General features: G+C 58.2%; 9 protein-coding genes and 1 long non-coding RNA gene across 21 annotated transcripts in view; 4 read left to right on the forward strand and 6 right to left on the reverse strand.

The window, feature by feature from the left end:
* The first annotated feature begins 7,521 nt into the window (after positions 1 to 7,521).
* UBXN6 (UBX domain protein 6) lies at positions 7,522 to 17,873 on the forward strand. Of its 2 annotated transcripts, none has more exons than XM_044254520.1 (10): positions 7,522 to 7,681; positions 10,534 to 10,697; positions 11,029 to 11,093; positions 11,891 to 12,019; positions 14,446 to 14,543; positions 15,116 to 15,191; positions 16,007 to 16,091; positions 16,183 to 16,533; positions 16,633 to 16,781; positions 17,310 to 17,873. In XM_044254520.1, exons 1-10 carry the CDS (start codon positions 7,599 to 7,601, stop codon positions 17,436 to 17,438), a joined length of 1,329 nt encoding a protein of 442 aa, XP_044110455.1. In that variant the 5' UTR covers positions 7,522 to 7,598; the 3' UTR covers positions 17,439 to 17,873. The 2 variants fall into 2 exon arrangements, with proteins under 2 accessions (XP_044110455.1, XP_044110456.1); XM_044254521.1 differs by lacking the exon at positions 7,522 to 7,681 and adding an exon at positions 7,920 to 8,131.
* A 1,535-nt stretch (positions 17,874 to 19,408) lies between these two features.
* CHAF1A (chromatin assembly factor 1 subunit A) lies at positions 19,409 to 44,854 on the reverse strand. Of its 3 annotated transcripts, none has more exons than XM_044254522.1 (15): positions 44,696 to 44,854; positions 42,022 to 42,072; positions 40,178 to 41,046; positions 34,881 to 34,934; positions 33,058 to 33,287; positions 32,811 to 32,871; positions 32,528 to 32,596; positions 29,140 to 29,366; positions 28,490 to 28,658; positions 28,285 to 28,365; positions 27,306 to 27,398; positions 25,970 to 26,222; positions 25,008 to 25,498; positions 20,446 to 20,542; positions 19,409 to 19,887 (listed from the first exon to the last, which is right to left on the reverse strand). In XM_044254522.1, the coding sequence occupies exons 1-15, from the start codon at positions 44,745 to 44,747 to the stop codon at positions 19,787 to 19,789; spliced, it is 2,898 nt and encodes a 965-aa protein (XP_044110457.1). In that variant the 5' UTR covers positions 44,748 to 44,854; the 3' UTR covers positions 19,409 to 19,786. The 3 variants fall into 3 exon arrangements, with proteins under 3 accessions (XP_044110457.1, XP_044110458.1, XP_044110459.1); XM_044254524.1 differs by having other exon boundaries at positions 19,808 to 19,887; positions 25,021 to 25,498; positions 44,696 to 44,812; XM_044254523.1 differs by lacking the exon at positions 34,881 to 34,934 and having other exon boundaries at positions 44,696 to 44,812.
* A 3,270-nt stretch (positions 44,855 to 48,124) lies between these two features.
* Positions 48,125 to 78,201, forward strand: SH3GL1 (SH3 domain containing GRB2 like 1, endophilin A2). The gene is made up of 10 exons (XM_044254525.1): positions 48,125 to 48,325; positions 72,810 to 72,878; positions 73,121 to 73,193; positions 73,909 to 74,052; positions 74,484 to 74,617; positions 74,744 to 74,902; positions 75,170 to 75,273; positions 75,915 to 76,039; positions 76,176 to 76,232; positions 76,730 to 78,201. The coding sequence occupies exons 1-10, from the start codon at positions 48,281 to 48,283 to the stop codon at positions 76,924 to 76,926; spliced, it is 1,107 nt and encodes a 368-aa protein (XP_044110460.1). The 5' UTR covers positions 48,125 to 48,280; the 3' UTR covers positions 76,927 to 78,201.
* A 274-nt stretch (positions 78,202 to 78,475) lies between these two features.
* Positions 78,476 to 86,181, reverse strand: MPND (MPN domain containing). 4 transcript variants are annotated; one of them, XM_044254527.1, is made up of 13 exons: positions 86,148 to 86,181; positions 85,726 to 86,036; positions 84,748 to 84,984; positions 82,991 to 83,123; positions 82,481 to 82,565; positions 82,145 to 82,241; positions 81,890 to 81,962; positions 81,732 to 81,808; positions 80,790 to 80,976; positions 80,609 to 80,679; positions 80,153 to 80,242; positions 79,494 to 79,586; positions 78,476 to 78,666 (listed from the first exon to the last, which is right to left on the reverse strand). In XM_044254527.1, the coding sequence occupies exons 1-13, from the start codon at positions 86,152 to 86,154 to the stop codon at positions 78,580 to 78,582; spliced, it is 1,548 nt and encodes a 515-aa protein (XP_044110462.1). In that variant the 5' UTR covers positions 86,155 to 86,181; the 3' UTR covers positions 78,476 to 78,579. The 4 variants fall into 4 exon arrangements, with proteins under 4 accessions (XP_044110462.1, XP_044110464.1, XP_044110463.1 ...); XM_044254529.1 differs by having other exon boundaries at positions 80,790 to 80,958; positions 86,148 to 86,180; XM_044254528.1 differs by lacking the exons at positions 85,726 to 86,036; positions 86,148 to 86,181 and having other exon boundaries at positions 80,790 to 80,958; positions 84,748 to 85,702.
* Positions 86,182 to 89,022: 2,841 nt separating this feature from the next.
* Positions 89,023 to 92,163, reverse strand: LOC122909864. Its single transcript, XR_006385186.1, has 2 exons — positions 91,870 to 92,163; positions 89,023 to 89,192 (listed from the first exon to the last, which is right to left on the reverse strand). It is a non-coding gene; the product is annotated as an uncharacterized LOC122909864 (long non-coding RNA).
* Positions 89,423 to 96,937, forward strand: STAP2 (signal transducing adaptor family member 2). Of its 3 annotated transcripts, XM_044254530.1 has the most exons (13): positions 89,423 to 89,981; positions 92,161 to 92,232; positions 92,383 to 92,505; positions 93,128 to 93,184; positions 93,583 to 93,683; positions 93,861 to 93,995; positions 94,743 to 94,812; positions 94,904 to 95,006; positions 95,115 to 95,189; positions 96,009 to 96,164; positions 96,252 to 96,341; positions 96,432 to 96,506; positions 96,771 to 96,937. In XM_044254530.1, exons 1-13 carry the CDS (start codon positions 89,880 to 89,882, stop codon positions 96,839 to 96,841), a joined length of 1,230 nt encoding a protein of 409 aa, XP_044110465.1. In that variant the 5' UTR covers positions 89,423 to 89,879; the 3' UTR covers positions 96,842 to 96,937. The 3 variants fall into 3 exon arrangements, with proteins under 3 accessions (XP_044110465.1, XP_044110466.1, XP_044110467.1); XM_044254531.1 differs by lacking the exon at positions 95,115 to 95,189; XM_044254532.1 differs by lacking the exons at positions 92,161 to 92,232; positions 92,383 to 92,505.
* A 200-nt stretch (positions 96,938 to 97,137) lies between these two features.
* FSD1 (fibronectin type III and SPRY domain containing 1) lies at positions 97,138 to 107,591 on the reverse strand. The gene is made up of 13 exons (XM_044254533.1): positions 107,508 to 107,591; positions 106,423 to 106,518; positions 106,073 to 106,204; positions 105,171 to 105,272; positions 104,257 to 104,279; positions 103,940 to 104,061; positions 103,482 to 103,691; positions 100,323 to 100,421; positions 99,358 to 99,517; positions 98,947 to 99,026; positions 97,726 to 97,977; positions 97,545 to 97,633; positions 97,138 to 97,438 (listed from the first exon to the last, which is right to left on the reverse strand). The coding sequence occupies exons 1-13, from the start codon at positions 107,520 to 107,522 to the stop codon at positions 97,328 to 97,330; spliced, it is 1,491 nt and encodes a 496-aa protein (XP_044110468.1). The 5' UTR covers positions 107,523 to 107,591; the 3' UTR covers positions 97,138 to 97,327.
* A 2,129-nt stretch (positions 107,592 to 109,720) lies between these two features.
* Positions 109,721 to 115,394, forward strand: TMIGD2 (transmembrane and immunoglobulin domain containing 2). Its single transcript, XM_044255450.1, has 5 exons — positions 109,721 to 109,817; positions 111,249 to 111,599; positions 114,472 to 114,507; positions 114,586 to 114,687; positions 114,939 to 115,394. Exons 1-5 carry the CDS (start codon positions 109,721 to 109,723, stop codon positions 115,376 to 115,378), a joined length of 1,026 nt encoding a protein of 341 aa, XP_044111385.1. The 3' UTR covers positions 115,379 to 115,394.
* Positions 115,395 to 116,334: 940 nt separating this feature from the next.
* On the reverse strand, positions 116,335 to 121,806 carry SHD (Src homology 2 domain containing transforming protein D). Its single transcript, XM_044255451.1, has 6 exons — positions 121,456 to 121,806; positions 120,092 to 120,197; positions 119,828 to 120,016; positions 118,727 to 118,850; positions 117,422 to 117,541; positions 116,335 to 116,521 (listed from the first exon to the last, which is right to left on the reverse strand). The coding sequence occupies exons 1-6, from the start codon at positions 121,750 to 121,752 to the stop codon at positions 116,335 to 116,337; spliced, it is 1,023 nt and encodes a 340-aa protein (XP_044111386.1). The 5' UTR covers positions 121,753 to 121,806.
* Positions 121,807 to 127,892: 6,086 nt separating this feature from the next.
* The window catches only part of YJU2 (YJU2 splicing factor homolog), a 12,935-nt gene continuing 7,524 nt past the window's right edge, over positions 127,893 to 133,303 (reverse strand). For 2 of the 4 annotated variants that reach the window (XM_044254534.1, XM_044254535.1), the window contains exons 5-8: positions 132,937 to 133,118; positions 132,184 to 132,307; positions 129,466 to 129,613; positions 127,893 to 129,300 (exon numbers count right to left, since the gene is read on the reverse strand). In XM_044254534.1, coding sequence (XP_044110469.1) covers positions 129,188 to 129,300; positions 129,466 to 129,613; positions 132,184 to 132,307; positions 132,937 to 133,118 — 567 coding nt within the window. In that variant the 3' untranslated portion in view covers positions 127,893 to 129,187. Of the gene's footprint in view, positions 129,301 to 129,465; positions 130,409 to 132,183; positions 132,308 to 132,936; positions 133,119 to 133,303 lie in introns of those variants that run through there. The other 2 variants (XM_044254536.1, XM_044254537.1) reach the window with 2 other exon arrangements.

Raw genomic sequence — 133,303 nt, forward strand, 5'->3', positions numbered from 1 at the left:
GGGGCGGAGCCTAGGACAGGGGGGCGGGCTACGAACGGCCAGAGAAGGAGGGCTTTAAGTAGGAGGCAGGTCATTGGCCACCACCGAAAGAAGGCCTACTCCTTGTAGGGGGCGGAGCACAGAAAGCCTCCCGCTCCCGGGAGCCGGTTGGCTACCACTCCAGAAGGCCTCAAGGTAGGGAGCAGGCATTGGCTACCATGGGGGCGGGGCTTACGCAGCTCTTCGCCATTGGATAAAGTGATAGAGGTTCAACTCAAAATAGGGACGCGCCGTTGCCGGCCCGAGGGGCGGGGCTGGGGAAGGGGCGGGGCGTGGGGGAGTTCTTGGGGTAAACAGCCACAGAGTGCGCGGGGGACTCCTTTTTTCCCTCCGCGAAAGGTTTTGAGCACCGGCTGCCAGAGCCGCAAGATACCCGATATGCCTGTTCATTCCAGAAAATGTGTTTTCGTCCCGCAGGGCCGAATTCCTTAACCTCTGTGCCTTAGTCTACCCACCTATAAAATGGGGTTGGTAACGGCACCCATCCCAGAGGGGCGTAAACGTTAAGTGCTCTCATCATCCCCAAAGCCTTGCGGACTGCGCCTGGCCGTCGGAAATACTGGGAGCACCAGATGCTGCTACCTCCTCTGTTAACTTCGCTTTTTTTTTTTTTCTTTTCTTTTTAAAGATTTTATTTATTTGACAGAGATCACAAGCAGGCAGAGAGGCAGGCAGAGAAGAGAGGGAAGGAGGCTCCCCGCTAAGCAACCCGATGTGGGGCTCGATCCCAGGACTCTGAGACCATGAGGGCAAAGGCAGAGGCTTTGACCCAGGCGCCCCTGTTAATTTCGTTCTAGTGACCCTTGGTAGGAACTGGAGGTAAAAGAGCCAGAGTGCTTAGGAAAATGCTGAGTAGTCGGGGAGGGGCCAGGGCGGGCTTTCGGGCTGGTAATTTAGGTAGAGACTCCAGAGACTCGCAGGGCAATAAAGATGGGCCAGTGGAGTGAAATGGATACAGAGAAGGCACGTAGGGCGAAGGGGATAGCAAATGCAAACGTGTGAGCCAGAGAGGATGGAGCACGTGAGTGGGTCCGTCGAGGATCTTTCGAGTGCCTTGGGAACGGGTGTGAACAGTCTGGCTTTTATTTTAGCTTCTTGGGAAAACATGGGAGAGAGTTGATCACAGGGTACAAAAATAATACTTTAGTCTCAAGATACATCCTTATGCACATGAAATACATCTGCAAAAGACTTTTTTAAAAAGTGAAACATAGACTTAACCACATGACCCTAGGAATCTACCCAAGAGAAATGAAAACACACTCCCCACAAAAACCTGTACAGTAATAGTCATCACAGCATGATTCACAACAGCCAAAAAGCAGAAAGACCCAAGTGTCCGTTGATAAGTGAGTGGATAAAACAAATGTGCTATATCCTTGCAACGAACACTACTCAGCAATGGAAAGAAAAGCAGCATTGACACACACTACCACCTGGAAGTGCCCCCAAAACCCGAGAGGCAGTGAAATAAGCCAGACAAGAGGTCACATACTCTCCAATATCATATGCTATTTGATGGAATGTCCAAAAAGGGCAAATCTTTCAAGACAAAAGTAGTTACTTTGATCTAGGGTTAGGAATCCAGAGTTAAATTTATAATTTCATACAAAGGGCAGTATAAGGTTTCTTTTGCAGGTGATGGAAATGTTTTAGATTGTGGTGATGGTCTTACTACTTTGCAAATATAAAATGAAATTCTTTTAATTGTATCCCTAAAACATGAAATGTAGGGGATGTGAAGTATTTATCAACAAACCTTTGTCTAAAAATGATTTCTCGGGGGGCACCTGGGTGGCTCAATGGGTTGGGGCCTCTGCCTTCGGCTCAGGTTATGATCCCAGGGTCCTGGGATTCAGCAGGGAGCCTGCTTCCCCCTCTCTCTCTGCCTGCCTCTCTGCCTGCTTGTGATCTCTGTCTCTCAAATAAATAAAATCTTTAAAAAATAAAAACGATTTCTCTGGGCCGAGAAGAGCTATAAGTTAGAATTGTCAGATAAAAATCAGAACGCCCAATTAAATCTAAATCGCAGATACACAACAAATACCTTTTCAGTGTAAGTATGTTCCGTTTGGCTCATGCAATATTTGTGACATACCTATGCTAGAAAATTATTTGTTACACGTCCAACAACATGCATGAACCTTGAAGACGTTCTGCTCAATGAAATAAGCCAGATGCAAATGACAAATCCTGAAGGACCCCACTCCAAGGTGGTCTCCAGAGGAGTCCCAACTGCACAGACAGAGAGGAGATGGTGGGAGCCAGGGCTGGGGCAGGAGGTGGGAAGTCCGTGCTTCATGGGGACAGAGTTTCCATTTGGGGAGATGGAAAGTTCTGGAGACAGAGGGTAGGGGTGACAGCAGGATGGTGTGGTGTGCTTCATGCCATCGAGTTGCACAGTTAAAAATGGTTGAGAGGCGGGGAACCTGGGTGGCTCAGTGGGTTAAAGCCTCTACCTTCAGCTCAGGTCACAATCCCAGGATCCTGGGATCGAGCCCTGCATCTGGCTCTCTGTTCAACAGGGAGCCTCTTCCCTACCTCTATCTCTGCCTGCCTCTCTGCCTACTTGTGATCTCTGTCTGTCAAATAAATAAATAAATATCTTTTTAAAAAATGGTTGAGGGGCGCCTGGGTGACTCAGTGGGTTAAAGCCTCTGCCTTCGGCTCGGGTCATGATCCCACGGTCCTGGGATTGAGCCCCGCATAGGGCTCTCTGCTCCGCGGGGAGCCTGCTTCCTCCCCTCTCTCTCTCTCTACCTGCCTCTCTGCCTACTTGTGATCTCTGTCAAATAAATAAATAAAATCTTAAAAAAATAAAAATGGTTGAAAGGGTTAATTCTATGTATATTTACCACTGTAAAAATATAATTGATAATAAATAACATCCAACAGAAATACCTAATTCGGGGTGCCTGGGTGGCTCAGTGGGTTGAGGCCTCTGCCTTCAGCTCAGGTCATGATCTCAGCGTCCTGGGATAGAGCCCCGCATTGGGCTCTCTGCTCAGCGGGGAGCCTGCTTCCTCCTCTCTCTCTGCCTGCCTCTCTGCCTTCTTGTGATCTCTGTCAAATAAATAAACAAAATCTTTAAAAAAAAAAATACCTAATTCATAGTTCCTTAAAATGGTTAAAATTGTTAACTCAATGTTATATAGATACCATTAGGTATTTGGTTTTTTTTTTGTTTGTTTAAGATTATTTGTTTATGTGACAGAGAGAGAGAGAGAGAGAGCGGGAGCAGCAGAGGGAGAGGAAGAAGCAACCTCCCTGCTCAGCAGGGAGCCTGATGCAGTGCTGGAACCCAGGACCCTGGGATCATGACCTGAGCTGAAGGCAGACACTTAACCAACTGAGCCACCCAGGTGCCCCAAGTATTTGTTTTTTTATCTGAAATTCAGATCTAAGGTGCCTGGGTGGCTCAGTCGGTTGAGTGGCTGCCTTTGGCTCTGGTCATGATCCCAGAGTCCCAGGATCGAGTCCCACATCGGGCTGCCTGCTCAGCCCGGAGTCTGCTTCTCTCTCTGACCCTCCCTCCTCTTGTGCTCTCTCTCTCTCAAATAAATAAATAAAATCTTAGAAAAAAAAAATCAGATCTCATGGGGTGTCCTGTATCTTATATATGCTAAATCACACAGGGACCAAGTGTGGAAGTTGAAAAAGGAATGAAGAAGATGGTATGGAGGGGCCTGAATTAGATATATAGAGAGAGACTGAGGCCTGAGGCCCAACGGGGGCCTGACTTGCCTGAAGTGAGACATGGAGTCCAGGGGCTCAAATGCCACTTCTGTGGACCCCCCCTTTCCAAAGCCCTCCTGATTCTGCACATGCTTTTTCTCCAGACTCTGAACCAGGGCTGAAAAACAGATTCCCTGCCCAGACCTCATTGAGCCACATTGAGCAGTTGGGAAATGATGAAGCTTTGGTGAAAGCTGGGGCCAGCTTGCTCCCAGAAGGTGGGGAGGGCCCTCCAAAGTGGCAGGAGGAGGCAGGAGAGGATCCATGTTTTCCTGCCAGATCAGAGGCCTCTGAAGACAATGGTTGAGCCCTTAGTCATCACCTGGGGAGGTGAGGTTACTTCCTGTTCCCTAAGAAACGGGGCCTGGCAGCAGGCCAGAAGAGGCCAGTTAGAGAGGGAGCTACCACTGACCCCCCAGAACAGCAAGAAACAGCCCCCTCCAAACAGCAGGCCGCCTGAGCCCCTACTGTGTGCTGCAGGTTTGGTTTGCTCGGGGACTGTCATGAGGAAATATTTACCACCCATTTAGCCAATTACAAGAATGAATAACATTTACAGAGGCCCGCCTGAGTCCATAGAGCATGTGACTCTTGATCTCAGGGTCATGAGTTTAAGCCCCACCTTGGGTGTAGAGATCACTTAAAAATAAAATCTTTAATAAATAAAAATAAGTCTTCAAAAAAAAATCAGTAACATTTATTGAGCAGCCAATATGTTCCAGGCCACATTATTTTTATAACCTTTTTAAGATTTTATTTGAGAGAGAGCGAGAGTAAGAGAGAGAGAGCACTAGAAGGGGAACAGCAGAGGGAGAGGGAGAAGCAGACTCCCCACTGAGCAGAGAGCCCAATGTGGGGCTCATTCCCAGGACTCCCAGATCATGACCTGAGCTGAAGGCAGAGGCTTGACTGATCGAGCCACCCAGGCGCCCTCACCTGTTTAGGGAACAAATTACCACAAACTAAATTGATTTTATACCATTTTGGAGGTCAGAAATCCAAGGTGAGTTTCAATGAGCTAAAATCCATGTGTTTGTGAAATTGCACTCCTTCTGGAAGCTCTAGGGGAGAATCCGTTTCCTTGCGTTTCCCAGCTCCTAGAAGCTGTCTGCTTTCCTCAGCTCAGGGCTCCTTCCTCCATCTGAAGACATTTTCCCAAAGAAAACATATAGATGGCCCACAGGAACATGAAAAGGTAATGAACCAATCATTAGGCAAATACACAATGAAACCACAAACGATCACCTGATACCTGTTAAGACAGCTATTATTAAGACAAGAAACAAGTGTTAGTAAAGATGTGGCGAGATAGGAACGCTCATGCATTGCTTGTGGGAATGTAGGTTGGTAGAGCCACTGTGGAAAAACAGTATAAAGGTCCCTCAAAATATTAAAAATGGAAGTACCGGGGCGCCTGGGTGGCTCAGTGGGCTAAAGCCTCTGCCTTTGGCTCAGGTCATGATCCCGGAGTTCTGGGATCCAGTCCCACATTGGGCTCTCTGCTCAGTAGGGAGCCTGCTTCCTCCTCTTTCTGCCTCTCTGCCTACTTGTGATCTCTGTCAAATAAATAAAATCTTCAAAAAAAAAAAAAAAAAAAAAGGAAGTACCAGGGGCACATGTGTGGCTCAATTGGTTGAGCCCAGAGTCTGCTTGTCCCTCTCTTGCTGTCAAATAAATAAATAAATAAAATCTCTTAAAAATTAAAAAAAAGTATCGTAACCCAACAATTACACTTGTATCTGAAGAAAACAAAAACACTAATTCGAAAAGAAGTGTGCAACCCCCATGTTCCTTGCAGCACAACTCACAATGGCCAACTATGGAAACAAGCCAGTGTGCATGGAAGGACAGATGGATAAAGAGGAGGTGGTATGGATATATGATGAAATATCACTCAGCCAAAAAAAAAAGGAAATCTTACCATTTGTGACAACGTGGATGGACCTCAAGGGCATTAAGTGAAACAAGTCAGGCAGAGAAAAGCAAACACCATAAGATGTTTCTTATACGTGGAATCTAAACAAAGAAAATAAGAGGGGCGCCTGGGTGGCTCAGTGGGGTATAGCCTCTGCCTTTGGCTCAGGTCATGATCCCAGGGTCCTGGGACTCAGCAAGGAGCCTGCTTCCCCCTCTCTCTCTGCCTGTCTCTCTGCCTACTTGTGTTCTCTGTCAAATAAATAAATAAAGGGGCGCCTGGGTGGCTCAGTGGGTTAAAGCCTCTGCCTTCGGCTCAGGTCATGATCCCAGGGTCCTGGGATCGAGCCCTGCATCCGGCTCTCTGCTCCTCGGAGAGCCTGCCTCCTCCTCTCTCTGCCTGCCTCTCTGCCTACTTGTGATCTTTATCTGTCAAATAAATAAATAAAATCTTAAAAATAAGTAAGTAAATAAATAAATAAAATCTTACAAAAGAGAAAAAAGAAGAAAAAGTAGGAGTGCCTGAGTGGTTCAGTTGGTTATCTCAGAGTCCTGAGATCCAGCCCGCATTGGGCTCTCTGCTCAGCAGGAAGCCTGCTTCCTGCCTGCCTCTCTGCCTACTTGTGATCTCTTTCTCTGTCAAATAAATAAATAAAATATTTAAAAAAAATTTTTTTAAAAGTAAGAAGAAACACAAAGAACCCCAGGAAGCTTATAGATAAGGGAGAGCCCATGGGTGGGTTCCCTGAGGCGGGGGCTGGGAGAAACGGAGGAAAGGGGTCAAAAGAGAAAACAAAACAAAACCCAGATGAACCAAAGCTACCGCCGTGCCCCTCTCACCCCTAAAAAGGCAACTGCAGCTACTTTATATCATCTGATGCCCAGACACCTCCGCATTTCCCCCCACCCCGTGGTCTCAAAAACGCACGCCCCGTTCCTGCGCCGGCCCCCCTCTTAGGTGATGTTGCCAACGGTCCCCAGCTGCCTTCCCTTGCTCCCAGCGTCCACCTTCTCTCTCTAGCGCTTAACACCATCCACTCGGCCCCAGACCTGACTCTCGCCTCTCTCTCGTCTGTCTGCCCAGCCCCATCGGAAACTCCACGAGGGTTGCGAGGTCGGGGAATTTGTGCGTGCTTCCCCGCTGGTACAGGGCCGACTTTCAGTACGCAGAGAGCAAGTCATTGCAACCTCTGACATTTCTTGAAAGCTTTCTGACGCCATCGTGACCCTGACAATGGGGTCCGACGAGGGGGATGCCCGTCCTGGGCCCACTTCGCAGGAAACCAAAGCTCTGCAAGCTTTGTCCGGGCTGCACCGGATTCTTTCCTAAATCCTGTGAAGATGACTTTAGGGCGCCTTGGCCCAGATGCCGTGGGGATGCGCCCCCGTGGGTCCCCAGGCCCTAGCTCGTGCGCCCCTTCCCACGCCCCCAGCACGTGTGCCCGAGAGAACCACAGCGCCGGGCACCAGGACGGCCTCCACGGCCCTGAACGCCCCCACACTGAGCTGCGTGGGGTAGCCAGGGAAGGCTCTCGCGCAGGGAAAACGTCAGGACCAAGTTCCGCGGGACGGTCCCGCCCTCTCCGACCACCGCTTTAGGGAAAGCTGTGCAGCGAGCGCGGCGTAGCCTCCAGCCGGAAGCGCGCTCGTCGCCCCTGGCAACGGAGTCCGGAAAAAGCGCCGAAATGCTGCCCAGGGGTACAGAGCGGCCGTCACGGGCCAGTGAGGCGCGGAGAGCTAGAGAGGCACCTCCGGCCGATTGTCACGTGGGCGACCTCTTGAAGGCGGGACTTCCGGCAGTAAGGTATTTTCTTTCCGGTTGTTGGCTCTTGCCGGCCCCACCCCGACTGGGCCCTGCGCCCCCCCCCCCCCGCCCTCCGCGGCCCCCTGCCGCCGGGCCCGCCGCCACCATGAAGAAGTTTTTCCAGGAGATCAAAGCTGACATCAAGTTCAAGAGCGCGGGACCTGGTCAGAAGCTCACGGAGTCCGTGGGGTGAGTGACCCGCGTTGATGCTTGAGATCCGAAGGCGAGCATGGGAGGGGGAGCCCAGAGAGGGCTAGGGGCGGGGAGGGGAGTCCTAGCGTCTGGGGGTGAGGAGAGCTCTCTGGGGGCGGGGCACCGGGGGGCGACGGTGGGAGCGTCGGGGAGGGGTAGCCTCCGGGGGCGGGGCGGGGGGGGGATGTCGAGGCCTGGGGGGGGCGGGGCTGGAGGCGGGGGCTAGGGGGCGGGGTGCAGAGTTGGGGGGTCACTGGAGAAACCGTAGGAGAGTGTGTGGGCTGTAAAGGGGCCCCAGAGGGGCATCACGTAGGGAATCTAGGTGTTCGGAGATTGCACACAGAGCCTGAAGATGCGAGAACAGCTGAGGTCGTAAAGAGTGGGGAGGCGTAGCTTCCATGTCGGTAGGGATCTGGGCCCCGGTTCTGGAGCGTGAGGGAGGATCGGGTAAGTGTGATTAAGGCCAGGGAGCCTGAGGGCGGTGTTGGAAGAGGTCTCGGTGGATTGGGGGCGCGGGGGTCGGAGAGGCTTAGGGAGGTCTGGGAGGGAAATGGAGGCGGGTGATGGTGGAGGTGGGGAGCTGGAGGCATCTGGGGAAGAGATGGGGACCTTGTGGGCGAGGGCTGAGGCAGACGGGAGGTCCTGAGGGGGCCCTGGGAGGAGAGGGGAGAAGAGGGAAGGCCAGTGGAGTGCTCATCCAGGCCACTGTGGACGTCTGGGGAGGACTCAGGGAAGAGAAGGGCCAGGGGCAAGTCTGGAGACTCAGGGGAGGGCAGAAGATGGAGGGCTCTGGTGGGCTGGGAAGACCAAAGGAAGTGTAGAAGGGGGGCGGGGGCTTTGGGGACTGAGTGGGGTCTAGGAAGGGGAGTGGCTGAAGATGTCAGCCCTGCGTGGGGTCTGTGGGGAGTAATGGAAGGGATTGTGAAGTGGGCAGCAGTGAGGGGTAGGCGGAGAGGCAGGGAGGCTGCAAGAAGGGAATCATGAGGCAGCGGGGGTGGGTGAGGGAGAGTGGGTACATGACCTTCAGGGCATCTATCGTGGGGATTGGGGGTTCCTGAGAGTGAGACGAAGGAGACCCACTAGGGTTCCTGAGTCAGGGAGGGAAGCCCAGTAGACTGAATCAGGTCCTGGGAGCCTGAGAGAGGAGGGCAGCTTAAGAGAGGGCCAGGGAGAGGGGGTGGACCAGACAGGTCCATTCATTTGTTCCACAAATACTGGGCAGAGGTGGGGCTGGTGCAGCAGGGACTGAGTGTGACGGGGAGGAGGCAGGGGCCGCGTGGGTGATGACTGTATCAGACAAGACGCCAGAAGAGGGAAGTAGCATGGAGATCCGGGCTTCTGTGATGCCGTTGGGCAAGACTGGGGGCTCAGGGTGTGTGACAAGGGCTATCATGGGTTTCATGGGTAAGAGAAGGTCTCTGCTGTCTCAGGGCTCAGCTTCCAGGGGGGAGGTATGAACAGATGAACCAGCACATGTGTGGTGAGAGATCAGGTGGTACTCAGAGTGTGAGGGAAAATAAGCTGGGTCAGGAGATGGCAAGTGATTTTGGGGACTGTTAGGGCATCCTGGAAGCCTCTCTGGGAAGGAGACATCTAAGCCAAGAGCCAGAGAAGTTTAGCCATGTGAAAATCAGTCTTTACACACACACACACACACACACACACACACACCCTAAGCAGCCCCGGCTGCTCCCAGACCTTCTTTCCTCATCCCACATGCAGACAGAATATTCCGGGCAGAAAGTGTAGAAAGTGCAAAGGCCCTGTGGTAGGAGCCAGTTGGGCCTCTGGGAGCAATAGCAGGAAAGCAGAGTAGATTGGGAGGTGTGAAGGGCCTACGGGTCGGGGAGGCTTTAGGACTGTGTTGTGCATGTGATGGACAGGGTTGGTGCAGGAGTGACAAGCTCTGGCTTAGGTTTAAAAGGATCCCTTTGGCTGCCCCATGGAGCCTTCAAGAGGGCGAGTAAGGTGTTTTGAAAATGGTGTTTTGATAGAACTAAATGACACATGGGGCAAGGGTGGGGTGTGTGATTCATCTTTTCTTCAACACGAGGTTGTCAGCTGCGGACAGAGGGGCAGGGATGGGCAGGAAGCAGGTTCCAGAGATGTTGGGACACAATAATCAGGCCATCCGCGGCTCTGAGCAGGGCAGGAGGAGTGAGGCCAGGAACCCAGAACCTTGGCTGCTTAGAAAGTTCTGGGGATGTAGTACGGATAATTCCAAGCCCTGGTACCTGAAGAGGGTCTTGAGGGAAGGAGGCGAGGCAGGTGAATTAGAGTAGGGTGTTGGGGACGGGCTTCTCCGCAGGGGAAGGCCGGATTGTTCCTGTGCCCTTTGGACCTGGGAGCACGCGTCCTGGGCTAGTTTCCCCAGGTGGAGGCAAGAGCAGACCCAGCCCCTGCCGTGTGAGCTGGCATACTGCCAGGCAAACCGTAGGCGCCTACTAACGAAGCTGCAGCGCCTGGCTTCCACAGACTGGCAGGGTTGGTCTTGCTCGGGAGGGATGGAGGAGAGGAGTGAGAGCTTTGCGTCTCCTCAGTTCCTCAGGGCAGTGGGGCGCCTTCCCACAGGTGCGTAGTGGTGGCCCGTGTGGGCGGGCTGGCGGTCCCCCTGTTGAGCTGCCAGGACCCTGAGTCCCAGGCTCATGCGGGACTTGCCCTCAGGGGCAGAGCTGGGAGCAGACCTGCCTCTGCCTCCTGGGGCTCTTCTGTGTTAGAACCGTCTGGAGGCTGCAGGTGACCCCTGGGGACAGAGAGAGGGGTCTGTCTGATGGCGCAGAAGTGGAAGAGGGACAGAGGCTCTTCTGTCTGACCCTGTGTCACCTCACTGTTCCTCTGCCTGTCCCCAGGGAGAGGGCCCCCAAAGAAAAACCCACCCAGCCAGCACTGCGGCAAGCCCGCCAGGGACCCACGGATGAGGCCCAGATGGCGGCCGCGGCAGCCCTGGCCCGGCTTGAACAGAAGCAGCCCAGGGCCCGGGGCCCCACGTCGCAGGAGTCCATCCGCAACCAGGGTGAGCGACGCCTGTGCTTGGCCCGGGGTGGAAATAGTTACGGGACCAGCAACTTCGGGGGCTCTGAAGTCTCAAGTCTTTGGAGGGGGTACGGGGCAGAAAGGCGCAAGGGTGCTGCGGTCTGGAAGGCTGAGGAGGGGAGAAGGGAGCCGAGACAAGGTTGTCATCGGACGATCAGGGGAAGCCCAGGGGCAGGGGGAGGTGGCTCAGGCAGGGGGCCCCCGAGGAGAGGAAGGACTAGATCTTGACCCTCTCCGGTCTTGGGTCTTGGGGATGTGTGCCTGGGGACACACCAGGGCTTGCAACCCGCCTGTCTCTGTCCTGTCTCCAGTGAGAAAGGAACTTCGAGCTGAAGCGACTGTCGGCGGGAGCACCGAGGCCCCCGGGAGCAACACGGTAAAGACTTCTGCACGGCAGCCAGATGCCCGCGGGGCCTTCCTGAGCGGGGAGCTGGTTCTTGCCTGTGTTGGTCTAATTGGCCATTTCCTCATTACCAGCCCTGGGGCCCGTAAGCCTGCGGTGCTGGGATGGGGGACGGTGCTGGGGTGGGGGACGCAGAGAAGTCAGGGTGGCCGGAGGTCACGTCTGTCCTTGTGCACAAAGGCAGCGTGGGGAGCCCCGCCTGGGACGGTGGGAGCAGGTTGTGGTTGAAGGTGGGGTTGACTGGGACCTTGTCACATTCAACTCCTGCCCTCAGCTGTTTTCCGGGGAGTTGGGAGGGCTGTTCAGAGACTAGTGGCATCAGGGACGCCTTCCTGGGGGAGGTGGGCTTTAAAGGGGAGCTTGGTGGAAAGGGTGTTGTGAGCAGCCTGACCCTGGGGCTCTCACTGAGTTTTAGAATGGAAGAGGCCCTAGACAGTGCCTAGGGACGGAGGTCCGGAGAGCGGTCGGGACGCCTCTAGGGTGCGGTGACTCCTGACTCGCCCGCGGGCCGCCTCCCCATGAGATGGGGGAACCATGAGCGGGGCCACTGCAGAGCATTGGCCCGCGTCCAGAGGTGCCCCCCACTTTCTGTCTCCCTACACTTTCTGTCCCCCGTCCTTCGGTTGTGTGCTGGCCCCACTAAGCCATTTTATAGAGCTGAAGGTGGGCTCTGCAGGGCTGCGGTGTGGGGCCGGACTGTCCCAGTGCCAACCCGCAGAGGGGGCGGCGTGGTGGCTCTGGGCTCAGCCGCCTGCACCGCCCCCCCCCAGGTCCCCGAGGCCAAAGAGGAGGGCTCAGCCCATCTGGCAGTGCCCGGCGTGTGCTTCACATGCCCGCTCACCGGGGCCACGCTCCGGAAGGACCAGCGGGATGCCCACATCAAGGAGGCCATTCTCTCGGTGAGTGGCAGCGCCGGTCCCGCCCCAGGGAGCTGGGTGGCTCGGGTCTGCGGGGGTGGTGCATGTGTTGTCTCTCTGGAGAGGCAGCGTGTGCGTGGGGTGCGAAATGTCCAGTGCCCCAGGGCGGCCGAAGAGAAGCCGCCTCTCGCCTTCCCTTCCTGGAGGCGACCGCTCTAGGTGGTTTCCGGCCCTTTCCAGAGAGAGGTTCCAGGTAGGTGCAGCTGTCGAACCCCGCACCCGCTTCCCCCAGGTCCGAGTTTGCTGTCCCTGCCCTGACAAAACTCTGATGAAGCCGGTGGCTTCAGAGGGCACGCGTTCCCTCCCGGTTCTAGAAGCTAGGAGCGTGGCACGGGTCCCACTGGGCTCGAGTCAAGGAGGCAGCGGCCCCGAGTTCCTTCCGGACGCTCGGGGTGGGGGGACCGTGGCCCGGCCCAGGCCAGCCTCCAGGCTGTCCGCAGCGGCTCCCTCCGTCCCCACAGCCAGCGCGCCAGGCCCGGGTTGTGCTCCGGCCGCCTCTCTCCTCTCTTCCCCTTGAAGGAACCTCGACATTACGCTGCATCCGCTGGATAATCCAGGCTAATCTCCCTATTTTAAGGCCCACTGATGAGCAGCCCTCATTATCTGCCTCCTTGCTGCCCCCCTCCCGTGTCACCCACCGTGCCCGCAAGACTGAGGGGGGAGGATGGGGGTCTCTGCCGCACTTTACTTCGAGTTCACGGGCATTAATGGTTTTCTGCATTTGTCCTGTCACCCCTTTCTAGTTTTTTCTGAACCATCTGAGGGACGGTTCTGCACTCTTAGCAACTTGACATAAGTTCCGTAGCTGTTTAGAAAGCTCCTTGCTGAGGACTGTATGGCCTGTGTGTCCTGTCCTAGCGGGAACAGTGACCTGACACAGAGTGTGGTCAGTCCCAGGGCGGGAGGGAGCGCTGTGTGGACATGTGCGTGGGGTGCGGACAGCGGCCGCTGCTGAACCTCCAAGGGGCTGTCCTCATTCGTGCTCTGCCAGCGGCTTTGGTTCAGGTTGGCCGTGTTTTCAGAAGAGAATGTGTTTCTTTCTTGTTTTTCTGTTGGATCAATTATTTATGTATTTATTTGTTTGTTTATTAATTAGATAGGCCCCATGCCTGGGGGGCTCAGTGGGTGAAGCGTCAGCCTTCGGCTCAGGTCGTGATCCCAGGGTTGTGGGATCGAGCCCCGCATCGGGCTCCCCGCTCAGTGCAGAGTCTGCAGCTCCTTCTTCCCGTGTGTGCGTGTGCCCTCTCATTTTTGCTGTCTGTCAAACAGATAAAAAAAAAAAAAAAGTGGGCTCCGTGCCCAGCACCGAGCCCAGTGCGGGTGACCCCACAACTCTGAGATCATGATCTGAGCTGAGACCAAGAAGAGTTGGACGCTTGGCCGCCTGAGCCCCCAGGCGCCCCTGGGCTTCTTCTGAAGTTGATTTGTGGGCACTTTTTACATATTAGGGAAATTGGTGTTTTGCCTGTAACATGAACCGTGCGTGTTTTCCCCTGGTTCTTTACTTTCAGGTTGTGCTTGTGGTCGCTTTGCCACGTGGAGGTGTTTGATCTGTGTAATTGAGTATGTTGGTCCTGTGGCTTCTGGGTTTCGTGGCACACTTAAAAAGGCCTCCCCCGCTTGGGAATTAAAATGATTCCTACGTGGCTTTTTAGTGCTTCTCTGTTTTACTTTTTGTTATTCAACGTTTAAAACTTTGGTGCATAAAAACCACATGAATCCGACTAGAAGCTCTGACCCTGTCCGGCCTGAGGCATGAAGCCAGTGCTCTCCGCCCCCCCATAGCTACGAGCTTCTCCTGACCCCCCACCCCCTGTGATGGAACACACCTGCTCCTTGGTCACAGCTATGAAATCTGCCTCGATCACAAAGCAGACTCCTGTACTGGTTTGGCTCCTTTCTGGCCGTTCTGCGCCTTTGTCCCTTGTGTGCCCTCGGGCCCTGTACTTGGAAACCCCCCGAGAGCAGCATTTGGAGCAGGAGCTCGTCCCCGGGGGGTGTCTGGGAGGTCACGCAGGCCTGGCCTGGCCTTGTCCTGAGAGCATGCCCCCTCTCATTCGGAGACGGGTTTTTCTGCCGGTCGATGTCTCTGTCCCCTCTGTCCCACCCCGACAACTAAACTGGGAAACCAGGCAGCAGAGGTCTGTCCGATGGACCCCAGGAGGCAGCATCATCTGGCCTTTGACGCACCCTCTTCCCTAGAGGTCAGGGCAGGATGAGGTCCAGGCTGGAGCACGGAGGGGGTGGGGGGAGGCTCTCTCCTCCTTTTCCTTTGCTGAAAACCCACAGTTGAGTTTGTTTCAGTGAAAGGCTCCTGGCCTCCCAGGGGACTTCTGTCACCTGAGTAGTGAGACCAGGCTACTGGGGGCAGGGAAGGGTGCCTGATGCACTTCCTTTCCTCCTCCCAGCACTTCTCCACGGACCCCGTGGCCGCCTCCATCATGAAGATCCACACGTTCAACAAAGACCGGGACCGGGTGAAGCTGGGTGTGGACACCATTGCCAAGTGAGCGGGCAGCCGCCCTCCCGGCGGGGTGTCGCCCCCACCCCGACTGCAGCCTCCTGGGGGAGCCTGGAAGGAGCACGGGAGTGCAGCCAGGCCCCACCCTGCACTGCCTGCCCCAAGCCCTCTGGAGAGGGGCTTGGCCTCTCGGGACCTCAGTTTACCTGTCTGTAAAACGGAGGGGTTTACCAAGTGAGGGAGTCCCAATCCTGGCTTTCCTTCGGGGTTATCAGAGGAGTGAAGGGTCCCCCCCACTCCCCTCATCTGTTCGAACAGGCCTGGGGGAGGAAGGATGCCTGGAAGTCCCTGTAGCTCGTGAGCCCCTGGGGCCCCAGGGGCTTCCATGGTCCTTTACTCTGGCTCTGTCTGCCGCACCCCACTGCTGTGTGTGTTGGTGTCCTCAGGGGAAGCAGGACCAATGGGGAGGCCCGGGAACGGTCCAGGGTGGGCTGTGTCGGGGGCAGCAGTGGGGGCTGTCAGCCCCAGGGGGTGGGCTTCACGGGGTGCCCTCCGGGGTGCATCCTAGCACGAGGCCAGGTAGGACTGTCATCTCTGGCCCCCCCGTTCTCCCACAGGTACCTGGACAACATCTGCCTGCACCCCGAGGAGGAGAAGTACAGGAAGATCAAGCTGCAGAACCGAGTGTTCCAGGTGAGGCTGCCCGCAGCGGGGTGTGGCCGGGCCAGGTGCATGCATGCGCACACCACGCACATGCCTGCATGCGCACACCATACACAAGCACACACTCGTGCACGCACACACGCATGCAGGCACCTGCACTCAGGCGCACATGCCCGCGCACACACACCACACATGCGCACACACATGCACGCACGCGCATGGTGCCCCTGGGCGGTGTAGGGGAGGCTGCCGGAACCAGGGGCTGGAGGGCTGGGGCAGGGATGGCGGGGCAGGGCGGGCAGCAGGGGGCGGCCGGGGACCCGGGGCTTCGGGAACACGGGTCGTGCATCACGAGTCTATGTTGTGTGTTCTCCCCACCACCCCGGCGGGTTTCGACTTCATTTGAATGCGTTGGGATGCCGTGGGCACTGGGGAGATTTCTCCCATAAACGCAGACTTGGGGTTTCTGTGGAGAAATCACGGGGTCCCGCCACCGTGGCCCACGGTAGCTGTGCCGCTGGCAGGGTGCTTGCTGCTGACTTTTGGTGGCTGTGGCCGCCCCCTGCCCCCTTCCTGCCCCCACATCCCACGTAGCCGGTCTCCCCCACCTCTGGGTCCTCTTGCTTGTCCCTGGGCCCTTTAGCCTCCTCTGCGAGCCGCTGGTGGCGGCCCCGTGGCTGGTGTTGCGGCGAGTGTGCTCGTGCCCCCGCTCTGGGGACGGCTTTGGCGGGTTCGCCCTGTTAGCCATCGCTCCAAGACCTGGGAGCCGAGCAGGGTGGTCAGTGAGGCTGGTGGCCTCCCGGAGGCCCCGCGGCCTTGTGTGACCCCTGGTTGCACTCCCTCAGGAGCGCATTAACTGCCTGGAAGGGACCCATGAGTTTTTTGAGGCCATTGGTTTCCAGAAGGCACTGCTTCCAGTTCCTGATCAGGGTAAGGGAGGGGGAGCAGGGTCTTGGCCGTGCCAGGGGAAGGGGTGGGGGCTCACCCCGCGGCTGCAGAGTGACCCCTGTGTGCATCCCAGAGGGCCCCGAGGAGTTCTACGTGCTGAGTGAGGGCGTCCTGGCCCAGCCCCAGAGCCTGCAGAGGCACAAGGAGCAGCTTCTGGTCGCTGAGCCCGTGCGGGCTACCCTGGCCCGCCAGCGCCGGCTCTTCCGGCCCTCGCCCATGGCTTCCCAGTTCGAGCTGCCCGGGGACTTCTTCAACCTCACGGCGGAGGAGATCAAGCGGGAGCAGAGGCTCAGGTCCGAGGCGGTGGAGCGGCTGAGCGTGCTGCGGACCAAGGCCATGCGGGAGCGGGAGGAGCAGCGCGAGCTGCGCAAGTACAGCTACACGCTGCTGCGCGTGCGCCTCCCCGACGGCTGCCTGCTGCAGGGTGCGAGTCCGAGGGCCGCGCGGGGGCGGGAGGAGCGGGGCGGGCCCCACGGGTGCTCCCCCGGCGGTGCTCCTGCTGACCGTTGTCCCGCCCACCCAGGGACCTTCTACGCCCGGGAGCGTGTGGCCGCGCTGTACGCGTTCGTGCGGGAGGCCTTGCAGAACGATTGGCTGCCTTTCGACCTGCTGGCCTCGGGCGGGCAGAGGTTGTCGGAGGACGAGAGCCTGGCCTTCAACGAGTGCGGGCTGGTGGGTGACGGGCTCCCTGCGTCGGGGGTGGGGGGGTGGGGGGCGTGGGCGGAGGCCCAGGGTTTTCCTGCCCATACAAACCCCTACGGGGGGAGGGGCACTTTCAGCAGTGGGTGGTGTGGGGCCCAGGAGTCTGGGCCCCTGGGTTCAAGTCCCACCTTCCCGTGGACGTGTGGTGTGCCCCCAAGTGATGTCTCTGCCTCAGTTTCCCACTTAGAGAGTGGGAACAGGGCAGGCATGTGAGAGTTCTCTGAGGAGGAGAACCAAGGCAGATGGATCCCAGATGAGGGCCTTCCTGGGGAGGAAGTGGGGCGGGGAGCGGCTCTCAGACCCTCCCGTGGGAAGACTGGAGGGACTTGAGTTCCTGAGGTTGGCGAGGCCATGGGAATGGGCCGGTTGTGGTGTGTGGTCCCCGGCGTGGAGCCGCCCAGGGCGAGCGTGGCCCTGGCCCCAGCACAAGGAACTGAGTACAGAGACTCCCAGCACAGAGACGCCCGAGTGCGGCTGAGGCTTCTCACCCCACTGCAGGTGCCCTCGGCCCTCCTGACCTTCTCGTGGGACGCAGCCGTGCTCGAAGACATCAAGGCCGCAGGGGCCAATCCGGACTCATCTATTCTGAAACCTGAGCTCCTGGCAGCCATCGAGAAGCTCTCGTGAAATAAAAGCAGGGTTGGCTTCAGCCTACGTGGGTTGTCTCATACTCTCCTGCTTCCTCCACCACTAGCCCCCCTCCCCCCAGTCTCCCTCCTCCCAGGGTCCCCCACTCCCCCCGAAGTGCCTGCCCTGACCCAGAGAGCTCTGCAGGCACAGGGAGGAGCGCTGGTGGGCTGTGACCCACCCAGGGTGGCCTGGGACAGCCACCCGGAGAGGGCTCTTGGGAGGCAGCCGCTGTACCTGTTCACAGGGCCCCTGGGCAGGAGAGTAGGCCTGCGGCACGGGCCCAGTCCCCATGTGCTGTGCCCAGATGGCCACGGCTGGCCCTGATACTGAGCCACAGGGTTGCTGGGGACAGTGGCAGAGAGATGCAGGGCCTGCCAGGACACGGTTCTGTGGTTGCTGAATTATGAACCCGAATAAATGACATCACACTTGTCTCCTGGTGCTGAATTGAAGCAGTGGCTGCCGGGCTGCCGGCACAGGAGACACCCCCCCCCGCCCCAGTGGACCCCTGGGCGGGGTGGGGCAGGGTGGCACCTGTTGAAGGCGGACCTCCCACGGAGCTCTCGTCTTATTGTTGGGGGGGCATCCTCAGCTCCAGTCCCTGTGGTGGTGACTTTATAGGATTAAAGTGGCCGTGCCTGTGGTTGGGGACGCCCAGAGTGTCCTGGGTAGGCAGGTGGGCCCACCGTCACCACAGGGGTCCTGGAAGGAGGTAGGAGGCTGCAGGGGGAGCCCCCCCCCGAGTCCACATGGGCACCTCTGGAAGCTGCAAAAGGCAGGCAGGTCCCCCCTCCTGGGCTTCCAGTAGGAGCTGGCGCTGCCCACACTGGTTTCCGATCTGTGAGGCCCATGGCAGACTTCTGACTCCTAGAGCCATAGGAACAAGTGTGGTTTTAAGCCAAGTTGGCAGCTGTGTGTTCCAGCAGCCGCAGGAAGTAAGTAACGGAAGCTGAGCGTGGAGCCCAGGATGCACTGGCCCTGGTCATGTGTTCCCTGGAGAGATGCCCTTGACTTCATCTGGACTGTCCCCTCCCCTCTCCCCAGGCCGGCCCCTCCCAGACCCTCTCCTCTGCAGAAAGGCCTGTGGTGGCCAGTCCCCTGGCCACCGCCAGCTCAGTGACAGACAGACTTGGAAGTTTGAGGCCCAAATGTGATTTTACCATCAAAAACACCTTGTAGCCCCCAGCCGGCAAGAAGCCCCCTTACATGCCTTTGCTTCCCATCTGGCTGTTCCCACACAGGGCAAGATGGGGGCCTGTCCTCTGCTGCCCTATCTCGGTCCCCTCCCTGCCCAACTGTGACTTGACATTAACTCCCAAGTTGTCAGGTGACCACCTAACACGGGTCCCAGGGGACTTGATTGGCTGGGCAGTCCCGTCCACAGAGGCGGCACACACACCTGCCCCCAGCGAGGGGTCCAGGCTGAGTCGGGGGCTGCTGAACGCCAACACGGTGGCTGCCTCCTGTCCTGCGGGCTCAGCAGGAACAGAACTTGACGGCCTGGTCCAGGTTAAACGGGGTCCAGGAATTCTGCCAAAATCCCGCACCCCAGGCCTCTGATGTGCTCTGATGCCTCGGTGGAGTCGCTTACAGCCCCAATACAGGGCCGCTCCAGGGCACAGGGGCCCACAGCTGTCCATGCATTCTTCCCCAAGAGTGACCCAACCCTGAAGCCAATCTGGAAGCTACAGTTCTAGTCCCGGTGGTCTAACAGACGGGCAGCAGGGATAGGCCAACAGAAGCACTTTCCAGAAGCTATCACTTTGAACCAGGTCAGCATAGAGGCCAAGGATTTTACAGCCAAGAGTGGGGACAGTGCTTCTGCAAGGTGTGACCCTTTATAGAAACGACTGAGCCACATACCGGGTAGGGGAAAGCGCACCCGCCAGCCCAGAACGGGGGGCCGGCCCCGGGGCATGGAACCACGCGCAGGGAACGATGCTTGCAAAGACGACAGATGCACCAGGTCAGGGCTGGACAATAAGTTTATACACACCCACATCAGGTCGAGGAGCCACGGCGGGCTCCAACTCATTTACAAGCATTTCATCACAGCGCCTGCTTGGGGGCCCACAGGCGCGACCAGGCTGTCCCTGTACAGATCCTCACATCGCAATAATGCTTTATTCAAGGGCAGATTAATATGCAGCTTTTTTGGGGGGATTTTTACAAATACCAAAAGGAACAAATCACGCATCCTCTATAAAACTTTCCAGACCTCCAGGGAGGCCTGCGAAGCAGGACAAAGTGCTCTTTACACAGGACTTGTAGGACTTTCAAGTATCCAAGAGGCGTTTGTGAATGCCCTAACCATTCTACCTACACACGCCGGGCCAGCGGGACACTCAGCAGGAGCTGAGCGAGCTGGTGGGCACGGGGCTCTCGCTGGTGTCCATTCCCACGGACCCCCCAGCTCCAGAAGTGGTTCCACACGGGGTCGGAGCCTCTGCAAAGCAAGAGAAGGAGGGGCCTTTAGCTGGCTGCACCCCCAGACTGGGTAGGGGCCCAAGTCACTGCCCCCACGCCACCCTTCAGACAACTATACTCATTCACAGCCCTCAGCGCCTGTCCCCTCCTGGGCTCACTCGGCAAGAGTCAAACATTGGCCCCCCTCACTGCCCCCTCCAGGGGTCCCTGACTCAGCCCCTTCTACTCCCGAGACCACCCCAAGACTCCACGGCTCCCCTCCTGCAACCCAGCCCAGGGGCTGGCACTGCAGGTGCAGTACTGCTGATTCTCTGGGAAGCTTCTGGAACAGCACCACAACGTCAGCATCCAACTGCTGGCCCGTTACTGCACCTATTTCTGCCATGGCTACTGGAGTCCAGTTCCGCTGTGCACGAGGCAGCTTTCGGATAAGCCGGATCCTGCAGACCCTGGACCAGAACGCACCGCCCCCACCCATCCAGCCCACTTAGCGCCTCTTGGGGTCAGCTCCCGTGTTTACAGACAGGAGGAGTGTGGGAGCGACGGGGTGTGCGTTCTTTTCCTGCTGGATGCTCACCCCCGACATCCGAGATGTCCAGGATCACACAGTCGCCGTCCTCCTCTTCCTCCTCCTCCGTGTCTGCCTGGAAGCCATCGAGGTCCCCGGCCCCGACCTGGACAGACAAGGGGGCATGGGCCATCAGCAACAGCAGCAGATGGGCCGGTGTGCACCCCCGACCTGATCTGGGAACAAGCTGCAGGGGTGTGCTTCAGAACCTATGCGCAAAGGAGCCTTGTCGTGGGTTGGGGGGAGAAGGTTCTCGCCAACAACCGCATTCCGATCTCTCAAAACCACCACCAGCATTATTTACAAAAATAATTGGCCGATTCTGAATCAGCACTCTGGCTTTCTGGTTTGATCTGAAGATAGAGTGATAAAATGCCCACTTTCACTTTTTCTTGAAATAAACAGGGAAGAAGTCCGCCAGCCAGCGTCGCCTCCTCTGCCCAGGGCTCAGCCCCTCTGCCCGGCCCCCAACAACTCTCTCTCGTCACTCGTGTTCAGACCATTGTTGCCGGTGACGACACCATCCGAGCCGCTGTGGGCAGAGTCTCCATTGACCTTCTGGACCTGTGTTCATCAGCTTTACCAGAGGGGACAGAAGGAAGACGGGGAAAGGGGCCAATTTTCAAGAATTAATTCATTAGTTAAAAGGGCCAATTTTAAACACCAACCATCCGTACAAGTGCCCCTGCTTTATGTAGATGAACAAAGAACCAGCAGAGGCAGAGATGGGCGGATTTCAAAAGGGGAAACTCTTTCCCAAAACTCTCCCAGAATCCCTCTGCTACAGAAAAGGGCATTTATTTGCCTGGCAAAGGAGTGATGGCACAGGAGCATGCGGTGTGCAGCGTGCCGGCCCGGCTGGGCGGCCCCACAGACACGCCAGCGGCCCCCAGAGCACGCAGCACCAATGCCTCCAACCACCGGTTTCCAGAGAATTCACCGGCTGAGAAGAGCAGAGCCCGGCTCTCCCCACGCTGATCGGGAGGCATCTGGCGGGTCTGCGGAGCAACAGGAACGAGGTCTCCCGTGCACCGCCACTTTGCAGGGGGCTCCCCAGCCGCAGCCCCCCCACAGGACAGGCGCTCAGGTTGTTGCTACTGCCCGCAGGGGCCCAGGGCCTGCCACACGCTCTGGGCTTGGAAAGACCTTTAACCACGATCAGGAATCAACTCTGTGGAACACCTGTTCGGGGTCATTTTGATCAGAGGCGATTTCGGACAGGAAGGGGAAAACACGGCCTCTCCCCATTTCAGAATAAAATCAGAGTCTAAAGCTCGAGTCCCCCCGGGGGCCACACAAGACCACAGTCCTGGTGCCTCGCTCGGCCTGTTCACCTGACTGTGACGCCTCGTGAAGATGTGGTGTAGCAGGCCAGCTGTCAACTCAAAAGGATCTTTAAATTCCCACAAAATTGAAAAAACAAAACAAAAACTGAAGAAAAATTTGAATAAATAAATAAATAAATAAATTCCCACAAGTTAGGAAAGCTCAACCCCATCTAGAATCTGTGCGGACTTTCCGGTTTGACAGCAGCTATGGGCAAGGGTAGGGAAGTATCAGCAGCTTTACCGAAACCCAAGCCCAAATGCTCCACAGGCTCCAGGCCTCCAGTGTGACCTTCTAGAAGTTTACCTGCGTTGGGCGCGTTTATGTGGGTGCTGTCAGCGGGGGGGCGCCCCGGCTAAGGCTGCCCCAAAGCCATCCCCCCAACCCTGCCCTTGCACCGCGGGAGCCGAGCGAGGCCGCCTGGCCAGTCCTGTGAACCCAGCTAAGCGGAAAGTCTCCGCTGCCTTGGTCTGCCGGCGGGAGGTGCACGACAGCCATGTGTGACCACGAACACAAAGGCCACACGCTAAGGAAGGAGGGAGGGGGACACGGGGGCGGCCTGTCATTACCGGAGCTCGGGACAAACCCCTGGCCTGTGCTGAAGCTGACGCTGGGGCCCTGTGAGCGACGGCCGACGCTAGGACTGCCGAGCACTGCGTCCCCCTCTGCAGAGCAGGGGTGAGGCTAACTGCCCACGGCACGGCTCCCAGAACGCCCCAGAAGCCAGGCGCTCAGAGCTTCCCTCCCCACAGGCACACACTGTGCTGGCCCAAGCGGAGGTCCTGGGCCTGGCACGTGGCATTTCCTAAGGGGCTTCTGGTATTTATTTAGCTTTGAAGATTTATTTACTTATTTGAGGCGAGCGAGGGCGCACGCGCAGATGCAGGCGGGCGGAGGGCCAGAGAGAGAGGGAGGCTCCCGGCCAGTCCCGGTCCAAGCAGGCGGCAGCCTCTACCTCAGACCCCGAGGTCCCGACCAGAGCAGGAATCACGAGTCAGACTCGTCACTGACCGAGCCACCCAGCCGCCCTCCAAGGAGATTTTACAACGTAGACCTCAGGGCGGCTGGGTCAGCGGCGTGTCTGGCTCAGGTCATGCCCGCAGGGTCCTGAGATCGAGGCCCGCTGTCTGGCTCCGTGCTCAGCAGGGAATCTGCTTGAGGATGTTCACTGGCTCGCTCTCTAAAAATTAAATAAAATCATACGGAGACCCCAAGTTCCTCGCTCAGACGTGCTGAATCCGCGTCACCAGGCCCAGGATGCCCAGAACTCCGAAGCTTCAGCCCACTCTCTGGGTGGTACTTGTGCCGGGAGCGGTTTTAAAAATCCCAGGGGCAGCAGGTGAGTCCTGTGAGGAGCTGGAGGGGGTTCACTTGCTTTGTAGCCTTCGGTTGAGTCCCCAGCACTGCTGAGCCTCTAGAGGGCCCCACCCGTGAACAGGGAACGGGAACAGGCGACTGTTCACGCGTGGACCATCAGGTGAGACTCCCCATTGCGCAGATTCCCGGACACACCACTGGGGGTTTTCCTTTCCTGGCGGCTCAGCACGATAACAAAGCATCTTACAGATAAAACACAGGGATTCCCATAAAGCGCCTAGCCTAGGACCTGGCATTTGAGGGAACATGTAATAGTGGCTAAAACTATTATTTTCGGGGCGCCTGGGTGGCTCAGTGGGTTAGGCCTCTGCCTTCGGCTCAAGTCGTGATCCCAGGGTCCTGGGATCGAGCCCCGCATCAGACTCTCTGCTCAGCAGGGAACCTGCTTCCTCCTCTCTCTCTCTCTGCCTACTTGTGATCTCTGTCAAACAAATAAATAAAATCTTAACAAAAACAAAAACACTGTTTGTCCTGAAAGTGAGGACCACCATGGGGGAGAGGGCACCATGGAGCTCAGGACGCAGCCGGGGCCGTCCGTCGGGCTCGGGTGAGACTCCACATCCACGCCCACGAAACGGGCAAGGACATGGCGGGGCCCTGAAGGAAGGCTCCAGACAGACGAACAAGGCTGTTTTCCAGCCCCGCCATTTCAAGCTGGGGTTCCCACTGCTGGTTTCAAGCAGAGCCAGCCATGCTCCGGCTCCGTCTAGGACTGCTTGGGGAGCAACGGTGCAGACACTGGGAAGGCTCTGCCGCTCACACACAGGTCGAACACCTGACAGATCTACCGGAGCCCATTACCAGGGCTGAGGCCCAGGGAAGTATCTGTGTGTCCCAGGCCCTGCCTCCTCACCCTGGAGGCTCCCCACGGTGCAAGGGGCGAGCCGCGTCTGTAGGCGGGGTGGAACCCTGCACCCAGCCCCGCGCTGAGGCCACAAACAGTCCTGGTTTAAGAGGAAGGTTTACAACACGTCAAAGGCCTCGTCTGCCCGCAGCAGCAGGGAGAAGGCCGGGCGTCATTCCAGGAGCAAGTTCTCCCGCCTTCCTGCTCTGACGGCCACTGGATTTTCTAAGCTGAACGGCGCCTCCCGTCAGAGAAGCCGTGGGCAGGAGCTGGGGGTGCGGGGGCATCACCACCCAGCCCGCGGCATGCAGCTCCCCAAGCCACAGGACCCCAGCGGAGGGCGCCGGACACGAGCCGGAGACACGGCTCCACAGACCCCTTCCTCGCACCCTCCTCGTGAAGTCTGTAACCCCGAGACGTCTGCCTAAGACAAGCACCCGGGACTCGCGCCGCAAAACAGGTATCCGGTAAGAGTAGCTGCGTGAAAGGAAGAAACTCATCCCATTCCTATTCCAGCAGGAAAAAACCCGCACATCCAACAGCAGTGAAGGCTGGGGCCGGGTCCCCGCCCCTCTGCGCCCGCAGCCGGCCTCGGAGACGGCGCCGCTCCCGCACCCCCAGGTCTCCACCATCGGCTCCTCGCACTTGCTCCTCCCGGTGCGGCCCGTCCGCGATCAGGGAGCCACTCGGGCGACAAACCGCCACCTGGGCTCCCAGTCATGATTCTGCTCGCCACCGTGTGGACGAGGTCGGGCAAAGCCCAGATCGGTCAGTGCTTCCAACGACAGGAAGTAAAGGTAAAAGCAAAAACATAAAGACTGAAAAGTCTCCACACAGACCGCTGTTGGGGGCTAAGAAGAAATGAGCCATCGGGGCGCCTGGGTGGCTGGGGACTGGGCAAACACGCGAAATCGCTACACTTTCTGCTCACTTTTGTTGCGACTCGAAAACTGCTCTAACAAAGACACTTCACAGAAACTGAAAAGCCCCCTGGGGGTCTCCCCCAGCCCGCCCCGCCCCTCACCTGCCCGTCGTGCCTGCGCTTCTTCATGAACTGGGTGATGCACATGCTGCCGGCTGACTTCCGCTTCAGCGAGACGGGCGTCCCCTGGCTGGGCCCCGTGGCGGGGATGCTGCCACTGTCCTCCCTGGTGGCTGAGGGCACCATGGTGACGTAACTCCACTGGCACGGCACGGGCAGGTGCTCCTGGTCAAAGGTCTTCAGCACCTGCGGGTGGACGTACCAGCACATCCTGAAGTCAGGCCTCTTCTCGTACACCGAGTTCTCGGAAATGATCCGCTTGAGCCTGGCCTTGGAGGGGACGGCGGCGTCCTCGCTGGCGGTGGGGGTCTGCGGGCGGGAGGAGCCAGGGCTGGGCGGGCTGGCAGAGCTGCTGTCGGGACTGCCCGCGTCCCTGCCGAGCAGCCCCCGGCGGCAGCACTCCTGGAACTCCCGGATGATCACTTTGCTTCCGTTCACGTTCCCGTGCAGCAGCGGGAGCAGCTGCGCCAAGACTGGTGGGGGCAGGGCGGGGAGACACGGGGAGAGAGAGCACACATCGCACAAGGCTCCCGGGCTGTCACCAAGGTCAGAGACGCGATCAGCTGCGGGGTGGCCTTTCGAGGTGAGCTGCGGGAGGCTGGGCAGCCCAGGTCTCCCGAGGTGGGATTTCTCCGGATAAACGAGCATGCCTCCCTCCATGTGCCCACTCCTCCCGAGTCACGGGGCTCCCCCGGCTCCGAAGAGTGAGGAGGCAGCGGCCTCAGCCATGTGTGACCTTGAGCCCGGCCCTCTGGGGAGTGCACTAATTAGAGGGCCGGGTCCTGCCGTCGTATCAAGAAAGCAAGAGATGCGCTCAGCCGGCGCTGCTTTCGTGATTGGCCGACAGCCCTCCTGCATCGCCGTCCAGCCACCCAGCAGTCTGCCTGGGCCCGGGGCGCTGGGAGCCCGATCCCCTCCCGTTCCCGGCAGGCGCTGGCACTCACTCTGCTGGTCTCTCTTCTCCCGTCTGGAGGCCTTGGGCGTCTGTTCCTCCTCGGAAGGGACCGTCTCCAGCAGGCACGCCGTGAACTGCTGCAGCACCTTCCGGTCGGCGCCCCCATCCTTATCAGCTGCCCAGATGCAGCCGATCTTCACGGGCTGGAGCACACGGAACCTCTTCCCCTTCGCCAAAAACTCATCCCACTCTTTGGCCTTCAGTTTCTGACGAACCTTGTGATTCTCTGGGTCAGCACACTCCTTGCAGGGCAGACAGCAATGCTCTCTCAGGGTTTCCAGGCCGCTGTGCCCTCTCGTCCCACCCCCGGGCCAGGGAGAGGGACGAGCACGCTGGGGCTGGGCACAGCCATCCACACGTCCCGGCCCCCACCGTGTCCCACAGCCCTCTTCCTAACATCACCGCCGGGCAACAGCGGAGTGCTTTCCTAGATGCAACGGAGACTGGCACTCATGCCGTTTGCTCTTTGGGACGTGCCCATCCTCTCTGGCCATGACCAGCAGGGGTTAAAGTATTCTATCCTCACCAGTAAGCCACTCGAGGCCACTCTAGATTTTCTGGGGACGGTGTGATGCCAGGGCCATCCAATCACCAAGCCCAAACCCCATGCCCAGGTCACCCTCCAGGCCAGGCCCAACACTGCTCTCAGAGACAGGGAGGCCCATGGGTTCCGCAGCCTGCTTTGCTGCTTGGAAGTGTACGAGGAACACCCGCCCCTCCAGCCTGACTTGGGAGAGGCAAAACCACACCCCCAGGCAACGGCATACTTCAACCTCCACGGTCCCAACACGACAACCGGCTGTCGGAGCCCTAAAAGCAGCCATCTGCCAGAGTCTAGCACGTTGGTGGCAGAGGTTGGGGGTTAACTCCAAGGGGCATGGGGGAACCATCTGGAGACACAGAAAGTTCTAGATTTTATTTCAGGTGATGGATTTACAAATGTCAATCATTAAAGCTCACTGTGCTCAATAACTAAGATCTGCATGTTTTCTTATAAGTTCGTTATACCTCAGCTAGGAAAACGTAAACAGATATTTATGCTTTAGCATAAATATCCTGGCCTCTGACTCGGGTTTCTCCTCATGCCGCTGCCCTGTCTAGGATTCTCCCCTACCTCTGTAGAACCCCACTAGCCTCCCCAGGCAAAACTCAAGTTCAGGCCCGAGACCCCACAAATGACTATGTGCTGGGGTCGCAAAGCGCGCGTGGGACGAGGGGGGTGAGCTGGGCCGTCGCACCGCGGTCACGGCCCCACACTCGCAGCCCGGCTCGGCTCGGCTCGGCGAGCTCTCTCCGGGACAGTCACCTCCCCGCTCTCCCCTCACCTCAGTGACTCCCTCGTCCTCAGACAGGTACCCATGGGGCACGAAAAAACCATCGTCTTCATCTTCATCGTCTCCCACTTCGTCATCATCATCCTCAAAAAAGAAAAACGGTTCATAATATGTGGCAACAGAATATATACCTCATTTAAAATGATAACCTGCGAACATCTAAGGAAGGAAAGGGCATCTACTGCCTTGAGTGTCATGCTTACGGGCGCGGGGTGAAACCCCCTGAATGTACCCCCGTTATTATTATTATTTTTAAAGATTTATTTATTTATTTGACAGACAGAGATCACAAGTAGGCAGAGACGCAGGCAGAGAGGAGGAAGCAGGCTCCCCGCTGAGCAGAGAGCCCGATGCGGGGCTCGATCCCAGGACCCTGGGATCATGACCCGAGCCGAAGGCAGAGGCTTTAACCGGCTGAGCCACCCAGATGCCCCTGTATCCCATTATTTGAGGGGGGCAGCGGCGGTGTGTGTCGGGCAGAACACAAGCGAGTGAAGCCGCCCGGATGTAAGACAGGAGGGGTGGGTGGGGACCAGGCAGACCAGGGGTCAGTGTGTGCCATCTCACAGGCCGGACACCGCTCAGTCCCACTGCCAGGTGGGCTAGCGTCACTAGATAAGATTTTCCAGTAGATGCTGGAAATCTGGTTGTTTTTTAACTATTTTTAACATAAAGATTTATTTATTTATTTGAGAGAGTGAGTGAGCATGGGGAACAAAGGAAGAGGTAAGGGGAGAGAGAGAGGACCCTGAGCAGACTCCCTGCTCCACGCAGAGCCTGACATGGGGCTCCGTCTCACGCGCCTGAGATCACTACCCGAGCCGAAACCACGAGCTGGAAGCTCAGACGACGAGGCCAACCAGGTGTCCCCGGAAATCTGGGTGTCCCCACCGCCGGTCAGACACAGGCTGGCTGTGAGCGAGCGCAGCCCTCTGGGCGGGAGCCAAAAGCCGTGCAGGCGCGTGCTCACCCCCTCGCTGTGGGAGAGGGACTCTCCCGGCTCCTCCTCTTCCCACTCCTCGTCACTGTCCACCTCATAGTCCAGGAACTTCTGAGGAAACAAAGACACAGCTCGTCATGGCTCTTTCGGGGCCGGCAAAGCAGGAAACCCTGGAATGGCAGAGACACAGAAAGACAGACGTGCCGGGACCAGCAGCACCGCCGCCAGTGCTCACCCGGTCTTGGGCCCAGGGGTCCCTTGGATGGATGACGGTCGTCTTCTTATTCCACGTCCCCCAGTACGCCGGCCGGTGATTCTCGGAAAACTGTAGGAGCTTCATCCTGCCGAACTTCCTCCTGTCAGGAACGCCGTCCGCCTTGCCGCTCTCCACGATCACCACGTCGCTGAGGAGGAGACCCAGCAATGCGCCTCCCCGCTCCGCGCCGCTCGCCACCCCGGCTTCTCAAGGAAGCAGGCCGTCAACGTTTTCCAGAGATGGGAAGCCACCTGCTCCCAAGAAAGCTAAGGGACATTCATTCCAGGGTCACAGAGCAAGGAGAAGGCGGAGACAAGATCGCTAAGCTGCTGCCCCGCAGGATGTACAGAAGCGGGCTCCCAGAGAGCAAGGGGGTCGACAAGAACAAGGGCAACTGCTCCCAGGGAGCCAGGCCGGCCAGTCTGCCCTCCGCAGCGGCAGCTCTCGGCAAGGCCAGTGCCCCCGACACTCAGCACTGAGGTTCTGGCTTTAGGCCCTGGAGGGAGATAACCCGCCGTGACGAGCCCTCAGCAGACCAGAAGGCAGGACTCTGCCCCGGACCCCCTGGCACTTTCCAGCTGCGCTCTGATGTCACCAACAGGCAAAAGACGGTCTCCCCGGCCACTAACCTGTTATGAATATTCGTGTTTCGGTTTGAAACCATGGTGGGTCCGGACCGGAGGGGCTGCCGGCCTTTCAGATCTTTCAGGAAGGAGGACTCGCCATTCTGCTGCTGGAGGAGCTGGTCCAACTGATCGCAGAGGTCTTGGTCGAAAGCAGTCCGAAACCGAGGGGCGAGAACCATGTGCTCTTTAATTTCAAAAGGGGCGAACTTCCCGCAGGAGCCAGCCAGGGTCTGAAAGGGAGAAGACGACGTGATGTGTGCCGGGGAGGGCGCCGCCGGGCACACTGCACGGGGATGCTCCTTTTCACATTCATCTGGGTCGGTAAGTCCAGGGAGACACACAAAAGGCCACACGCTGTGTGATGTCACTTACACAAGTTTCTGGAAAAGGCAAAACTAGAGGGCCAGAAGTCACATCAGCAGTTGCTGGGGCCTGGGGGCCAAGGGGGGAGGAGGGCGCCAATTATAGGGAGCCAACTGGGGCGACAGCAACACTTCAGCTCTCGAGTATGGAGGTGTTGTGGAGCCCTACGCGTTGTCAGAACTCACTGAATGAGTGAATTTTACTCTGCATTATACCCACTAAACACAGCTCTTTAAAAAGAAGGGGGCGGGGCGCAATAGGACACGCGACACCGGGAGAGGGAACTGAGTCCCCAGGGAGTGACTGCCGCTTCCCCAGAGCTGCACTGGGACAAGATGACTCACGAGCCAGAGCCCATCTCAACACTGAAGGCGGACATGAACCTGCCACACCGATGTCTGCTCCCTAAGAATCACTCATCACAAGTTCTGGTGGATTTAATCTCCCCTCAGAGTTCCTGCAGCACCGGCCACGTCTGTCAGCGGATCCCAAAGCTGGCACACGAGGACGTGCGGGGTCACGAGGAGAGTCCCCATCTGTGAAGCTCAGTATAAGCAAGCCAGCCTCCGACCTCACTGAGGAGAGAACACTATGGCAACCGCCTTCACCGTGGCTGCACAGAGGGCCATCTGGGGGATGCTCCTGGATGGGATCCAGGATCCAAGATTTTGCAAATCTCCCTGGTGATTCCCAACTTGCAGTCAAAGCCAAGAACCAGCCAACGGCCCGCCTCACTAATGAACAGGTACTGGGCTATCAGGCACCCAGACAGGACAGAGTTAGGGCCGAGCCCATAGGACCAAAGACTCCAGCCAAGCTAAGGAACTACACATAAAAAAACAAACAGTGGCCTGGCTGCCTCAGCCAGTGCAGCAGATGCCTCCTGATCTTGGGGCTGGGAGTCTGAACCTCACACTGGGTATAGAGATTATTAAAAAAAAAAATTTTTTTTAAGATTTTTTTTTTTGAGAGAGAGGGAGAGAGAGAGATCACAAGCAGGCAGAGGCAGGCAGAGAGAGTGGGGAAGCAGGCTCCCCGCTGAGCAGAGAGCCCGATGGGGGGCTCGATCCCAGGACCTTGGGATCATGACCTGAGCCGAAGGCAGAGGCTTAACCCACTGAGCCACCCAGGTACCCCTAAAAAAAATCTTTAAAAACAAACAGTGAAAACTAGACCAAAAAACTAGGAAAGAGGTGATATCTGTCTATGGCCAGAGGGTATACAAGGTTTTGTAACCATAAGCCAAATGCTCTAAAAAATTTAATGGATGCCTGGGTGGCTCTGTCGGTTAAGTGTCTGTCTTCAGCTCAGGTCGTGATCCTGGATCGAGCCCCACATCGGGCTCCCTGCTCAGTGGAGAGCCTGCTTTTCCTTTTCCCTCTGTCTACTGTTCTGCCTACTTGTGTTCTCTCTAATAAATAAATAAAATCTTAAAAAAAAAATTTTGATTGTTGACATTAAAACATGAAATCTGTGGGCCACCTAGGTGGCTCAGTCAGTTAAGCATCTGCCTTTGGCTCAGTCATGATCCCAGGGTACTGGGATCCAACCCTGCATCGGGCTCCCTGCCCAGTGGGAAGTGTGCTTCTCCCTCTTCCCTCCTTCTGCTTGTGCATGTGCACTCTCTCTCTCAAATAAATAAATAAATAAATAAATAAATCTTTAAAAAGAAAATCCTGGCTGCAGAAGTAACTCCTAGAGGTCAGAGCAAAAGCCAATCCCGTAGAAAAATAGGTAAGAAATAGGAATTGGCAAGTCACAGAAGAAATCAAATGGCGAACAAAAGACAAAAAGATGTCCAGTTAGAATCAAGGAAAACTGTAAAGTGAAAGAAGAACGTCAATTTTTTTGCCCATTGGATTAGTGAAGGTAAAATATGCTCCATTCCGTGCCAGTGCAGGTGGGGAAGAGCTCATTTCCCCACGAGGCCCAGCACGGACGTTCCCGCTGGGAGGGCACCTGGGCTGGACTAATACAATCAGTCATTCTGTCCGAGTGTGTATCCCTGGACCAAGCATCAACCCGCTTCCAGGCAGCCGTCCTAAAGACAGGCACATGTGGGGCACCTGGGGAGCTTAGTCCTTAAGCATCTGCCTTTGGCTCAGGTCACGATCCCGGGGTGCCGAGATCGAGCCCCACATCAGGCTCCCTGCTCAACGGGGAGCCTGCTTCTCCCTCTCCCACTCCCCGTGCTTTGTTCCCTTTCTCAATGGTCTCTCTCTGTCAAATAAATAAATTAAATCTTCAAAAAAATTAAAAAAAAAAAAAATAAGGGCACACGTGCAGAGAGGACTGTCAGAGACAGTCACCATGCCACTGATGGGGCATCAGTGGGGCAATGGCCATAGACTGTGACACCATCCACACTATGAAAAGTTAAGCGGCAACAGAAAGAACGAAGCCGACCCAAACGTGCCAGCAGGGCAAGAATCCAGGATTCAGCGATGTAAACAAAGCAGGGACAGAACACACTCATGATATGTATGTAAACACACAAACATATGAAGACGTGTAAATGCGCAGAAAGCTCTAGATGGACACCCTTGCATCAGAGGAGATTGGTTACCTCTGGAGCGCAGAGGGAGGGGGAGGGAAGTCTGGGGTCTCTGGAAGCAGATGCTGCTAGAAGGCGACAGATGCCAGCTTGGAGAAGCAGAATTCTGTGCTGAATTCTGAACTGTTGTTTGATGCTTATTCTCGCCTCCCACCCCATGCCTCAGCTCCCTGAACGTAAGCACTAGGTCTTCTCTGACACCTTCCCACACGGCTCCTAACGCAATACTGCTCAGGAAGCAACCTCCGAACACTCGGCAGTGGTTTTACCACACGTGCCACTTTTTGCCTTTTCAAGGACAGAGCGAATGACAAAATATTGCGTCTCCAGCCTCCGTCAGAAGTAAAAGCTCCCTCTGTAAGCAGGGACCCCCTCTTGATGAAAGGGAAGCTCCCTGGTCAGAAGATACCCGTGTGCTTTTCAGAAGGACGAACGTGACAGAGAAAGTTGAGCCAGAGGAAGCCGGGCGCTCACCTTGGGGGCCTGCGGGGTCTTTGGCTTCTGAAAGAACCTCGTGATTTCGGCCTTCTCTGCTTTAATGCGCTGCAGCAGAAGAGAAGATGAACACGAAGAAATGAGAGACGGTGGGCCCGAGAACGGGAGCCCGGCATTTTAGAGGTGAGAGCACTCCTTTGCTGTCAGCTCTCCAAACCCGTGAAGGCCTCGGGGACGTCAGACTCCATGCGGAGTCCCCTGAGGCCACCTGGCTTCCCCAGGCAGAGGGGACGCCCGCAGAGGTCCCGTGACAATAACCTACCTTCTCCTCTTCCCGCAACCGTTTTTCTTCTTCCTTTTTCCTCTTCTCCTCCAGCTTCGCCCTGGGAGACGGGACATTCAGCCTCAGCCCGGCAGCTCAGGTGTGCGTGGACCCAGCCCGCCTTGGGAAGGCGCGGCCCGGTCCAGGCAGGCCAGCGCGTGCAGGGGTGTGCGCATGTGTGCAGGGGCTGGGGAGGGTGCGTGCTGCCGTCCCCCCCACCCCCGTCCCCCGCCAAGGGCACACGCACTCCAGCGCCTCCTGCCGCTCCTTGCGCCGCTCCTCCTTGAGCCGCTGCTTCTCCGCCTTCTCCTTTTCGTCCTTCTCCCTCTTCTCGCGCCGCTCCTTCTCCTTCAGCTCCTTCTCCTCCTCCTTCTTCTTCTTGGCCTCTTCCTTGGCCCGCTTGGCCTCCTCCTTCAGCTTCTCCTTTTCTTCTTTCTCCGCCCGTAACTTGAGCTGCTTGCCCAGCCGCTCCCTGTCCTGCACCGAGAGAGGGTCCCACGGCTGTGTCCCTGCGCCCGCAGGCAGCGGAGGACGAGGAGAGGTGGCCCACCCAGGAGGGCCCTGCCAGCCGGTGCCCTACCACACCGGCCACTGGGAGAGGAGTGACGGCCACCAGCCAATGCTCACAGGACCTTCTGCACAATTTGAAATAAGCTTCACTCAAAATCTTTAAAAGTGGAGCAGAGTTTATCTTTTTACTTAATTGAAAACAATGACATAATCAGAAAATGATGATAAAATAAAGACACAAAATACCTGTAGGTTTTGCTTCCCTACCTTTAAAACAAAAGCATTTTTCTTCCCATCCTCCCCAAACCAGATCAAATTATAGGGATTTTTTTTTTTCCTCTGAAACGGAAGATCGGGATGAGACAGGGACTGGGAATCTGTTAAGTCAGGGGGAAATGAAAACACCAATAAAAGCAAAAAATGAATTTGCTTTTATCTTTCTATCAGTTCCTCATTCCAAACAACGGGCACACGGCCTGAGGCACTGCATCATTATCTAAGCCCGAGCTCTGGCTCAGCAGGCGAGACACCTGCCAGACACAGGGGCTCCCCTTCTGCCACAGCACCAGGGAAAGTTCGAGGACTATTTATGTCGGAAATGGGTTTCTCAACATCAGGAGCCTGGCAACTCCGGTTTCGGTCTGGGCACAGGACTCTGCCCTCGTCTCTAGGGAATGTCCCACCTTCTGCCCTAAGAAACCTCTCGTTGCTTTAAGGAAAGCCACAGGGGCTCTCCGCTAGTGATGGCGGGAGCGTTCCGTTCTCACAGAGCGCCGGCCCTCTGCACCTTCCGCGGACGGCTGGGACACTTGAAGAAGGTGCCTGGACTGGGGAAAGCATGCAAGGTGGTGAGGAGTCATGTGGGCCCACTGCTCAATAAGAAGGCAGAAGGCTTCTGGAAACCGGCCACACTTGAGCCCCATGTCCCTCCCCCACCCCATGTGTGTCAACCTCTGAAATTCTCCAAGAATGAGAGAAACTCTATAACCACCACCAAAAGCTGACCCACAAAAACTGAATGCAGCCATAAGGCGGATGGCATAGGGAGCATGGGGTGAGCCCAGACCCACTGTCCTCATCACCCCTTCCACAGGCTGGCTGCGATGAGGAAGCCCACTGGCCTTCTCTGCTCCTCACAGCAACGAGGAAAACGTCCTCTGCTTTGCAGCGCGAGACAGGTAGTGACCCCCAGGCGACAGAAAGGAAGACTCAGAAGCGACACTAGACAGTAATCACCCATCTAGCATCGTGGCCACCAGACCAGCACAGCACGTGGGAAGGGGCTGGTAAGTGTCAGCTACAAAGCCCAGCTATCAAGACAGTAGGAGTAACCATGATCATAACAGAAGCTCAGAAAGGCTACGTGCAAAATCGTCACTAAAATGATGCAACCCACAAGTCCCAGGGCACAGCAGTGTGAAATGAAGCAAGATTCAAAGTCATGGTCAGGACAAGCAGGGAAAGGGGACAACAGGCAAAGGAGGGGTGCAGGGGCCTTGCTTACTATTCAATACAAAAAGCACAGCAGGTTAACTTTCTGTTTCAGGGGAAATGTCTTACTCTTTGCAGTTTGAGCTTGTCCTTCTCTGCAGAAGCTTTGAGTTTCTTAGTTATCTGAAATGAAAGATATTTCTCTTTAAACATGGCTTGTTTCAATCACTACAGTACATGTAACATATCACACGCTATCACTACAGTACATGTAACATATCACACGCTTCTCTGGGAAAGAAGGGGAAGGGGGAATAAGGGGCTCACACTACTGAGAACTTCTTTACAAAAAGAGCTCAGTGAAAACCTTCTCAATGACTAGTTTCCACCAAACAGAACCAAAAACCAAAATGTCGTGGTGGGGTCATGAACTCCAAAGACCATTCACATGCACGTCTCTGGGGATGAAACAGGAGACTGGGGAGACAGATAACAAAACCAAAGGGGGGGCCAAGCACAGGAGAAACACAGCAGGCTCAGCACCAAACGGCAGTGGACAGCCAGCCTTGGCGTCCGGCAGGTGACCGAGTAGAAGGCTTTGTAACAGAGGCCATGGGATACACCCTGTGCGAAACGGACAGAGCCAGTAACCCGGCACAGCAGCCCCTTCTGATTTTTCCAAGAGGAGCCAATACTGGCAATTTTGTTTACATTTTCTATGTAATGTCTAAAAGTTAACATTAACAAGTTAACGGGTCTGTGGCCTAGCTACCTATGAGCCACCAACGTGTACTCCGCTTTCCGAGATGTGGAGCGAACGTTCAGGGGAAAAGGTCAGCTTGCTGGAGGTAGCAATCTGGCCTAGGACCCCCGCATCCTAGAGTACAACAGCCTCTACTGCCCGGCTGCAGGGTGAGCACGGCCAGAAGGACTCACCGCTGGCTTCCCGGCCTCCGGTTTGAGTGTGAACCACTCAGACTACTGGCCTAAGCTACCTCCAGAGCGGGGAAGCCTGAAAACCAAACCGTCAGACGGAAGAGCAGTGCGGAGAGCGTACACAGAAAAGCAGCAACTACCCAGGCTCTGTGAAGACAAAGAGGCAGCCAGAACGTGAGACTGGGGACTTGAAAAACCAAAGGCCCATTTTCCTCAAGATGCTCTGACAACACTGACAAGACTAGGTAGTGATGATTCCTTGGGGAAAGCCCAAGACCTCATGTAGAATACAACTTACAGATGAATAAATCAAGAAGACATCCTTCTTACTCGGGACACATCGAGTTTTTTGGATTAAGCCTTCCCTTAGGAAATGGCAGCAGTCACGTGAAAGCCATGTGTTGGCAGGACCTCAAATGCCTCTAGCATCGTGCCAGGATGCTTGAGCCTGTCTTTACTGAGCCCGCACCAGCGCAGATGCCAGCTTCTGAAGCAGTTTTACCAAGGGCTTGAGAAACACCACCCGCCTCTCCAGAGTCCGCTCTGCCTGCCAAGTCCCCGACATCACCCCCACCAGAAAGGATTTAACAGCAGCATCTGCAAGCTGCTGCATTTCTGTTGTTGTCTTTTGGGTTCAAATTGATAGTACCCAACGGGATGGTCAGATTCCCACGCGAGGAGTGCACTTGAGAGGAAAATACAGTCAGTGCCTTTGACAGAGCGTCCCCTCCGCGGCGAGTCCGGGCGGGTGACGGACTCCCAGGAGCCGGCTACTGATCGACGACCAGAGCTGTGATCATTTCATGTGGAACCAGGGTGTACTGCGTCACTAGGCACCCAGATGGGCCTCACTGGTCTGACAGATTATCTTCTCGACGTCTGGTCCCAGTGTCTATGAAACTCTCCCAGTGGAGACCACACGCATCACCCGTCTGGAACTCGGCTGCCAAAAACAAGACCAAGACCCCAGCAGGAAACTGACACACACACATCGGCGCCCCGGACGTCAAGACGGACTGAACCACGGGCACGAACTTCACGTGGCAGGACCCGTTCAGAGCCACTTGCTCTGACTTTATGTATACAGGGAGGTGGATTTCTTCGCTCCGAAGCAGCAGTGACTGAGGTGAGGAGAGGCAGTGATGCAGCAGGAGCAGCTAAAAACCTCCCCGCAGGGGAGAGACAGCAGCGGGGGAGATGTGTGACCTTTGCAAACCACTCCAGCTGCCGTGGAGGCCTAGTGAGCAGGCGACATTCACCTGGGCCTCCCGGATCTCCAAGTGCTACTTAACAGCAGCCCAAGGAAACATGCAGAAGAAAGCACATTACAGTTGCTTTGTCAAGGCTGAGAATTAGAGACAATGGAAACATCTACCAACAAGACCGACTCCGTGAACCGCAGTGTGTCCAGACCACAGGTGTAAGACAGCAGCTAACCAGAGACCTTCCCAGGCCTGTAGAGAAAATATCAAACATATGGAAGACACCCCAGAATGAAAAAGAAACATATTTACAGCACATGGCTCGTATAAGGACACAAAACGATACCGCGATACCGCGTATTCCCAAGGATCTCTCACATAAGCCGCACAGGAAAGCGTAAACTGTGAGGAACTCCTGGGAGAGCTGGGCTCGAGGGAGTGTCATGCTTCAGTGATGTTTTTTGAACACCAAGAATTTAGCACTTGTGTAACTTAAATTATACCTGGAAACGTTCCAGCGATCTGGGCTCATCTGTAGAGATGCCCAGATTCCAGGAACACAGCTGTATCCACATCTTCGTTTATGAAAAAAATAAACCTCTTATCGCCATTAAAGCAGGCTGAATTCACGGCTAAAGCGCAAGCCAACTTCTATTCCAGAAGGTAAAATGCTCCAATGCTACGGAGCGACCATTCAGCCAGAAGAGCCCGCATGAGCCCAAACTGCGTTCCTCCACTGAGCCAAAACAGGTTCAGTGGAGACCTGTTCTCAAAGCGAGTCTCCGGAACCCTGGTGCTTTAACGAACACAATAAACGACACAAGAAACAACAGAATGAAGCTCTTTGAGTGGACTATCTCAGACTCCCTGGGAAGACACAGCAGGAGCTGCATCTTAAGTTCCCTGGAAGGGAAACACGCACGCAAGCACGCGTGCACTAGAGGAGCGTGCCTAGGGCATCCAAATGCAGAGATTAGGGTACCAACCCCAGGACTGTGGAAGCCAAATAAAACCAAACACGTTACACCGTAACATGAAACAGTATGTGAGCTTCCACTGAGTTTCCACCTACAATCTGGAAAGGAGGACGTGGAGAGGGAAAGTGGAAAAACACAAGTATGCCCCAAGCTAATACAGGTCAGGAAACCCTTGAGCCCCCCAGGGAAGGTGCTGGTTGAGCACCAAACACAAAACTAACCGGCGAATTGGAAACTCCTGCTCCTGGGGAGGGGGGGTGGTGGGAGATAATACTCGAGGCTGTGGGTGTGGTTGCAAGTGGTACGTCTTGTGGGGGCCCCCCCAGGGAGTCTGGCTCTCACAGCACCTGGGACACCTGATAATCACTTGGCTTTGCTCTCATCCGTCTGGTGCCAACCACCACCAGGAGGCTCCACTTCCACTCCTGTGACCGACCAGCTCACCGGGGGTGGCAGGGCTGATTTGCTGCTGCAGGCTCTGGGGCTGTGTGAACCTTTGCCACTCAGTGCAAATTATTTGCAAAGCCACGTGGTAACACTGCCTTCTCGAGCGTTTCAGACCTCCAGGACGGTGTTGAGAGCGAGGAGCCAACACCCAAGGCGCAGGATCTCCTAACCAGCCACATTCTGGTTAATGCTCGGCTTGCCGAGGGCGCCAGCAGACAGAAATAAAACTGTTTCATGACAAGGCCCAACTATGTCATTTCCCAATCCTCGGGCTTGGCTACAGGTATAAAAACAAACTTAAAAAATAAAGTGCTTGAGAAGAACGGAAACACGTGTGCATGTCCTGTTTTCTAGGCTAACTGGCTGTGACACGTCACATGACAAGATCTAGGCTAAGTAGCAGCAGCAGGCTGGAAGGATTTCAGGCAATTGGCCGGACCGAACAAGATGGCTGACAGCGGAAACGGACGTCAACTCGGATTCTGAGCGTCTGAGTAATGGCTCACATGGAAGTTTAAAAATGTATCTCTGTCTGCAAGAAAAAAAGATTGCTCCACTCTTGCCATTTTGAAAACCTAAAGAGAAAGCCACTGGTTCTTTCCTTCTAAACTCCTCAGGAAACAAAAGCCATGCAGTCACCCAGACAAATAATTAGTCCCTTAGAGATCAAATCTCACAAAGTGATCAAGGTCAAATCAAGCAGGTTCAGTGGAGACTGAATGATCCAACCTGGGATCTGATCTTACACTAAAAAGCAACCAAAAACACAAAACAACCTAAGGGCACCTGGCTGGTTCTATGCGTGGAGCCTGAGACTCTTGATCTAAAAAGTCGTGCGTTTGAGCCCCACACTGAGCACCGAGCCTAGTTAAAACAAACAAAAACGTAATGTGAACAAAAATTCTACAAAAGCAAAACACCAAAAGCCAAAAACCAAAAAACCCAAACCAAAGGACGCCGTCACACACACTTCTGGATTCTTGACTCATTTTACCAGTTCTACCCAGGAGACCCTAAGGGGGCAGGAGAGCGGAGACAGCTGCCACCGTGCTGACAAGCCAGCAACAGGGACAGGCATTTCGAGAGTCATCTTTCTGTGGGTCCTTAAAATGGGGCCATGTTTTCCTTTTGTTTTTGTCGCTCTGGGGGCGGTTTTTCTGTGTCTAGGTCTGGGTGTCCAGGCTGACGAGAGTGGACCCTGCAGAATTCCCATTTTAGTCTTCCTGCTGTCTTGGGATCTCTTCACCAAGACTCCTTCCCATTAACCCCCTTACAAGCCCGCGTTAGAACAGCAAGGAGAAACGGAGCTGACATGTGACACGAGGGGTCGCAGCTGCCCGCTTACGTGCGCTCCTCACTAACATGGGCAAGTTGATGGCACCACTCCTCGGGTGTGAACAACCACTGCTTCCAAGATGGCAGTTCACAGAAGACACCTGACACGCTGGTGACTAACAGAGCCACCAGCACATTGCGGGGCACATGTAACCAAACACCGCTCACGGTTTTGATAGCCAAAGAATTCCCAATCATGGGGGCGCCTGGGTGGCTCAGTGGGTTAGCCTCTGCCTTCGGCTCAGGTCATGATCCCAAGGTCCTGGGATTGAACCCAGCATTGGGCTCTCTGCTCGGCAGGAAGCCTGCTTCCCTTCCTCTCTCTCTGCCTGCTCCTCTGCCTGCCTGTGATCTCTGTCAAATAAATACATAAAAATCTTAAAAAAAACAAAAAAAATTTATTCCCAATCAGTCTGTGGCCCCACCTACTTGGCCACTAACCACCTGGGCGATGCAGTATCCCCAGGAGGAGAGCAAGAGGCTGAATCCCGTTGCCATTGCCACACCGGCATTCGGCAGAGATACTCACTCTGCGGATAGGTGTGCAGGTTGGGGAGGGCCTGGGACTGCCGTGCTGCTTTTTGGAAACAGACTGCCCCTCGGGTGAGCTGGTGGGAGAGGAAGAACCCCGGGACGAGTGGCTAAGAACAGAGTCTTCCTCAGGGCCGGACTCCAGCGTCTCGCTCTCGGAGGGCACGCCCTGGTCTGCGGGTGTCACGGGCGGAGACTTGGCTCGAGGAGGTTTCCCAGCCAGAATATCCCGCAAGACCACCACGGGCACCTTCCCTTTGAACAGGATGCCCCTGGCTTCACTCCAACCATCCTGGTCCTTCTCCGGGCACGTTCTTGCGTCACCAGTTGGCACGGGGCAGCTTGGGGGCGAGCCTTTCTGCCCATCTCCATTCCTCTCTGGGCCCCCGGAGCTGACACCCTCCTTCTCGGTTTTGCATGGAATGTCGGAAAGGGTCTCCTCAGAACACGCCAGCTCATCCTCCGGACTGGCCTCCGGCGGCCCCCTGTCACCTCCAGCTTCTTCTCCGACCCCACTTACAGCCTCCTCAGAGGGAGAGGCTACAGCATCTAGTTTACTGTGGGCCACAAGGCCATCTAGTTGGTCACTCGAGTCCTCCGTCAAATCAATGATGACCGCGGTCTGGTCAATATTGGTTTTGACTCTGTTTCTTAAAAAGTTATCTAAGGGACCCTTCCCGTTGACAAGTTTGGGACTACAGTCTATGTCAGAGCCCATATGACAGTTGTTCTCCACAGTGTCCAAAGAGGTCTCCAGATCAGGGACTTGACTTTGGGCAGGAGCACCCTCAGAGCTCCTGGTGTCATCCGACCCGTCCTCGCTCTTCTCCTTTGGGACCAGATTCAGGCGCTTGAAGGGCAGACGAGCTGAAACGGAGAGAGAAGGCCGTCTTTACAGGGGAAGTGTGAAAGGCGACAACCCATGGATAATTTGATCTTCTGTAGGCTCAATAAGCATCGACCTTGCTGGGCTGGAGGGGAGTCCGGGGGTCCGGGGGGTCCAGAATTCTCTAGAAAACACGGATGCCCTCAGGCTCCACGGTTTGCCCCCGCCCCTTTCACCTCAGAGACTGCTGCCCTCAACGTGACTCCCCTCCATACCAAACTTGCTATCAGTCATCACGGGAAGAGGAAAACTGCTCCAGTGGAACCAGATACCAAGTTTTAAACACCAGAGGGACGCCTGGGTGGCTCAGTGGGTTAAACCTCTGCCTTCGGCTCAGGTCATGATCTCAGGGTCCTGGGACCGAGCCCCGCATCGGGCTCTCCGCAGCGGGAAGCCTGCTTCCTTCTCTCTCTCTGCCTGTGGTCTGCCTACTTGTGATCTTTACACCAGAAACTATAGTTTTTTATACAGTTACTTAACTAATCTGGCCTAAGGGCAAATAAACACCAAAGGATTTGGACACATTTATCGTTCTGTCCAACCGTGGTTCAACCAGGGGCAGCTGAGCTTGCTAGGGATTTCTGGCGGAGTCTGGAGATATTATTGTTTGTCATGACTTGGGTGAGCGACCAGGGACGCTGCTAAACCACACAATATAGAGGACAGCCCCACACTGTGACAAAAAAATTACAGAACGTCAACAGTGCTGACATAGAGAAACCCAAGTAAGGGCAGTGACCACTAGATTTGCTCCTAGGAACCCAAGAAAACAGCAACATAATCACAGGGGCTCCACAGCCTCTGATTGGAAGGTACAAATGTTATCTCACCTCTAGCCCTTGAGCCCTGAGGACCCCAGTGGAAGGCCCCTGCTCAAAGAAAACTACAAATACTGCTGAGGAGATGATGAAGGATACACGTTAGGAACGGTATTTAACCCCTTCCCAGACAGTTACCTTGTATTAACTTCTTGACTGGAAAAGCTGGTCTGTCTTTGCAATCCATGGCTGTGAATGAAGTGTCAAAGGATAAGTTATTAGAAGTCGGAAGTAATTCATATGGAGCCAGCTAACACGTCCAAAGTGGTTGTCCGATTTTGCCACCCCCAGCACGGGGCCTTTGGCAATGTTTAGGGACATTTTTGGTTGCTGTGAGGGAGCGTCTAGTGGATAGAGGACAGAGATACTGCTAAATATCCTAAAATACACAGCATGGCACTCAAGGCAGAATTATCTGCCCAAAATGCTAACAGGTTGAGAAATTCTGTTCTCAACACTGTCACACACCTTCTCATTCTGTGTGGTAACCATCGCTCTGAAACTTAGATTATTATGTCTTCTCCCCCTTCCCCACACAATGGCAGCTCTGTCACAACATGGAGTCTTGTTCCACACTGTACCCTGTGCACCTAGCTCAGAACTGGCACATAGTGGGACACCAGTGAGCATGGTAACAGGGACAGTGAAAAGGGGAAAGATGGGGCAAGGGGCTGGCTCGGTTGGAGGAACACGTGGCTCTTGATCTCAGGGCTGTGAGTTCAACCCCACACTGGTGTAGAGATTACTTAAAAAATAAAATCTTAAAAAAGAGAGAGAGAAGAAAAAGGGAAACAAGTGCAAGTAGAGATGACAGAAAACACTGCATGACAGATTTCACCATTAATGACCCCAAAATGTCCTCCTCCAATCAAACCATCCCCACCACCAAACCTGCAAAATCAGAATAGGACTAATTTTCTTCTTAAATAGAGTCCATACAGGTAAAACAATTTAAAGCACGTTGAGCTTGTCGGGGTGGACCTGACGTGCTGTCAAGAAATAAGGGAGAGTATTTTCCTGCACGAAAAAAATGTCAAAAAAAAAAAAAAAAGCATCTAATAATATCACAGCTGAGACAAAAATGACTGTAAATAGAGCTAAGTCTTTGGGAAAATATCCTTAAATTGGTTAGAGTAAGTTTAGAAGCTGACACCTACTAGGAGGTCTGGCTTGAAAAAATCTAGGTTAGTTATTTGGGGCAATCTACATATGTTTTGGAAAAGACACACACAAGTGAGTATTTTCAAAAAGCAGATCAAGGTTTCTGAAAAACTCAGCTGTCCAGAGATGAAACTGCTCTCGCCTAAGCCCCAGGCTTGGAATACAAGGACCCCCAGGATTCACATCTCCTTTCTACCCGTTTCAAGACGGTTTCATTCCCAGGTCCTCGTTTACCAAAGACAGGATTTCCCCCACCTTATCTGAAGTATACATAATCTTTACCCACGTAAATTTATATTTAGGACAACCACAAGGATTTACCGGTTTGGCCCGCCAGCTTTGATGTGAGGGGAACAAAAGTGACCCAGGCCCAGAAGCATGCAAGAGTAGCCCACCCAGGGAGGTGAATTGTTCAAAGGCAAACATACGATTCACACACACTCGTGTCTAAAGTTACGAAGGCTCTTTCTTCTGAGATTACATGGCTCCTATTTTACTTTCTGAGATTACATGGCTCCTATTTTACTGAGCCTTAAAACACCCCTTCCTCTTAGGGTAGGAGGGTCACAGCAAGGTGGTGTTTCTTAAATTCTTAAATTAAACATTCTTACTGTATCAAATGACCGCTCAAGACGATCGGCCCCAACTTTATTGATATGAATTTTATGTCTCCGTGAAATTTCCAAGGAGCGGTGCTTCTCAACTAGGGGGCGATTCTGTGCCTCCCCCACCATCCTGCGGCCCCTTGGCACTGCTCGGATAACTTTGTTGGTCGTCACAAGTAGGAAAAAGGGGATGCTACTGGGATCTAACGGGTGGAGACCAGGGACGATGCTCAACGCTACAATGCAAGGGACAGCCCCATTGTCAACAGTGCCCAGGCTGGGAAACCCTGGAGCAGACTAGTGGACCTCCCTGTCAGCCCTCAACTCAAGGGACAGGTTGTTTATACACTTATTATGCGTCAAGCGTTGCGCCGGCGCTAGACACAAAATGGGAGTCAAGCAAAGTAGACAAGGCAGTCTACTCCTCCCCGGCTCACCATGCCACGTTTCCCAGGCCCCGCCAGGTGCAGGAAAGCCCCCTCCCAAGGTGCGGTGGGGGAGGGGAAGGCAGGTCTTCACCTTGCATAGAGGGCAGGATCAAGAACCCGGGAGCCCCAGCGCCCGGACGAGCCCACCATCCGGGCCTCTCACCTGGGCTTGCCCCGACCCGCAGACGCAGCTGTTCTGGTCCCCGAGCCCGTGGGCCCCCCCGGGCCTCAGTTTCCCCACCCGGCCAGAGGGCCGCTGCACGGTCCAACTTGCTCAGGGGACACAAACGCACTCGGCAACCTGCAAAGCCAGCCCCTCCGCCTCCCTGGGCCTGGGTCTCCCCTCCGGGCCACACCGAGCCGTCACCGCACAGAGCCCTGCAAGGACCAACTGATGCAAAAGCGCCGGGGAAAATGGTCACGGCCGCAACAATAACGTCGAGGGCGCCCTTCGGGTCGCAGGGCCCTGGCTACGGCCGTAACAGCCGCCCCGACCGAACAGCCGCCGAAGAGGAGCGGGCCTGGGGCCGGGAGGCCCGTCTGCCCCCAACTGCCGCCTCGGCCTGCGCAGGCCGCGCGCCGCGCCCCCCCTTCCCCTCAGCGCGGGACCGGACTGACCTGCGGCCGCTCCCCTGGCGCCGGGCGCCCCGCACTCCAACTCTTCCAGCATCGCCCCGGCGGCGGCTCGAGCTCCCCTCAGGCGGCGGAGGCGCGGGCTCTGTTCAGGCGGCCACTGCCGCTCGCCCTCCCGCCCGCGCCGCTGCTGCCGCGGCCGCCGAGCTCGTATTTGGCGGGAACCGCGGCGACCCCCGCAGCCCGCGCGGTGATTGGGCGAGACCGCGTCACGTGACAACCCGCCTCGGGAAGAAGGGAGCGCCGGGAGCATCCTCGCGAGAGCCGAGGCTGCCATACCTCCCAGGGCTCCCCGATTGATATTCCCGCGGAGGACCGGGGCTTCCTCTCGGCCGCCGGTCATTGGCGGGGAGGAGGTGCCCTGCGATTGGAGGCAGAAGATGTCAAGCTGAGAGTTCAACACTGTGACTGGCTAGGCGCGTGGGATAGGTCGGCAGGAGGAGGGAGGGCCAGGCTCCTACGTCATGACGAAACGTTTTACGTAGGCTGATGGGTGACAACCTGAAATTGCGGTTTAGAGGAAGAAAAGTTTTTAGTTTATGCTAATTGGGCATCAGCTGAATATTATAAGTATTAAAACTATAAATGTCTTTTTAGGTGAACAACAGGAAGAAAGTAAATTCTGTGTAGCCCTTTAGAAGCATTTACTGGGGACGCCTGGGTGGCTCAGTTGGTTAAGCAGCTGCCTTCGGCTCAGGTCATGATCCCAGCGTCCTGGGATCGAGTCCCACATCGGGCTCCTTGTTTGGCAGGGAGCCTGCTTCTCCCTCTGCCTCTGCCTGCCTCTCTCTCTGCCTGTGCTCGCTCTCTCACCCTCTCTCTCTGACAAATAAATAAATAAAATCTTTAGAAGCATTTACTGTGCACCAAATATATTCAGAGGGAATGAATGAAATGGATCTTTCTGGTGCAGTCCTCAAGATTTTTGCACACACTGTTTCCTCGCCTAGAAACTCGCCACGGCATTCTTCCTGGCTAGTTTCTATCTAACTTTCAGATCTTAGATCTGCACCTCAAAGGAGCCTTTCCCTCCCTATCCCCAACAAGGTGAAATTCCTACCACTGGGTTCTTTCCCCTCTTTTTTTTTTTTTCCCCTCCTCCCCGCCCTTTTTTCCTTACAGTTTGTTTTTTTTTTAAAGATTTTATTTATTTATTTGACAGAGAGAGACACGGCGAGAGAGGGAACAGAAACAGCGGGAGTGGGAGAGGGAGAAGCAGGCTTCCTGCTGAGCAAGGAGGCCTGTGCGGGGCTCAATCCCAGGATCCTGAGATCATGACTTAAGCTGAAGGCAGACGCTTAACGACTGAGCCACCCAGGCACCTCTCTTTTTCTTGAAGCAATTACAACTTTATCTTTTTTATTAACTTGTTATTTGATTTACTATCTGTATTTGTCACCAGCTCCATAAGGGAAGGAATAATTTTAACACTGTATCCCCAGTACCTATCAGCGACTGACACATTAGCAAGCTCAATAAATAGTTGAGTGAATGCATAAACTTCATTTGATTGGGCTGTGTGATCATGTAGATTAAAAACCTCACATAGAACAGAGACCTTCTGGGTCAACCAGCAAGGCTGAGAACCAATTTTTTTTTTAAGTTTAAAAAAAATTTATTTGGCAGAGACCCAGCAGGAGAGGGAACACAAGCAAGGGGAGTGGGATAGAGAAAAGCAGGCTTCCTGGTGAGCAGGGACCCCGCTGTAGGACTTGATCCCAGAACCCTGGGATCATGACCTGACCCAAAGGCAGGTGCTTAACAACTGAGCCATCCAGGTGCCCCTAGAATTAGTTTTCTTTAGCATCAATTTAATCTCTCAAGCGGAGAATTAGGAAAGAAGACCGACATTTAGCCCAAGTTCAGAATTCTATCAATTCTATAGATTGGATAATTAAAGCTGAATTATTAGGCATATCACTTTGGGTAGGTCATGTTTTACTCAAGGCATGAGATTTCCCCATATGAATCATGACATTCTAGCATTTTGCAATGATTTAAACCAGAGGGTCACCATTGAGTACCTTTCAGAATCACATGGGGAATTTAAAAAAACTATTCATAACAGCCCCATCAGGATCTTTGGGAAGGAGGTTTGTGGCATGCATATTCTAAAACAATCCTCCATCTAGGTCCAGTACCTTCTGTTGAGGCATTTGGAAACTTCCAACAATCTTCTGCTTCAGAAAATCACCCAAATCCGTCAGAGATTTCAGCATTGAAGTTGCAAACACGTTAGCTCTAACCACTTTCTTGTTCCTCTTTTTGGATTAATTTATCTGTTTCAATTCATTATTACTTCCAATCAATTCAATTCAATAACAGTTGATTTAAAAAAAAAAAACTCAAATCAATTAACATGTGTCAACCCAGGAGGACTTCCCGAAGAAGGTGAAATTCCAAACAGATTTCTCTTTTATGAACAAAGGATGCGGGGAAGATTGAGGGAGAATGTGCAAGAAAGGAACAACATTAGCAAAGGCCCACAGGAAACAGGGATCGTGGATTATAGAAGAGGAAGGGGGCTGAAGTCAGAAGAGTCGTTCTGTACAAGATGGAGCCAAAACGTGCAAGCTTTGTAGGCAGACCATACTAGGAAATTGTGAGTGTATTCTTTTTTTTTTTTTCTTTTAAGACTTTATGTATTTATTTGACAGAGAGAGACAGCGAGAGAGGGAACAGAAGGAGGGGGAGTGTGAGAGGGAGAAGCAGGCTTCCGCCGAGCAGGGAGCCCGATGCTGGGCTGGATTCCAGGACCCTGAGATCTTGACCTGAGCTGAAGGCAGACGCTTAACGACTGAGCCATCCAGGCGCCCCCCTGTGAGTGTATTCTGAGGACAGTAGAATAACGTGATATGAATTGTGAAGTCTTTCTGACTATTTTTGGGGAAATTGGAGGAGGAACCTCCAAACAGGCATGCAGAGAGGAGGCCAATGGGATGGTCTAGACAGGGCAGGGAGGATAAGGGGATGGAAAGGAAGTAGAAGTGACACCTGATGTCTGAGTTGGACAGCTGTATGGATGAGCCCGTGGCAGGGTTGAAGGCAGTGTGTGCGGGAGGGACTAAACGCCCAGAGAATTGGGTTAGCTGAGATTGACAAACAGGTACACTGAGACTTGTAAACTCGGCCTCCCAACCTCTCCAGGATTTAAGCGCCTTTCCTAAAACGTTAGGACTACCTCCGGGGCCTCCAGGGGTCGCTGTAGTCTCCACGGTCTCTCTAGGCTCACGCCTGTCGGCTCGCTGGCCGAGGCCGCCGCCGCAGGGACGGCGACATGCGCGTGCGCTCGCTGGCCGGCAGGGGGCGCGCGTGCGCAGCCGGGACCTCGGGGCGCGCGCAGGCCGGCACCGGAAGTGTGCGGTTGCCATGTAATATCCTGGCCGCGCGGGCGCGCGAGAGGCTGAGGCGGCGCCGGGACGGGCGCGGAGCTGGCGAGAGGGCGGTGGAGGCGGCGCCGACGGGGCCCGCTGAGGCGCGCGGGGTATCGGCGGCGCCCGGGAGCCTGTCGCTTGCTCGGTCCCTCCGGTTCGCTGGGTCCGGGCGGGACCCCCCACGGCGGGAGGCAGTATGTCGGTGGCGGGGCTGAAGAAGCAGTTCTACAAGGCTAGCCAGGTGAGCGGAGGCCGAAGCGGGGGGATCGAGCCCCGGGCCCCAGGCCCCAGGCTGCCCGGAGTCGGGAGCAGGCCAGGCCCGACCCTGGCTCGGGAGGGGGCCGCGGGCACCGAGGGGGCGGCGTTGGCGCGTGTCCCCCGCTGGGTGGGGAGAGCGCCGGAGGGACGGGGGTGCCTACGAAGTGGCCCAGGCCCTGCCCGCCATGTGGGCTCTGGTATCCCCCAGAAGGGTGGGCAGACCCCCTGGGAGCGGCAGAGATGCGCCCGGAGGTTGACCCGGGGCAGGGCCCCCTCCCCTCCCTCCCTCCCCTGTAAAAGGGCGGGGAGTGGGGAAAGAGCCGGGGAAGAAACACTCCTGAGGCTGTCGACACAGGACTCTTGCCAGAGAGCTCAGGGGCAGGGAGATTTGGCGTCCGGAGTAGTTCTTTAAAAACAAACAAACGAAAACCCCTTTTGATGGACCCGGTACAGAGTTGGGACGGGGTAGAGTGAAAAGTCCGTTTCCGCCTCCAGTGCCTCGGGCCTCCGGCCCCTCTCCCCAGCGGCAAGGACTGTCACGCAGGATTCACATCCCTTTCCAAAGATAGGGTACACTTTTTCCTTTACAAAACACACACACGCCGTGGTAGCATAGGCTACCCAGCCCTTTGTGCTTCGGGCTTTCCTTAAACGGTTTTGGAGATAACGCTAGAGCTGGAATTCTCTCCACCTCAGATCGCTCTCTGTTGCGGGGTGGGGTGGGGGTCCTGGGCACTGTGGGGTGGCCAGCGGCATCCCCGGCCCCACCTCCTCCATCCCAGGAGCACCCCCCACCAGCCCCACAGCACCTATATCTCCCTGCGCTACCAAATGTCCTTGGGGGAACTCCCCTTCTCCCCTTACCCCGGAGCTACTGCGCTGGAGCATAGCCCCAGAGTTTCTCTGATCTTTGTAGTGGGTTGGTGGTACTCCTGTCTTCTCGCTGGGACTGGCTGAATTTCGACCAGCTTCCTGGTGGCGGATGTGTAGATGGTTTCCAACCGGGTTTTGCTACAAATGACACCGCAGTGATGAGCCACTGACCATCTTTGCTCACAGGTGGGATCGGACTTACAGGGTAAATGCCCAGAAGGGGAATGGTGAATCCAAGAGAATAGGGTTTTAGTTGTGACAGAGAAGCATAGGTTTTTTGGAATGTCCGTGACCCATTGCTCGTGAGTCTGGTGCGAGCTGTGCGTCCGCTCTCCAGAAAACTGGGCGATGGGGGCAGTTCAGCTTAGAGTTTCAGATCCACGTCAAGTCCCAGATTCCTTGACTCCTACTGGTTCCCGCTTCTTAATCTCAGATTCAGAAGCTTAGGTGTCGAGTGCATGTGGGTAGACTCCACGGAGGAATGCGTGGCCATCCCAGGGGTGGTGTGGGCCCTGCCGGCAGACTGGGCTTTTCCCACAATTTGGAGAAGTTCAGGGGGAGGGAAGAGAAATGAGTCCACAGCAACGCAGTGGGTACCTTTTGCCCTTGGTGGAAAAAGTCCTGACCCCACCCTAGTGTTTTATCTAGGGCAAAGCCCAGACAATGGCCAACCCTTGGAGGAAGAGAAACTTAATCCAGAGGGGTTCTAGGATTATTGCTGAGAGGACAGCCCTCTGCCCCAGCAGGATAGAATTAAAGGGACCTGGCCCTGGGTTAGACCTCTCTCAGCAGACACCAGATCCCCAGGGCTTGACAAGAGAATCTGGGGATGGTGCTTACTGTCTTGGACCTTGATGACCTTGATGTAGTCCCTCCTGCAGAAGAAGCCCTCTCCTCACAACCCGCAGCTCTCAAGGCCCATGCTGGAGGCCCGTGCTGTCCCAAGCAGGCACACTCTGCTAGAGGCACTAGCTAGGCCACCAGAGCTTTATGTCTCAGGGGAAAGCAGGGTGCCCTACGTTCAGATCTGTGATAAATACCTTGGAACCTGGAAAGCACCGTGCCGCGTACGCTGCTGGTTCACATTGATTTGTGATCTCGCCATTCTTAAGCCCATCCCCAAACAAGGGCCGCAGTGGCCACGTCCTGCTCTGGGAGCTGCTGTCTTGGCCTGCCGAGCTGTGCTCTCAGGACTCATGCTGGCCGCGCTCCGTTCTCTTCCGGAATAGTTTCACAGAACCCCAGCATCTCTGTTGTTTATCTGAACGTGTCTGTCTCCTTGTGTGTCTCTTTTCTTGTACTCACTGCACCTCTCTTCATCCTCTTGTCCTCAGAGTAGGGTCGGCTGTTGAGGAGGACAAGGCCGTGGTTAATGTCTTTTGAATCCTCCCTGTATGAACCGGCAGTCTGCTTTCAGCCTCTCGTCTCATTTACCTGGCATAAGAGTAAATGCACTCCCCTTTTTTACACAAAACGATGTGGGGCCGTTTATATCTTCCTGTAGGACGCTGGTTCTCAACTAGGGCCAGTTCCACTCTCTAGGAGACATTGCAGTATCTGGAGACGATTTTGGTTGTCACAAACCTAGTTCCTATTAGTGTCTAGTGGCTGGAGGCTAGGGATGCCCCCCAGCACCCTGTAGTGCGCCGGGCAGCCCCCACAACCGAGAATTATCTGGGCCCAGATGGCCGTAGTGCTGAGGAAGAGAAACCGTGCCCTAAGATTTGTGAGAAGTGAGAATAATTACAGCAAAACAAATACAAAAACAGAAAACCAACACAACACCAACAACTCTCTCCTGGGCCGTTCTTACGACAGCTGCCTGCTTTTCTTCGTTTTCAGAACACAGATAACCACGTGTGCGCAGATGGACATGAACATACAGCTCAGCACCAGGTCGCAGGTGGTTAGAACCCCAGGGTATCTTTTGGCCTCTTGTATTTTTAAGAAGACAGAAGCGTATGCTGGGGTGACTAACCCTTCCCTTCTTCCCCCACCCTGTGCGCCCTTTCAGGGACGTTTGGCAATGTGTGAGATGGTTTTTGGTTGTCACTACTTGGGGAGAGGGCGCTACTGGCGTTGAGTGGGTAGAGGCTAGGGCTGATTGCTAAACATCCTATGGTACGCAGGACAGCCTTCCCCACAGCAAAGAATTATCCGGCCCCACATGTCCGTGGCACCGAGGTTGAGAAACAGTGCTTTGAAACAGGTTCTTGATTTCAGAGGCTTGTAGCAGTGCTGTTTCTAAATTGAGAAAAAGAAGTCGGGTGCTTGTGGGAGAGAGTGGGGCATGGAGAGGCTTGGTTTCCAGAAGCTGAGGCTGTGACGTTAATTGCAAGTTTCTGATCTCATTGATGATCCTGGTCACAAAGCAGTTATTAGTATCTGGCAGTATCCTGGCAAATTTCACCCCAGCCCACCTCTGGTGCAAACGTTCAGGTCTTGTGTAAGGTCAGTTCAGGCTCGCGTGAGACGTCTGTGAGCTTTTACTTGTTCAGAACTGGCCGCTGCCGAGGCTTGCTAAAGAGTCTGTAGAGGAAAGCGCTGGAAAGAAGAGGCGTCTGTCTGGGGCCCCAGTCCTGGTCCTCGTGTACATCTAGAACTGGGGGAGATGCTTTAATCTGAGTATTTCTGGGGGAATAAGGAGGGTCAGGGGACCCAGCTAGTGAAATCCAAACTAGGAAGTTCACTTCTCGTCGTGGTTCGATGTTAATTTCCAGGCCTAAGTTGTTCCCTGGTTTCTGATAATTCTTGTGGCCAGGCCAGATTTGAGAGTGTAACTAGGGATAGATTTGGCAGCTGCCTGGAATGCTGGCTTGACTGACTTTCTTTCTCTCTCTGTCTTCTGCCTGCCTGCCTGCCTGAAAGGAGGGAGAGAGTTTGAACTAAAAGACTGGTTCCATCAGAGCTAGGAGGAAAAGTCACCACTGCCATATCCCATAGCTTTGAAGTTCACTGGGTGCTTTCTAGGCTCTGGGTTTGTGCCTGGGAGGAGAGATCCGACTTCCTCTGAGAGGCCTGTGGTGGGCCGGGGCACCCAGTTCCCCAGCTTGTTAGAGTAAGTAATATCTGGGGGATGTGGCTGGTGTTTGGAATGTCCCCAGTTACTACCTGTTCTGACCTTTTTTTTTTTTTTTTTTTAAAGATTTTATTTATTTATTTGACATAGAGAGAGAAGCGAGAGCAAGCACAGGCAGACGGAGTGGCAGGCAGAGGCAGAGGGAGAAGCAGGCTCCCCGCCAAGCAAGGAGCCCGATGTGGGACTCGATCCCAGGACGCTGGGATCATGACCTGGGCCGAAGGCAGCCGCTTAACCAACTGAGCCACCCAGGCGTCTGACCTTTTTAAAACCTTATTGTGTTGAATCAGGCTTTTGATTCCCCAGCAAAGGGTTTGGCCTCTTAAGTAACAAACATGGGATGGTCTTAGATGCAAAAGTGTGGAACCTGCACCTCCTTCACCTGCAAGGAATAAAAGCATGGGACCTGTGTGCTGAGAACAACAGTGACCCGCTGAATTGGGTCCCTGCCCCAAGCCCTTGAGCTCAGCAGCAGTGGCTGACTTCCTGGAGACTCTCAGCAGCCCTGGGTATGGCTTTGGCTGCTGGCAATATCCATGTGTGATGGGAGCTGGGTTAAGTCCAGCTTTGCCAGAAGAACTCTCCTGACTCCGTCTGTTAGAAGACCCTTGAACTGGCCGTGTTCCTGTGGGACCCTGGACAGAGATGCTCCCGTCCTGCTCCATTGGTGGCCAGGCCCGGCTGCTTTTCCCACTCGGCTTCGGTCACCAGCCTGGTGTTCTAGGCTGAACTGTGTGAGACCACTCTCCCCCAGGGGATCCCAGGACCTCCTTGAACCCCACCACTTCCCAGGCTTGTCAGTAAAACTGGGTTCACCCGACCGCTTTCCCAGGACCCACTGTTCACAGTCCTGGAGGCGCTCTGTAGCCAAGCAGAATCGTGCTAATTCTTATTAACGAACCAGGAACAGGAGGGCACCCTGCTCTGATTCTGCTTCCGTGTCTGGCAAACGTGAGGTGGCAAGTTCCCTATGACTCAGAACGCTGTGTTTATTAATGACCTGTCAGCGTGCCTGGGTGCTCTTCTCCCTGCTTACCTGGCTCCGCGTGAGGGCAGAGCCCACAGGGTACTTAATTATAGTCGGCGTGCCACTGAATGATGGCCTGCGAGGTTAGGGATTTCGTAGTGTCTCCCTGTTCAGTCAGACAGTGGGGGCTGCCACATTGCTGAGCCCCCAGCACTTAGCGAGTGAACCGGGCATGCAGTGCTGTTGTGCGTGCACCCCCCCCCCCCGCCGCCCCCAGCCTTCCCTTTGCGAAGCCCCCTGAACCTTAGTATATGTGCGGGCCTGAGCTCACTGGTTGGCCCCTCAGGTGTCGATATGCGCTTCTGCTCGCTTTTTTCCTCAGCGGAAACACTTGGCGCTGTATCCCAGCCTACTCAGGCCTGCCCTTTGCCTCTGGCGTGTGCGTCCCAGGGCCTTTGACCCAAGGACATAGGCCAGTTCTGCCCTGGCCCATCGCATCCCTTCTCCTCCTCTTCCGTTGTGGCCGGTATTTTGAAACTGATCCAATCTGGGGAAACTTAGTTTTTAATAGGGGTCCTGCGGCCGGCTTCCTCCACAGGGTTTTGGAGGCAAGTGGGCCGCACGGTTTGGCCCTGTGGCGAGTTGCGGGGCGGTGGGCGGGGCTGGAGGAAAGTCTAGTAGTCTTCCGTTCCGGATTGCCCAGGGGGGGGGGGGGGAGGGGGGCGGGCGCGGTGGCGGGGAGATGTGTGACCTGTAGGACCTTCTCTACCCCGGGGGTTAGGGGCTCTGCAGGCCCACTGAGGCGTCTTTACCTTTGTACTCCAACCCCGATGGCTTTTCCTGCCTGGTGAGGTGTCAGGGGTGGCTTTTTTGGATTCTTTTTCAAAGCTGTCCCTGGCGAGCTGATTGGAGGGGTGTGTCAGATGCGCAGCAGCTGGTTTCTGTCTTCGCTCCTCTTTGCTCTCGCCTCTCTCCCCTCCCCGCTTCCCCCCTCCTCTCCCTTCCCCCTCCCCTTCCTCCCTGCCTTGTCCCTGTCCACCGCCCCTCCCCAGCCGCCCCCAGGGCTGAATTTGGCAGCCGCTTCGACTGAGCACTGCAGTTTGGGTACATTTCCGCTCATTTCCTGTTAGGCAGTAAGCAGGGTTCCACGAACCCAGGATCCCAGAGGACAGCTCCATCTTCCTTTTCCGCTCCGCTCCTAGAAAAAAACCTGCTGACTGGGCCCAGAGAGCCGGGTCATGTAGAGACTCCCAACCACAGCAGGAAAATGAAGTGTGATTTCCTCCCAAGGACCTGACTCAGCGTCGGTCACTGCGCAGCTGCTCAGAGTCCACACCTGGAATCGGGCGCCGCCAGTGGTGCCCACCAGTGGCCTCTCACCTGGTGCCCGAGACCATCCGCCCAGTGACCCCTGTCTTAGCAGGGCTCGCAGTCGTGGCGAGTGTCGTCCTAGCCCAACCATGCGAGGGGTCCACCGAGCGTCACAGAGGGCGCAGGCTCTTCTCCCGGGCTCGGCAGCCCTACTGGCCTTGGGCAGCCCTACTGGCCTTTGGTAGGTGAACCTCAGTTCACCTTCCACGTGTCCCTTCAGCCTCTGCTCGGCATCTCCCCAGCCCCCGGCCACTCAGAACCCCTGTCTGCCCATCTCTCCGACTCCTGCATGGCTGCCTTCCCATTCGAGGACCAAGATTGGCATCTTTGTCACTGGATCCTAAGTGTTCGTGGGCAGGGCCCTTATGGTTCTGCCACTGCTGTGTGCCCCGTTGAGCCCAGTCCCTGGCCGGTCCTGGGCACTCAGTAAGTATTGGATGGGTAGATGGACAGACGGATGTTTGCACGCTACTGAGCGGATGGTTGCGTCGTGGGCTGTGGGTGCGGAGGCCGGAGGTGTAGTGTCAGCACGCCCGGGACGGGTGGGAAGTGGGAACACCCCCCACTGACCCAGCATGCAGGACCTCCTGGAGCCCCGCCTGGTCCCAGTTTTAAATCCCACCTCTTCCCTTCACGGGTGGCGCACTCCGGTCTGACCGGTCTGCCGGCGGGCCGGGCCGCCTTGCACTGCCTTGTTCCTTGAGCCTCACCTTCCGCATCCCAACCGGGTCTCTCTGTCCACTTCCTGTGTGCCTTGTAAAGCCCTGTTTGTGTCTCCCTTTATCCTTGCCCTCGCCCGGGGCCGCCCACTGGAAAGGCTTCTCCGGGTTCCGAGCAGCTGACTGCTCTCCCGCCCACATGCCGTGTGCCAGATATTTCCGTACACCAGCGTGTGCTTCTCCCCTCATCAGACCTGAGCTCCTGATGGAGCACAGCTGCCTGGTGACTTGTGACAGGCCCAGGGCCCCCTGGGCCATCGCTTGCTGACCAAGTTGTCAGAAATGGTGGGAGTGGGGCAGTCCAGGGACAGTGGCCTCCTGCCATGTCCCTGGGGGTGGCTCCTGCTTAGGCCTAGGCAGAACCCCGGGGAAGCAGAGTGGCTGACAGCCCTCCATCAGGAACAGGCCCAGCTGGTTTAAAAATAAGAAATCAAAACTCAGAGATTGTTCCTGTGGCTTTGGGTTGGCATGAGAGTAAGTGTCTGGTTCTGTCGGTACGCTCGGGGGAGTCGCCAGCCTTCACCGGGGCCCTTAATTCACATCTTGTTCACCAGCACCCCGCTACCCCACCCTGGTTTTTCTAAAGCGCAGCAACCGGATGATGAACTTTCTGTCATTCAGGGTCTCAGCCCCAGGACTGAGCAGCAATCCACATTCTTAGGAAGCCCCGTGGGAAGGAAACTGGAAACTTCCTGCTTCTTTTTGCCCCCAAGTCTCCCTCTGGCCCCTGCCACTCACTTTCCCAGGACGAGGCCCCACAGCTGTCTGGGGGCCGAGGGGCAGACGGGCAGGCATCCGTCAGCCTGAAGGCCTTGGCCCGTCAGAGCCATGACTGTCCAGAAATGGACCCCCAGCGCCAGCCCTTCAAGGCCAGTCTGTGTAGTTCACAGGAGGGCAGCTGAGGGAGTGGGGATGGGATCTCTTCATCTCCGAGTCTAACCCGGCTGGTCTAGGGTTGACCTTTAGCTCCCGAGAGTAAGAACCCTCACTGTGGGCTAATCTCCCTCTGTTTCTGGCCTGCACAACGCAGCATTTCCCCCATCTTCGTGGAACATAGGAGCCGCTGCAGCTCCCCACTGACCGCCAAGTGTGTGGGTCAGGGCCCTGAAACGCGTGCAAGGGATGCCCCACACTGAGCTGGGCTGTGAGGAGGTCCTGGACCCCGGAATCCAGATGGCTTTGTCCCCCAGCTTTGGTATGGGACATCTTCACTGCAGAGTGATCTGAGCTGTTTGTCTCGGGGCTCCTGAGTGTCCTCTGTCCTGGCCTGCACTTCCCACAGCGGGTCCCCTGCTCTGCCCCCAGCACAGCTTCAGCTCAGGGGTCGGGGGGGGGGGCTTCTTTTGAGCGGGCTCTGGAGTCGGGCGGCAGACGCAGGATGGAAGCGTGCTCGTTCAGGAGGGTGGGGAGAAGGCCCTTCTGCTCAGTTGCCTCCGTCATGCTTCTGGAGTCCAGGAGTCTGCCAGGCTCTCCCGCAGAGCCGCAGGGTCGACCTTGCAGAGGTCACTGGGGTAGCTCCCGATGCGCTCAGCAGGCCCCGAGCCAGTCGGCGCTGGGGTGCCTGGGGTGCCGTCAAGGGTACATTGCTTCTCAGGCACCTTGGTAAGGCGGTGGCTGCTGGTATTAGCATTCCTTATCGTTAATCACGTCCTTCCGTCGTAACCATTAATCTGGGTACATTGACCCCTCCGCCCGATGTCGATAATCATTTGCTGATACCTGTTACCCAGCTGATGTCATGTGTGTCCACGTGCGGTCGCGCTGCGTCCCTGCTGCTGTTGCTGTGTCATGAAGTGGTTCAGACACAGAAAAACATACAAAGAAGGGCCACCACAGTAGCCACGCATCCACAAGGGCGTCACTAAAACCCGGGCAGGGCGTCCCAGGCAAAGCCCCGCCCTCATTTACACCTTTACCGCCGGGGCATCGGGCGGGCAGGTGCACGTGCTGTCTTCCGGCCCGCCCTCCGCCGGAGGGTGTCGCGACTGTCCGGCCTGAGCTGCTCGCCGCACTGACGTGGGTAGCTCCGGCTTCAGCGCTCCGCTGGATGGCCTTCCCTGGCGTGACCGCACCGTCCCCCACTGGTGGGCATTTATGATGTTCCCGTGTCTTTGCTCTTTCAAACTGTGTGGCAGTGAGCGCCCTCGCCGGTGTCCCCTCGGGCATGTGTCTGAGAGGTTTTCCAGACTTCGACTTCATGTAATGGAGCCGTATAGGTTTTCTGTGGCAGCAGCTGGGAAAAAAATGGTCAGTTTGCATGACCTGAAGTCCTGGGCCCAAAGCTGATGGGAGTCACGTGTCTGAACACTCATAAGGGTGATATTTCCAGTGTGCTCTGCGGTACCGCCCAGGGGCCCCGGCCAGGACACCGAGTGGGCGAGGCGGAGGCTTCCCGGCCTGGGGTTCGCTGGGGGGTGCCTGGGAGGGACACGAACCTCGGATAAAGCAGGGAGGCCTGCAGCCGCAGCCGGCACCCAGAGCCCTCTCTGCCCCGTGTCTTCCTCCCAGGATTCATTTGTGCATCAGCCTGTCAGCTCCTCAGTAGCTTAGTTTTCAGCCCTGCTCTCCGCGGGGAGGCCGCGTGTGCAGAAAGCACCTGGCATCCGGCTTTGTCGCGGAGGGTCACTTACGCTGACATACACAATCGAGGCTCCCTGGTGGGAGATGCTGCGTGTGCACGCTCCCCGGCCACTGGGATTTCTTCGTGGCCCCCAAGTCAGCGCTTGGGGCACTTAGCTGTCCTTGCAGTCCTGTGCCGAGGCGCAAACAATTCTGTCTTCCCATGTGCTTGCTCTCCCAGCTGGGGGGGAGCAAAGTGGCTCCGTGTTTGTGTTTCAGCCCAAACTGTTAACCAGGGTCCTTGCGGTATTGTTAAGTGCCACATTTTTTTGCATTTTTGTGCTTTTTGTGAGTGACTTTGCCGTGTGAAACGGCCCCAAGCCCAGAGCTGCAGGGCCGGCTCGCGTTCCCAAGTACAAGAAGACGTGTTGTTCCTTATGGAGGAAACCCGTGTGTCTGATGAACCTTGTACACGAGGGGGTTATGGCGCTGTTGGCCAAGTTCAGTGTAGATGAGTCAACATCGTGTGTTAAATACGGTGTCTTGAAACAAACGCACGTGACAACAAGGTTATGTATTGATCGGCTGTGGCCAGAGGCTTACAAGAACCTAACCCCATTGTTTCCCCTAGGAGCGGTGGGTTCATATTCAACAGCTCAGTGTTCGCGGTGACTTTCTAGAACAGGAGTGCTATAGACGGGTGGCGAGGCCCTCCCGCGGTTCCTTGTGGTGGGCAGGGGGCCTCGACCTGCTCCATGGAACCTGTCCGTGTGCTGCCTTGGCGTGGGGGCTTGCTGATGGGAGCCAGGGTGTGGACCTGGAGGTGCAGAGATCACTCGGAACTGACCCAGTGGGCCCCGTCTAGGGATCAGGGCACTTCCAGCCAGGTTCCTGTCGCCTCTGTGGTGAGAGGGAGAGGGTCGGGGAGAAGGGAGTGTGGCAGGTCTGCTTGGCTGCCTTTGAGGACAGGACGGGCCACAGCCAAGGGCTGGGGGCCCCTCTAGAAGCCAGGAGAGGCACCAAGACCCCCAGCGCCCCTAGACGGGAACGCAGCCCCGCCAACGCCTTGGACTTGGCCCGGTGAGATCCATGTCGGACTTCTCGCCTCTTTAAGATTTGTGGTTGTATCATTTTAGTGTCTGGTCGTTGCGCGTTTTGTGCTGTTTGTCACTGGGTTTGTTGTGATTGGTTTCTGCAGCCATAGGTCTGCACTGTCTGAAAGCCATGTCCTGATAACGGTTTTCAGCTCCTCTTCAAGGGTGGGTGTGTGTGCACGCGTGCTCGTGTGTCTTGTCCTCCCTTAGCTCTCGCCTCCAACTTGACGGCCCCAGTCAGCCAGAAATTAGGACTGGTTCACTTGGCCAAGTCGACTTCTGGGTCACTGTGCTGAGAGCAGGTTCCCCCCGCAAAACGGCCGTCTTCGGCCAAAGGGCTCTGTGGAGGGACTCCGGAGCTCTGCGGAAGGCACTCCCTGGTTCCTGGATCCCACCTTGGTGACTTAAAAGCTGATTGATAGGAAGTCTTCCGCCGCCATTGTTTAACCTGAATCTGAAAACCGGAGCTGTGTTCAGGTTTTATGCCAAAAACACTGTTGGTGCCGCTGCCCTCAGGGCGGCGCCTCGCAGGACACACCGCAGGAGGGTCAGCAGCTCCTGCTGACTGTGTGGAAGGAAGTTGGCAGGTCTGGAGTCCAAGGGCCCCTCTCTTCCCATCGTAGAGCCTGGAGCTCACACTAGATGTTCTTTGCTTAATGACCAGACCACCCTGTCTCTAAGAGGGACACTTCAAGACCCCTCGAGGCATTTGTTTCCATGTGAGCCCTCAGCTCCTCTGTCCTCGGCATGAATTCAGATTCCGTGTCCCCTTGTCTGTGCCTTTCTTCACATCATATCCTGTTCTCCTTTCTGCATCAGTTTATCCTTCAAAGCCAGGTTCAGGGTCATGTCCTTTGTAAACTGTCCCTGGTTCTCTCCCCACAAGGAGAAAGTGGCTTCTCCCTGTGAGTCCCTTCTATTAATCTTTTTTGTGTGTGGTTTTATTAATCCTTTTCCCCGTACTATACTTGGCATATATAATGAATTGTTGAATGAATAGGGCAACCTTTTCAAAAGGGGGAAATCTGGCCTTCTGACTTTGACCCCAAATCTTCATCCCCATCCTGACAGAGCAGATCAGCTCCGGGCAGGAGAGTGTCCCAAACACGAATGGTGACTCAGTGATTGGAACAGGGCTGATACAGTAACACAGGGTCCTGTGACCAGTGCGGCAGCGAGAAACCAGGGATGATTCCCGAGGTGATGACCCTGGATTCTGGCTTTGCATTTGAACGTGGGAGGAAGAAAGCAGAAGAGCTCACGGGGCTTTCTAAATGGGCGGCTAGAGCGAGTGCTGGAGCCTCAGGGCTGCTGGCTTGCCTTGCTGCAGTCTTTCCGCCCTCATCCAGGAGCCCAGACGCCGTGTGTCAGTGGGGTCTGTCCTTCCCGGGAACTGGAGGCGGCCCTGGGTGCTGCGAGGCGGCCCTGGGTGCTAGATCGGCATCAGGAGGTGGGGAGGGATTTGAGTGCGCTTACGGCTCCTAGCTTAAGAAGCAGCGACACCAGACATATATCATGGGGTGACAACGGAGCAGGAAGGCCACTAGGTTGGGAGGCCGGGCTCCTTTCAATGCAGAAAAGCATTGCTGAGGGGTCGGGTGAGTGGAAGCAGCAGAGTCGTCTTGGCAAATGCAGCTGCGCCTCCACCCCCAGATTGCGGGGCGGAGCTCTCATTCGCACAGCGTGAGCGCCGTAGCCAGGAGCGCGTGTGCATAACTAGGGGCGCCTGGGGGCTCCGTCGTTCAGCGTCTGCCTTTGGCTCAGGTCACGATCCCGGGTCCTGGGATGGAGTCCTGTGTGGCGCTCCGTGCTCAGCAGGGAGTCTGCTTCTCCCTCTCCCGCTCCCCCCATCCCCCAGCTCCTGCACGGGCTCTCCCGCTCTCAAACAAAGAATTGTGTATCGCAGCCGCCTGTCAACAGACATTCTTGCACCGTGAGCTTTCTGGAGTCGAGGTCCCGTTTCTGATCCCTCAGAGTTTCTGCTGCCGAAGAAGAGCTAGCGGATTAGCCTGCTGTGGGTGCAGTTTTTATCCCTGCCTGGCTCTGTGTGGGACCACGGGTCCCTCAGGAGGGCTCTCCTCCGGGAAGCCTTCCACCCCATTGTATGGGCCACATGGCGGATCCTGCTTCCGGACCTTGCCCGAGCCGCGGAACGATGCCCCAGCTGCCTGCACACAGCCCTCTGGCCGCCTTTCCTCACGTGGCCTGTCCCACCGTGACCTGCAGGCGTGCACCTATAGTCTGTGGGTTGTTTGGCTTTTTTTTTTTTTTTTTTTTTTAAGATTTTATTTATTCATTTGAGAAGTGGAGGCGCCTGGGTGGCTCTGTTGGTTAAGTGTCTGCCTTGGGTTCAGGTCATGATCCCAGAGTCCTGGGATGGAGTCCTGCCTCTGGCTCCAGGCTCAGCGGGGAATCTGCTGCTGCTTCTCTCTCTGCCGCTCTCTCTGCTGCTTCTCTGTCAAATAAATAAATAAAATCTGAGAGAGAGAGACAGCAAGGGTGTGCATGCACACGAGCAGGGAGGAGGGGCAGCAGGAGAGGGCGAAGCAGGTTCCCTGCTGAGCAGGGAGCCCGACAGGACTCCATCCCAGGACCTTGGGATCATGACCCAAGCTGAAGGCAGACGCTTAACGACTGAGCCCCCCAGGCACCCCGGTCTGTGGGTTTTAAAGCGCGCTCACCCGAGCCCGGCAGCACATCGTCCCCACCTCCCACCCTACAGCTGAAGAAACAGAGGCTCAGCAGAGTCCGCGTTCCTGCGAACAGTCGTGGCCTGGTAGGCAGAGGCGGTGTTTCTGCTGAGAGTGCCGGCCCGGCGGCTCCCGGAGGGCAGGGTGTGCGTGCCGACGTGCCAACGTGTATCTCTTTACGATCTCCACGGATATTGGTTACCCAAGCACCTGCGGGGATTCAGGCCCACGCTGCACCCCCCCCCGCCCCCCGCCGGCTCCTCATGGTGACTGCACCGCTGGCTGACGGGGCATCCTGGAGCAGGGAGATGGGACCAGGCTGTCCCAAGTGGCCTTGCTGGAATGAAGATCAACCCTGAGGGAGGGGAGGGGGCCCCTGGGAACTGCACTGGTGCATCGGCGGCCTGCGGCAGGGTCCCTGAGAACCTCCAAGTCCTGGGTTCGCCCCCAGTGCTAGGGCACAAGTGCTGATGGCTGTGTGTGTGTGTGTGTGTGTGTGTGCGCGCGCGTGCGTGTGTGTGAGCACGTGTGTGTGTGAGCGTGTGTGTGTGTGTGTGAGCGCGCGCGCACGTGCGCCTGGCCACGCATCCCGAGGAAGGACAGGCCCACCTGCCCTGGTCACTAAAGGGTGGGTGGCAGCTGGAGGGATGGGGCAGTTTGTCCCTGTGCCTACCGGGAACCACCTGCCTGACCCGGGCGGCTCCTTCCTCCTCAGCCCTGTTGGTGTCCTCATCTGTGCGGAGGCGCTGGATAGTGACTCTGAGACTAGACTCCTTCCGGCTCTGGCTTCCCGAGACCGGCTCTGCAGCCGACCCAGGCAGGTGTCGCTGGAGGGGGGCAGGGGAACAGTGGCCGGGTAGGGTGACAGAACGGTGGCACTTAGCACCTGGGCTGGGTCTGCTGTGCCGAGGGCCGCTGCTCGCCATGTGCTGTCCCGGGGTCAGCGCCTGCCCAGGAGCGTATATAGCCACACCTGAAGAAACCAGTCTTGGTGGCCGTGAGTCACCTGCCAGCCAGGCCTGCTGTCACCGCCCTGATGGGACAGGTGAGCAGTAGCGCCGGCTGACGGCACATTCCTCGGCATCCTCTCAGCGCTTCTGGCTGGAGCTGTGGCCGGGAGCTCCGCGTCGGAGCCCTGCCCACCCGGTGATGCCCGGCGCCCTGAGTGTGCGCCGCCCCGGCTCCCCACTCCCGTCTGGCGTGTTTCTGTTCAGAGGCTGTTCGCTGTCAGCCTTCCTCTCCGGCGTCCTGTCTTCCCAGTCCACAGACTGGTTGCTTTCACAGGGGTTCCTGTCACTGAGAAGTCACGCCTCTCCAGGAAGGGGCATCCTCTGAATATGAAGCAGTCTGGGACTGACTGGTCCAGATTTTGGTTTCCTTTTTTTCCCTTTCCTTTCCTCTCCTATTTGAGAGCGAGAGGGAGACAGAGACAGTGAGAGCACGCAGGCAGAGAGAGCACGAGTCAGGGGCAGAGGGGGAAGCAGGCTGCCCGCTGAGCAGGGAACCCGGTGTGGGGCTTGATGTCAGGACCCTGAGATCATGACCTGAGCGGAAGGCCATGGCTTAACCCACCGAGCCACTCAAGCACACAGATTCTGTTTTTCTTCGCAACTTTCATCAACCCTTGGCTGTCTGGTGCAGGAGCCCGCTGTGGGCAGACCTTGGGTGGAGAGCAGGGAGTTGGACTGGCTGCCTCCAGCCAGATTGCCAGCCTAACCCGAATTTCCCACATGCGGGCAACGGAAGGACGTTGGGGATACAGAGGCATGCTGCCATCCAGTCCGCTCCTGAGCCTGCTGCCCTCCCCGAGCCTCGCCGCCATGGAGTGGCGTATGAAGTCAGATCGAAGTGCTTCCTGTCGGTGATGGGGTTGCCCACTTCAGGGACACAGTCCAGTGGGAGTGAGGCGGGTGACGTCACAGAACAGAAAACACAGCCCGGGTGAGCTGGTCCCAGGTGAGGTCTGAAGGGGACAGGGACTTAAGAGAGGAGGTGCCAGTCATGTGCTGGGAGAGGTGACCACTGGCCACAGCACTCCCGTCTGGGTAAGGAGGCAGGCGATGGAGAATCAGGAGGGCTTCCTGGAAGAGGCAGCTTCTCATAAGTTAGGACTTTAGAAATGGAAGAGGTCTTAGAGACCAGAGAAAAGGCATCTGTGTTGCAAGAGGCAGGGGCCCCAGGCTTTTAGGTCAATCAGGGAATCGCCTTAGCTTGTCATGTTTGGGGTACACATGCCCCTCCTTGAGACTCTGGCCTGGGCGCCCAGCCTCTTGGGTGGTAGGCTGTGCTCACAGTGTTTGATACAGACGTTCTGTCGGTGCCTTTTGGAGGCCAGGCAGGATTTCCAAGCTGCTCTCTGGTCTCTTCCTGAACGGCTCCTCTTCTGTCAGCTCTGCCATCGCCACCAGACGAGTTTGCGGACCGCCCTTGTCGTCTCTGTGCGTGTGCAGACCCCCTCATGCTCTGCCGCCCTGACCGTGGCCTGGCCACTGGCAGCCGCTGCTCAGCGCATGCTCACTGATGTGAAGCCGGGCGGGCCTGGGGCTGTACTACATTTGTTTGTGGCTTGGGTGTTTCTTTCTGTAAGTTTTCATCTGAGGTTGACTTCCCGGTGTGGGACCTGCAGTCCTCCTGCCTCATACCCACGATGAGAAGACAGAACCCAGGAGGTCAACATATATACCCAGGCATTTTAGCCCGACCACGAGTCCCAGGGGTAATCCGTTCCTTGAGCAATTGCTAACATCTCAGTTGTTGGTAAAAACCATCTGTGTAGCCGGGGTGCCAGCTGGGATCGGGCCCAGTTCAGAGTCCCCTGGTCCGCAGGCCTCATTCCTTCCACCCGCCCTGGGAGGAGGCAGAATGAGCTCACAGCCTGAGCCCCGCGCCCGCCCTCCCCCAACCCCCGCCAAGTCTGCTGCTGCCCAGATTCCACACTTTCCCAGAGTGTGTTCTGGGCCGAGCCACAGTCAGCGGGAGGGTGAGAGAAAAGTCCCGCCCGACTCCTCCTAGGCGAGCAGGAGCACGCCGTGGGCCAGGGTCTATGTGAGGGAGACTGGTGGGCCCCGAGTGGCTCCAGGGGGCTCTGGCGTCGCACAGGGCCCTGTAGTGTTCCAGGAGCTTTGGTCTCCTGTTAGCCCTGAGCCGTCGGTATCGTGTGGAGTTCCAGAAGACTCAGGCCAAGGCCGGCCCTCAACTTTAGGTGTCAGGCATCAGGGCCAGCACAGTTCTCTCAGAGTAGTCCTGGATGGCTCTGAACTCGGGGCCTTGATCTGGCGTCCAGGAGCAAGTAAGGTCCTCCCGACCTGCTTACAGGGCCTGAGACGTGGCTCCGCACTCGCTGGTGGGAGGGCTGATGTTTGCAGCTAGCCTCTGAAAACGAGGAACAAGCCAGAGGAGTGCAGGGCCAGCCTCTGGAGTTGGGCCGGACTTAACTCTCCTGGGACTCCTGCCTGCTGTGGGCACACACACACTATGCTGCCTGGCTCCGGGCAAGGCATATCTTGGGGCCCGGTTGTCCCATTTATAAGGTAAAGATACCTACCCAGAGGCCACAGCTGGGCCAGATGGTTGCTGGAGGTCTTGGATGCCTCTGTCCCTTCTTCTTGGGGTCTCCAGGATGACAGAAGGGCCAACAAGGCATCAAGACCACAGAAGGTCATCTGTGCTGCCTGACCCCTCCTGAGCTCCTGCTCCGCTGGCTCCCCTTGGTGCCCAGGGGGTCCACTTCCTCCCCCAGATTCTGTGAGATCAACCAGGGAACTGGGGAACCATGGATGAAAGCAGGGACCAGTTCTGTTAAATGGCTTCTGCTTCCTTTTGGGGAAACTTGGCATCTTCATAGAAATCCCAGGATTGCTGATCTTTACAGTTGGGCTAGGGCCAACACTCCATTTCATGGACAAGGAAACTGGGAGGGTCCCCAGAGGAGCCCCGTCCAGGACCTTAGGCCACTGGCCCCCCACAGTGCGTGGGGAGGGTGCTCAGACCCTGGCTCCTGGCCGGACGGACCGTGAGGGGAAATCCCTGCCTGTGGCCCGTGCTGGCCAGCCTGCCCTCTCCCGCACCCTCCACGTGGAGCTGGGGCAGGAGTTCCTTGTTTACCCCATCTCCTGGGACTGCTGAGTCACGCTGCGGGGAGGAGCAAGGCGCTCCCCTCAAACCCAGAGGGCTGAGGCCGGCTCCATCACTTACAGGAACGGGGACCGAACAACAAGAAATGGCGCCTCGCAACTGCCCGTGTCTGCTCTGCCCCTCACTGTTCCTCCGCAGCATCGCGCCCTCAGATTTCTCCCCGTCTTTGGGGGACCCTGCACCTCTGTCTGTTAGGCACCCCCGGAGGCAGGAGGAGAGGCCGCCTCTCGAGCTGGCCCTTTGCAGGTGGGGAGAGGGGGAGCAAGAGTCCGCCCTTGGGTGGGCCTTGGGCCAGCCAGGCAGATGGTGTCCAGCGGACCTATGCAGCGGGCCGGGTTGGGTCAGAAAACAAGACACACGGGGTCCCCCCACCCCTGGAGCTGGCTGTCAGCCGGAGATGAATGTGGGATCCAAGGCATGTTGGCATGCGGAGTTAGGATGCGAGGTGCTCTGGAAGGCCTGGGGGAAGTTGCACCAGAGCTGAGGCCGCCTACTCCACATGGGGACTGGGCCGCGGTGGCGGACAAGGGAGCAGTCCCCGGGGCCGCAGTGCGGACAGGGTGGGAGCCCGGAGAGGGTGGCCGGCCCCGACATGACACGCGGAGGGTTCTGGACAGGAGGCGGGAGCAAGGCCCAGGGAGGGAGACCTGGGGAGAGGCTACCCGGGGTCCTGGGGAGGGCCGAGGAGAGTCTGCGCCAGGGTCGGAGCAGGCCTGGTCCGGGTGCGCGGGGGAGCTGCAGAGGCCCGCGCGGCCCTTACCGCAGATCCTGGGTTCAGTAGGCCCCGTGGGCAAGGAGTGTGACAGTGCAGAGCGGGTGGATAGACCGGGCTCTAGCAGAGTCCGTGAAGAACCTTCTTAGCCAGGAGCCGGGAGGGGCGAGGAGGGCAGCTGTCCTGTTGTCTGCCCAGTGGGAGCTTGTCCCCGCCGGGACTCAGACTGGCACTGTGGAAGCAGAGGTCAGGGCCTCCATATCCGGCCTCCAGTGCAACCCTCTGCTGTGTTCCGTCTCCGGGACAGCAGCACGTGGAGCCTCGTCATCTGGCTCCTCACTCCGCCGTGACGGTCACTGGGTGGTGGTCCCCTGTCTGCCTCGCCGCTTCCTCCTGAAGTCACTTCTTCCCAGTGGTCAGTGGCCAGCTCAGACTTTGGGGTGAAGGCAGACAGGTGACCTGGAGGCGTTTTCTTACTTGAGGGTCCCCTCTGGCATTCGGACAGCGTGTGCCAGGCAGGGCAGCGGCCGTTGGGACCTCGTGGGCCATTCAGCTCATCGCCTTCCAGGCAGCACAGCGTTTCTCTCCCCATGCCAGCCCAGTGTCCCGTCCGTCGTCTCCAGGAGCCGAGAGCCAAGCTGTCCCGAGCTGCGTTTGTGCCCGGTTGTGGGAGGCTCGAGCCAGCCCTGGACGCGACATCAAGGACCGGACCTATGGGTGGCAGAAGACCCCGGGGGTTTCAGCCTTCAGAAGCCTGGTCTGACCGAGGCCCTCCTGCCCGGCTCCTCGCCACAGCTTTGCTGGCTCTGTCCCCAGATGACAGCAGCCCCGCTCTGGCAGGGAAACCAGCAGCTGGCATGGCCCTATAGTCTGGGGGACCTCCGGCTTCAGCTTCTGCGCCAGCATTGAGGCCACCGCTGCCTTCTGCTGAGAGAATGCTCGGGCTTTCAGAGGCCGTGGTCCTTCGGCACCAGAGCTGGCGTCCCCAGGAAGCCCCGACGTGCCGCGTGCAGGGCTGTGTCTGGGTGCAGGTTGGCCCGCTGGGGCCTGAGCTGGTGGCCGTGGCGCCCAGCTGGCGGTTTTCCTGTGGCATCTAGCCTCACAAGATTATTCCTGGTTCATCATTGCCACCACGCCCTTCCACCAAGCTGCTTTTCGGAAAACACAGTCGGGGCGGCTGGGAGGAGAGCGCATGTGCGCCCCGAGTGTGCGCCCCGAGGCGTGAAGGGGGCTGGCAGCTCCGGGGCAGTTTCCGACTCTCGGGATGCCTCGGGGAGTTCTGACTTGTCCCAACCCTGCCTTCAGTGGGGGTGGTGACCTCTTCTCTCAGTCGCCTCCCAAATATTTACGGAGGACCTGTGACAGACATGTCGTGCTTGGGGCAGGAGCTCTCGGTCTTGCTCACATGTCTCCGTCCCGTCCTCCGGCTCCTCCCAGGAGGAGGAGGAAGGTTCCTGCAGGCACAGCTGGTGTACCCACGGGCTCCACTTCCCCGTCCCCCTCCCCCGCCTCCGTCACCCCAGGGCCCGGGCCCAGCACCACGGTCTCGTGGCCTTTGCTCTCAGAGCCACGGGGGAGCTCCGCCCTGCGCGGCAAGCGGCTCAGCCTCCCGCGGCTCACGAGGGCCCAGGCTTTGGCAGTTTCCCCGTGTCCCAGTGATGCCAGGGGCCGCTGGGGGTTCCTGGGTGGGGACGGACGCATCAAGAGGCAGCGGCTTGGGGCAGTCCGTGCACCCCACACGCCACCTCCCCAGAAGCACGCTCGCCTCGCCCTGCCTTTCCAGAAAGGGAGCCTGTTAGCCAAAGAGCATAGCAGCCGGTGTCTGTGCCAGCGCCCCCTCAGATGGGGGCCCGGGGGCACAGGGTGAGGAGGGAGAGCTGGGTGACGACGGGGTGTCACGAGACCGAAGACCGTGATGGAAACAAGAGGGGCTTGCTCTGCAGCGTTTGGCTCCGAGCCTTCCAGATGTTAGGAGGCGGCAGGGAGGGCGGGTGGAGTTGGAAGGGATGTGGAGGGAGTGTGTCTGTCCTCGGGCTCCATCCCCTCCCTCCCATCCCTGTGCCGTCATCCTGGCTCAGGAATGTCTCAGCTCTGCCCGGGGATCATCCCTGGGGCCTCCTGGGGCCTCCTGGGTCCAGGCATTGCGCACGCGGCATTCTGACCCCTCCCCACAGCCCTCGGAGGCCCACACGGGCCACAGGCTTCCCCCATATCCTACTGCCGCCCTCCCTCCAGCGCAGGACACAGTGCAGGTAGACTGGCAAGTCCGACAGGTCTGGGCACAGCACCCGTGTCCTCCACTTACAGTTCCACGGTCTCTTACTCCTCAGTTTCTTCATCTGTGAAATGGGCCAGCTGGTTCCCCCACCCTCTTGCCTGGCACGCAGTCGGCCAGGAACTGTAGCCCTTGTGCCCCAAACCTGCCTCTCACCCAGAACCCCGAACTCTCTGCCCACCTGGCCCGGCCCTGCCAGTTGGGGCCCTGCCCTTCAGGTCCAGCTGGCAGCCACAGCCCGCTCCCCTGTGGGCGTATTTACTCCTCCTTTGTGACTCTCTGTTCTCTGTGTTCTCTGCACTGCTCTTTCGTCAGACTCTCTCATCTCGCCTGCCAGAGCGGTGATCCCCAAGTTCAGGTCAGACTCTCGTGCTCCTTCTGTACCTGCCCCGCTTCAGACATCGGGCATCGCGTACTGTGGTCGTTAGCTGCTCGACCGTTGACCGGGCGTTAGCCGATCAGCCCCCGGCCTGACAGCCGTCGCTAACTGGAGCCGCTGTGCTCACATCTGAGAGCCGGGAGGCCTGTTCACCGGCCCAGATCCTCACGTGGCTCGTGAATGGCCATAGCCGGAGTGGCTGGGCCCCGACCCTTGAGTCCCCCTTTGCCCCGGGGCCCTGGTCCCAGTCACCTGTTCCATGCTGACAAGCAGCTTCCCCCCCTCTATGCCTGGCATGGCAAAGGTCATCCTGGCACCCACAGATGGGCAGGGAGAAGTTAGCTACATGGACACAGGAGGGGAAGCCTGGGCCAGGAGAGGTCAGGTGACCTCTGCTGTTACCCTGGGATGAGGTCCTGGAGCGCCGCAGTGGCCCCCAGACACAGGCGCAGGGCATGAGTAGGGACACACGCGGCGGCCCTGCCCGTCTCCGCTCCTCCTCCTCTCCCTCCTCCTTCCTCTCCCTGCCTTGTTTTCTCTTAAACCCTTACGTGATCAAAGCAGGTCTGCCCAGGTTACTGAGCCCGCAGACGGACCCCTTCATTTTCCGTGTCGCGCGTGTCGATCCGGTTTTCCTGCGGAGACGATTCAGCTGGAGACCGCTGTTGGCTTCCTCCTACCCCGCAGGATTCACACTGCTTCCCCAGCTGCCACCAAGTAGCCACCGTGGACCCGGTGACCAGCCCCCCATGATCCCCTCCCCCGCCCCCGAAAGCTGCTTCTCCTGCCCTTCCGTGTCCTGAGGCCGGAGCGGCTGCCCCTCTGGCTTGCACTCCTTTCGTGGGTCCTTGCGCTGCGTGTTCTGTTTCTGTCCCAACGGTCAGATTCCCTGCTTCTCTCCAGAGGTCTGGAATGATGACACGGGTCTCCGAAAGAACAGCCCCTCCCCCAGACAGTCTATTACTGATGCCCAGAGGCCAACCCTTGTGCCTTGACGTCATGTAGGTGCGCTGGGAGATCTGGCGCTGTTCCAGGCTCACTCGTCTCCCAGGTGCCTCGTTTGCAGGGGGTGCTGTCAGCGGACGCGGCTCCATTGCTCATAGACACAGGTGACAGGCCCCCAGGAGAGACCCCCTGCTCTAGCCCTTCGTGGACACAGTCACTGAGCACTACCCTGAGGCCCACCGTGCGGGCAGCACCAGTCCAGGGGCGAGGCGCTCGAGCCGGTCTCGGAAGGCGCAGGGACGCATCCGCTGGGCCGCGGGGAGCCCCCCTCGGAGGCCGCCGCCAGGTCCCACTGCCCGGCAGCCTCTTCGCAGCCCTGGGTCTCACCCCGTCGGGGCCGCTGAGGGCACAGACTGGCTCCTGACTGGGGCAGGGTTCTGGAGAAGGTTCTGGCCCAAGCTGGGCTTCGTGTTGGCTCCAGGGAGGCGCCGGCCTGACTTTCTCAGCCGCGGCCTTTATGGGGTTGGAGCCGGTGATTCAGGCTCCCATGAAGTTGGTGGGGCCTGGGGTGCTGCGGTTTGCACCCACTGCCACGGTCGTGGCCCTGCAGGAAAGTGGGCGCTGGTCCACCCTCTCTGCCTGTGCTCGGGGTGGGGGTGCCGTGGCCATGCAGGGCTCGGCCAGCGGGCGACCTTCCATGCTGGAAGCCCGTGGGCGTCCCTGGCCGATCTCTGGTGTGGAGAGGAAGAGCGGGCCCCACCAGGCACCATGCCTGTTTCTTCCTGCCCCGCGCGGGAGCAGGATGGGGCTGTAGGGAGTCCGACCGAGGACAGGTGGGAAGGGAGCTTTGGGTGCGGTGCAGGTTCTGCGGGGGGCAGGTTATTTCCGAGGGGGCGTCTGCTGCTCTCGTTGGATCTGAAAATGTGTGTGTGTTCTTCCTGAGCAGGAACGGGATGTCAGGATCATGGCCTGCCCTGTGGGCAGGGCCCTTTGGGACCCTCCCAGCCCCTCCGCTCGGGCAGCATCCCAGCCGCTGGGCCTCCAGGGCTGGCTGCTCGGCGACAGGAAGCCCCGGTCCCTAGAAACACCTGCTCCTCCTGCCCCGAGGTGCGCGCTCGTTACCAACACGTGCAGCTCTTCCCGCGGGCCGCTCGGGCCCCTCGGCCAGGCACGGTCTGCCCCCGGCGAGGCCCCCACTGAGAGCTGCTGCCCTCCGTTGCTACAGTTGGCACGTGACTTCTTTGATTTTCCCTTTTTCCTCTTGGCCTCTTGACATCCTTTCATCCGTTTGTGCCGGTCCGAGACTGAGCTCTGAAGAGAAAGGACGTGGGGAATGGTCGTCTGCTCTGTGAGGGCCTTGAGCCCGGAGCTCCCAGGCGGGGTGAAGGGAGACTAGTAGGGACCCCGCATGGCCTCCTGTGTGCCCGGGTGCAGGGACAGCCCGGGAAATCCAGCCCCACACGTGCTGCCTGCGGAGCTGAGCGCTCTGGGGAGACGGGGAGGCGCCCCTCACGCCCGCCCCCTCCCCAGCCTGCAGGGTCTGCCCGTGGCCCTCCGGTTAGGGGAGGGCTGTGGCTCCTGCCTGTGCGACCTTCCCTGTCTGCCCCGCGCCGTGTCCTCCTGCACGGAGCAGGCCGCCATCCTGGGGCCCCGGAAGGTGTGGTTTTGAGCACTTACGCTTCACCTCCCTCCCAGTTCACCAGAAGAGTCCGGTCTCACGTCAGGCAGTGAACTCATTTCCCTCTCTGGCAACCACTGAATTTGAGAACGTCCTGTTCTACCGTCATCAAAAGAAGTGAAACTGTCCCACGAAATAAAGTGGAACGCCCCATGATGGCCCAGGGAGAGACCAGGGTCTTTCCTTATGGAGTGACCAGCAGGAGCCCGGAGGGCAGCCCCTGTCTGTCCTGCCGGGTTCCCTAGAGGATGGCGCATGGCCTGAGCCACTGCAGGTGGCGACAGTCACCAGGCAGAGCCTGCACCAACCCTGCTTCCTTCCTGTCCCCGTACTGCAGCGGCCTTACCGCTTGCCTGCACTACAGGCCCCTCCTGACTCCCAGGGTCAGCCAAGTAGAAACCCCGACCCACTGGCGCACAGACGCTGTCTGCTCCGGATCCGGGGGTGGGGGGCACAGGGCGATGGCCTGCATCGTCTGCACGTCCGTTCAGCCGCAGGACCGCCTCCCCACTGCAGATCTGCTCGCTTCCCAGAGGTGCCTAGGGAGAATGTGTTTCGGGGAAGTGCTGGCCCCTGGGTTCCAGGATTCCTTCCCGAAGAATTCAGTGCGGGAAAGGGAGTTGTGTGACCCCTGAGCAGAGTTATTCTGGTGAACCTCATTCCCACACGGAGCCGAGCCATGGCATCACTGTCCAGGTGTGGGCCTCTGAGCCCTGAGAGAGAACGTCACTCAGCTGTGGTCGGCCCCATGCGAGTCTGCAGGGGTGGTGGGCCCTCGAGGGGGTAGGCGTGACCAGGGAAGGCTTCCAGCAGGAGGCGCCACCACTACTCCCCCCTCCCCCGCCACCCACCTGGCCGTCAGCCACACCCCTGGGAAGCCATCCTGGAGGGCACACCCCTTCAGCAGCTGCCCTGGCAGTGGACATGGCTGGAAAGCATAGTCGGGCCTTCTCTCTGAGGCTCACACTGGTTTCCCTCCTTCTGTCTCCCAGCTGGTCAGCGAGAAGGTCGGAGGGGCTGAAGGGACCAAGCTTGATGAAGACTTCAAAGAAATGGAGAAGGTACCAGGAGAGCTGCTGCAGCTGCCTGAAGCCCAGCTCTGTCACCCTCCCAGGCCACAGCCACACCACAGCTGGGTTGCGACGGGTGGGGGCGGGGGGGGGGAGTGGGGTGTCCCGGATGGATGCGCATCTGGCCCTGGGAGGCAGGGGGCGGGGCAGGGGCAGGGGCTGTCCAGGGACTCCCAGTCCGGCCTCCGGCGCCCCAGGGGTTGTGAAAGCCCACACCCCGCCTCTCTCGGCAGAAGGTGGATGTCACCAGCAAGGCCGTGACGGAAGTGCTGGCCAGAACCATCGAGTACCTGCAGCCCAACCCAGGTAGGGGTGCCAGCCAGCTAGAGGGTCTGTGTCAGCCAGGAGCCGCCGGTCTCCAGAGCCGAAGGAGGAGCGTGTGGGCTCAGAGAACTGAAGTGCCCGGGAGTAGGCAGGCGGGTTTCATGGGGGGCTGGACCCAGGGCTGCAGAGGTTGCCCTCAGAGTCCTGTGTTTCCTTTCCTCTCCATCCGGCAGCTCTTGTTCTGTGTGGCAACCCTAGTCCGAAGTCCCCCCCACAGCCAGTAGTCCCCGCCGGAAAGGGCATCTCTCCCACCTGACCAACTCTGTGCAGCAGCCCAGTCGGGTCTGCTCGAGGCCCGCGCCAGGGACAGAGCTGAGCGGGCGAGGCTAGCACACACCTTCTCCCCCGTGCCAGGCACCTGTACACACCTGTGCCTGCCCACTCACTTCTCTGGGGTGCTAGTCCCCAGGCCCGGAGGGGAGCTTCTGGGGTTGGAGCTGTGCTCCAGGATGCAGAGGCCCCGAGGGGCCCAGGGGAGCCGATCACCTGCTTATGGCCAGGGTGGGCAGAGGTGGGAGGTCCGTGCAGGAGATTCTCCTCGGATCCTGGCCATTAGCAGACCCAGGAACTGAGGTTCCTTGGGCCAGGGCAGCGCTCTATAAGAGGGTGTTGGGGACAGGCAGCCCGCAGCGCTGGCAGAGTGCAGGCCTGTTCTGGAGAGACTGGCTGCAGGCCTACCCAGCCCGTTCTCTTCCAGCTTCACGGGCCAAGCTGACGATGCTCAACACGGTGTCCAAGATCCGCGGGCAGGTGAAGAACCCCGGCTACCCACAGTCGGAGGGCCTGCTGGGCGAGTGCATGATCCGCCACGGGAAGGAGCTGGGCGGCGAGTCCAACTTCGGTGAGGGCTCTAGAAGGCCAGGCTGGAGGGCCAGAGCGTCGCGCTGGAGGGTGGGATGCCACTTCCCCGCCATGCTCCAGAGTCCTCTACGGTGCCTGTTAATTCCCTGGATGAGGGCGACGGAAGCTCCCAGAACACCCTTCTTTCCTCTGTGGGGATGAGCAAGGAGCGGAGTGTTGCCGCTGGAAAGCCTGCCCTTGAGCCACAGCTAACGTGGGCGAAGCCGCGCGTGGGGGCGTGGGGGGGGTTGAGCCCCGTCATCCCTGGCTCCTCCTGGCTGGTGGGCTCAGATTCAGACTTCAGGGACCCTTGTTTGGTTCTGAATTCTGGCATCTGGGCCCTGGGGGGTGAGGGCAGGTTCGCAGTTGGGGGTATCTTGGACCCCAGGCCCCGGCCTCCTATGACCGCTTCTCCCCTACTCCCCCCGCCAGGGGACGCCCTGCTGGATGCGGGGGAGTCCATGAAGCGCCTGGCGGAGGTGAAGGACTCTCTCGACATCGAGGTCAAGCAGAACTTCATCGACCCCCTGCAGAACCTGTGTGACAAAGACCTGAAGGAGATCCAGGTATGCCCCCCCCCCAGCGTGCCCGCCCTCACCCGGCGCAGGTGCCTCACAGCCCCGTCCCAGCGTGCCGGCTTCCTGGAGCCCCAGCACGTACCTCACAGCCCTGCTGCTCCCCCCACCCCCCAGCACCACCTGAAGAAGCTGGAGGGCCGCCGCCTGGACTTCGACTACAAGAAGAAACGGCAGGGCAGGATCCCCGACGAGGAGCTGCGCCAGGCCCTGGAGAAGTTCGAGGAGTCCAAGGAGGTGGCCGAGACCAGCATGCACAATCTCCTGGAGACCGATGTGCGTCTGGGCCCTTCCTGGGGGGAGACTGCCCAAAACTGGGGCCGTGGGCGGAGGCACGCATGCCTCACCGGGAGCCTGAAGGGGCAGCCGAGGGGCCTCCCCCGGCCCCGTGGAGCTTTCAGGTCTCCTCCAGCAGCAGTGCGGGGGTCAGGCGGAGGGGGAGGGTCCCGGTGCCGGGAATATTCTGGCAAGACTCCCTGAGAGAGGCGGCCTCGCGGGCGGGGGTCCCCGGGGGCCGGCCGCTCAGCGGGCCGCTCCTCGCAGATCGAGCAGGTGAGCCAGCTCTCCGCGCTGGTGGACGCCCAGCTGGACTACCACCGGCAGGCCGTGCAGATCCTGGACGAGCTGGCCGACAAGCTGAAGCGGAGGTGAGCGCCGGCCGTCCCCGCGGGAGCCCCGTCGGGCCTTGTGCTGCGCCCTGGACGCCCAGAGCCGCTCCCGTGGGTCCCTGGGCCGGCCCTCTGGGCTTCCGAGACCCCACCGCCAGCCTCCGCGACGGCCCAGCCCGGCTTGGGGTCCGTGTCAGAGCAGGGGGCCGGCTTCTCTTCATCAAGAGATGAAGGCTGCGTGCGCCGGGTGGGGGCTCCAGGGGGAGCAAGACCACCTCACAGGGGAGGTTGGAGTGACGGAGGCTGAGAGGCCGGAAGAAAGAGACCTTCCAGAGCTCCGGGCCTGAGGGGGTGGGTTACCCGGGGCAGGGGCAGACGGCACTCCCCTCTGAGGGCCACGTCCCCAGGTGGGGTGGGCACGCCCCGGGGCTGCAGGCTTTGGCAGGACCTGGCCGGTTGGCAGCCTCCGAGCAGGGTCTGAACTGGGGGAACCGACCGACTGGGAGGCCCTTTGGTTAGACCCGTTGGGCCTCTGCGTCCAGGCCGGTCTCAGGGCTCCTCCTCCTACCCCAAGTCCTGGGCAGCAGCATCAACGGTGGGGCTGGGGTTGTCCCTTCCCCTCGGCATGCACAGGACTCGGCCCCTGCTGGCTGCCCACCGCTGTCCCTCCCTGCCTGCAGGATGCGGGACGCCTCCTCTCGTCCCAAGCGGGAATACAAGCCCAAGCCTCGGGAGCCCTTCGACCTTGGGGAGCCTGAGCAGTCCAACGGGGGCTTCCCCTGTGCCACGGCCCCCAAGATCACACGTAAGCAGTGGGGAGGGGCCACACAGCCTGCTGCTCCGTCCAAAGCGCAGAGCCAACCGCCGCCCCTGCCCCCCACCCCGGGGAAGGGGCCCAGCCCGAGGTCCTCAGCCCCCCTTTCTGCTTTGTCTGCAAGCAGCTTCGTCATCTTTCCGGTCATCGGACAAGCCCATCCGGACCCCCAGCCGGAGCATGCGTGAGTGTCCCTGCGGGCACTGGCCCTGCCCTCACAAGCTCCCCACTGCAGTGTGACACGCTGCTTTCTGGTCTGTCCAGAAGGACCCTTCCCCTCCTCTTCTCTGGTGGAAGCAGACGCCCCTGGGATCAAGTCCTCTTGGCCCGTCTTGGGCAGGGAAGGAGTTAGGCCCTGGGGCCTACACGGCACAGCACGGCATCTCTGGCTTCCCCATCCACAGCACCGAGGGTGGCCAACAGCTTCTAGGCTCTCTGACGGGCCGCCTGAGGGCTTCTGGTCATTCTGTCCCCCTGATGCCCCTGGGCATCCCCAGCTCCTCCCAGGCGTGTTTTGGTGCCGGTGGATGGAGCCCATTTCCATCCCTCTTGGCCCTTGGCCCTCCTTTCTGACAAGGCCGGGGGACGTCAGGACCAGCGGCAGCTGTCCTTCAGGGGACGCAACCAGGCTGGGGTGGGGTGGGAGGGGGCCCGGGGTCTGAGCCGAGCCTCTGCCCCCAGCCCCCCTGGACCAGCCAAGCTGCAAAGCGCTGTACGACTTCGAGCCGGAGAACGCCGGGGAGCTGGGCTTCCATGAGGGTGACGTCATCACGCTGACCAACCAGATCGACGAGAACTGGTACGAGGGCATGCTCCACGGCCAGTCGGGCTTCTTCCCCCTCAGCTACGTGGAGGTGCTGGTGCCCCTGCCGCAGTGAGGCCCGTCCCCACGGCCTGCGTCCCAACTGCCTCAGCAGCCAGGGCTGTGCATCGGCGCTCCTGGGGCTGGGATGGGGGGAGGCAGGGCCCGCCGCCGCTAGCGCGCGTCCACAGCCTCCTCTGCAGGCAGCGGTCTCGGGCCGGGCAGTATTTTCCCTCCCCGTCCCCGCTGCTCCTGGACTGCCTCTCCCCAGCCCTGTGCCCCGAGGGGGCTGACACTAAGGTGCTCTGAGAAACACTAACTTCCTCCCGCCCCTCCAGGAATGGGCATCTCCAGGTGTGCCCCCTCACTCACACACGCACACGTGTGTGTGCACACATGCCCTGTCCTGTCCCTGCTTTGTCCCCTCTATTCTGGGCTGTCCCCCACCCCCCAGGAGACCTGCTCTTAACAGGGTAAGCAGAATGTCCGCGCCACTGGCTGTTCTGAGCAGGACGCCTAGCCCAGGCTCACCAGCCGGCTTTTAAATGACCCCGCAGCACTCCTTCCCAGCCCCAACCCCAGGGTTCCCCAGGCCTCGGCACACCCATGGTGCCACCTCCCTGGGGACACACAATCCTGGGGTCCTCAGGGTTCCCCTAAAGACTGACCCTTTCCTGAGCAGCCCCGGAGCTGCTGGCGTCTCCCTCTGCAGGGCGCTCAGCTCTGTACAGTGGCGCCCCGCCCCCTGCGTCCTGCACCCTCTCCTTAGTTTCCATGTGCAGGGTGCCCCAGACAAGCACACAGACGTTTCTCTCTGGCACGAGCTGCCACCACCAGCTGTGCACACGGCACACACGTGTGCACCACAAACGGGACCACAGGAGTCTCCAGCCTCTGCTCTGCTGAAGGTCAAACAGAGGCTTTGATGAATGTTCCCAGACCTCTGGCTGCTGGGACTGACCTCAAGAGGGTCCAGGCACCTCCCCCCTCCTCAGCCGGCCGCTGTCCCTGCTGCTGACAGCGGCCCCAGCCATGTCCCTACAGACCCAGGCAGGCGGCTGCCCTGAGCAGCAGAGCCCAGCCCCGCAGCCACTTCCTCTCTCGCCTAGTCCAAAAATCGGCTCAACTCGGGGACTTTGGGACTGGATCACATTCCCCTCCTCTGATGACTCAGCAAAGCCCTGGGGACACCAGGCTCTGCTCCTCCTTGAGCCCCCCCCCACCATTGCCATTCGTGGGGGGAGGCACTGACCTCCTGGCAAAGATGACCAGCATCGCCTTGGTCACAATCGAGGGCAGATCAAAATGTAATCCGGATTTTTTTTAAAAGTATTAAATGTTTCTTTCTAGAGCCTCTTGCTTGGTTGAGGTGCAGGGTGGGTCTTCCCCCAACTCCTCTAGACCCCCATAGCTCCCCTGAGGGGACTTCTGTCAGGGCAGGGCCCACTCCTGGGGTGGGGACCCACCCCCCAGGAGCCGGGTTGGGACAGCTGGCCTCTGTCCAGCTGCACGACACGTGTCCCCTCCTGCACCGACCAAGGGGCCATGCCACCCAGACAGCCGCCCACGTGCCTGGTGACCAGGGCGGGGAGGGGGCACCCCCCAGGTGAGACACACGCCCAGGCTCCTGGCTTCTCCCCTTTATTGCTGCACCACAACAAAGCCCCCGACCCATTGCCCCTCAGCCGGAACCACGGGGGGTTCGGAGGACGACCTCGGAGGCGGTGCCTCAGCTCCCTTGTTTGAGAAGGCTGTAGACCTGCTCCAGTACACGGCACAGGCCCTGGTCCTTGGGTGTCCTGCTGGCCAGGGACATCTGAAACGAGCAGGGCTGGCACCTCAGGGCTGGGCCCCCTGGTCCTGGCGCCCCCCGCCCCCCGTCCCGGCAGAGGAGCTTTACCGACAGAGGTACACAGTAGCGTCCGGAGAGGGAGGTTTTATTTTTAGAGGCGGCGGCCCACTCGTGTGTGTCCTGGGTTTGGGCCGAGGAAGGGGGTCCTTTCTGCCCATTCCACGTCCTGCTCTCTCCCCAGCTGCCTCCCTGCCAGGATCTCACGACCTCACACCCCCTGCATGGGGAGCCGCCCCCCCCCACCCCCACCCCACCAGCCCAGTGACAGGGTGGAGGGGACCAGTGGCAGCTCCAAGCTCTGGTCACTCTTAAGTTTGAACAAAACAAACAAGCATGCAAAACTGTTTCTCTACCCAGTGGAGTTGAAAATGCTGTCTGAGAAGGACTTCTACGCCGGCAGTCAGTCAGACACCCTCCCCAAGGCCACCAGGCCCTCAGGAGTCCGCCTAAATGACTGTAGGGCCAGAGAGCTGGAGAAACCCTTCAGGGCATCAGCCGCTCTCTGGCGACTGCGGCTCTGGCTTGGACCGAGGCCCCTCTGTGCTCCCTGCGGGCGCGTCGGCTGGGAGACGCCCACGTACTTCCCTCCAGCCTGTGCTCCCCAGGCCTTTATGCCATCATCTGTCACCACCCACCTGTGGCCAAACCAGACTCCTTTTCGTCAGCTTTCGGTCCAGAACAACTTAGGACACCCCGTGTCTCAGGCGGCATGCCCATGGATAGATCCTTGGGGGCCCTCCAGGAGCTGTCTTCCTCAATGGGCTGGCAGGAGGCTGGGGCATGAGTCTTACCTTCAGCTTGTCCAGGTACGTGTGCTCCTGGCTCCAGGGCTCCTGGAACTTCACGAGGTCCGGGGCGCCCTTGTAGAACTCCACCAGCAGCATCTAGAGGACAGGGGGCCAGTGGAACCCCCTCGCCCTGCCTTCCCGCACCAGGCGCTCGGGATACAGCAGCGAGCCACCCCTTGGGGGGCTCCTGGTCCTATACAGCACACCAGAGCCACCCAGGGCCCCAAGACAGACCACGGAGGAGCACCCCCAGAGGGAAATGAGGGAGGCACCGGTGATTGTGAATTCGTACCCCCACCCCCTTGTATAGCCTCCTCCCAAGCAATAGCTGATCGGCAGTACCACGGTGACCTACTAGCTGTTTTTAAAATGGCTGTTGGAACATGGGCCCTAAAAACATTCATCTGGCACTGCCGGAAAGCCCTCACTTGTCTTCATTTGGACAAGTGGGGGCACATGCAGAGGCACGAGGCAAGTTCCGGAACAGCAAGGGGGGGGGGACGACAGGTGGGCAAGAACCTGGGACTGGAGAGGCAGTCCCTCTCCAGGGCATTCAGCCACCCTGAGTCCTGCACTATCGCCACAGGCCAGCTGGGGCCCTAAAGCCCCACCCTCTCCTCTCTGGGGCCCCGCCCACCCCACCCTCCTGGGAGTGAGCTCACCATCTCATGCAAGATGTCATTAGTCAGGAAGTTGTCCTGGACGTAGGCCATCTCCACGTCCATGGGGATGCCGTAGTCACTGGGCCTTTGCTGTCAGGGACACACGCCAGTCACCCTCAGCCACCTCCAGCCCTCTGCATCCCACGAAGGATGTGCCCTGGGCCAGCAATCGGCCAATCAAGACCCCAGGCCCGGCGGGCTCTGCACCGCGACCAGGTTCAGGGCCACATGGCCCTGCCCCCAGCACAAGAGGCCAGGAATAGCTCTCCAAACCCCATTCTGACCCCAGGACAGGTTCGGGAAGGGGACCGTCTCCGTAACGCGGGCAGCATGCTCCCCATGAAGAGGGCCACACCTCTTCAACATCCCTCACCGCCCGAATCTCAGTGCCAGGGTTATGCTCTCATTTCACCCGGGACGCTGAGGCCCCGCCCCCGCAGCGCCGGCCCCGCCTACCTCAGGGGGCGGCATCACCCAGAACGGCGAGATCTTGGACTCAGGGCCAGGATTGCCAGAATAGTAAGGGGCTGCAGGAGGAGAGTGAGAGTGGGGGCTGGGCGGGGCTGGGGGCTTGGGGTCGGCGGCCCAGGGTGCCACGCACGCACGCACGCACGCGGGGCCGGGCCGCCGCACTTACAGCAGAGCAGGGCGAGGCAGGGCTGGAAGCCGTTGCTGGAGCCCTGCAGGCGCAGCTGGTAGTCCATCTGCGAGTCGATGTCCTGCAGCGACGGCAGCGCGGGGCTGTGTGGGTGGCTGTGGTACCAGCCCACCAGGGACAGGCCCCGCAGGAGCAGGCTCTGGTAGATCTGGGGGCACAGGCGAGGCTGGGGCGGGCGGGGTGCACACCGGGGGGCTCTACCAGCCCGTGTGTGCACCCACCTGCCGCGCTCAATCCCCAACATGAGGCCAGCACTACCTATGTGCTTGGTGTGTACCAGGCCTGGGGACAGTGGTGTCCCAGACCCTGCCCCCACCACCCTCCGTGAGGCCAAGGGAGGGGGGCACAGTCAACAAATCCCTTTTTAAAAATGCACCTGTCACCAACCAACGGCTAAAGTTTACTGGGGGCACTGCAGTATCCCTAGTTCAGGGAACAACTCCCGGCACCCAGTAGGCGCCCAAATAGTTAAACAAGCAGCGAGGTGTGTGTGTGTGCACTGGAGCAGGCCAGGCGTCTCCAGAGGCCTGAAGCAAGTAGAGGCAAGCGCTAGCCTGAGGACCAAGAAAGGCAGGGGCCGGGAGACGGGCGCACCAAATGCACGCCTGTTCGCATGCCCCGAGAGCCCCTGGCGGAGCAGGGAGCAGGCGGGCTGGAGCGCTCGGCCCAGCGCCAGGCACGTGCAAAGCCTCACTGTGCAAGCGCTATCAGGACGGCCCCTGATACACATCTGGAGACGGGGGTTCAGAGGGAAAGGGGGCCACCTGTGCCCAGAGAAAGGATGACCATGGGGTCACACACAGACACATTTGCACACGTGTCGAACTAGGACACTGTGCTAGCCACCAGAACAAGGTAGGCAAGACAGCTGTGTCCACCCTTGCCCTCCCCAGAGCACCCTGACCCCAGGTGTCCCCTCACCTCCTCTTCCATGGCGGCAGCCATATCCGCGTCCCCCAGGCGGCTGCGACAGGGGAAGGCTCTCAGCACCGTGAGCACTGCGCAGAGGCGGGGGGGAAGGTGTAGACATCAACCCTGGCCCCCAGCACCCCCCTGCCCGCTTGGCCCCAAATACCCACTCTGGCTGTTGATGTCCCAGCGGCCCCCCAGGTACCCCACGACCTCGCTGCGAGTCAGGTGGCTGTGGAAGTCCTGGGCAGGGGACAGACATTGGAAGAGTGGCTCAGGCTGCGGCCCCACCCCAAAGTCTATCCTCAGGCCCAGAGCCCTGGCGATGCGCAGGGCCCACCCCACCCGCCTCCGTCGGGACCTTGAGTGCCTGCCCGGGCCTGGCCCTTGGCCCACAAGGGACAAGGGGGCAGCGGGGCACGCACCAGCAGGAACAGCACGTTGCTGGAGACGGCCACGTTGAACGGCTGGAACTTGTTGATGGCAGCGAAGGACGTGACTTCCACCAGCGTGTGGGGGTTCCTGTCGGAGCCAGAGGGTCCCACAGCCCCATAGCTTCAGGAGCCAGCTCCCCAGGCCTCCGGAGCCAGCTCTGAGCACGGGAAGCCTTGTGCTCACCTACTTGGGGTCCCCCCACTCTCACAGAGCATGTGAACACGGGGTGGGGGGGAGACAGGTTGTATCTGACCGGGGTGCTCCCCCCACTCCCGCAGAGCACGAGTACACCGGGGGATGAGGGGGCGGGCACAGGGGTATCTGACCTGGCAGAGTCGCGACTGCCCAACATACAGTAGCGCACGGGCACCCGGATCTTGTTTTCCACCCGCTTCCCCGGGGGCGCGGCCTCTGCACAGTGTGGGGTAACGGAAAGAAGGCAGCATCAATGCCGTCCAGCCCAGAACCGGAAAACACAAGCCCAGGCAGCCCAAGAAAGGAAAACTTCCAGAGGCAGCTTGAAAAATCAGGCCGCAGAACGGAGAGATTGGGCGGCAGGTTAACAAATCGGGTAAAGGAGATTAAATGTCCATGAAGGGCTTAGGAAACCAGGTGAGGACCTCAGAAAACCAGGCTAGGGGCCAAAGGAATCAGGCGACGAAGCAAGGAAGTCCTATAGGGGGTCGTGGAAATCAGGCAGCAGGGGAAGGAAATTAGGCAGCAGGGCTGGGAAGTCAGCCAGGCAGAAGAAAGACCAGATCCATCCGCAGCCACTTCGCTCACCTGAGTTGTGCCGGTCTCCCGTGCCACCCTCTCCCCTCCCCTAAGCCCCTCACCTGGGTGGGGAGGCTCCAAGGGTCCCTTCGCAGGTGGTCTCCGACTCTTGTCCTCCGTCGAGACCCCCGCCAGAACCTCCTCCTCATCTTCCTCCATCAACAGCTCCTCCTCCTCCCCTTCACTGGCCGGGCTCTGGGGGAGTGGGGGCGAGGGACAGCTACCCAGAGGTCCACTCAGACCATAGGTGGGCCTGAGCCTTAGGTTCCTGCCATTGCCCTAGATGTCCACTAGAGGGAGGGAGGGAGCCAGCAGAGGCAGCCTATGGTTCGGCTGCAACTCAGATTTGAGAGCCTGGCAGAACATGCAAACTTTGCCTCTCCTTTTTACAAGCTGTGTGGCCTCCCGCAAGCACCCTGACCTCCCTGAGCTCTAGCCTCCTCATCTATAAAACCACACAATGACCTCCAGCTGCACAGGGACAGCATCCAGGTGAAATAAGATAATGCCTGGAAAGCCATTAGCATGCCTCTTGTCAATTCATACTGGGCAAGCAAGGGCTTACAGGGATTACGTTATCAGATTCTCTCAGTAATCCCTCCTACTGCTCTCCCTTTAACTGCCACCGCTGGGGTGACTTCCCAGTGTCCAAATCCAGCAGTCACGTAGTCTCTGTCCTCGCCCCTTCGCCATGATGTCTCACTGACCCTCCTTCTCTTGGGAGCTTTTCAGGGACCCGGCTCCCCTCCCACCTCTCCAGCCCCCTCAGTCTCCCACCCCTCCCCCGATGCCCAGGGTGGGTCCTCGGGCCTCTTCTCTCCCCACCTGCTCTGCTGCCAGGCAGCCTCATCCACCACCCGCTGGCCCCCCAACCGGTCTATGGCGAGATGATGCCCACAGTCCCGTCTCCAGCCCGGCCCTCCCCTGAGCTTAACTTGGGGGTCCAGCTAATCCTGGAGGTCTCTTTGCGGGGAGCTCTGAGGCATCTCACGCTCAGCTCGGCCACACTGCAGCCGACTGTCCCCCCACACCTGCTCCTCCCAATCCCCATTATCTCTGACAATGGCGACTCTAGCCATCTACTTGCTCAGAGCAAAATTGCCCTTAATACCAACATCTCATGTAGCAGCAAATCCCATGAGACCCACTTTCAAAATTAGCCAAAACCCGCCCACTTCTTCCCCATCCATTGTTGGACTGTCCCACCCCATCATCTCCCCATCTGCACCAGTTCAGTCTCCTGCATACTGGTCCCCAGCTCCCACCTTCGCCCCGCCCCTAGGCTGTACTGCATACAGCGGCCACCAGAGGGCGCCGTGGGCACATGAGTGAGGTCTGCCCATCCTCTGCCCCTAGCCTTCCCGGGCTCCCAAGTCCTCCCTGCCTGTTTCCAGCCTGCCAGCAGATCTCAGCCCTGCCAGCTAGATATACATATCTGATACATACGGGTACTGTGATCATCTCTATTTTACGTACAAAGATTTAGGACCCAGAGAGGTCCTTGGCTGGGTCCACCCAGTTGGTGAATATACAAAGATCTACTATTATCATAGCATTGGAAATTCTCCCAGATCTGGTCCCTGCCAATGTTCCCAGTCCCCTCAGCTCCCTAAGACACGTTAGCCTCCAGCTCCATCAGCTAATCAGGGCTCCGCAAGTGCTGTATTGCTTTCTAACCAACGTGGCTTGACGTGTCATTCCCTTGGCAAACTCTCTTCAGCTTGCTCTCACGAACTCCTACTCATCCCATGGGGCCCCAGCTCCAATGCCTTTACTCTGGGAAACCCTTATCCTTGCTCCAGGAGGTTGAGCAACGCACCTCATCGGCAGCAGCCGTGGGAATGTGGAGCTGGTGTCGCCGGAGCCAGGCTGCCTTGTACTTGTCCAGTTTCTGGCCCTTGTACTTGACAGAAGCCCAGCCGCACCCGGACTTCTTGGCCGGGTTCACCAGCTTTTTGCAGTGGGTTGCCCAGGCACTGGGAGAGTTGAACACCTGCCCAGTTTCCTGCCACACAATCCTCCCGTCCGGCTGCAAGTCTCCCAGGAACTTCTTCCCCTGCAGTAACAGCAGGGGAAGTAACAGCCCTGGCTGGGCCCAGAGCTGGACCCACCAAGACACCTCCAGGAAGCCCTCCCTGACGCCCTGCTGCTCCCCAGGGCTTGGCACCCACTTCCACTTACAGCGTCCCTCCCAGGAAGCCTTCTGGCTTAGGGACCTCCCAGCACCTGTGTGTCCATTATCACAGTGCTCATCAGCCTGGACTGAAAGTGTCCAGCTCTGTGTCTCCACCTTCTCACTGGACCACGAGTCCCCAAAGGGCAGGGACGGGGTCTGCCGAGTCCCCAACACGAAGCGCACAGCCAGTCGCAGCAGGCGCTCCATTCATAAACTGCTCCCACGCACAGACCCACAGCAACAGCAGCAAACCCGAAAAGCACTCCCGGGATACCAGGCACCCGGCTGAGCGATGTATTCATTTAATCCTCATACAACTCCGTGAAGGGGGGAAAAAAAAATCCCATTTTATATATGAGGACACTAGGATATGGAGAGGCTGAGCAAGGTGCCACAGCCAGGAAAGCGGCGGTGTCCTCTCCCGAGCTCAGTTTCTCCTTTGTGCAACGGGGTATTGGGGAAACGAGGTCCTCCAGTCCATAGGGGCTCCTGCTGGGTCTGCAAGCTCCGTGTTTCGGCTTTCCCTCCCCACACCCGGGCTCGACCGGCGGTCAGGAAGCTCTGGGTCTCAGTTTCCCCTTCCTGCCCCAGCCGAGATGGGATGGGGGTAGAGGCGCTCACCAGGTAGTAGATGGACAGCACCCCGGCGCCCGGCTCCAGCAGCGCATCTTTGAGGAGCACCCTCAGCGTGACCGCGCGCCTGGTGAGCGCACCCCCCGGCCCGCCGCAGCCCCCCGCCCCGCCCCCGACCCCGCAGCCGCCGCCTCCTCCTCCTCCTCCTCCTCCTCCTCCGCCGCCGCCGCCGCCGCCGCCTCCGCTGCGCGCGCCGCCCGCACCAGCCGGGCGCTCGGAGTCCTCGGCCTCCGCCTCGTCCTCATCCTCGTCCGGCGCCTCCTCGCCGGCGCCGCCCGCCGGGGACAGCGGCTCCGGAGCTGCGGGCAGCGACCGGCTGCATGGGCCCGCGCGCCCCCGGCCGCCCAGCCCCCGCGCCGGGTGCCCCCCGACCCCCGCCAGCCCCGCCAGCCCCGCCAGCCCCGCCGTACCTGCCATGGCCGCGCCGCCCAGCGCCCCGCGCGCCGCGGGCCCTTTCTTCCCCGCACGTGACACGGCTCCGCCCCGAAGGGGCGGAGCCCCAGCCTAAGGGCGGGCGGGGAGCCGGGGGACTCAGCCCTCCCGGACCACTCGGAAGACCGAGGCCCGAGGCTGCCTCCCCTGGGAGGCGCGTGGCAGCCTACGAGTGGGGAAACTGAGGCTCCGGGACTTCCGCTTTCGGGGAACTAGTGCCTGCCCTGGACGAGGCCTGGAGCTGCGGGCCGTTCAGCTCAGGGGGACGAGACGGGAAACGAGGGGCCGGAGAGCTCGGTCGTTGAGACCAGGGGGGAAACTGAGGCCCGGAGAACGAGCCAGAGTGCCCTGGGGCCGCAAGCAGAACCGGGAAGGGGCCGCGCGCCACGGTTCTGAAGCGTCCCGGCTGGACCTCAGTCTCTAGAGGGTTAACTTCCACCCCTGAACTGATTCCACGGTCGGACCGAGCCCAACAGCCAATTATAGGAGGGTCACTTAAACATTAACCAATAGGCAGCAGTCGCTGGATTCCCTCTCAGCCAATCAGTGTTAAGCTTCTGCTTCCGCCAAGCTCGTCTCCTTCGGCCAATCAGCAGGAGTTCCTGAGGTTCACGCATCCATTCAGTGGTAGGCGTTGGTCCTCCGGCAGCCAGTCAGGTCCCGGGTCTGACACGCGCCCGCCGGCTGGCGCGCCCCCCCTATTTCCCACGCCCCCTTGCGCTGGGTGTTAGTAGGCGGGGCCGGGCTGCGCGTCCGCGGTGTGGGTGCGTCCCTGTCCTTTGTCCCCGGTCCCTCTCCCGGGACCTTTGCTCCGAGGCGCAGCAGCACTTCCCAGAATGGGGAGTCCGCAGCCCGGGCAGGACTGGAAGTCCGGGGGTGGGGGGAGGCCCGAGCCTGCGGGGAGCCGCGGGCTGGGCCCGGCGCGGGTCTGGAAGGGGACAGGGCATGGGGTGAGGGCCCGATGTTCGGGACGGCGGTTGGAGTCCGACCGGACTGGCTCCGGGTCCTGCTCCGCGCTTCCCAGCCGCGTGGGCCCTCGCCGGTGTTTCTCGGGGGACATTGCTCATGCCTGCCTCAGGGTGTTGCAGATCCGGGCTGGACGTCCGGGAAGAGGCGGATAAACTCAACGCCCCTCCTGGAGTTTACCCCCGCGCCGCGCTCCCCACCCCGGCCCAGCCAGCGCGGGGCATCCCCAGCACCTCCAGACTCCGACCTTCGTCCGTACCCCATACCTTGCCCACGTTGTCTGACAGTTCCCAAGACCTGCCCCCGACCTCCGGCCTCTCCATCTGCCTCATCCAGCGTCTACCCTGGCCCCAGAGGGATCTTAACTAAAGGCAACCCTCCCCTGCTCTAAATCCTTCTATGGCTCCCCATTGCCTTTGATAAACAAAATTAAATGGCTGGGACCTTACTAACCATTTATGACTCCCCTTCATGGCAGGTATGGTTAGTCAGCTTTATAAGACAGTTCATCAGAAGAGATGACCAAGTCAGACAGCTCTTGAATGGATTCCAAAGGCTATTTTTTGCCACGTGTATAAAGTCCAGGCAGCCCTCTAAAGATGAAGGAAATTGAATTTACATCTGCCTTGGGCTCAGGTCATGATCCCAGGACGCGGGATAGAGCCCTGAGCTGAGCTCCATGTTTAGTGGGAAGTCTGCTTCTCCCTCTCCCTCTGCCTCTCCCCACCCCTTGAGTTTTCTCTCTCTCTCTCACTCTCTGTCTCAAATAAATAAAATCTCTTAAAAATTTATATCAAGGGGCGCCTGGGTGGCTCAGTGAGGTAAGGCCTCTGCCTTCGGCTCCGGTCATGGTCTCAGGGTCCTGGGATCAGGCCCAGCATGGCATGGGGCTCTCTGCTCAGCGGGGAGCCTGCTTCTCCTTTTCCCACTCCCCCTGCTTGTGATCCCTCTCTTGCTGTGTCTACTTCCCCAAGTTGGGGCTCAAACTCATGACCCCAAGATCAAGAATCACATCTTCTACTGACTGAGCCAGCCAGGCGCCCCTTAAATAAAACTTTTTTTAAAAGAGTCACTTGAAAAAAAATTTTCTTAAAGGGGGCATGTGGCTCCCTCAGTTGGTGGAGCGTCTGCCTTCAGCTTACCTCATGATCCCAGGGTCCTGGGATCCAGTCCCAAATCTGGGCTCCCTGTTCAGCAAGGAGCCTACTTCTCACTCTGCCTCTCCCTGCCTGCTCATGCCTGTTCACTCACTCTCAATCTCAAACAAATAAATAAAATTAAAAAAAAAAATCTAGGGGCGCCTGGGTGGCTCAGTGGGTTAAAACCTCTGCCTTCGGCTCAGGTCATGATCCCAGGGTCCTGGGATCAAGGCCCCGCATCAGGCTTTCTGCTCAGCAGGGAGCCTGCTTCCCCTTCTCTCTCTGCCTGCCTCTCTGCCTACCTGTGATCTCTGTCTGTCAAATAAATAAACAAAATCTTAAAAATAAATAAATAAATAAATAAATAAATAAAAATCTATACCTAAAAAAAAAAAAAAAATCAATGCACATCTGTCTACTAGCAGTGAAATCTGGAATGAAAGATATGATGCCGGGGCACCTGGGTGGCTTGGCTGGTTAAATGTTTGCCTTCAACTCAGGTCATGATTCCCGGGGTCCTGGGATCAATCCCCATGTTGGGCTCTCTGCTCCTTGGGGAGCCTGCGGATTCTCCGTCTTCCTCTGCCTGTCACTCTGTTTGTGCTCTTGCACTCTCTCTTTTTTCTTCTTCCTGTCAAATAAATAAATACAATCTTATTTAAAAAAAAAAAAAGAAAAATACAATGCCATTTGTAACTGCTCAAAAAAAAAATGCTTAGATATAAGTCTAACAAAACACACACAGGACTCGTATGAGGAAACTATACCTTGCTGATGAACAAAACCAAAGAGTTAAATAAGTGAAGAGACAGACCATGTCCATGGATAAAACACAACACAACAGGGGCGGGTCAGTAGAGCTCGTGACTCTTGATCTCCGAGTTGTAAATTCCAGCCCCACCTTGGGTGTAGAGATTCCTTAAAAAAAAAAACAAAAAAACAACAACTCAACATAGTAAAGATGTCAGGTCTTCCCCAGTCGATATACAGGTGCAATTCCTATCAAAATCCCAGCAAGATTTATTTTAAAGATCTTATTTATTTATCTGACAGACAGAGATTACAAGTAGGCAGAGAGGCAGGCACAGAGAGAGGGAAGCAGCCTCCGCAGGGCTCAATCCTAGGACCCTGAGATCATGACCTGAACCGAAGGCATAGGCTTAACCCACTGAGCCGCCCAGGCGCCCCTAACCCAGCAAGATTTTTTGGTAGGTTTAGGCAAGGTTGGGCTAAAGGGGCATTCAGATCTTCATGCTCTGTCCTGCTGTGCTCTCTCTGGTGACACAGCGCTTGCCACTCTGACACGTTGCTCCTCCCTCCCTCACATCCAGACCTTTGCTTAGGCAGGTCCCTCCTCCCAGTGAACTCTCTGTCCAGTCTCTGCCCTGCACTGAAAGCCTCCCAGTGGCTCCCTCCTCCGCAACTCCTGCAGACCTCCCAGACCTGCTGGGGTGACCAGAGAGGCTGGGATTTCCCTGGGACAAGCCTGGCCCAGAGCTGACAGGGGAGGGAGCTGGGGAGCTGACAGAAGAGGAAATTCCCTGGGAACCTGTTTCTCTGCTTCCTGGCCCAGCTGGGTCACCCACTGGAGGGAGAGGCCAGGCCATGGCCTCAGCCCTAAGCCCACCCCGGAACCCCAAACACAAGGGTGCTCTACCCTCACACTACTATGAGAGCTTTCTGGAGAAGAAGGGACCCCACGACCAGGTAAGGTGGGGCAGGGAGCTGGCACAGCTGGGCTCCTGGGTGGCCTAGAACTCTGCATCTGGCCAAGGGGGACGGGTGGGACTGAATGGAGCAGGGCGTGTGCCGGGGGCTGGGAAAAGTTCCGTCCACCATCAAGCTTCTTTCTCTCTCTCTCTCTCTGTGCCTCTCCCTGCCTGTCTCCATGGGTCTCCCTCCCGGTCTCTCTGTCTCTGGATACAGGAAGGATCAGGGACTTCCACCAGGAAATGGGAAGCCTTCGGACTCCCATGCCCCACCCCTAGTCCCTAAGAAACCATGAACCTCAGCTGCAGGGGTCAAGGCCAGGACAGGTGGCATGTGGGGACAGTGCAAGGTGTGGGGGCCACATCTGGCAGGACCAGATACTCCTTCCCCGAAGCCCCAGCCCCACACACACACTCATCTCCCGCTACAACCCCAAATACCCACCTGCTGCTTCCCCTGCCCACCCCCAGAGCCACCGTCATTGCCGTTCCCTCTTCCCTTCCTTGTGCCTCCAAGTGCCCACATCCTCCCCAGCCTAGACAGCATCGAGACCCCAGGGGCTCAGAAAGGCCTGGCCCCAGAGTGCAAGAACGAGCTTCACATCCCTGCTGTAAGCCTCCCTGACTCCCATGCCTTGGCAAGTGACTCTCTGTCTCTGGGCCTCCTTTTTCTCTAGTACAAAATGGGTACGCTAGGACTAGGGCCCTAGTCGAGGTTACAGGAGAGGGGTAGCCCTCAGTGGTCTGCGGATTTGATTCGACCATCACTGGTGCTTTACTGGCATTCACGCACCCAATTCTCACAACGACCCTCGAGGTGGGTACATCTCTATGGCCATTTTATAGGTGGGGAAACTGAGGCACGGAGCAGTTAAATACCGTGTGCTGTGGTGTATAGTGGGTCCACGAGGAAGCAGGTCTGACCATGCTGAATTTAATCACTTATTGCTCTGTTCCCAGTGCCTGGCACAGAGTAGGTCCTCGGTAAATGTTAAATGTATGTCTACACGGACAGATGGGTGGGTGGGTGGATATGCAGATGAATAGATGGATGGACAGATGGATAGGGAGGCAGACGGTTGCAGTGACAGGTGGATTGATGGATGGATGCTAGCTGTCAATATGAGAACTATCCTCGCTATCATTATGGACTAGAGTACCTTCTCCTCCAGGAAGTCTTCCCAGATTCCCACTTGGAGGGCCTTTCTCATCCTCTGTGACCTCAAGGCTCAGGGTCTGTCCTTCCTGGGGTACTAATTTCACTTCCCTAGAGGATTTTGGTGTCTATGTTTTCTGTTTTCCTTTTAAGTTCTTATTTGTTTATTTGAGAGAGGACATGAGGGGAGGGAGAGCAGAGGCAGAGGGAGAGACAGAATTCCTCAAGCAGACTCCCTGCTAAGAGCAGAGTCCTCTCCAGGGTCCCATCTCAGGACCCCGAGATCACAACCCGAGCCAAAACCAAGAGTCGGGCGCTTCACCAACTGAGCCATCCAGGCACACCACATTTTAGTATCTGTGCTTTCTTCCAGAAGATAATCTGTTTTGAAACAGGAGCCATGTCTCATTTATTATTTTGCCTGCAACCCAATAACAATATTGGGTGAGGAGTAGGTGTTCGGGGAATATTTCCTGGGAAAAAACCTAGAAGCTTACAGTACTGGTTGTGTCAGCCCCTTAGACCTCTTGAGAGTCGGGACATTTATAAATTAGAATCCTGGGGAGACATCCTGAATCTACAGTCCTTCTAGAGTCCAGAACCGTGTGAAATCAGGAGATTGCTGTAAATATCTATGGGTTGGACACGGAGAAGGGGGATGTATGTAGGTGCAGATGAGTAAACGGATGGATGGCGGATGGTTAGTTCAGGTCTCTTCTAGAGCTCCTACCTCTGTACACCGAGAGGCTGCTCTGGATCTCCCATTCCATCCAAGTTCTCTTTAATCCTTTCTCAAAGAACAATGGGTCCCCAGAAGCTGGGCCATGGATGGGGAGGGCCTCCCAGAGAAAGCAAGATTTGTTCAAAGACCCAAAGTGGCAATGAAGGAAACTTTGTGAAGATCTCAGGAAAGAGTATCCAGGCAGCAAGAACAGTCAGTGCAAAGGTCCTGAGACAGGAGTGGGTGTCCTGGAGGCAGCCAGAATTTGCCTTCTCATCTTCTGCTAACTTTGGTCCCCAGGATTACAAGAAGTTTTGGGCAGGCCTCCAGGGTTGCACTCTCTATTTCTATAACAGCAATCGGGACTCCCAGGTAAGGATGGGCAGGAGGGCTGGAGAGCTGATCTCCTAGCCCCAAGCTTGACCCTCAAGGACCAAAGACAGAGCCGGGGTGGTGTGGCCAAGCCAGAGGGCCTGGCAAGTCACAAGCCTGGCGCTCAGACTCCTGCTTCTGGATCCCCAGCATGTGGAGAAGTTAGTCCTAGAAGCGTTTGTGAAGCTCACGGATGAGGTGCCCTGGGAAAGTTCAGGAGACCCTGCTATCTATTTCAGCCTGGTCCTCCGGAACCAAGAGATCAAGTTCAAGGTAGGCCCGACCCTCCCTGCCACACTCACCATTCACACCCACTAGGATGGAGTCACAGGGGGTCTACCACTGGGGTGGTGACCCTGGGCGACTCACTTCGCTTTTCTACACTTTGGTTTCTACAACTGCAAACCGGGGTAATACAGGTAAAGTAGTCTAAACGGGACGGGAGCTACGCGGAGGGTCGCTGCCCGCCTGCAATGTTTCAGCCAACCTTACTGAGCACCTACTATGTGCCAGACACCCTCCCGGTACCGGTACCTGCCTTCAGCTCAGGTCATGATCCCTGGGTCCTGGGATCAGCTCTGGATTGGGCTCCCTGCTGGGGGTCGGGAGCATGCTTCTCGCTCTCCCTCTGCCCCTTCCCCTGCTCATGCTCTCTCCCTCCCTCTCTCTCAAAATAAATCTTTTTAAAAAGTCGATGTAGAAAAAACAAATAAATAAATGCTGATTCAGTGACATTAGGGGACAGCATCCCACATTACTAAGGACTTCGGTTCAGACATCCTAAATTAACCCGTCCTTCCTTTAACCCTGAAAACAGCTACCGTTCCTCATTCGCATTCCACGCTTGAGTGGGCTGAGGGCCACCGACGCAACCTCCTTCTGTTTTCCTCCCCAGGCAGAGAGCCTGGAGTCCCGGGAGATGTGGAAAGGCTTCATCCTGACGGTGGTCGAGGTGAGAGCGGTCGCCTGCTCAGAGTCCTCTTTGCTCTTTCCACCCTGCATCCCCCGAACCAGCCCCTCCCACACGGCGGCCCGTGGGCCAGGCGGAGCCCACAGATATGAAACACGCGAACTTTGCCTGGAGTTTTTGTCAACATTCCTGATTCCTCTTTTGGTCACTGGTGCCCCGCGTGGCCCCGCGCAGGCTCCGGGCTCGACACCTGGCCTTCGTTCTAGCATCTGCGCTGTCCTCCCCATCAGTGAAGTGTCTTAACGTCCCCTGCAAGGCCTCTTGGCCCCTGTCCTGGGGGGCTGCCCGCGCCCCGGCCTCAGGGAGCCCATCGGTGACACGGGCACAAGCCGCTGGAGCCCTGACGGCCGGGCGTCCTCGGGCGCCCCTTCGCCCCTCAGCTGCGTGTCCCGTCCAACCTGACCCTGCTGCCCGGACACCTGTACATGATGGCCGAGGCCCTGGCCAAAGAGGAGGCGCGCCGCGCGCTCGAGCTGCCCTCGTGAGTGGCCCGCGGGGCCGAGGGGCCCCGGGACGGCGGCGGACAGAGGCGCGGGGCGGGAGAGCAGGGGAGGACAGCCCAGTGTGCAGGGGACGCCTGGGGGGCCGCGGACTGGGCTCCGCGAGGGCGGGGCCGGGGGCGGGGCCTGCCCTGAGCGAGGGACGCGGCCCGCCCCAGCTGCTTCCTGAAGGTGAGCCGGCTGGACGCGCAGCTGCTCCTGGAGCGCTATCCCGACTGCGGAAACCTGCTGCTGCGACCCAGCGGGGACGGCGGGCACGACGTGTCGGTCACCACGCGCCAGACGTTCAACGGGTGCGCCTGCGCGGCGTCGGGCCGGGAGGCGGGGCGAGCGTGGGGGCGGAGTCAGAGCTGGGACGCGGGGTGGGGGAAGGCTCTGGAGGCGGGGCCAGAGCTCCTGGAGCGTGAGGTCTTGAGGCGCTCCCGGCTCTGGGATGCGGGAGGGAGTCCGTGCCTGGGGGCGGGGCTAGAGACCAAACAGGGCGGTGGATCCCCCTCGGGGAAGGAGCTAGATTCTGGAGCCGGGACGGACTCCAGGCGAGGTCAGACCTTTGCATTAAGATCGGCTGGGTCTGGGCCTCTGGAGCGGGGAAGAAATCAAATCCAGGGACGCTAACCTGCCCCTTGAGCGGGGTCAGGACCTGTGGGTGGAGTCACGCCCCGGCCCTCCCCCGCAGTGGTTGACTCAGGTTTGGGAGGTGAAGACACTCTGGGGGCGGATCGGAGCCTGACATAAAGCTTCCTCCGGGATCTGTTGAAGACCCCCTGGTGGGCGGGGCCATAAGGGAGGCGGGGCCTCCGGGGGTGGAGCCTTCAGGACCAGGTCCTCCATGGGGGCAGTGCCAGGACCTGTGGCTTGGTCTTCCCGGGGCTGCAGTCCGTTGAGGGTCTGGTTCTCGGCCGAGAGGCACGCCAGGACGGGGCGTGGTCAGCGTGCCGCGGAGCTGGAAGAGTTTAGGCCCCCCGTGGGGGCGGACCCAGGACAAGGGCGGGGTCCTCCCTGGTCGGAGCCCGTCCACCCACTCACCACTGCCCGTGCAGGACGTCGGTGGTCCGGCACTACAAGGTGAAGCGTGAGGGCCCCAAATATGTGATCGACGTGGAGGAGCCGGTGAGCGTCAGGCCGGGGTCCGGCGATGCGCAGTGATGGGCTGTGCGCCCCTTTCACAACAGCCTTGACTGAGACCCCTATCCGCCTCCAGTTCTCCTGTGCCTCACTCGACTCAGTGGTCAACTATTTCGTGTCACACACCAATAACGCGCTGGTGCCCTTCCTGCTGGACGAAGACTACGAGAAGGTTCTAGGTAGGTGCGGCCTCGGGAAACTCCGGGGAGGGGCAGTACGTGCCCGGGGGCCACCCCGGGGTCAATGCCCAGCCGCCGCACTTCCTCTAGGACCGCTCTCTGTTCTAGGCCACGTGGAGGCGGATAAAGAGAACGGCGAGAGTGTGTGGGTGGCAAGCTCGACCCCCGCGGCCCCCAGCCCAGGTGATGCCTCACCCTGCGGCGGCGGCTGGGCCAGACTGAGAGACGTGGGACCCTCATGGCACCGCCTGTGTCCAATCTTGTACCCAGAGTTGCAAAGACCCAGAAATTACCGAGACCATGCCCTCTGGGTTGCGGAGCTGGACAGCTCCCAGCCCCGTGAGGTAGAACCTGTGGCTGGAGGCCGCAGCGCCTAGACTTGGGAAGAGAAAGGGGGCAGTGTAGGGGGAAGGCTTCCTGTAGGAGGGCGTGTTTGCTTAAGGTCTCAGGATTTCAGTAGCTAGAGATGAGCTTTACCGGGAGCAAGAAACTACCCAGAGAGGGGATCCAGATTGGCTGTTGGGGTGGGAGGTGGTCCCCTTTATGGAGCAGGAAGAAGAGGCTGGAAAAGTCTGTGGGGTGAGCAGTCTGGTTCTCCTGGGGCTGAGCAGATGCGTGGAGGGGGGAACCCTTGTGCACGCACCTAAGCCACAACCACGCGTGTACACACAAATGCTCACTCGTGGGTGCAAATTCAGACATTTCTAGGTACGTGGGTGTGCACACTGGTATAGACGAGCTGGGGGCACACACGTCAGTATACACGCAGTGCCATGCTCGCACGCGTTTAGGTGCGGTGTGCAAACCCTTTACATATAGTCAACTATGTGGATTCACTCAGTGTACATGTTTCTACGATGAGGGACGGACACGCACATGCACAGGGTCACATGCTTGAATGCCAGCATGTATGCATACGTCCACATTCGGGCACACACAGACACAAGCCAAGGTGTCCCTGCACCACGTGGACCCAGATGGGGAACTGCCGTTTCCCACCAGGGCCCACACTGGCCTCCGGTGACCCCAAGAAGCTGCCTCCCCTGCCCATCACGCCTGTGGCAAGCCAGGACAGGTCACCCCCACTCCTGAACGAGGACGAGAACTATATGATCCCCATCGGAGACGACCCAGCTGCCAACTACGTGAATGGGGATGGTAGGTGGGGAGGGTGTGGAGGGGAGATGGGGACAGGGGGAGGGGGCTAAAAGCCGGAGGTGACACACCACACCTTTGTCCACGCAGTGCCTCCCCCCAGTCGGCAGGTCCCGAAGCCCGGGAAGTTGGCAAAGGTTCAGGCCAAGCCTCTAAAGCCACCTGCTGCCCGCAAGCCAGGTAGGGGGGTTCCTGCCTCCCCGGGGGCCTTCCCTCAGCCAGCCGAGAGCCAGCCCTGGCCTTCATCTGTCCATCTGCCTTCTCCTCCAGAGCCCAAAGTCCTCAACAGTGGCCTGGCCAAGAAGCTAGCGGTGGGCTCAATGCAGACCCTCTTCCCCACAACAGGTGAGGCGTGTGGGGGTCTGTGCTCCCCAGTGGGCGGCCAGCGCAACCACACGGGACCCCCTGCTCCGAAGTGCCCCGTGCTCGGTCTGATGCCGGGCAGTCTTGAAACTCCTTGGGGCTCTTGGGTACATTTTCACTTTTCACGGGGCCCCACAGATTCTGCAGGGAGTCGTGGGTGGATGTGGGGTGGGGGGGACGGCATGGACGAGGGACAACCCCGCGACCCGTGCACCTGAGGCCTCAGTCACCTCCCACCCTCCCCAGCCCCAAAGCTGGCAGATCTGACAGCAGAGCTGGAAGAGAAACTGCAGAGGAGGCGAGCGCTGGAGCACTGAGGCGCAGGCGCCGGGGGTCCGTGAGCAGCTCCCCGGCTGTGAAGTCAGCCAGGCCAACCGCTCCCCCAGAATAAAGCTCAAGTGATTCCCCTGGGGGCTGATGTGTCTGGCCTGGCTTGGTGGGGGGGGGGCAGTGTAGGTCAGATGCCCGCCCACAGCAAGCCTCACTCACTCGGCCACACCTGCCACCTGACACTACAGGAAAGACCCATTTCACAGCCAGGAAAGCTGAGGTCCAGAGAGGTCGGGGGCACGCTCCGTGCCAGCCAGCCCCAAAGAACCATCGGCAAGGCCTGGCCAGTGATTGACTTTTATTAGGAGGTGAGGTAGGGACGAGGGCCCGCCCTGGCGCCCCCTCCCCCCCATCAGGAGTTAAGGCTCCAAGCAGCAAGTGAGACGAGGGTGGCGGTTGCAACAACCAAGGCCCGGGCGGCTGGGCAAGGGGGTTCCCCAAACTCAGCCGGGCTGGGCGGGTGCTCCCGTGGCCTAGGTGAGGCTGGTGTTGGAGCTGCTGGTGGCACTGCCCCGCTTCTGCAAGCAGCGCACAGAGCTGGGGACCTGTAGGCCTGTGGTCACCTGGAAGCTGCCGCACCACACCTGGGGACCGGGGACCGGGGACCGGTGAGCCGCAGGGGCAGGCTCAGGCGCCGCAGAGCCGGCCCCGGCCCCACCCCTGCCCCCCCAGCCGCTGAACCGTTCTCACTGTGAAAGCGGGCAGCAGGGGCTGCGTGAACTTGGCCTTGAAGGTGTGCAGCAGCTGTTTGGTTCGGGCGTTGTAGAAGGACAGGAGGCCTGGGGTGGAGAGAGAGCGACGGGGTTGGGGTGGGGGCGCAGGGAGAGGGGCTCGCGGCCGAGGGCGGGCGGGGAGGGGGGCTCGGGGTCACCTTGGTGGAAGTCGCAGTGCACACCCAGGCAGTCGGGCACGGGGGGCTCCAGCACCTTGGCCTTGTTGGCGTGCTTGGCGGTGAAGCTGACCTGCAGCCAGTTGTTGACGTGGAGGCACCAGGACGCGGCCGTCTTGCCCAGCTGCTCGAAGCGGCCCAGGCTGCGGTACGCCACCCCCACGCCGAACGCCTTGCTGTCCGGCTCATAGCGCACCTCCCAGTAATGCTCCCCGCCGTCGATCAGCGTGTCCCCTGGGGGGGCGGTGGGCAGCGGGGGCCAGTGGAGTCGGGTACCAGAGGCCCTTCCACAAAGGGGTGGTCACCCAGGTACTCCCCAGGCCCCAGCACTTCCCTCCAGATACTCCTCAGTTCCTAGCTATTCCTCCTGGGGAGTCTCCAGGCTGCATCCACTCCCTCTAGACACTCAGAAAGCCCAGATACTCTCCAAGCCTCAACTAATCCTTTCAGATTCTCTGCAGACCCAAGCTACTCCTTCCAGATGCTTCCAGAAACTTCCTCCAGTTCCTCCCCACGTTCAGCTACTCCTCAGTCCTTCCAGCGACTAGATGATCCCCAGACCCTTGCTCCTGGCCGACTCCCCGGTACTTCCACAGGCCTCGCATCCTCCCGGAGTGCGAAGCTCCCTGGCACTCTGGGACACTTTCCTAACGCTTTCCAGATTCCGCCCAGGCCCCCAGCTCCTGTCCATCTCCCAGCTCAGCTCCTCCACAGATGTGGGGCTTGTCCCCACGTACGTTTCTTCCCCGGGCCTGCTCCTTCCCGACCTCAGCTACTCTCCCAACCACAACTAGGCGAGGCTTTCCCCTCTGAAGTCTCGGTCACCCCGCACACCACCCCCCTCCGCCCCTTCCCCTGCTTCTTCCTCTAACCCCACCTCTAGCCAAGAATGGCAACCATTCCTTCCAGCTACTTCGCAGATCTCAGGCACTCCACAAACCCCAGGACCCACGCCCCCCGCACCCCGGGCTGATCTCCAGGCCAGAGCCTACATAAGCTCTGCTCCCCACCCCCGGAAAGCCCACACCCCCCAATCCCCGCACTCCTCCAGCATCACAAGCAATACATTACTGGAACCATTTCCAGAAAGCTTTGGGGGTGGCTACCTCAGTTTCCCCACCCAAAGGAGTTCTCTCCCACGACCCACCATCAGGGCCCTGCCCAGAGTGTCTCATCTGTCCTCCTGTCTCCGCCCCTCCTTACCCAGCACCGTGTAGGACTCGGCAGTGAAGCGGTCCCGACCCCCACGACCCGAAGGCATCCTCTTGGGGGATGGCACACCTCTGTGAGGGGCGGGGAGGGGAAGGCTCAGTTCGGGCCTCACTGCTCCCGAGGAGGGTTTCCCTGGCCCGCCCAGCCACCATGGTCTTCTCAGTCCTCCACAGGGTTTGGTTCTCTCACCCTGGGTCCTGCATATCATGCCCTTTCTCGTGGGGAAAACCTTTCAGGTGTCAAAACCCAATTAAAAGCCTCTTCTCCCTTCATTTACTCCTGGGGCTCCTCTAGCTCCGTGTCCCTCCTTCCACCCCAGCCTCGACCATGCTGGACCTTGGGTGTCCGTGTCCAGCTCTCTGTCCTCCAGCAGACAGGGGAGGGCAGGAGGGGGCAGGCTACCTGGCTGGGGAGTTGACGGGAGATGCCGTCCGCCCCTTGCCATCTTTCTCGCGAGCCTTGATGTCCTGGACCTTCCCGCCCATGGCGTCCCACTCCACGGAGAGGTCCTCCACGCGCAGGTTCTGGTGAGATGTGGACGCATCCAGGCGGAACATGAACGCTGGGGCCGGGCAGACGCGGGAGTCACAGAGATGGGGAAACCCGGAGAGACACAGAGAGACAGAGAGACAGACAGTGACCAAGACAGACCGTGACAGGGACAGAGAACAGAAAGACAACGGCGACAGAGACAAAGACAGAGAGAGGGTAACGGACGGACTCAGGGGCAGACAGACACAGACAGGACAGGCAGCAAGACACCAAGACAGACAGATGGGGAAGCGCGGAAGGGGCAGAGAGCGCAGCCAGGGGAGGGAAGGCTGAGAGCGTGTTGCCTAAAGGTCCCTTAGGTCTGAAGGTATTTCCAAATGGCTTGTGCTCTTTGCTTCTCTTGGGGATTAATCGCAGGAGAAGGGGCCGGGTCATATATAAGACAGCAGTTTGGGTGGACTGCAGGACTGCCTGTGAGGGCACGCAAAGGTGTTGCTGCCGCAAAGTAAGATCAGGTTTCACGACAGATATCCCACCCCCTTCTCTAAAAGCCCTTATCTTTTTTTTCTTTCTTTTCTTTTTTTTTTTTTAGGAAGAGAGAATGAGTGTGTGTGTTGAGGTGTGTGAGAGAGAGGGAAAGAGTATCAAAACCATACAGGCACATTGGGATCAACTGCAAAAGCAAAAAACGATAGCAGGTACATAGTAGACACTTGGACTGAGGAATCTACTGTGGACTACGTGCTGAGCTTCCTGGCAGCCAGAGCAAAAAGGGCCACAGGACCCTGATTAGAAGATTATCACTATACACCAGAACCTGGGGCCCTGGGGTGAGGGGCTATGGAATCACAGACAAGGTGGGGAGGGGCAGTCACCTGGTGTCTCCAGGGTCACTGGCTCGGAGAACTCGCCTGCCACGGCCTTATTACAGGCCTTCACACGAAAATTCATGTATTTCATGTCAAACTTGAGACCTAAGACAAAGAGAGAGATCTCAACGTTGTGTGTGCTTTGAGCAACTGGTTACAGGTCCCTGCGGCCCCCAGTAATCCCACCACTCCTCGGTCTAAGGACCACGTTGCAAAGGACATTTTATCCCTGAAAACCCCCCCTTGCCCTCATTCACCTGCAGGGCTATGGATGACTTGGCTCCGCCTCCAACCCAGACTGGCCAATCAGAATGCTTTAGGAAGCAGTAATAGCAATTGGTTCAGGAATAGCACATGACCCAAACTGGCCAATAAGAATCTTCCCTGGGGCATTGGGCTGGTATTCTAGGGAGCAGAGTCACTGTCTGGTCCGGGGTGGCTGGAGGAGGCTCCTCTTGGGAAAATTTCTCAGTGCATTTGCAGGTCCCTTCAGAGTGCAGTCCCCAGATCCAACAAAGTGCAGGGAACAACGGTGAGCCAGTCATTTGCTGGAACCCCTGGATCTAGCCATGCTGGGTTAAGAATTTCCCCTATTTCTAGCATATGTCCCACACTGTCATCTGTCCTTTTTGTATTCATTTCTTCCAGTCTTAAAAAATAAAAAGCAACTACCTAGTTGTCTTTAGTTATGTTTCCCCTCAAACTAACCTCTTTCGCGAGCTCTCTTCATCCCTACCCCCTCTCTGCTGCCTTGCTCCCTCTCCCTCCTCTGGCTTGGTCAGTCCCCACCTTGTAGGATCTCCTGGCTGACCATTCCTTCCCTCCTGGAACATTCTCTTTCCTTGACAGCCAAGGCATTGTGTTGTCCTGGCTAGCCCCTCCATTTGTTCTCCCTAGGTCTCCTTTGTAGTCGCCTCCCTCCTTGACCCCCTTAAATGTCGGGGTGATTCAGTCTGGGGTCCTTACTCATCTCACTCTGCTCCCTGACCCCTCCTTGCCCTTCAGATACCATCCATCCATCCACAACACCCACAGCCCAACCTGTAGCCCAAACCACATGTCCAGTTGCCTCCTGAGTGTTCCCCATGGGATGCCCATTCTCTGATCATGCCAAACAGCACTCAGCAACCCCTGCTATTCAACCTCCCATAGCTCCCCTTGCCCTCCAGGTAAAGACCCCGTTCTTCCTCTCACTTCTCTAGTTAAGTGGCAAACATAACTAGTTCTAGACACAAAGTCTCAGTGCTCTGGCCTCTGAGTCCTCGATCTGGTTGTCCTTCTGCTTGGAAGGCCGTTCTCCAGCCACCCCCTTCTCTTTCTGCCACCTCCTCCAGGCGCCCAGGACTATCTCCCCCTTCTTGGATCCCCTCATCTGAGAGTTCAGCGCTTGGCTCAGCGACACCATCTACTGCCCCTACCCCCACCCCAAGCAAAGATTACTGACCAGAAGGCTCAGTTTTAGAAACCTGGAACCCATCTGACTATGGTTGGTCTGGGCTCACAGCGGGCCTCGGTCTCCTATCTTGCAAACCGACCATCATATTCCCCATCCTAAGCAGGGCTCACATGAGGATGGGATGAGCACAGGCATGTAAGTTACAAACACTAAACCAAAACCCTCTCGACTGTCCAAGCGATCGAGATGGCAGCTGGGGTTCATATAACCTCGTGGGTTAGTTAACTAGGTGAGTGTCTTCATCTGTACCCTCAGGACCACACACTTTTTGATGAATTCAACTTCCCGCCCAGGGGAATTCACTCGCTAGGAATTTTGTAGACTGCAAGAGGGTATGGCAAGGGGGCGATGCATCAGGAAGCCTGTGATACAGCAGCCCTCCGCCTTGATCGTGGTGGCAGTTATGGGAATTTGCACACGGGAGAAAACCGCATAGGGGAGAGATTACACACGCACACAGGGATGACGGCAACTGTATCGCCAGGGAAATGTGGATCAACACCGCGGAACGTGCTCGTGTGGGTTCCTCGGTTTTGACATTGAACTACGGTTACATGAGCCGCTATTAGGTTCTCCACACACTATTCAGCCTGAAAAAGGAAGGAAATCCTGATCTGCCCTACAACACAGATAACCCCTGGGCACACCGCGCTCAGTGAAATAAGCCAGACACGAAAGAACAAATCCTGTTGGATTCTGCTCACATTAGGTACTAAAAGTAGTAAAAATCATGGGGACAGGAAGTAGATGGTGGGAGCCAGGGGCTGGAGAGTCAATGTTCCATGGGGACAGAATTTCAGTTTTGCAAGATGGAAAGTGATGAAGACAGTATGATGGCTTTACAACATCATGCATGTACTTACTACTACCGAATTGGACACTTAAAAAATGGTTAAGATGTAAATTTTACGTTATATGTATTTTGCCATAATAAAAAATATATATATCGGAAAAAAGTGGCGTATGTTTATTTTGATTCCCACGCAAAGGACAGCCCCTCTTGCTGGCTGGTAGCTTTTCTTTCTTGCAATTAGCATGCTCATTATTAACCATGTATGCTAATTACAGATAAAGAACGGGCTGATTACAGCCCGAGAGCTATGGTGATAGTTATCTTGTCAGCAAGGCTCTCCCTGCCCCCGAGGATTTCCCTTGGCTCAGGACGGCTTCTGAAACTCATTAGAGGTCCCTGATTTTACCTTCTTCAGACCCTCCCCTCCAGCCTGGGGGATTCCCCCACGTGTTCTGCTCTCTAGCACCTGCCAAGGAAATCCCCAAACGCTGGCAGGATGCCAGCCCCAGGAGAGGAGGGATTTTCGTCCGCTTCGCTTCCTGACGCAAGGGCAGCACCTGGTACGCCACTGGCGCTCAGTTCGTGGAAATGAATGAATGCTAGGTCATAGCTGGGGAGGGAGGGGGTTGGAGAATGTCTTCTCCCTCTGGGCCTCAGTTCCCTCGTCTGTGAAATGCTGATGAGAAGCATGACCCTTACACGTGGGTAAAACCTTTGACAAGCCCTCCGCCAACAGTGCGGGGCGAGCATCAATATCGGTTTCATTATAATTTCATTGTAATTACAACAGATCAGCCCATCCAGGCCCCCAGTTGAAAGCGGAAAAGGGATCCTGGAATTCCTGAGCCACTCAGGGATGGCGGTGGGCGGGGAGGGGTGTGCGGGGGTGTCAGCCACAGCCCGGAGCTGCCCTTACCGGTCAGGGTGTACTCCGTCTGCCGGATGCCCTCGATGACCATCCAGGGCTGCTCCTCCTTGAGGCGGGGCGGGCCCTCGAAGTTGGTCCGCCGGTATTCCAGCACGTAGTGGTCAATCTTGCTGTCCTCGTCCGGCATGCGCCACACCAATGTCACACAGTTGTCTGCCACCAGAGACTCGGCCAGGTCGATCACAGGAGCGCTGGGCACTGTCCGGGACAGAGGGAAGGCGGGATGGTGGAGGGGCGGGGGAGGCTCTAGGTCAGTGTAGGGGTGTGGCCTTCATGGGACTCCACCCCCTAGTGGGTGGGACTTTTCAGGGCTCAGCCACTGAGGGCGGGCTTTCTTGTGGCTCCACCCACAGGGCCAGTGCCCAAGGTTACAGGCTTACTCCCGCCTTTCTCAGTGTACCACCATTGCCCCGAAAAGCCAGGCCCCAAGAAAGTTCCCTTCTCACCAGGTAGGAACTTGAGTGCCTGTAGCATCCTCCGCTCCTGCGCGAAGTCCACCATGAGGTGACTCATGTTGTCGCTGACCTTGGCCTTCAACGACAGCCGGAAGGCAGGGGCCATTGTCACCCTGCAGGCAAGAAGGTGGAGGCAGCCTGCTGGCAGGCATCTCAAGGGGGTCCAGGCCCGGTTCTCGGAAGTGTGTGGGAGACCCACTCCCCTTGTTCTGGTCCAGTGCTCTGGGCCCAGAGACCCTCACCTGGGCGTCCCCACCTTCACACCAGGGGCGGGGCACTGGGGTGGGAACCAGATCCCAGGATCTTACCCATCTTTGATTTGCTTGGCAGCCTAGAAAAAGCGACAGAATAAAATTCAAAGAGTTTTCTTGAGTGAATCAGGAAGCTGATACACAGACAGGAAGACGGAGGCCCAGGGTGGCAGCCACTAGCCAAAGTCCCTTATCACGGGGGTAGAAACACTTGGCCATGCCCCAAAGGGACGGGGGCAAAGACAGGCTCCTACCCCCACCCACCCCTCCCCAGTGCCTGGTGCCCATTTTATCCTGCTGGCCAACTTGGCAAATCACAACACAGGATGCCCAGTGAAATCTTCCTTTCAGATAAACAAAATAATTTTTTAGTGTAAATATGTCTCATTCATGTGCTAACACTGCATGGGACATATTATACTAAAAAACGATATATTGTTAGGGGCGCCTGGGTGGCTCAGTTGGTGGATCTTCTGACTCTTGGTTTCCGCTCAGGTCATGATCTCAGGGTTGTGTCCAGCTCCACGATGGGCTCCACGCTCAGTGTGGAGTCTGCTGGTCCCTCTCCCCCTCCGGTCCTCCCCCTGCCCTCTCTCCCTCTCTAAATAAATAAATAAATAAAATCTTTTTTAAAATTTGCTAAATTTGAATTTGAGATGCACAATAAATTTTTTAGTATCAGTATGTTCCACGCAATGTCTGGAAATACACTCAACGTTTGCATGGGATCTGCTTACACTAAAAGAATTATTCCTTGTTAAATCTAGATTTCAGATCAACCACAAATCATCTTTTGGCATAAGGATGCCCCATGGTCTCCTTCGGACATACGTACACTAAATGTTGTAGGGGTCAGACTTACACTTAAAAAAAAAAAAAATCACTTGGGGTTGATCTGAAATGAAAAAATGTAACCGGGTATCCTGTATTTTAGGGCACATCCCTACCAGTCCGGCTCCTGAGGGGCCCACCTGAGGGAAGTCGTTGCCGTCCGTGGCCTGCAGGGTCTGGTTGGCTGTCTCCAGAAGCTCCTCTGAGCTCTCCAGGGCCCGGGTGCAGGCAGCCAGCTGGTTCTAAGAATGGCATATCACGGAGGGAAGAGACACCTCACTGCATGGCATCAAACCCTTTGGGGCTCCCCAATGCCTTTGGGATTCAGAGACCCTGGCCTTTCTCCAGCTCCGGGTGGGGGAGGGTGGGGGAAGGGAAATGCGGCATCCCTCCTGGTAGCACTCCAGAATCACCTGGGGATCCCTTTCTTTAACTGGGAATCTCTCTTTTTAAAACTCACATGTCCGGGCCACACCTGAGCCCTGGGGCCCCCAGTTCTCCTGGGATTGAGGATCTGATGTTAGGAAGTTGTCCAGGACGTTCTGAGGCAGCCCCAGTGCCTGGGTCTAGAGTCCAAGACCCCCGGAGCTGCAGGGTTGTGGCGGGGGGCGGGGGGCAGCATTTTGCAAGAGGGGATGTTGCCAGATCTGGGGGACCCATGGGAAGGGCTGAGAAATTGGAGGTGCTGGGTGAGGACTGAAGAGAGGGAGCAGCCAGACATGGGGGTGGGGCTCTGGTGACAGAGAAGCAGTGGGGGCAGGAGGTGGGAGAAACGGAGACCAAGGGGAGCAGGTGTGGGCGGGAACTGATGGATCAAGGCCAGGGAGGGGGCTGAGAAGAGACCAAGAAAAAGAGGAGGTGAGGCCAATACCCCTGGGCTGTCTGGTTCTGGACACCGGAGACCCTTGGGGATCTCTCCAAGACGCAGGGTGGGAAGACAGCAGGTTTGGGGGCAGACACGGAAGCCATATGGGCTCTGCTGAGTCTGAGGGGTGCCGTGGGGAATCGGGCCTGGGGTGGGGTCTGGGGGGCCCCCACACACCTGCAGTTCGTAGGTGCGGCTGGCGCGGTCCTGCTTTATCTTCATGAGCATGCCCTCCTTCAGCTCCTCCAGGAGGGAAAAGAGGGACTGGAACTCGGCCTCCAGGTCCTCCTGCACCTTGGTGGAGTTTGCCTTAGAGAGACGTTGCGGGGTCAGCCGGCCCAGAGGTGGCCAAAGCCCATGCTCGGATGGGGAAACTGAGGCCAGGATACCGAAGCCAGGCACGTCGGACGGGCAACAGCAGGAACAGGCCAACTCCTCCTGCTGCCTCCCCCCACCCTCCCTTCCACCCGCCTGGCCAAGAGGTCCCCACTTCCTTCCATCCCTCCCCCTACAGGTGTCGGCCTCACCTCCACGTTCAGCAGCATCTGCTTGAGGGAGTAGATGAAGCTCTGAATCTCTTCATTCTTCACAGCCAGGGTAGTAATGATCTTCCGCAGGGCCTCCTGCCGCCACGGGAAGCACGCACACAGGCAGGGCTGGTAAGCCCCCCTCGGCCAGGCCGGGCTCCCCCACCAGGGGCTCCCCACCCTGCCTTCCTGGGATCCAGGAGATGCGGGAGCCACTGTGCCGGTGAGCTCAGGCACCCGCCACGAGGCAGACCCTGGCAAAGCTCTGGCCGCGTGTTCCCTCCCCTAGCAGATGGGCACTGCAAGCAAGCCCGTTTTACAGCGCAGGAAACTGAGGCTCCAAAGGAGCCTCTGGGGAAGGGGCAGACCCTGGCCCTGAGCCAGCTCCGTCTCCGCACAAAGCCTTCAACCTCGTACCTATCCGAGGGCGGGGCATGGGGTGAGGGGCTCCGTGGGGAAAGAAAACCCCAGAGCAAAATCATACCTGTAGAAAATGGGCTAACCTGGGGAAGGCGATAGCTGGGGAACGGGGATTAGCAAGAAGGAAAGAGGAACCTGGAGAACGGGGTGCCTGATAGCCCAGGTAACCGGGCAGGGGGAGAACGAGGTCTGGGTGAGGGGACGCCTGGAGAGAAGGAAGCCGCGTGGGAGGATCCTGCTGGGGCCTGGAGCCCCGTCCCAGGCCTCGGAGGGGTCGCATTCCTGGGGATGCAGGGTCGGTGAGACCACCAGTGCTGAGCTAAAGGGGTGTTCACCCGGGCGGGGCGGGGCAGAGCCCGGACACCTGGTCCGCAGTCCGGATGGAAGGCGTGGGGGATGGGTCAAGGCCGGGGCCGGGATTCTGGGCGCCGGTGCGGGGCATGGAAGGGATCCCGTCTGGATCCCGGCCAAGATGAGGAGAGGTCGGGGTGACGGCGGGGGGGAGGGGGTGCTGCGTCCCGAATTAGGGGGCTAGATCCGGGCGGGGGTGGGGCCTCCGCCGCAAAGCAGCTGCGGGGGTTGGGGGGGACGCTGCGGCATCACCTGGTACCCTCCCCCTTGTCCACCCCCACCGGGGGCCCCGCCCCGCCCCGCCCCGGTCCTACCCTCTGGTCCTCCATGGCTTCAGCCCAGGTCGTCCCCGGCCCGGCCCGCGGGCCCCTCTCGCTCTTCCAGTCCTCAAGCTGCCTTTGCCGCGACCACGAGCCAATGGCCCGCCGAGCCCTGCCCGCCGCCGCCGCCGCCGCCGCCGCCGCGCCCCCCGTCAGCGCTCCATCACTGGCCGCAGTGCGCACGCGCGACCCCCGCGGCAGGCTGGGAAACGTAGTCCGGCGCTGTGCTCCCTGAGAGCCGGGACCCCCAGAGCCTGGGGCCTGCCAGGCGGCTTTGGTAGTGATGACTGAGCTGCGGAGAGCCGGGAGCTGGGAAGCAGGTTGCCTGCGTTCGACCGCCAGCCCTGCTGTGTGACCTCAAGCCCATCCCCAGTCCTCCTGATGCCCAAGCCTACCCACTCTTGCACCAGTGCCATTTAGCGCCCGCTCCTCTAACCGTAATTCCATACACGCTCCCCACCGCCTCACCCATCCGACCCCCGTCATGAGACGGGGCTCATGAACAAAATGTAAATGCTAGGAGAGATGCAAGGGGTGTGAGCTCACACTCCTTGCACTCTCTCCTAGCATTTACATTTTGCCGGAGCAGATGTTCAGCCTCCAATGACTTCTTTCTCTCTCCAAGGCACAACTGAAATCCTGTACATCCCACAAAGCCCCAGGCTCTCATATCTCCTCCAGAAGCTTCTCTGTCTGACCAGAAGCCACAGGTCTCTGAATGTCTGTGTCGGGCTGGGTCTTCCCTGTCCGGCTGGGGTCAGATCTTTCCAGGATCTCCAGCATTGCCTCTCTGCAAACGGTGGGGGAAGGATGCAGTTTGAGAGGAAAGTCAGCTGGAGGGAGGAGGTGGCCTGGGCAGGCGAGGCTGGGAAGCTCTGTGTGTCTGCTGGGGCTGTGTGGGCAGAGTGTCAGGGCAGACAGAGGTCATCCTGTGGTTGGTAGGAACAACACTGTCCCAGAGCACATGGGCCCTCTTCTTTTTGGGTGAGAAAAGAGGTCATCACGTGATTGCGGTGACACACTGAGGCCTGAAGTCACCTCCTCCCAGCCGCTGGGTGACTGATGGAGGGTTGGCGGAAATTCCAGGGCCTATGAGCCCCCTCAATTGGGCCCCCAAACTTCTCAGCAATCTGTGGGGACAGGGGAATCCCCCATACCTGTTGTGGGACCTGAAGCCATCAGTGCAAATCTACTCTGAACCTTAAAGGAGGACGCTTTGGGGACCAAATACTGGAAGCCAGGATTCTGATCTTCAGTCCAAGCTCAGGACTCTGCTCCCCGCTCCCGTCCCCACACCTGCATTCCCTAAACTCCCGATGTGCATCCCATTCCCAGCTCAGGTGTGTTTATTTATTTATTTTTTATTTTTTAAAAGATTTTATTGGGGCACCTGGGTGGCTCAGTGGGTTAAGCCGCTGCCTTCGGCTCAGGTCATGATCTCAGGGTCCTGGGATCGAGCCCCGCATCAGGCTCTCTGCTCAGCAGGGAGCCTGCTTCCTCCTCTCTCTCTCTCTGCCTGCCTCTCTGCCTATTTGTGATCTCTATCTGTCAAATAAATAAATAAAATCTTTAAAAAAAAAAAAAAAAAGATTTTATTTATTGGGGCGCCTGGGTGGCTCAGCAGGTAAGCGTCTGCCTTCGGCTCAAGTCATGATCCCAGGGTGCTGGGGCTCTTTGCTCAGCAGGGAGCCTGCTTCCCCCTCTCTCTCTGCCTGCCTCTCTGCCTACTTGTGATCTCTCTGTGTCAAATAAAGAAATAACCTTTAAAAAAAACTGTTTTATTTATTTATTTATTTGAGAGAGAGAGAGTGCACAAGCAGAGGGAGCAGGAGGCAGAGGGAGAGGGAGAAGCAGGGAGCCTGACTCGGGGCTCGATCCCAGCACCTGGGATCATGACCTGAGGGGACGGAAGCCGCTTAACTGATCAAGCCACGCAGGGGCCCTCAGGTGTGTTTGAATAGCATCTCCCGGAAAGATTTGCTCTCACTGGAATGCATTATCCCATTTACGTACAATACCTTTCAGATTAAAAAAAAAAAGCAGAAATGAAAAATCTTTAGGGAAACCCAGGCACCTGAGGAGAGGAAGTGGGGCTCTAAGCAGGTTTAGTCACTAGACCTCTGGCCTGGGTGTCACATCTGCATCCGTGACGGGGGTGGAGCTTGTGGCAGGAAGTTTGTCACTTAGGATTGGGGGGGGCTGGGGAGATGGGGTGGGGTGGGACGCTAGCCAGGAGAGGGGTGCCTGGTGGGCCAGGCATGGAGTCCCTGGGCACAGCGCTGGTCCTCCTGGTGCAGTTCTGGGGTGAGTCCTTGCCCCCCCCGCCTGCCATCATCCCTCTTGTCGCCCATCATCTCAGCAGCCTGCCCCCTGGTTCTGAGCCCCTGGAAACGAAACTCTGTGCTTTGCTAAACAGGGCCTGCCTCTCTCTGATACTCAGAAGCTTGCGAGGGCTGAAGGTTGTAGCAGGATGCTCGGAGTGGCTCCGCAGAGGAGAACTCGCCCCAGCACCTGCACGCCAGGCTTGCCTGAGCCAGTGCCGCTGGCGTCTTTCTTCTCCCCCCACGGCATTCCCGTTCGCACGTTTGTGCGGCCTGCTCGATTTTTTTTGCTTGCTGGCTTCCTTCCTTTTTTTTTTTTTTTTTTAATATTTTATTTATTTATTTGACAGAGAGCACGAGCGGAGTGCCAGGCAGAGAGAGAGGGAGAAGCAGGCTTTCTGCTGAGCAGGGAGCCCGATGCGAGGCTCGATCCCAGGACCTTAGGATCATGACCTGAGCCGAAGGCAGAGGCTTAAGTGACTGAGCCACCCAGGCGCCCTCTCTTCCTTCCTTCTCTCTTTCTCTCTCTGTCTCTGTCTCTCTCTTTCCTTTTTTTTCTTCTGACACACCAAGCTCGATCCCACCTCTGGGCCCTCGCACCTGCTGTTCCCTCCGCCTGGATCTCACCTCTCCAGAATCAGGAGAGATCGCATCTCAGATGCCAGCATCTTGAGCCAAACGCACCCCTTCTGGGGGCTCCAACAGACACCTCAGACATCTCGGGGGCCCAGAGCAAACTTTTCTTCTACTCCAGCCCTGGTCTTCTGTCAGGGTCCTCCATATTGGCCCAAAGCCACCGCCATTCACATGGTCCCTGAGGCTGAAACCTTGGGAATCTGCTACTGACCCTCTTTCCCTCTCGTAATCCATTCCGCTGTTGATTGCTTTTTTCCAGGGTTCAGTCTTCCTATGCTCCTGGCCCTCATCCCCCAGCCACCCTGCCCCCCACTCCCACCCCACAATCTGTTCTTACCGTAGCGGTCAGGGTGATCTTTTTTAAAACTTAAATCGGGGATCGGCTGGCTGGCTCAGTTGGTTGAGTGTCCGACTCCTGATCTCAGCTCTGGTCATGATCTCAGGGTCATGGGATCCTGACATGGGGATCTGAGTTCAGTGTGTGTGCGTGCAGGGGTGTCTGCTCGAAATTCCCCTTCCCCCTGCCCTTCCCCCTGCTTGCATGCTCTCTTTCTCTCTGTCTCTCTCAAATAAATAAAACATCGGGCTCCCTGCTCAGCGGGGACACTGCTTCTCCCTCTGCCTCTACTGCTCCCTCTGCTTGTGCTCTTCACGCTCTCTGCCAAATAAATAGATAAAATCTTTAAAAAGAAGAGAAGGAGTAAGTCACACGCGCACACACACACACACACACACACACAGGACAGCCTTACACTCTTGTATCCCCTCGTCCTGCAAGGAGCCACAGGCCTGAGAGTGCAGCAGGAGCCCGAGTGGCTGCGGGCGACTCAGGGCAGCCGGGTGACCTTGGCCTGCCAAGTGATACAGTCCCAAGCCTGGGAGCGGCTCCGCGTCGGGTGGATCAAGGACGGCGTGTCCCTGTGTGCGCCGCACATCACCAACGGCAGCCTCAGCCTGGAGGCCTGCGGGCCCCGGGGACACCTTTCCTGGACGCCACCTGGCAATCTCACCCTGCGGCTGGACCACGTGAGCCTCAACGACAGCGGGGACTACGTGTGCTCGGTGGCCGTGGAGATTCCTAACCTGAACAGGAAGCAGGGCAATGGCACGCAGCTCCTGGTGGAGAAAGGTATGGGGGCCCGTGGAGGGAAGAAGGGATCTTAAGGAACATAAACTCTAAATTCTTCCAATGGGATTCTTAGAGATTCTTAGAGATCCTGCAAAGTCAAGAACATCCAATTCCAGACTCGCAGAACCAAAGACATGCTGAAACTTATAATTCGAGACCAGGACTCAGCAAACATTCTGGAAAGGGCCACAGAGTACCTACTTCCTGCTCTGGGTCCTGTGTTTGACTCCACTCTGCCGTTACAGTATGAAAGCCGCCCTAGACCTAACGGGCCGAATGGGTGGGGCTAGGTTCCAATAAAACTTTATTTAAAAACAAACAAACAAACAACAAGCAGTGGGCCTCATTGGGTCCACAGGCTGTAGTTTGCTGAGCCTTCTTCCCAAACATCCCCTTGCACCACCACCTTGCTCAAGAAACAAGAGCCTCCCATATCCCTTTCCCCCAACCAAGCCCACACCCATTTTCCTGTCTTTTACCCTCATAGACATATTTCGCTGGCTTTGTGTGCTGCTTAAGGGAAATCACAGAGGGCATTCTTTTTTGTGTCTGGCTTCCTTCGTTCAACATTGACTTCTCCCCACTCAGCCAGAAGGTTCGTCCATCCCGGTCATGCAGCAGCAGAATGTTCTTTTTTTTTTTTTAATATTTTATTTATTTATTTGACAGATGGAGATCACAAGCAGACAGAGATCACAAGTAGGCAGAGAGGCAGGCAGAGAGAGAGGAGGAAGCAGGCTCCCCACTGAGCAGAGAGCCCGATGCGGGACTTGATCCCAGGACCCTGGGATCAGACCTGAGCTGAAGGCAGAGGCTTTAACCCACTGAGCCACCCAGGTGCCCCTGGAATGTTCTTTATCTTTGCTGTAGACCCACCGCCGTCCGTCCTCCAATCCAATTTCCCGTGATGGGCATTTGCACAGCTCCTAGTTGTTGGCAATCACGAATAAGGGCGCTGTGAGCAGTTTTCAGCTGGTCGTTGGCCAGCCTATGTACACATTTCTGTTGTGCCTCAGACTATTCTAGAACCTCGAACCATAAGACAGAATCATGCAGATTTTGAATCCCAGCAGTGTAAAATTCTAGGCTCTTAAAACTACAACATTCTCAATGGGGAATCTTGCTCCTCAGGAGGCAAGAATTGGTTCTTGGGGAGCAATGAAAATTTTGCTTTTTTCTGTATAAAGTATAGATGTATGGACTGTACAAAAGAGAGTCACAGTATGTCTGTGGTACTAAAATGTCAAGGGGAAACAAACTATGATTTTAAAAGTCTTTTGGGGGGAGGCGATAATGAAAAAAGGTTGAGAAACACTGACGTAAAGGAATAGAAGATTCTAGAGTCTTAGAATTGCAGAATCTTGAATATTTTCAGTAGGTTTTTAGACTGTTTCAGTTTCAGAGTGTGTAAGGACAGATAGTTCTGAGGTTCCTCAATACATGAGACAGGACAGAGTGCCTCCCCAGTTCCTGGTCCAAAGAGGTGCCCATTGCTCTCTGGTTGGCAGTACCCTCCCACCGCCTGCCTCTAGGGCGGTGCACCATGGCCATCCTGCCTGCCCCCACCTTCCAGTAATGAGAGGACCAGTTAGCCGTTGGCAGAATCTGGTAGTGGAGGCACCAGGCTGTGCATTGTGGACATCTGCAGGGGTCAGGCAGGCGTGTGTCCAGCTCCACGCAGCTGGCTCTCCCCCACCTCCGCCAACAGCTGCTTGGTAGCCCCCAGGGACCAATGCCAACTTTATTTTCTTTTTAAGATTTTATTTATTTATTCATGAGAGACAGAGAGAGGGGCAGAAGCAGAACGAGAAGCAGGCTCTCTGCCCAACGCCGGGGCTCTATCCCAGGACCCCAGGATCACAATCTGAGCTGAAGGCAGACGTTTAACCCACGGACTGAGCCACCCAGGCGCCCTGCCCCCCACCAACACCAACTTTAAAACATTCGAGATGAAGAGGTCAGGGCACTGGGCCTCATCTTAGTCACACCAGGAACCTTTGGCTGGAGTTTTTGTCAACTACACAGACCTGGAAACATGTCCCCATTCTGCTGTTCACTTGCTGTGTGACCTTGGGCAAGTAACTTGGCCCCTCTGTGCTTGTTTCCTTAGCTATGAGTTAGGTGGATTTGAAGTAATCACATCGAAAGCGTTTATTACGGGGTCTGGAACATAAGTCCTCAGTAAACCTAAGTGACTATTTATGTCTGTTATCCTGGTTATTCAGCAAGACTCAAAAGTTCAGGACTGTATAAGCTTTTTCCTTCTATCTTTTCTTTTCCTTTCTTTTTCCTAAAGCAGGAAAGGAAAGGGGAGCTGAGGTGAGCAACACCCCTGTTCAAAGCAGGACAGTGTTGCTGCCTGGGTGCGGGACCCCAGGCAAGTGACTCAGGCTGAGACTCGGTTTCCTTGTACGAAAAATGGGCTTGACAGCAGAGCTGAGCTAAAAACAACAACAACAACAACAACAAAAAACCAAAACCAAAACAAAACAAAAACCAGGAGTCCTAAAGATGGTGGATCCCATGACCAGGATCGGGCAGCTCCCGGTGGGAAGGATGGGGCTTATGGGGACCACAGGGCTTGTGATGGGAATGGTGGAACCTCTTATGGGGGTGATAGGGTTCGTGCCAGGATGGTGGAGCTCAGGATGAAAAACATCCGTTCGGCGATTGTTCCACAAGGATGGAGCAAGGCAGAAATGGGCCGACTCGCTCACAGAAGAGGAAACAGGTCCAGAGGGACACCTGCTCGGACTCAGGCAACAGGGCAGGGGCGGAATCCTGACGTCCCTTGTGGGGTGGGGGGCTCTGACCCAGAAGGGTGGAGGCTGGACTCGAAGGTGCCCCCGAGACACAGGCTTCTTCCCTGCAGATGGCGGGTCCCCGGACCAGACCTCCACCGACGCAGGTGAGCCCGGGCCCCGCCGCCCGCCCCGCCGCCCGCGCCCCGCCCCCCGTCAGACCGTCCCGAACTCCTCCTCCCCAGGACTCCCGGTGGCGCCGCTGGTGGCAGGGGGCGTGGCGGCGGCCGCCCTCGCGCTGAGCGCCTGGGTGTGGGGCCGCTGTCGCGGCCGGCGCGAGGACTCAGGTGAGCGCTCAGGGGGCGGGGCGGGCGGCAGACGCGTTCCGCAGCCGCTCTGCCCCCGCGTGGCGGAGGCGGGAACTGCAGCGGCTTGACCGGGAGGGAGGGCGGGTGGGGCTGCGCGGGACGGGCGGGAGGAGGGGAATAAATGGAGAAACGCTCCTGTTTGGCAGAAGCAGAGGTAGGCTGGGGAGAGCCAGGCTGTCTCATGGCATTTTCCCCTCAGCGTGTGTCCTCCCTCCCTCCCACCCTTGCAGCGCATCATCTCTACGGGAACGTCCTCTACCAGCCCCGGGGGGCCCCAAAGAAAACTAAGGCGTGGCGTGCGGAGGGGGCGGTGCTGGACATCCCCAGGGAGGACCAGAAGAGTCAGAGCTTCTATTCCATCTCTCTCCCCCAGCCTCCTAGCCCCCAGCAGCGCCGGGCCCAGAAGACTTGCCCCAGCCCCAGGTCGAGTCACCCTATATCTACTGCCCGCGTCTCCCCTGACCCACGCCCCTCGGGGCAGCAGAGGCCAGGAGGGCTCCTTGAAGTGGGAAGACGACTCGAAACCCCAGAAAAGACCCCCTCCCACCAACGGCCACGTGAAAATGTGACTGATTTCCCAAAGAGTCAGGGAGTCCAACAGCCCAGCCCAAGACCCCGTCCTCATTACTGTAACGCTGGCCCCCTCCCTCACCCCCGAAGCAATCAATAAAGGCTTATAAAGGAAAGCCAGATTTTGTGATGTTGGGGGTGTTAAAGATGTCTGAGGGGTCGTCTGGGGCTTCCGGAGCCCCAGGATGATTGTGGGGGGGTCCACTGTGGCGAGGGGGCTCTGTGATGACTGGCCAGCTTCCTCCTCTTATCCTTGGAGTGTCATGTCCAATTAGCAAGAAGCGATGCCCCCAACTTCCACACAGCGCCTTGAGCTGGAAGCACCCCCCCCCCCCCGGTCAGTGTGGAGATGAAGGGTGACGGGAGACATCGGGGCTCCCTGGAATTTATCACACACACACACACACACCCAGTCTCCTGCCCCACTGTCACCTTGATGTGACACAAGCTGGGATCAGCTCCCCTCCCCCACTTCTGCTGTTTCCATGGGGACAGATGTCCTTCCCGCAGCAGCATCAGGCCACTGCTGTCTGCCTGGGTGTGAGGGAGGGGCCGGGTGGGGGCAGGGCTGGCCTGAGAGCCTCCCCCCTCGGTTTCTCCATCTTTGTATCTGTCTGTATCAGCTGTCCGGGTTTTCCTCTGACCTAATATGCTCTCTCCCTGCCTACCCCGGGCTCTATTACTTGTGACCCCCCCCCCGCCCGGCCCCCATGAGTAATTGAGGCTTCACTCCCAAGTCATCTCCCAAGTGGAGCTGGGGATGACCTTCCCTTCTAAGGGTCTAAGGGTCACTCACCCTCTCCTCTCCCTGGGGCTGAGACCCCCGCCTCCCAGAAAGGACACTTGAAACACACAATAACTTATTTATTTTCCAGGCCAGAGAAGTGCTTGGCGACACAATTCTGGACCTTAGCACCTAAGAGAGGAGGGCCAAGAAGGCAGCACTGAGGAAGACCCAGGGCCTGGAGGGGCGGCGAGTCTCTGGAAAGACCTCTAGTGCTCGCAGCCAGTGATTTTGGGCCCGCCGGGTGCAGGCAGGGGCCGAAGGTGCTGGGGTCAGGGGTTCTGCGTGACCACTGGGTACAGCAGGGCAAGGTGCTCGGCGCCCTGCACAGGCAGCGGCCGGGAGCTGTAATGCAGGACCAGCTCTGGCACGCTGGCGAAGGGGCCGCTGTGCTGACCCAGCACGAACTGGTTCTCTCGGGTCCGCGCGAACTTCAGGTGCAGGAAGCTCTGGCTGCTCCTGGGGGACAGGCGTCACAGAGCGCCTTGATCACGCCCAACCTGCTCACGCTCTCCAACCCTAGAGACCCACCACCCTCGTGATCCCCAGAAGCTGGCAGCTGGAGTTCCCAAATATTTCTGCTCAATGGCCACTTGGGGGCCAAGCTCTGGGCTTGTTCCCCATTGTTCCCCATTGGCAGGGATGCCTTGCCCGCCTATGTGCTCTAAAGGCCGCTGGAGGTCCTACCTGGTGGCGGCTCCTCCCCTGAGGTCAGGCTACACTTTCCCCCCAAACCTTCTGAGCGCTACCCTTCCTGGGTTTCCCAAGAGTTAACCCCCAGTCCGGAGCCCCTTTCCTTTCTTGCATCTCTGGTGAGTGGAATGACTTTGAACCTGGGAATGATCTTATCATGACTAAAATGAATGAAACTAGTCTCAGTTGCTGGGGAAGTAGTCTCTGTTCCGTGCGCCTGTGCACACGTGAGTGTGGGTTTCATTTCCTCGTGGCAGTATTACCATGAAACAGGCGCTATTGATATCTTCATTTCGTAGATGAGAAAAGCAAGGCCCAGAAAGGCTGAGTCATTTAGCTAAGGCAACACAGCTATAAAGTGGCAGAGGCAGGACAAGAGGGTATGCTTCAACTTTTGGGCTGGTAGAGTTTAAAGGAAATATCTAGTTTCCCACCTCACTCACATCCTAGATCTACTGGATGGCTTGCACTCCACCTTCTTGCATACCCCCAGTGACAGGGTGCTTACTCTCAGTTGGAAACAGGCCTGTGGCCTCTCTAGAAGCCCCGCCCACTGGCTGCAGGCGCCACCCTCTGCTCCCACCAAAAAACCAGAAAGCCAAAGCCCGAAAGCCAGAGGCAGGGAATCCTGTGAGCCTTGGTCCCTTCAGGGGGCTGGGGGCTCACCTGAGGGACAGGGAGCAGTCTTGGGGACTGGTCTCGCTGAGCCGCACGAGGTAGCTGCCTGCCTTGCAGAGAGACAGGAGGTTCTCGGCATCTGCCCGGCTCAGTGGGCCATGAAACCACCTAGGGGGCGGGGGCAGATGTCTCATAAAAGGCGATCCCCCTGCAAACACGCCCCTGGGAGCTGGTGCAGGCACAGCCCTTTCCAGGACTTGTGAGCTCCAGGCAAACAAGTGAGAACAATTCCCCTGTGCTTCTCAAGCAGAGCCCGGTTTTCAGGCGGACTCGGTTTTCCCTGCTGGGCAGCTGAACCCGGGTCCACATGGAGCTGCTCCCTCCGGTTCTAAAGATCCACCTGACCTGGATCTTTACAGCCTCCCTGAGCGGGGTCCCCAGGGTCCTGTTTCCCCTTCCTTAGTCCTTCAAGTTGAACCACTTGCTGCATCTGGCCTTCTGAAGATTTCCCACACCCTGTATCCCCACCCACCTGCCCACCTATACCATCGTTCACTTAATACTGGACTGAATGTGCTCAGAGAGAGGTTAGCGGTTGTAACAAGGGCTCAAGACAGAGGAGCGCCACACAGACTTCGTGGGTTTTGTATTGAAAGAAAATGGAACAGTGAAGAAACGCCTCCCCCTGTACCTCCGTGTTCATCAGTCAGTTCTGTCTGGCCCACTTAAGGGGTTTGGGAATAACTGTGACGAACACGCCGTGGCGTCTTTGGAACTGGAGGGCTTTAAAGGAAATGCCTAGTTCCCCACCTCACTGGGCTGGGCTCAGCGGGCTTTTGGGGGAGCTCCTGGAGGAGCTGCTGGGCTGGAGAGACACGGAGAAGGCCCAGCCCCTCCCAGCTAGTGCACTGCACCCAGCCCAAAGTTGGGACCCCCCCCCCCCGCTCCTCTTAGTTCCATCCCAAGATCTCCTGGGGGTGAGGGTGATTTCCGTTTCTTTAACCTCGGGCTCAGGAGCTCTGTTTGAGCTGGGTATCATCTTGGGGGTTTGAGCCCTAAGTTCAGAGAGGTTAGGGGACTTGCCCAAAGCTACCCAGCCAAGAGATGCAGAGCAGAGATCTGAACCCAGACTCCGATGCCAGAGGAATGAGACGCCACGTGATTTTGCTTTGTACCTAAGCTAAGTACAACGCACAGCAGACTCCGGCACCCAGTGAGAGTTACTCGAAGACAGGGATGAGGGGGATGAATGAGTCCTACTTCCCCCGGCCCCCAGGTCCGAGGAGTCTGCAGGCTGGTATGGGGTGGGGAGGGATTCCACCCGGCTCCTCCAACGTCAGCTTCCCCACTCACGGCTGTTTCTCCAGGGGTAGGGCCGGGTCCACGCGCTCTGCGGGCTGGGGGCTCCTGGATGGGGGTCTCCGGAGGTCTTTGGCTGAACCTGCGGTCCTTTCCCACTCGGGACTGTCAAACTGCACTGGTGGGTTAGAGAGGAAAGGGTTAAGTCCAACCCACCTGGGAGGGGCGGGACTGGGGTAAGCCAATGCACGCTCAGTGGGAAGGCGGTGCCAACTTGGGCAACCTATCAAAATCCAAGGTAGGAGGGGCTGGGTTTAAAGACTGGGCAGGATTGGTCCAGGAGCAACCAATCAGCCTTCAAAAGAAAGGGGTGTGGTCACTTCTAAGCTTGGTGGCTGGCGAGGGCGGGGCAGATCCACGAGGGACAAACCCTGGGGTCGGGGCGAGAGATGCGTTAGAGGGGCTGGTCGTTCTGCAGATTCTGCACATTCTGGCCAAGTCCTAGAGCTAGACACTCCCCACCCCCCAACGTAGGCCAGGTGGGGTGAGGCACTGAGCCCCAGTCTCCCTCCCAGTCATACTGGGTTCGCACAAGTTATTTCATTTCTTAAAGCTGACCATATTGTTACCCTTTGACAAAAGAGGAAACCGAGGCCACAGACTTGTCCCGTGCTTCCCCAACTCGGGACTTGACCCCAAGCCCGCCTAGTGATAGTTACTAAGAAACTAAGAAATGCTACCCTGTTCCCCAGCAGTGCCTGTGGGAACACTTGCTGGCGCCCAGCATGTTCTGTAGCTGCTACGGCGATCCCCATTTGATGGGGGGTGGGGGACCGATACTGAAAGATAAAGCACTTTGCCCAAGCAAGTGAGACAAATCCAGGCCTCCCCTGACCCCAAAGCCTATCCCTGCACTACAGTGAGCCCCATGGGTGCTCTGAAGGAGTTTCTGTTCTCGAGGAAGGTACAAGTTCTCCAAGGAAGAGGGCTGTGCCATTATCAGCCATTCACACTTTAGTGGGAATGAAGAAACTGCCCCGGTGGCAGGTGATTGGGGGTCTATTTTGTAAGTTGACTCAGAGGATAGACCAGAGCAGGAAATGGACGTGGATATTCAGGGCCTGGGGAGGGCCAAGGCCTGGGTTGGAAGGGCACCTGCAAACGCCTTGGAGATGTGATCTTTCTTCCACTCCCAGGGCTGGTCATACTCATCCGCTGGCCGCTCGTCTTCCTGAGGCAGCCGGCTCTGGCGAGGTCTCCTTCCAGAAAGGGCTCCATCTCCTGGCTCTTGGTCTTGCTCCTCATAGGGAGTGTCGTACAGCTGCACCCCCTTGCACGGCAGTTCTGGGGGAGCCGAGAGCATTGGTCAGCTCCCACACTCACCAGGGACCCCGTCCCCCTCTCCCAAGCTGCACTCACCGCTCACGGCCCGCTGGGCGTCATAGGGCTCCATGTAGCCATCCTCTGAAGGTGGCGGGGGAGGCTGGGCGTCAAAGGGGTCTGAGTACTCCGTGTCAAGCTCCAGCTGGAGAGAGAAGTAGAGAAGGAAGGGAGTGAGTGGCAAGGGCTACAGGGGAACCAAGCCCAGCCCTAGACACCCGCTCTGGGGTGATGGGGTGATGGGGTGATGGTGCACCTCTGGTTGGCTGACTTTTCCCCTCCACGAAGCTCATTTTCTCTGGGCTAGGGAGTCCTCTGTCCCTCGCACCAGGTTGCATTCAGATGCCAGCTTCCCATTTCTCCTCCTGCCACACCGCCCCAACTCCCTCCTTCAGTAATTTTAATGTCGGGACACCTGGGTGGCTCAGGTGGTTAGGCGTCTGCCTTTGGCTCAGGTCATGATCCTGGGATCCTGGATCCTGGCTCCTGGGATCGTGCCCTGCTCGATGGGGACTCCCTGCTCAGTGGGGCCGCTTCTCCCTCTCCATCTCTCCCCCGCACCCCACTTGTGCGCGTGTGCTCTGTCTCCAATAAAATAAATAGAATCTTAAAAAAAAATAATTGTATTGTCTATCAGCTGCGAGCCATGTTCTAAATACTTCACATGTGTTTCCTTATAATCGCAACATCCAGTAAGTACATTAGCCCCATTTTACAGATCAGGAAACCAAGGCACTGAGAGGGTAAGTGACTTGCTAAGCGTCACACAGCTGGTAAATAAGAGGCAGGGTTTCATCCCAGGTGGCCTGCTTCCCTAAGTCCCTGCCTCCTCCTTCCTTCCTCTGGGCTCTTAATCACTGCCTGACACAGCCTTGTGTGACCTTCCTCAAATCATCTGTCTGTCTCCACTCTGAGGATTTGAGGTCAACTCCCTGATTCTCTAGGAAAAATACTGGAAAAACATAGGCACTGGAGGCAGATCTGGGTCAAGTTCTAAGGAACTAGGGCCATTGACCTTGGGCCACTTGCTTCTCTTTAGTAAGCCTTGGTTTCCCCTTCTGTGAAATGGGAGTAGTTGCAGAGGAGGGGCGCAGTGTTGGGGGTTCCAGGGCTCACCAGGGCAGGACTCACTCAGATCTATTTGGGGAAGCTGAGGGAAGGGGACTAGACAGTGGGGAGCAGGGAGCAGGAGGACAGGGGGACAAAGCAGCACCAGAGAGATAGTAGGACAACCAGTGCTGACCCCTGGAAAGGGACAAAAATCAGATTCCGCTAAGGAGGTGGGGGATTGGGGAGCCCCAGCCTGCCCCACAAAACAAGGTCCCCCAAATCCAGGAAACCCAGCCTGGCCTTCCCCACCCAGTCTCCTGGGGCCACCCAGCATCTGGGACTTAGCGACGCACCTCTTCCCCGGGGCTGCCCAGCAAGACCTTGGCTCTGGCCATGTCGGCAGCCTCCACCTTGATGAGCCGGTGCTTGGGAGAGTCGTACTTGGCGTCTCCGAGACCCTTGGGGTCCCCGGGGCCGGCGGGGTCGGGCTCCAGGCGGCTGTCTGAGTCCTCATAGGGGTCCTCGAAGTCCAGATTCTTCTGCTCGCGGTAGGCCCTCAGGATGTCGCTCTCGGTGTAGTCCGGGGCGGGCGGCTGCGGAGGGGGCCTCCGACCGCCCAAGCCCAGGTAGTCCCGCAGCCACCTGGCCATCTGTGCGTGTGTCGCGCCAGACCTGGCCACTGTCAGAGGGGGACCCACATGCCCCCTTCCTGTACCCCTTTCTCCGCAGAGTCCCCAGGGAGAAGGGGGGGCCAGGAGGAGGGGGAGGAGGAAGCGTGGGAGGAGGCAGGGAGGAGGAGGAAAAAGATCAGGTGTGTCCCTTGGCTGGGCTCAGAAGGCGCTAGAAAGGGGAGAAAGGAAGGAGACGGGGAAGGGTAAGAAGAGGAGGAAGGAGAGCAAAAGTCCACCTTAGCCCGGCTCCGCAAGGACGGCGGGGGAAGGGGGCGCCCCGCAGGGCCCTGAACGCCGAGCGCCGGGTGGTCGGGCCAGGGCGAGGGGCATCCGCGGAAGCGCGCGGAGTTTCCGCGGGAAGCGCGGTCCCAGCACGCGGCTCGGCCGCCCGCCGCCTCCGGGAAGCTCCGGGATTCCCTTCTGCGGCCGGGAGTCGGGGAAAGCGCCGCCCGCGGGCGCCCCCAGCCCGGCTCAGCACCGACGCCTGGGTCCTCAGCGCCGCGGGCGGTCTCCCCCGGGGCGCCGGCGCCGCGCGCAAAGTTGGGGCGCGGGGAGGGTGACCTCCGCGCGGCACATCCTTTGTTGCGCTCCTCTCCGCTCCGGGGGGAGCCCGGGTCCCGCAGTCCCCGGCCCGGCCGCCTCGATCCGGCCCCAGCCACCGGCACAAAGGGAAATAAAACCTCCTCCAATCCCCCTTCACGCTTTCGGAGAGACTTTCCCCGCCGCGGCCGGGAGGTGGGACTTTGGGGAGGGGGCGCGCAGGCGGCCGCCCCAGCCCCTATCGGCCCCCGGCCGCGTCCCGGGCAGCGACGTCAAGGCTTCCCCGCCTCCCCCTCCGCGGCTTCCCCCGCCCCCTCCGCTCCCCCTGCGCCCCCCTCGGAGGTGACTGAGACCTTCAGCTGTTCTGGGAAGGGAGGGGAGCCTCTGCCCGCCGAGGGAAGGGGTGCGGGGCGGGAGTCGCGGGGCCGAGGCCGCGGCAGCTGGACACTGACCCGGAGGACCGCGGCCGGCAGGAGCGAGCGAGGAGAGCGGGAGGTGGGAACCGACAGGGCTGACCTTGCTCAGGGGAGCGAGAGGTGCAGAGGCGGGGAGCTTCGGGGAGCAGCGGGGAGAGGGAGGTGGAAATTGGCCGGGAAATGGGGGTCTGGATGTGACCGCAAGAGGGGGTAAAACTGACCAGCAGAGGGGGTGAGAGCGACCACTGTTGAGGGTTGAAATTGAACCAGTATCTGGCGGCGCAACTGACCAGCGGATTGTTCCAGAGGTCACTGGCTAAAATTGATATTGATGGAGCTGAAGGAAGCAGGGGGGAGTGGAAGGGAGGGGGTTCTGGCGTCCCCTCCCCAAGGGGACTCTTCTCTGCAAAACGCCCCCAACCCAGGGGACTGATTGCAGCATGGGGGAGGGGGGCTGGGGCAGCTGGCCTTGGGAAGGGAGATGGTATCTGTGCCTGGCGCGGGTCCTCAGCATCTGTCCCTTTGTGGCTTCTGGGGGTGGAGGCAGGGAGGGGGACAGAAATGAGAGGGGTCTCGGCTGGCCTGGCTGCCTGTTGGCAGCTGCAGCTGTCTGGGGGGTGAGGATAGTAAGAGATCTGGGGTAAGGGAAGCAAAGGGGTGTGCTTCCCAATTCCAGAGCAAACACGGGTTTTCTTTCATTCTAAGGGGGCTTGCTCATCTCCCCCTAATACTGAAGTAAGAGGGGTTAATCATCGGGAAGAACGGGACTGCAGATTCCCTTCTCCCAGTGCTCTGTCTCACCACCTCAGCCCCCAAGGTGGGCTGGTGCCTGAGGCTTGGAGGGGAGAAGTCAGAGCTGACACTGTTGGGAAAAGGCCCCTGGGGAGGAACAGTGAGTCAGGGGCCATGTCTGTGCCTGGCTTTCCTGGTTTCTAGCAGGGGATCTAATGGGAAATCCCCAGAGAGCTGAAGGAAGGATCAGCAGAAGGGAGTTACTTTTTCCCATGGGGAAACTGAGGCACCAAGGGGGCAGGACCTGCTCAGAGCCCCCCCACAGCTCAGGTCTGCCTGCACTGTACGGCCCGGCGGCGGTGGGGGGGGGCGCTGTCTGGGGTGGCTCTTGAGACCCTCTAGAGTGCCTTTGTGGGATCAGCCTTTCTCCGCCTCTGCCCCAGGGTCAGCCCCGCTTTCCAGGCGACAATGCTGAGGTCCAGAGCTGAGCAGGCAAAGTCCCTCGTGGCAGCAGGGGCTTCCATATGTCCCCTTCCCGGCTTTGGCTGTGTCGCCCACATGAACCTGTTGAACTCAGTCCCCCTCCTGCAGCCCCTCCACCTGGCCCCCCCAACCCAGCCCTCTTCGATCAGCGACAAGACAGTGTCCCTGGGGACTGCCGGGGAGCACGGCGGGTAATTGTCCTGTTTTCTGTCAGCCGCAAGGCAATTCCCGGCTCGGGGATGAGCTGTTGACAGATCTCATCAAATCCGAGCCCTCTCCCTGTCGGATAAATAGGAGACGTCTGAGGTATAAATATTTGAAAGGGGCCTTCTAATTACAGCGTGTGTCAGGAATAGCAATTAGAGGCCCCGAGGCAGAATCAAACGGCGTTTGACTTTCCTGGCGTTTGACTTTCCTGCGCTTTTGAGCTGACTGCTCCTGGGGTGCCCGCCCCTCTCTGCCGCAAAGGGGTTCCCGGAGGAGCAGTGAGGATGAGGAGGGGCTGGGGGCCTGGTGACCTTGCGGGGTGCCCTTGAAGAGCCACTGGAACTCCTGGGTTTCGACGTGTTGATGGGCAGCGGAGGGGGGCCCTGCATGGACAAAGGCGAGCAGGTGGGGTGGTCTAGGGGTCCTGGGCTGAGGCTTTCTCCCTCCCCCTGCCCCCCACCCTGGGGTCTGAGAGGCCCTGTATCAGGGGCATCTCCTGGGTGCAACCTTTTCTGGAATCCCAGCCCCCTGACCTTGGGTGGTGACGCAGCACTCTGAGCTGGAGGACAGCGAACCTCTGCTGAGCGCTTTTGGACACTGTTTGGAGCACCTTTATTTTTTATTTTTTATTTATTTATTTATATTGCAATTCACATGCTCTACAATTTACCCGCTTAAAGTGTGCATTTCAGGTTGAGAACGTTCAAAAGATCATACAATCATCGCCATTCATTTCAGAACATTCTCCTCACCCCAACGAGAAGCCCCATCCCTATGGGCACTCTCCATTCTCCCCCCACTTCTCCTGCCCCTGACGCCGCTAGTCCACGTTCTGTCCCTCTGGACGGGCCTGTCCTGGACCTCTCATGTAAGTGGAATCCCACACTATGTGGTTTTTTTGTGGCTGGTTCATGAGAGGACTCACCGTTTCCAAGGTTCATCCTCGTGTGTGTGAGGGAGCTTCATTCCTTTTATGGCCCAATAATATCCTATGACGTGGCACACAGTAGGTGCTCAATATATGCTTTGGGTGGGTGGGACCTTGAGAAGGAGCCAGTTGGGATGCCTGGGTGGGGGCTGTGCCTGCCTTCTCTGTCTCCTCACTCTTGTCTCATGGAGCAGTCAGTCTGGAGCGGGGATGGGAGTCAGGACACCAGGATAAGATGAGGCGGCTCACAGTGGGGCCTAAATACTCCTAATCTGATGGAGCATTTACAGCCCTGCCCTAGGAGCCCCTACTCTGATAGGAGAGACAATCTCTGCCCTAAGAAGTTCCGAGACACAGCCTTGCCTCTTAAAACCCACAGTCTGATGAGAGAGGCATGGTCTTGACTTCGGAAGCCTCAGTCTGTTGGAGGAGACACGCGCATGCCTTAATAGGCCCCCAGTCTGATAGGGGAGGCATGGTTCTACCCTCTGAAGCATTCAGTCTGGTGGAGAAGGCATGGCTCTGATTTCAGGGGTTTCCTGTCTCTTGCGAGATACAGCCCTGCTTTTAGGGGCCCCTAGTCTAATGGAGGAGACAAGAGGCTATCCTTAGGAGTCTCAGTTGGATAGGGCGGGCATGGTCGAGCCTTCAAAGACACCTAGGTCTGATGGAGGAGACGTAGCTCTGTCGTCATGAGCGCCCGGTCTGAAGGGAGAGGCCCAGGCCCTAGAGGCTCTGTCTGCAGGAGTTGCAGGGGAGTGTGGTCATTAAAGGTGTAGCCTCAGAGCCTTGCGGTGGCAAGCCCGGGTCCCGTCCCCGGCTCACTCTGAGGCCCTGGCCCAGGAGCTTCCCGCCTCTGTAAAACCAGGCAATAACAGGGCATGTGTCTGAGGGCATGTGTCTGAGGGAGAGGCGGGTTTTGGTGCAGAGGGAGCTTGAGGCAGATCCTGGCACGCAGCTGAGCGTGGGAAACGAGGCGGCGGCCCGGGTCTTTGTGCAGCCCAGGCTCAGGCCGGGTGCGCTCTAGCAGGGCAGCCCACCCCCGAAAGTCCTGGTGCTGCGCAGCGGCCCCAGGGGCACTGATGGAGGAGGCTCTGCATGAGGCTGACAGCTCCCCGGGATGAAGGACATGGGGTGCGGTGCGGGGAAAGGGGGCTATCAGCGGCTATGGGGGAAGGGCAGGCTCTGGAGAGCGGGAGGGGTGCAGGAGGCTGAGGGGAGAGGTGGGTGGAGGCCCTGGAGGGTACACACACACACACACACACACACACACACACACACACAAGACCCTGATGCGTCACTAACCCTCTGCTTGCTCGCTTGACCCCAGGAACCCCCACGGGGAACTGGGGGCCAAGAGCAGAAGGGCTCCCAGTTCATAGGGTGGGAGAAGGAAGCATAAAAGCCTGCTGGGAGATAATTTGAAGACGGGTCCAGTGAGTTCCACTTCGCCCCCACCGAGTGCCCGGATGGCCTCAGGGGCTGGGGTCACTCTCGTCTACACAGCTACCCTCATAAAGCTCACAGGTGAAGGGGGACGAGGGATCGGGGTGTGGTCTGGGAAGTAGACCCTCCCCTGGCCTCCAATGACCTCCAACCCCCTAGTGGCCAGAGCCACGTGTGATCCCCTCTCCTTGAATGTGGCCGGAGCTGTGGCTTGCTTCCAACCAGGGGGACATGGCAAAGGTGAGGGGATGCCACTTCCCACAGACCCTTGTGCTGGCTTTATGGGGTCCGGCCGTCAGGGGGCCGTGTAGGTGAGCAGCTGAGGGCAGCCTTTGGCTCAGGGCCCGTGAGGAATGGCCAACAGCCACTCAAGCGAGCGTGGGAGCAGATCCAGCCCCGGGCGGGCCTTCCGATGAGACCACGGCCCTGCCCCAGGTGAGGGGCAGCTGCGCGAGACCCTGAGGCCAATGAACCCAGCAGATCCGCCCCCGGGCTCCTGTGTTTGCTGCTGCGCCCTTCTCAGGGACCTCCTCACACAGCAGTAGCTGATGCGGGCAGCGTGGGGGACAAGACACACGCCGTGATGGTGCCAACCCCCACCCCTGCTGTCTCCAGTGTGTGTTCGCCTCTCTTCAGAGCTTACTGTTCTGTTCAGATACGTCCACGATCTCCCCCCATCTTCCCAACATGACGTCACCATTAGGAGGTGGGACTATTGTTATTTTCTTTAGGGCATTATGGTCATAGGTTTTCCTTCAGTGTTGTAGCCCCAGTCCCTAAAACACATCTGTGCACAAAGTAGGTGCTCAAAAAAATTAATAAATGAAATAAAAAATTAAAATGTATAATAAATAATAAGTATATATTATATATAGTAATATCAAATTATATTATAAACTTCATGATATATATTAAACTATATACACATTTTAATATGTACTTTATAGATAAATGATATATGTACATATATATTTTTATTTTTATTTGGAGCGAGCAGCTTGCTGTGGGAAACTCCGAGGAGGGCGGCTGGCCGAGCTCGGCAGGGGTCTGGCGAGTGGCAAGGCTCCGCCCACGTTAGCTGTTATTGCTAAGGGGATCCTGCGGACTGCATCCCGCAGCTGGTGCCCGTTCTCAAGTGACCCTGGGCACAGAGCCGCGGGCATGGGGTGTGCCTGGGAATCGGGGTGAGGGCGGCGTCAGCACCTTCCCCTGGAGGCCGTGGGGAGCAGAGCAGGAAGAGCAGAGTGGGCGACCAGACGGGGGCTGGCAACCCTTCTCTATCTGGGACCCGATGGTAAACCTGACCTGTCGGCTCTGCCGCCGTGGAACAAAGCAGCCATACCTCGTACGCACACAAACGGGCAGGCTGCTGTGCCAATAAAACTTTATTCACAAAAATAGGCTGTGGGCCAGCTTTGGCCCGCCAATCATAGCTCACTGATCCGGGTTTCAGAACAGGATCCACGATCTTCAGCAAAGAACAGGGACAGCTGGCACGCACACACAGCCACAAAGTCCGGGAGCTCAGGAGATGGGCTGCGGGGATGCAGCAGAGTGAGCGGGCCCCACGCCTCCTCATCTCTCCCACAAGTGCTTCCGGGCCTGGATGCTCTCCTCCAGCCGCTGGTCTGAACAGCCCCATCCCGGGCAGCGCGCGCGCCTGACGATGCTGACTTTGACTTTGGGGAAGCGGGCTGGGCAGGCTGTGAAGTGCCCACAGCTGGCTCTCCGGCACGGGCACTGCTCTGTGTGCGGACTTCCACAGTGTAAATACTCCCACCACGGCCAAGGCGACCACAGAGAGGATGCTGCTGGGGGGACCTGGGGGGAGGGACGCACCAACCAGCAAGCCCAAGCCCGGGCCACCAACTGCATTTCAGAACTTGGGCCCCCTGGGGTCCTGTTTTCAGGGTGAGGTGGGGCCCCGGGGCCTGGCTGGATCCCAGTTGCCGCCTCCCAGCCATACCCGCCCAGAAGTCACTGCAGGAACGCGGATCCCGAGTGGGGGCTGCTCGGCTCCACACTCTGCCAGTGAGAAGCACAAAGGCGCATTCCCAGATGCCAAACAAATGTGAGTATGCGGGAGGGAGGGAGAGGAGGGCAGAGGCCGGCGACGCTGGGGCTGAGGGGGCGGGAGAGCAGAGCTGGGGGTCAGGAGTCTGGCAGGAGCACAGGACCTTCAACCAGAACGCTCTGGAGCGGGCGAGAACTATTCCAGAGCCGGAGTCGGGCAACCTTGAAACAACGTGAGCTCCGGCATTGATTTCCCGCCACGTGACCAGCGGCGGGACCCGCGATCTAGTGCCACGTAACAAATCGCCCCCAGATGCCCACCAATCAACGGACCTTTACCGTCTCTCAGCTTCCGAGAGCCAAGAGGCCGGATTAGCCACGTGTGGACCACAGAGGCCTGCCGGGAGCTGGGAGCTCTCCCAGGGATGCCACGGCCCCAAACGGAGGGCCAGGAGGGCGGCAGTGTCAGCTGGGGACCCCGAGGTCCCCGAGGGCCGGCAGGTGAGGGGAGAGGACAGAAACCGAGTCCCTTGGCCGCAGCCCTTGCTGGCCCTGCCTGCCGCAGAGGACTTCCGGGTTCGCCCAGTCACGCGTGGCTCTGGCTGGTGCTCTGGATGCGGGACCTTGACCTGGGGAAGGGCCTGGGGTCTCAGTTGCTGCCACTGCTGTCCTCGCTGTCCGAATAGGCCCCCAGCTGGCTCAGGGAGGAGGTGCCCGGCAACCGGGGTGCAGGGTCAGCTGCTTTGCTGCTCCGCACGGGCCCTGGGGGAGAGAGGAGAGCTGGTCCACCCGGCCTCAACCCCACGCCCCGGCTGGGGGCGCACCGCCCACCCCCCCAAGCCCCGAGAAGGGCCTGCTATCACCTGGTGGCCCCGAGGCACTGCGCTCCAGTGGGAGGGGGTGGGGGGCTGGGGGGTGCACACCTACCCTGGGAGGCGGGCGATGCCAGGCCCTGCCGGGTGCTGCAACCCAGGTCTGTTTTCTTCACCACGACTAGGCCCGACAGCTGGGGCCTGCTGCCAAGGGTGCCGACACTCCGTTCCCAGCTTTCTGCCTTCCTCTTGGCTTTTGGGGCCTGGGGGTGAGGGGGGACATGAGTGGGTGAACCGGCCCCAATCCCACCTTCTCCGGCACTTACACTTCCTGAATCACACCACGCCTTCTCCCCTCTGGGTCTTTATCCACGTCATTCCCTCCACCTGCAACGCCCCCTTTCCTCTAAGGCATCTGGTGAACTCCTACTCATCCTTCAACACCCCACCCAGGCATCAGCTCCTCTGAGAAACCTTTCTCTACAGTTTAAGATCATGTGGTCGAGCGAGTGCTGCATGTCCACGCCCTCAGTGGCCTCCACTGCCTCGGGACGTAACCCCCTCAACCGTGCTGGGGGTTCCTGTCGTGTTCACGACTGGGTCCACGGTGCCACAGACCACTCTTGGCACGAAGGTGCTCTACCGATGTGTTCGACGGAGTGAGGGAAAACGGAGGCTCCCACTTTGGGGACTAGCGAGGGGAAGGCAGAGAGGGGCTCAGGCCCATTTCCATCGGGCTCTTCAACTGTGCGGGCAGGGACCCCTTTTATCTGTTTTATGTTGAAACAGAGGAACCGGAATCCACGGCCTCAGGAGGTCCTGTCCGAGCTGGGAGCTGGAGCTGCCGGGGGCACGAGGGACGGGGCGCTGCCTTCGGGGCCGCCATCTGCGGGAGGAGGTAGGACGGACCAGCGAATAGATCGACAGCACGTCTGTCCTGACAGGTGGTGTGACCCGAGGAAAGACTTCAGTGTGGTGTGACAGCTGAGGGACAGCGGCCAGTCCGTAACGCGGTCGGGCCAGGTCTCCTCGGAGAGGGGCCGTGCGCTGCCATCAGACTGAGGAGTTAACAAGCAGAGAGACGTGAGGGACCGCGCTCCGAGCGCCGGAGCATGAGGCCAAGGCCTGGAGCGGGGACACCAGAGGGCTGGCTCGGCAGGAGCAGGGAGCATGGGAGGGGGACCCCGGAGGCGCGTGGCCGCACGTGGCCACCTGTGCACCGGCTGGGGCCCCTCGAGCGAGCACGGACAGGGACAGACGTGGTCCAGTGGGTTACAGAGAGAGACCAGCCATTCCAGCTGCCGCTTTCTGAACTGACCCACGTGGCCCCCACAGTGGGCCAGCACTAGCCCTCGTGAGCCTCCTCCCCAAGCCTGTGTCCGCCCGCGACACGCACTGCCACTAAGCAAAACCATGAACACGGGCGCCTCGGCGCGGAAGGGGACAGACGTCATGGCAAGGCTTTGGGAAGTCTCAATGGAACCGTGTGGTGCAAACAAAACAAGAAGCGCGTCCTCAAACCAGGTGCAAGGAAGACGCCTGGAACAGATGCGTGGGGGGAGCAGGGAACTGGGGGGAGACAGGGAACAGCAAAGGAACCCAGACTGCTCTCACGATGGGTCCGTTCTCCTCTTCCACGTGAAAGAAGAAAAGAGGAAATTTTAGACAATTCTGGGGGCGGTTTATTTAAGAAAGACAGCGTGAGACCTGTCAGCAGGGGACAGCACCTCAAGGAAAATGTCCTGGTTGTGTCTGAGAGTAAGGGATGGGCATGCACCACCCCGAGGGCCCATTCCCTCCCAGGACAGTCACGAGCCTCCTTGGAAACATGGCTGCGCCCCTCCCCCATAAAGACTACATTTCCCATCCTCCTCTGCAGCACCACGTGCTCAGGTGGCTGGGCTCTGACCAATGGCACGCGTGCCACTGCCAATGGATTATGTGGGATGGGAGCCCTGGCTGTCCTCCTCCCTGGCCGGGCCCTTGCCCCTGGCTAGGACGTGAAGGTGAAGCAGTGAGGGCAGCCCCCCCGGCCACCACCCCAGGCCACTAGAACCGAGAGCAGGACGCTGCCCGGGCCTGATGCTGTTCTCAGTGGCGGAGCACAACTTTTCAACAGAAAAGTCACCTCCAAGCAGTTAGAACAGCGTGACTGGGTCCGACCCAGCGGCTGAACCTGCATCTGGCTGGCAGGGACCACCAACACGTGAGAGCGAAAATAAAACATGGCTGGGGTGACCGCTACTTGTCATTTCTCGCTTTAGTGCCCCATCTTCGATTAACACGCCAGCATGGCCTTGACGGCCCTGGATGAGACGCTGTGCTGGAAAGTGCTAGCGGTCCACCTGCCAGATGCTCCTCCCTGCTCCCTGCTGCCAGCCCAGGGCCGGCAAGGGGTCCCAGCCCCCAGGCCCCCTGCAACTCACTAGTCCCGCTGTCGAGTACCTGGCGGGTACCCCTCCCAGCCCCACCCTGGCCAGAAGCCGCGACCCCAGAGCTGGGACCCACGCTCCAGGAGAGAGCAGACAGACAAGCTGCAAATGCCCGGGTCCCTGAGTGCTGGGAGCAGCGCGGCCTGCAAGTCCTGGCGGTCACCCCAGGGCTGCTATGGGGACGGAGAAACACACATCTGTGTCCCTAAGTCTCCGCGTCTGGGGGTGTTCCCATCTCAGTGGCTGAGCAGGGGCTGGCTGACTGCAGGCTCTGCAGACAAGGCTATCCTGGCACGCAGCCGGGCCTGCTGACGCACAGCCAGTCTCTGGCCGTTGGTGCCAGGCCTACCTCCCCCTCTCTGCTGCCCCCCAAAGCCCTTGGGGGATGCAGGCACACTCACCTCCTCCAGGATGGCGGTGGGCCTGGGCCGGACGGCCAGCCGTGGGGGGGCAGGAGCCGCCGCCTCCTCCTCCGAGTCAGAGTCCTCCAGCAGCCGGCGTCTGCGCGCCTCCTCCACCAAGGCCCTGTGGGATCGCCGTCCCCCAACAGGAGTGAGCGGGGCAGCGAGGGGCCCCCAGACTCCCAGCAATCCTCTCTGGCCACCCAGGGCGGCACGGTTAAGTGCCGGCCACTGGCCTCGGCCTGCCTTGGCTGGAACTCTGGCTGGGAGCTCCCCACACGACCGTCCCCTCGATGGACGCTGCGACCAGGACCACCCAGCGCCTGGTGCTCCGAAGGTGCTCCACGAGGACTCCGCTCTCCCTGTGCGCCATTCGCCGCCCGCCCCCCTGGAAACGCAGAAGCCGACCCGGGGCCCCGTTCAGATTCCGGAAGAGGGAGGAGGCGATGAGATGGAGACACGGAAGCAGAGGGAAGGTTCCAGGGCGGTCAGTGCCCTGCGGAAAGTGTGGACACAACAGGCCCGGGCCTGAGGGACCCCACCCTGCCGAGTCATCAAACCTGGGGGGTGATGCTGGTGACCCCGACACAGACCCCACGGGAGAGAAAGTGAGGTGTGGGGGAGCACGGGAAAGCCTCCTGCAGAAGGGCCGCCTGAAGGAGCCACGGAAGACCCGGAAGGGCGCCGCAGGCAGAGGCCTGAGCAAAGGCTGTGTGCGCCCGGGACGCCGCCCGCCCCGCTGGGAGCACTCACGCCGTCTCCCGCTCGTCCTCCTCCTGCTCCTGCTTCTGCCGCTCGTCCTCTGACAGCCGGTGCTGCCGCAGCATGGCCTCGAAGTCCACGTGGGCCTGCCGCTGGTTCAGGTCCTTGAGCTCCTGCAGGTTCTCTAGAACCTCCATCTCCAGCTTCGAGTCCTTGGTCCGGTTCTCCAGCACCTGGCGGGCAGGACCCAGGCTCAGTGCGCGGCTGCTGGGGCCGCGGGGGCGGGGGGGCGGCACCTGCCCGGGGAGGAGCCCCCACGCCCACCTGCACCCACACTGCCTGCGCAGGGGCCTCCTGCCCCGTCCCCTGGCTGCACCCATTCCCCAGCTCAGAGCGGAAAGGCGTCGGGACGGGGGCT

Source organism: Neovison vison, chromosome 6, assembly GCF_020171115.1.
Source record: "Neovison vison isolate M4711 chromosome 6, ASM_NN_V1, whole genome shotgun sequence".
Classification (NCBI taxonomy): Eukaryota; Metazoa; Chordata; class Mammalia; order Carnivora; family Mustelidae; genus Neogale; species Neogale vison.

What these genes read in the sequence shown, in the direction of transcription:
- MPND (XM_044254526.1), bottom strand. Translation starts at nt 85,311, where the DNA reads ATGGAGCGCCTGCTGCGACTGGCTGTGCGCTTCGTGTTGGGGACTCGG. An exon ending in CCACGGCTGCTGCCGATGAG is followed by an intron (nt 83,124 to 84,747) that starts GTGCGTTGCTCA and finishes CCACTCCCCCAG; the next exon opens with AGCCCGGCCAGTGAAGGGGA. An exon ending in ATGACATCTTGCATGAGATG is followed by an intron (nt 79,587 to 80,152) that starts GTGAGCTCACTC and finishes CCTGTCCTCTAG; the next exon opens with ATGCTGCTGGTGGAGTTCTA.
- UBXN6 (XM_044254520.1), top strand. Translation starts at nt 7,599, where the DNA reads ATGAAGAAGTTTTTCCAGGAGATCAAAGCTGACATCAAGTTCAAGAGC. An exon ending in GGAGTCCATCCGCAACCAGG is followed by an intron (nt 10,698 to 11,028) that starts GTGAGCGACGCC and finishes TCCTGTCTCCAG; the next exon opens with TGAGAAAGGAACTTCGAGCT. An exon ending in GGTGTGGACACCATTGCCAA is followed by an intron (nt 14,544 to 15,115) that starts GTGAGCGGGCAG and finishes GTTCTCCCACAG; the next exon opens with GTACCTGGACAACATCTGCC.
- CHAF1A (XM_044254522.1), bottom strand. Translation starts at nt 44,747, where the DNA reads ATGCTGGAAGAGTTGGAGTGCGGGGCGCCCGGCGCCAGGGGAGCGGCC. An exon ending in ACAAGCTCAAACTGCAAAGA is followed by an intron (nt 33,288 to 34,880) that starts GTAAGACATTTC and finishes CTCTCGGTGCAG; the next exon opens with GACAGGGAGCGGCTGGGCAA. An exon ending in AGCGCAGGCACGACGGGCAG is followed by an intron (nt 20,543 to 25,007) that starts GTGAGGGGCGGG and finishes TTGTCTGTCCAG; the next exon opens with GTCGGGGCCGGGGACCTCGA.
- FSD1 (XM_044254533.1), bottom strand. An exon ending in AGATGCTGCTGAACGTGGAG is followed by an intron (nt 106,205 to 106,422) that starts GTGAGGCCGACA and finishes CGTCTCTCTAAG; the next exon opens with GCAAACTCCACCAAGGTGCA. An exon ending in CCCGTCAACTCCCCAGCCAG is followed by an intron (nt 99,027 to 99,357) that starts GTAGCCTGCCCC and finishes CGCCCCTCACAG; the next exon opens with AGGTGTGCCATCCCCCAAGA.
- STAP2 (XM_044254530.1), top strand. Translation starts at nt 89,880, where the DNA reads ATGGCCTCAGCCCTAAGCCCACCCCGGAACCCCAAACACAAGGGTGCT. An exon ending in ACGCGCCAGACGTTCAACGG is followed by an intron (nt 93,996 to 94,742) that starts GTGCGCCTGCGC and finishes CTGCCCGTGCAG; the next exon opens with GACGTCGGTGGTCCGGCACT. An exon ending in TGATCGACGTGGAGGAGCCG is followed by an intron (nt 94,813 to 94,903) that starts GTGAGCGTCAGG and finishes ATCCGCCTCCAG; the next exon opens with TTCTCCTGTGCCTCACTCGA.
- SH3GL1 (XM_044254525.1), top strand. Translation starts at nt 48,281, where the DNA reads ATGTCGGTGGCGGGGCTGAAGAAGCAGTTCTACAAGGCTAGCCAG. An exon ending in ACTTCAAAGAAATGGAGAAG is followed by an intron (nt 72,879 to 73,120) that starts GTACCAGGAGAG and finishes CTCTCTCGGCAG; the next exon opens with AAGGTGGATGTCACCAGCAA. An exon ending in GGGCGGCGAGTCCAACTTCG is followed by an intron (nt 74,053 to 74,483) that starts GTGAGGGCTCTA and finishes TCCCCCCGCCAG; the next exon opens with GGGACGCCCTGCTGGATGCG.
- SHD (XM_044255451.1), bottom strand. Translation starts at nt 121,752, where the DNA reads ATGGCCAGGTGGCTGCGGGACTACCTGGGCTTGGGCGGTCGGAGGCCC. An exon ending in TGGGCAGCCCCGGGGAAGAG is followed by an intron (nt 120,198 to 121,455) that starts GTGCGTCGCTAA and finishes TTCTCTCTCCAG; the next exon opens with CTGGAGCTTGACACGGAGTA. An exon ending in CTACCCCTGGAGAAACAGCC is followed by an intron (nt 117,542 to 118,726) that starts GTGAGTGGGGAA and finishes CCCGCCCCCTAG; the next exon opens with GTGGTTTCATGGCCCACTGA.
- TMIGD2 (XM_044255450.1), top strand. Translation starts at nt 109,721, where the DNA reads ATGGGGTGGGGTGGGACGCTAGCCAGGAGAGGGGTGCCTGGTGGGCCA. An exon ending in CCTCCTGGTGCAGTTCTGGG is followed by an intron (nt 109,818 to 111,248) that starts GTGAGTCCTTGC and finishes TCGTCCTGCAAG; the next exon opens with GAGCCACAGGCCTGAGAGTG. An exon ending in CCAGACCTCCACCGACGCAG is followed by an intron (nt 114,508 to 114,585) that starts GTGAGCCCGGGC and finishes CCTCCTCCCCAG; the next exon opens with GACTCCCGGTGGCGCCGCTG.